The sequence below is a fragment of the Rhipicephalus microplus genome, chromosome 9, assembly GCF_043290135.1.
Source record: "Rhipicephalus microplus isolate Deutch F79 chromosome 9, USDA_Rmic, whole genome shotgun sequence".
NCBI lineage: Eukaryota > Metazoa > Arthropoda > Arachnida > Ixodida > Ixodidae > Rhipicephalus > Rhipicephalus microplus.
In genome coordinates, this window is record NC_134708.1 from 62,969,170 (window position 1) to 63,091,220 (window position 122,051).

Here is a 122,051-nt window from a genome sequence, read left to right on the forward strand (position 1 = left end):
AACATGGCATTTCTGTTCATGCAAACGTCCACTGCGGCACACACTATATACAAGTTTCTTACTACAACATTTTATCGAGCTTGGACTGTTGCCTTTTTTTGGATCTACACAATAAAGCACTACGCACCATTGAAGGGTTCTACTTAGCCGTTAAGTAGAATTTAGAGAGTGCGCATGATCTCGAAAGAGAACACCGGTATTATGGTGAACTTTCCCTCAACTAAAAAACAACAACAACAAAGAAGTGGCGCCAGTCAGGGAACAGTTCAACGTCGAGGGATAGAACTGTGTCGGCAAGTCATCGAATATAAAGGCAATACAATATTTGCTCATTGTCCCCATAAATAATTTGTTGTGCCGTGGGAGCCATTCCAAGATGACTGGGCAGAAAAATTGCGATATCAAAGAAATATAAACAAATTATTATTTTACGTGCCACAGTGGCAAAGGTCGGCTAAATAAATGATACGAAAGACCAACGATGATTACGGCAGTGGTATGTATAAGGCAGCAGCCCTAGCTGCAACTCCTAGTTGGCATGTTTTGTGCCTCCCGTATCTTGGAAGCGTTTGGTATTACACTGACATAAAATGGCATCTGAATTTGGTGGTCTCCTTGAGCATCCCCACAAAATGCCTAAACAGACCATGTGCTAAAAAGGCCCCCTAAAAGGGAAGAAGGTTTCTATAAATAGGTAAGCGAATATGTGCCAACGACTACGATAACTTATCAGTATGGATTTCAGAAAAAAAATCATGTGAGGACGCACTTCTTCATGAAAAACACGAAATACTACAAAATATTGAAAACCGTTTATACACGGTTGGTTTATTCCTGGACTTGAGCAAAGCATTTGACAGTGTGAATCACGGAATACTGTTTATCAAATGTTCACGCCTAAATGGGATACGTGGTACAACAATAGAACTCATGCGAAGCTATTTAACGGATCGTTTTCAGTATGTTTCTCTCAATCAAGGGACTTCTACATAAAATACAAACAAGTGTACCGCAGGGATCTAAACTTGGCCAGCTATTATTTAATATATAGTTTAATGTCCTCCAAAACATTTCACCTACACAAAAACTAGTCATGTAGGCGGTTGGCACTAATCATTTCCTTTCAAGCACATCCCTAAAACGAATTGCAAAAGAAATGAACCATTATTTAAATCTATTGTCTGACTGGCCGAACTTAAAGAAACTTCAAATAAATGTTACGAAAACTAAATATACAGTGTTTAAGCCTATAAACAAACAAATGCCTCTTAATATTACGGTTTTCTTCAAGGGAAATCAGATAGAATAAGTAGCAACGCAAAAAAAAATTTGGTGTATGGTTTAAACAAAACCTCTCTTCGGACAATCATGCAAATAAGCAGAACAGTGCCCTTAGCAAAGTAGACGGCTGAACGTATATATATATATATATATATACATTCAGCCGTCTACATTTTCACTCAGAACTTAGTTATAATGCATATGCAATATTCTGGGGTACAGCAACTGCAAAAAAATTATGACAAATTAATAAAGCTGCAAAAAAGTAATAATAAGTTTCGAAAACTATTATGGTAGGCCGCGAAACTTACCCACATACAATATTTTTGATAAACGTTCATTGATGAAAGCAAATCAAATTTACTATTTTTCATTAAAAAAAGCAGAGAATCCATATAAGTAGTATACCAAATTCATCTCCATGGTATCAGTTACGCCACCAAACAACAGTGCCACCGCTCACGCGAACAAACTACGGACGCCAGGACCTACAATGTCAAATACCCCGGCTATTAAACATTTTGAGGAATGACATAGACTTTTACGCACCCCGTTTCAAACAATATGTAAAAAGCTTTCTTTTACATTCTATGGTAACTTATCAATAACATTTCAAACACCGTTTATATAGATGTCTTTTTTTACGTTTAATACTACAGTTTCAATTTTCATTATTTAATGCACTAAGGTACATAACTTTAAACTGTTTGAATGATGTGCTTTTTTTTTCATGAAGTGTTTTGTATGATATGCTTGTTTTCATGAAGTGTTTTCATAATATTTTTATTTTACATAAAGTGTTTTCTTGTGTTGTTTTATGTAGTGTCTGTAAACGTTTTTGTTGTCTGGAGGTATTTGTATGATGTGACACTGTATTTGCTCTGTTTGCATTTACATGGTGTACATGCTGATGTTTTATTGTTTTACATGCATCAAAACCATTTCTATGCATGCCGAATGCCCCAAAAACTAAGAGCCTGTTTCAGGCCACATGATTTTTAGCGGTTGCTCCTCTTTCTGTAAAACGAAAGAAATGATAAACAAAAGAAAGAAAGTTACGCAGGCCCCACATATTAACCTCCAGTCCTGGATATTTCATTTCATTTTACTTCATTTGTTTCAGACAGACAAATAATGTGTCCATTTGTCCTGTCTAGGAGGTGTGGCAAAAAGGCACGAGTGCCTGACTGAGTGTCACATCCCTTCCTAGAGACACATAACTCAAACATCAGTGACTGTTAGATAATCAAAAACACATACAAAAGATTATATATACTATACATCGTTAGGCAAAACATATACAGGACTCTATACATATATACATTGTTCCATATACTCATAAAACGGATAAATTTTCTAAGTGTATGTACAGTATAGACTGCAGCAAGGTAAAAAACCAGAATTATTCTTGTATTGAAATGAGGTATGAAGTTAACTTTTTTTTGAAGCATTTCATGTGCATTGTTTCCTGTACCAAGTTTATGACGGCAGGAAGATGATTTAAGAAATCTGCAATAGCGTAAGATTGTTTTTGCATGCCATAGTTTGCTCGTATGAAACTTTTATCATATATAGTTTTTCTAGTTTCGTAAGTATGTCCCTTTCCCAGGAATCGTCGATAAAAGCTGTCCTGACATTACCTTATTTTCTGAAATATTGCAATGCCTAGCTTCTTTTCCAGTATGTGTTCCATTGTTAATATGGTATATTTGCTTTAAAAAGTGGAGCGGAGTGAGTTATATATGGCACATTTTCAATAACTCGCAAAATACGTTTTTGTAGAATATGCAGCTTCCTAAGATTACTTTTTGTTGTTGTTCCCCGCACAAGAAGGCAGTATTGTAAATGAGAATCGATTAGTGCGTAATATAGCTGAATTTTTAACTACCGGGGCAAAAGTTGCTCTGCTCTACTTATAATACCTATTGAACGTGAGATGCGTCTTGTGAGGTTATCGACATGAGGAGACCAGCTGAGGTTTTCTTCGAAAAGAACACTGAGAAATTTATGTATTCTTACACGCTCAATGTTCTTGCCACGGAATTTCAAGTGTATGTCATTCCCGATAGTCTTATTTCTGGAGCGAGAAATTATATATTTAGTTTTTTTGGTATTTAGTTCAAGTTTATTTACATTTAGCCACTCAGCCAAATTGTTGAGCCATTTACTAGCCTGCAATTGAAGCATATGGAGATGCTCTCCTGAAAAAAATACATTTATGTCGTCGGCGTAAAGAATGTTATCTGGCGTCAACGCAATATTCACTATATAATTTATATATAATAAGAAAATGAGTGGTCCAAGGATGGAACCCTGAGGAACAACATATTTAATTTCGCCCAGAACTGATTTAGAAAGATTGGTGTCTGTGTATTGGTAGCGGTTTGACAAATAATTACGTATAAGGTCGAGAGCCAGTCCCCTAACGCCATATTCGCTTAGCTCTTTTAATAAGATATCATGCCTAATAGAGTCAAATACCTTTTTACAATCAAGAAATATTCCTAGAGTATACTTTTTGTCCTCCAAATTTCGAAGTATTTTTTCTTTGATACTTAAAAATACATTTCACTTGACTTCTTTTTCTGAAAGCCGTATTGATTGCCTGTAAGTGCATCATTTTTAGTGCAGAAATTTATAATTCTTATATTAATCATTTGTTCAAAAACTTTTGAAAATAGTGGTAATATCAAGATTGGCCTATAGTTGTTCATGTCATTTCTGTCGCCTCCCTTATAGATAACTGTAACTCTAGCGATTTTTGCTTTATGAGGGAACACGCCTGTAGCCAAAATCAGGTTGCATATATGTGATAGAGGATTGCTGATACTGTCGACAGCTGCTTTTATCGGCTCGGCTTTTATCTCTTCTTCGCCACATGCAGATGCATTCTTTAACTTTAATATTTTGGATTTAATTTCATATTCTGTGGTAGGCTCCATAAAAAGAGACCTAAAGAGTTATGCGCAATGTATGACCTGTAGTTACGCCGGTCATAATTATCACATATCGATGCTCCACATTTTAGAAAGTGTTCATTTAACCTATTAGCCAAAGATATACCGGTATAACTTGTATCGCTGTCTACAATTTCGGAGACGCTGATTTGTTCTTTTTGCGGCAGTAGGCTTTTTAATGTTTTCCACACACGTTTGGGATCATTGAGAGTGTTTTTGAACTTTCTTTTGTAATAACAGTTTCTCGCTTCTTTGATCTCACGGCCTAGTTTGTTTCTAATTTTTTATAATCAGTTAGGAGATGAGGTTGTCTAGCTTTAACGAATTGACTAAAAACGTTGTCCCGTTCCTTCATTTTCTTTTAGAAGCGACGTAGTAATCCAAGGTTTTCTGCATTTCTTGTTTTGCTTCAAGGTTGTTACAGGAAATGCTTCATCATATAGTTTCTTAACGTGATTGATAAAATATTGTAAGCAATGACAGGATTCGTTAATTGATACAGATGGGACCATGAGGTTCCACTAACATACGTTTGAAAAGCACCAATATTGCTTTTGTTGATCTTTCTAAGTTTAAAATCTTTATTGGCATGTATTCTATGTGTTTTTGAATGAGGGTTGAAAAAGACAAAAATTGGCATGTGATCGCTTACATCAGATAGCAAAACACCAGCTTCTATGACCTTCGTTCGTGGGATAAAGCATAAGGCAATGAGAGTTTCGAAGAAGCTTGCCTTACCTACAATGCGCGTCGTTGCTGAAGTAGTGTGTTGAAAGATAGATAGATAGATAGATAGATAGATAGATAGATAGATAGATAGATAGATAGATAGATAGATAGATAGATAGATAGATAGATAGATAGATAGATAGATAGATAGATAGATAGATAGATAGATAGATAGATAGATAGATAGATAGATAGATAGATAGATAGATAGATAGATGGATAGATGGATAGATGGATAGATGATGGATAGATGATGGATAGATGATGGATAGATGATGGATAGATGATGGATAGATGATGGATAGATGATGGATAGATGATGGATAGATGATGGATAGATGATGGATAGATAGATGGATAGATGATAGATAGATGATGGATAGATGATGGATAGATAGATGATGGATAGATAGATGATGGATAGATAGATGATGGATAGATAGATGATAGATAGATAGATGATAGATAGATGATAGATAGATATCCTCACAAAGTTTCTGCTATTCGATTCAATTTGCTTTATTTACTAAAATAGAATACCAAACACGGTTGCAAGTTGCCTCTGGGCTAAAGCAGCTCAATGCCATCTAGAAGACCTTTTACATGTCAAAATTTAACACGCAAAGGTTAACAACAGAGCCGTACGAATTATTTGTACATAATCATCCAGTTAAGGTGCAAACCTGGAAAGAAATCTGGGTCCCAGACGGACGGATAGATGGATGGATTGATGAATTCTTGTGCCACACTGTAAAGGTTATGCGACTTTTTATGAATTAATGTACGCAATTACGATGGTATCATGAGGGCACTCTTCTTCATTGTGATTTTTTTTCCGAAACTTTCACAATGAAGTAATTAAAGTAGCAACATTACAAAAGCGATCTAGAAGCAAAACCTCGTTTTGGTATCCGTGTGCAATCGCGTTTGACAACCCGTGAACAATATTTTGTGAAGCGACGTTTTATCCATTTTTCGCTCGTGATCGCGCACGCTCTTACTAGTATGCACATCATCTACGCTCGATGATGACTCGCCCGATTGTATCTGTGTACTTTGCCCAAGTTATCTTCATTACAAGTCTTCACCGCGGCAGTCACCGAGATCACCGTTTTGCGTTTGTAACTGAACTGGCTTCCTTTATCACGGCGCGTACCCTGCTGCCCCCTTAGTTGTTTTGTCCGGTTGAAACGCTCGGTTGCCATCGAGTTGCTCGTGCGCATGCCCCAAAACAATAATGATTCGAACGTATGTATATGCAGGAGGCGCATCATCAGTGCTCGACAGGCGACGCAACACGATGGCACCTGCAAGCCTGCATCAGTCCGGTTTACCAAGGCTTCTTGAACGAAGCGTGGCACTTTCCAAAGCTTCACAGCGACTGGAATCCTAGAAGGCAGCGAGTCTGGAACACGAGGTGAGTGTCGCCGTTAGCATTCATTTCGAAAGGAATTTGGGTGATTTGGAGTAGCGTGTAACAGGTGGAAAAATGCAGATGTGTGCGCCGAAGTCGAGAAAAAGATGCTTGAACTTGATGAGCGCATAGCAGAATAGGAAGAAACGGTCGAGCTGGCAACACGAGAGGACAGAGCGCTCTGTTTGGCCGGCGGGGCCGTTGTTTCATTTCCCGTGATGCATTATATTCTGTTCCAGTATGAAAAACATGAGACGCCAGCAAGAGAACTTTTTCCTATTATAAGTTCTGCTGCTGTAGGTAGTTTCCGATGCATCCTATAGGCAAACTTGTTGAACGGATAGACGGGTTGACGTTTGTAGGCATCGACATTTGGTACTGTCATCACGTGCCGTCTTGACGGACCGCTGCGCAACAACTGACCAAAAAGGACGAACGGTGCATTGTTCGTCTTTGCCTCACTAGTTGCATTACGGTTCGTCATGCGTCACCAACTCGGCCAAATATTTTCACGTAAGGTTTACTTATATCTTGAAAGTTACGTCATGTACTAATAGCATGGTGGCTTGTGTGACGTCGAGGTAGTATACTCACTCGGCCATTAACCAGCTCAGGGCGGGCTGGAGCGTTAGCAGGCCTCTGTGCTTGAATAACAAAGGAACGAGAATGCAATAATGCTGTAGGCATTGTCCCAGGGGCCAAACGCGAAAGAGAGCCACCTCTGAACCATAATCGACGCCAGTAGGAAACGGGAGCCGTCGCATCACGTGCCACCACCAAGCGCCATCTTTATTTTCTTCCCTTTGTGGTCACTTGCTCTTCGTTTTGCGCGCCATCCGATCGAGGGCGCTGTGACACTAACGTTACATCATAAATTTCCCGTAACACACTGCGTTAGTGCTGCAACGTGGCTGTTTCAGTGACGCCTGTACAAGTCATCTACAGACCTATGCCACGTGTGTAAACACTGGTAGGCACCGTCGAAATACGGAGGCGCTTGTATCGACGTCGTGGCGATCACGCTCCGGTGGCGCCGCCCAGCTGGATGAATAGATGGATGGATTGATGTGGCTGCACATACGCGCGTGATATGAAAGTTATCGTGCGAGCGTCTACATATTACTACAACAGCGCCACGTCCCAGAATGCTCTTTCGAAGAGAGGGTGGTGTCATGCAAGCTTCACTCACTCTCTTCGGTGTTCCTCTAGCTGCGATCACTCCCGCCTTAGGAAGCTGATTAAACGAAGCAGTGTCAAGCTCTAGCTTCAACTCATATTTCCAAGTAATCTTGCAATCACCTGTGGAAATAAGAGTGCACGAAAAATACACTTGATCGCAACAAATGGAAAGCTCAAAATAGTGAAAAACTGTGTATAGTTGAATAGGGGCGATAGTAGGAAACTAACGAGAGATAAGAGAATGCGCGATCTTGATTTCCATAGTTCTAGAACGTGTCGCTAGGCCTCTGGGACGTTAGGCAGGTCGACGCTCGTGCGATAACCTTTATATCACGCGCGACTGTACCCTTTAGATAAGGCGGCGGCTAACGACACCTAGCCGTAATACTTAGTGAACAAAAACTAAATTTATCTTTTTTTCTTTAAACGGTGAAGATAAGCACTGGCACTTTGCAGTGAAGTGTTTAATTTTCACTCGTGCTTTGATTGTGGCCACCAATCAGATAACCTCCTAGTTATTTCTACCCGCTTAAAGTCTATTTTCTCTTCCTGTCCCTAAACCCCAGTGCTGGGTGGTTGGATGCATTTATTCGGCTGTGCCCTTTAGATCGGGTGGTGGCTCACGCTACCTAGCCATAAAGTTAAGTACTATCACTGTGTGTTTAGTATCGAATTTCACTCGCGCCTCGATTGTAGCCACCAATCAGTGAGCCTCCTTCTGGTTATTTCTACCCGTTTAAAGTCTATTTTGCCTTCTACGGCTCTAAACCTCAATGATTTGAAAAATTCGGTGCCATCATCCTGAACTATAGGGAGAAGCCCTTTACAGAACATTATCAAGTGATTCGCAGTTTCCTCTTCCTCTCCACACGCACTACATACCGTGCCTGTGCCTTCGTATTTAGCTCGGTATACGTCTTGATCAGCGATACTCCCGTTCTAGCATCGAAGAGCAGAGAACTACTCCGAGAATTATCGTAGATCTTTTCCCTTGCAATTTCCTACTTAAAAATTCGGTAGGTCCTATGATTTCGTAAGCATTCCCATCTTCCGCATATCCCTCTCTGTTTCCTTCCCCTTGTTCTTAACCGATGTTTCCTTTTGGCTTGGCATTCGGCTGTTGTCTAAATACTTGCTTGACAATTTTCGAGTGCTCAAAGCTCGCCCCCGCGCCGCCTATAATCACGTGATTATTGAACTGTCACAGCAGCTGCAAAGCTGCCTCCGAGCCCAGCGCGTCGGGAAGCCTCCCGCGTGCTCACGCTGTGCTCGGAGCAGCTGAATCCTTACGTTACTCTACCTTCATTTTGGTCGTAAGAAGGGGAAGTGGGAGCAACGCAGCCACAGCCAGCAATCGACGGCGGAGGGAGTAGCACTTGTTCATGCCAACTAGAGGTGGCGCACGCATAGCTTCTTATATCGCTCTCGCCGGTCAGAAGCGTCAATAGCACGTGTATGGCACGCGTACTGTGTGCGCCTCCGTTGCTACGTTTGCGCTGTCGTTGGTGAAATTTCAAAGCATTGTCATGGCGTGAATAACGATGAGCAAGCCTACAAAGCCTGCGACGAGCAAGACTCGTTCACACAGTGCTTCAACTTCAACAAACTGGGGGCAAATAGCGCAATGAACTTGATTTTAACGCCAGCAAAAATTGAACAGTCCTGTGTTCATTGCGAACCTTCCACAGTTTTAACTAACCGTTAGTTAAAACTGTTAGTTAAACCTGATCAAGTTTTATGTATTGACAAGGCTGCATAATATAGTAAAGGCGGTAAACGTGGTACAAGAAAGCAAGCGATGTCAGTGAATGCGCTATTGGAAGGTTCGTCGCGTTGCTTGGGTTTCATTACGTGATTCGACTTTTCATTACCATTGCTTGTTTTGGAACTGCCTCTTACACGATAGTTGTGATGTACAAGAATAAACGCGTATAGTGTTCAAGCCTTTGCAGACCGCGTATAGTGTTCAAGCCTTTGCAGTGTAACTTTACTGCACCTATACATAAAGCTTTTGTCTGACACACAAAAAGTAAACAACCGCGAAATTAGTAAAATGACGTACCGTCCTTAAAAACTGCATAGTATTAAACGGTTCACGTAGATCATGTCATTTTGTAATTAAGGGTCTTTACTGACTGCTGCGCCAATGTTTGAAGCGGCACATGTAAACAAACACACAGTGTAATCGCTAAGTATGCTGCCTCATACGTTTGCGTGGCAGTAGAAATAGCTCATTGTTTCGGCCTCGCTGAATTCTGTGCAATGTTTATCATACCTAGTAAAATGCGCAGCTGTATTCCGCATTAAAAAAATTGGGAATCGTTAAACTTCGCCTTTAAGAGTTGAACGCGATAGCGATATCCTGTCCCTATTCTGTACTTCAACCACTTAGTGAATATTGTGAGCGCAGCCACCGACTCTTCTTTATCAATTGGACATGTCATTATGATCTGTATAATTTCCTCATCTGTAGATACCATCGTCAGTGTGTGCCAGCTCGACCTGGCACACATTGATCGTCTCTGGTAGGTCTTCTTGACTTGGAAGGGCAACAATTGCAACGAGATGCGGATCTGTACAGTCACCTGCGATATTGACCTGCATCCCGTTGCAATTGTTGCCCTTCCAAGTCAAGAAGACCTACCAGAGCCAAGCTCGCCGCCACTCAACTCTCCCCCTCCTCTATCGGTGACGATAAGCCACCTGGTCTGACAGCAGCCCAGAGTCAAGAATTGCTGAATTTATTGAACAGACATCTATTTGTTCGACGCTCATTATACATGTATACTGTCCTTGGTATGACAACTTCCGCGACTCACCGTATTCAGACTGAAGGCTTCCAAATTATTATTCACCGGCGCCCATACCGTGTGTCTCTTGCAGAAAGGAAGATAATCGAGAAAAACGTCTCGGACATGCTTCAACGTCTTCGCCAGTTGTTTTGGTGCAAAAGAAAAACGGAACAGTACGTTTTTGCGTTGATTACCGGCCACTGAACAAATTAACGCGCAAAGATGTTTACTCACTCCCAAGAATCGACGACGCACTAGATTCGTTGCATGGCGCAGAGTATTCTTCCAGCCTTGACCTGCGATCGGGCTTCTGGCAAATACCAGTGTCCGAATCTGACAAAGAGAAGACGGCTTTTACCACCCCAGATAGGCTATATGAATTTAACGTAATGCCTTTCAGACTTTGTAACGCGCCCACTACCTTCGAATGTATGATCGATAGCGTATTGCGTGGCCTGAAGTGGAATACCTGCTTTTCTACCTTGATGACATCATAGTATTTTCGTCTACATTTCCGCAACATCTGCAATGTCTCGAAGAAGTCCTAGGTTGCTTTGCAAAAGCTGGTTTACAGCTCAATACGATAAAATGCACCTTCGCAAGCAGGATGGTCAAGGTTCTAGGGCACTTAGTCAGCAAAAACAGTATTCGATCGGATCCTGAAAAGCTTGTCGCCGTCCTCGAGTTTTCCCGTTCGTTGCGTCAAAAAGACCTGCGCAGTTTTCTCGGCTGGGCATCCTACTTTCGGCGCTTCATACGCGATTTCACAACGCTTGCATCTCCACTCCATCAACTGCTCCTTCTGGCTTTCTCCAACCTCTTCCTTGTCCCGAAGTTGCCATTCGAAGTCGTCGGGGTAGACTTGTACGGCCCCCTTCCCGTGACATCCAATGGAAATCGTTGGATTGTGACGGCTGTTGACCACCTCACTCGTTGCGCGGAAACAGCCTCGCTGCACGCTGGTAAAGCCACTGAAGTAGCCGATTTTTTTCTGCGTAACATATTTTTATGCTATGGAGCTCCACGTGTTCTGCTCAGCGACCGCGGCAAGGTCTTTCTTTCCTCTATTGTTGCTGAGGTTCTATGCGCTGCCAAGACCACCCACAAGACAACTTCTACTTATCATCCACAAACAAATGGCTTGACGGAACGCTTTCATCGTATCCTCTCGGACATGATTGTTATGTACGTAAACCCTGACCGCATGAATCGGGACGCCATTTTGTCATTCGTAACGTTCGCCCACAATACGGCTGCTCTACGCACCACCGCCTTTTCTCCCTATTTTCTGGTCCATGGTCGCTCTCCTAATGTAACTCTGGACGTCTCCTTCCTTTTGGCTCCTGCTACCTCAGCAGGCCCTTTATCCACACAATTTTTGTCTCGCCTCGAGCACTGCCGTCATCTGGTCCGAATCAACAGCGGCATCTCTCAGGAAGCTCGCAAGTCTCGCTACGACTCAACTCACCGTGCTGTCACCTTTCCTCCAGGAGACAAGTTCTTCTCTGGACTTCCGCTCGTGTGCCCGGCTTATGTGAAACATTCCTCAGTCGTTTTATAGGACCTTATACGGTCATTGAACAAACGCCCTTCGTTAATTACCGCATCTCACCAACTTAACGCTCCCTCCAACCATTGTTGTCGCGAGACAGAAATTGTGCACGTAAAGCTGTATTATCCGACGCAATTCCTAATATTGTCTCTCGCGCGGCCAGTAGGCCGCTTCCAGCGTGACGGGGAATCAGTGTGAGCGCAGTCACTGACTCTTCTTTATTAATTGGACGTGTCACCATCATCTGTATAATTTCTTCATTTGTAGACACCATCATCAGCGTGTGCCAGCTCTAGCTCGTCTTCGATAAAGCTCTTCCTCATAATGTTTTTATTTTATGACCTTATGCGAGAAGTTCAAATTGTAGATTACTAAAGTGTAATTGATAAAGTTCAAAGTGATTTGTGTCACTGAAGCGTTCGCACATGGCTGCATTCTGTGTATTTGGTAGCACGTTTTGGAAAACGAGAAGTTATTCGCATGAAATCCGGAACTTGCTATGCCCCAACTACGTGCACTAAAGGAAGTACGCACAGTAACGAATCTGCCTCTTGTCATGGGTGGCCGGCCGGCTTCAAGTCCTTATGATAATCATACGTTCTGACGCCCGATCGCAATGCACGCTTGTACCACGCAATACTGCTGTGGTATCACATGTTGCATTGTGAAGCCTGTCATGTGCAGGATGAGTGTGTTTGTAAAGCGTGAACGCTATCCTCACTGTATTCCCAAGCAGACGCATGGCTGTGTAGTATAACCGCTATACGCCACGCAAACGACCCAAGTTCAACTCTCACAAGGACCCAGAAATTATTGATTTTCTTTACATCTTTCTTGATTTTTTTGGTCACGCACAAGATTACTTTTCGCTCACAACTGCCGACGGTGACTCCAACGCTTACACCGACGTCTGAATTTCTGCGAAATGAGCTATTCAATGCTATCACGTTAAAATTCCTTGTTTGAAAGCTCTCGAGGTTTCTACCATCTCGATCGACGCGCGTCTGCAAGCTTGGCAGCAGGGCATCCACCGTGGCCGGCCGATCTAAACTGCGACGGTGGCGCCGCCGCAGATGACAGGATATGCTGGTGCACCCCGCGACCGGTGTTGCTTCACCTCCCTTTCTAGCCGCTATACCTTCATTAAAGCCTTACCTAAATCTTGATCTTCCTCGTCCTCTTGAACTCCCCCTTACTCTACAACCACATTATAGCCCTATCCTTGTCGAAAATTACCATAAGTTGAAAATCAGCCCATGCAACACTGAAAAGTAGGAAGCGATAAATAAGAACACCATAAGTTGCTTAAATATTCGCCTTTGCTGCTTTACTAATAGCCCTTTCCTGTGTACTGCAGTGAACACATCTCTATCATGCACTAAAAACAGTGAGTACCTGGTGCTTTTGATTTGATTGATTGATATGTGGGGTTTAACGTCCCAAAACCACCATATGATTATGAGAGACGCCGTAGTGGAAGGCTCCAGAAATTTCGACCACCTGGGGTTCTTTAACGCGCACCCAAATCTGAGCACACGGGCCTACAACATTTCCACCTCCATCGGAAATGCAGCCGCCGCTGCCGGGATTCGATCCCGCGACCTGCTGGTCAGCAGCCGAGTACCTTAGCCACTAGACCACCACGGCGGGGCAACCTGGTGCTTTTGTCTGACCCATTTCTGTATGGCCTGGCTTCCCACGAGTTGCTTTCAATTGTCCGTTTCACATTATGATGATAAAGAAAAGATTCCTGTCTTCTGTACAGCTACACTCTACAGTTAAAAAAAAAGATTTATTGAGCAACACGCAATGTGTAGCTTCAGTTGATTTTCTTTTCAGGTACAACTGCTGCTTTATACGTTCACACAAAAATCGGAGCATGTCATGTGCGTGTAGTGGGCTCACATTCCATTCTGCGCAATTTCAGAAATAGGTTACTTTAAGATTTTCATCAACTGCTCAGAGATGCCGCACATAATGTCCTGTTTACGTGTCTTTATTTTTCGCTATCTGTAAGTATAAATATATGGAACTTATACCAATACGTTTCCGCTTTCTTCTACCAGGCTTTTTTTTTTTTTGAGCATTGGAAACTGTGAATCTGCTACAAGGTTTCCATCGGTTGTTGACGGACACGTCGGTTTTTTTTATGTGTCTCACGATACCACAAAGTCGACATTCACGGGGAGTTGCACATCCACGACCTCGCGACATCACGGCACGGATATCCTAGGTTCGATAAAGTTCGCCTCACCTGCCGTCCCATTGATATCCTCACGGCACCATTCGCACTTCGGACGCATAACGAAACCAAAAAGAAAAACAAAACATCCTTCGTGAAGTGGACAGGGCTGAAGCATCAACCATGAATTTGGGCACCCAGGATGCTGAAGTTGAGTCGTTCTACCAGCTAGGCAAAGTACTTGAGCGACCCGAAGACGATCCAGAGGAGACGCAGGACGGTGCTGAACTCGTATACGACCAGCTTTCGGAAAAAAACGCCGCTCTGCTCCGGCGAATATTGAGCGCAGGACCACCCGTTCTGTCACTCCATCTGTGCCGAATCTCACTAAGGTCGTTCAAAGTCGCCTTCGATGGTTTGGAGGAATGTCCTTGGCTGGAAGAACTCGCCATCACCATAGACTGCAAAGGCAAGGACTTGGACACAAATCTGACCGGGTTGATTAGGGAGCTGCACTCATTAAAAATGCGCTGCGAGAATCCAGGCATTGGATACGCGAAGGATGTTGCCTGCTATATCCGACAGGGAAAGTACTTGACGGAACTAAGTCTCGGCAACTCCTGCGGATGCGACGAAGGCGTCGCAGTTCTCACGGAAGCTCTTGCTGAAAACGAGACCATCAAGACGTTCAGTCTAGACGACATGAACTTGTCTTCCGACACCATTATCGCCTTCGCCAATGTGCTGGCATCCAACTCGACGCTGGAAGTCGTAGACATCAGAGAAGTGTGTCCCGTAGAAAAGGATATAGTCTTGTCATTGCTGAAGCAGGAACGCTACGCTAATGTATTCAAAAGGCTTCAGATCGTGTGGCCCGAGGAACTTCTTCCAGAGCTCACCACGCTCGTCCGCAGACAAATGGGCTGTCCCAGGTTGTCGGTCACCGTGACCTCCTCGGTCGACGAGGCTGTTCTTGGGGAGTTTTTCGACGCCGTGGTTGCAGACAAGACACTTTGTGGCCTCACCCTCCTACCCCTTCGACGCACGTTCAACGCTCTCGCGAATGGCATCGCTTCCTTGGTGAGGCGTACAAAGACGCTCCGCGAAATCTGGGTCACCCACTATGTCGAACAAGGCGACGAGCGCCATGTTGTCTGCATTCTCGACGCTTTAAGAGAGAATCGTTCTGTTACACAGTTCACGATGTACGCGCAAACGCTGACGCCCGAATTGGCGACCTCTCTGTCCGAGTTGCTCGCCGCGAACGACACGCTGAACGTATTGCGTGTTTGCAACGAGTGGGTTATCTCTCCCAAAGAGCTGGAAACCATTGTCCAGGGCATGAGATTCAACTACACCGTGAACACTCTCAGGATTTCCCTCCGTCCCGGCGACTCCGTGAGAAGCTGCGAGAGGAAGCGATTCTAAACAGGAACACTTGTCTCTCGAAGAAGGCTGTGGAGTTTGTAGTTTCGGGTGCTGACGTCAGTGACGAGAAAGGCGTGGACGCTCTCAATAAGGTGCACTCAAGCACTGACCTTGTGGAGGAGGTGCAGAGGCTAACGGGCAAGACAGAAGAGGCGGCGCCAGAAGCAATCCAGTCAGCTTTATCTTGCATATCGGCTTGATTTCGGCGCTTGAGAAGCATACGATGTGATATACACTGATCATTTCGTCCTATCTGGGCCTATCTATGTTTTCTTCCCTTGCGTAATAGGAAAGTGTTGTGCAAACTTCACGTGGAGTAGTTTTTTTTCAGCAGTGTGTGAAACAGTATCAGTTGGGTCGCTGTGTATATATGTTGCCAAAAGAGTGCTGCACTGATACCGGATGTCAGACACGCGACTGCATGATCGAGTGTGCATTGTTTAAGTACTGCAAATGCTGGAATTTAGCTATTGTGACACTGTCGCATATATGTACACGTGTCCCCCCCCCCTTTCCAATTTGTACCAATTTCGAGAAACTTGCAGCAAATCGAAGTAAATATTGTCTTAACTATTCGTAGTTCAAGCTTTCAAATACTGGATTAAGAGCAAAAGTGTCATAAAAAATTGTATAGTCAATCTTCCACAGCACTCTGCTGAACGTTACTTAGCTCTATATCTGCTTTCTAAATATTTATTTTGATTCCTTCGAGACAGCCTGCGAACGAAGACTGGCAAGCTTTCGTACCTATATGGGACTTGCGTTAATTGAGTCGTGAATGTTGTTGTGTATTTTGTGCTTAGTTGCTTTGACAATTACAGTTGTGACAACTCGTATATGGAATGTAAACCCTCTACCAAACCTACATAATTCTGTTGCCTTTTAATAAAAAGTTCGTGTCTGTACTCAATCGTTAGCTTTTGCAGTGTCCCAAGCACTTGCAGATTAACGGGCGCAGTACACACCTGTGCAAACAGTTGTGTTGCACCTTTTGCGCAGTCACTCGCATATCAGAAGTTCAGGAGACGAATGTAGTGTGCCGCTGGACGAAATTGTCGGTTCCGCGGATCCGACACAGCTACGAGCATGCGTATCTAAAGCCTCTTCAAAAACAAAACTTGCACCTGCGTGACCCTCCGGTGGGGTCTCGCGATCAAAGTTACATGCGATGGTGTGAGTATGTGTGTGAGAATATATACGAGGCGTGTCTCAAGATCACCTGGGCGTTTTAGGAAATTATTATGGATATGTGCGCATTCACCGAAGCACGTACGGCGCTTTATAGCATAGTTACAGTCGTCAGCAAGCTTAACACAAACGCTCGGATAAGTGACAAGGACTACATTGACTGATATGCTAGCCGCGAAGCGCTGGGCGCTGTTGCCGAGATACTATTTCGATTGATTTGATATGTGGAGTTAAACGTCCCAAAATCACCATATGATTATGAGAGACGCCGTAGTGGAGGGCTCCGGAAATTTCGACCACCTGGGGTTCGTTAACATGCACCCAAATCTGAGCACATGGGCCTACAGCATTTTCGCCTCCCTCAAAGACGCAGCCGCCGCAACCGGGTTTCAATCCCGTGACCGGCAGGTCAGCAGCCGAGTACTTTAGCCACAACACCACGGTGGGGCAGAGAAATACTACCTCGGAAACGGTGGAAGAAATAAGTACTGCCTGCATCATGACTTAGGCACGCTTAGATGTCGGCATGCGGGAGTAACTTCTCAGCAACAGGCACCAAAAATACGCAACTGTAGCGCCAATCAAACTCGCTGGGGAGCGTTCGTGTTGAGCTAGCTAGTGGCTGAACCACCAAGCAATGTCAATAATATTGCACAAGCGTCGATTCCATTATACAATAGCTTCCATTACCGGCAATGACATAAGTGTCACACAGGCTTTCTGAAAGCCACATCGCACAACTAACGCTGATATTCTGTACGGGCCACTGAGAAAACAGTGACGCTGCTTGGGCATGAGTGCGCTGCCCACGTTTGTGCATCAAGTGGCATTGGATGTGATGGTTGCGTCGTGAGCGAAGACATGCCAAGCATGCACTGCTTTTATCATCATCAGTCTGACTATACGCCCACTGCATGACAAAGGCATCTTTCATGTTCCGTCAGTCAACGCTGTCCTGTGCTTGTTGCTGCCACTGTATACCCGCAACCTTCCTAATCTCATCTGCCCACCTGTATACCTTTCTGTCTGCCTCTCACCCAATTGCCTTCTTTGCGCTGGTCTATATGCAGTTTAATATTTCAGACAGTTCATAGATTCGAAACACTGTGAAAATAAAAATTGACCCCGTATCTCCGTGTATCGCTGCAAAAGATGTCGAAAGACGATAGCCTTCTGTCTGGAGGCGCTGCTTTAAGTATGGTACCATCTGGCAGCAATGTGAAAAAAAAAGTTCTTTAGAGCGCAGAGCCACTGATAGGTGGCAGCAATGGGTCGTTTTAGTCCACTGACTTCCCCCTGGTAGAGATCAGTGATTTAGTCAAAGGCCCTAATTTTTTTTTTTAGTGAAGCGTAGGAAACAACCACTTTTTCGTTCGTAGCGTCACATTATCAGCGCAGCGTAATGAGCACTTCGATCTTTGGAATTACGTATATATGCATTTTTAAACTGAAAAGGCGCACTGCCTAGCATCTACGTATTGATGTTGCGCCTCGAGTATGTGTCACATTTGCGTTTTTGATTGTCAGTGTTAACAAGTATGAATTCAGCCACCAGATGAAGATGTGGGGGCGTTGAGCAAGTCGTCTAACTTTCGACAGGTGAAGGAATTCTTCGACAGACACCAACAAACGGAGCAAAATGTTTGCGCTGAAGTACCCGAACAATGACGATCGTCTTTATTAACCATTGCAGGCTTGCGTCTTAAAACCAATATATAGTTGTGGGGGAACGGGAGGCTCCGAAAATTATTTTACCGCCGGGTATTCTTTTAGCGTGCGCCTAAATGTATTTGTTGTGTTCTGGGGTTTCGGTTTCGGATTGACATGTGAGAATGCCAGGGGGCGCCGCTCTGGCATCATTCCTAACTTGTTTCATCTAGGGACCTTAATCATTCCTAAGGTCCTTAGATGAAACTTGTTTCATCTAGGGACCTTAATCATTCCAAGGCGACTGTAAAATAAAGGCAGTGTGTGTTGGGTAACCGTGGAGTGCCTGTGTTGTACTTTTCCTTCGGCGTTTCGCGCCAACCCGCGTGTTCGGGCTGGTTGGCGTCCCCGCCGGCCGTACGTCTCCGTCGGCCGTCTTCTTCTTCTGCTTCGTCGGGACCAGCCAGCCCGCAACACAGCAATGGCGACGAGGACCTGTAAGAACCCATTTCGTTTTCCGTGATCGTCTGTTTCGTGCTTCTAACGGACCTACTCTGATAACCCTAGACGCTCTTTGTTCCCAGCAAGGTGGCTCCTGCGTGCCGCGTCGCTTCATTCCTTCTTCATTCAGCTACGCCGCCTCTGTCGTCTTCTTCAAACAGTGAACTGGCGTCATTTTCTTCTCGACTGCACCTCTCCATTCTTCTTACTTGAAATGGCGTCTCCTATTCCACCTCCCCTATTTCTTCATTTGCCCGGAGACCCGCCACTTCCGTGGGCGGACTGGAAATTGGTGTTTCAGGCCTACGCAGACGCGGTCGGGGAGGACGCCAGCAATCCCGAGCGTCGCAAGGCCCTGCTGCTCAACGTGTTGGGCCCTGCCGGGTTAAAGCTCTTTTATACTTTGGAAGCCACCAACGCGTCGCCGACGCCAGCGTCGGGCGATGCCTTCAAGAATGCTGTTGCTCTTTTCGATGAGCATTTTAAAGATGTTTCGTGCGATTATCTCGCACGCATGAAATTCCAAGAAAGGCGACAATTGCCTGGTGAGCCAGTCGCCGAGTTTATTACTTCTCTTCGAACGCTCGCCGCGTCGTGCGGTTTCGGCGCGCTCGAGGACGATATGATCCGCCATCAGCTTTTCACCAGGGTAGCCTCGCAAAACGTCCGCTGCCGCATGCTTCAAAAGGGCTCCTCGATTTCATTATCCGAAGCCCTCTCGATTGCGCGAGAGGACGTGCTTATTCGCTCCCAGTTGGAGCAATTCGCTCCGCATTCAGTGCAGCAACTTTCTGCTGCGGGGGGCCAAGGCGGCGGCTCTTCGTTTCACGGGACGCGTCAACATGGCGGCCCTTCATCTTCGTCTCGGCGCGGCGGCCAACATGGCGGCCCCTCTGCGTCACGGGGGCGAGGAAGCCGACAATATGGCGACCCCATTCCGCCAAACTCTGGTTTTCAGGAACAGCACCGAGCTCCTAATTCGCGTTCGCAATTTTCTTCTCCAAGCGCAACCGCGCATTGCTTTCGTTGTGGGTCGGCTCGGCATTTAGCCAATTTCGCGCAGTGTCCCGCGAGAAACCGCACTTGTCTTGCGTGCGGAAAAATCGGACATTTTCAGTCCGTATGCAATTCCCGTCCAGCGAATCTTCCGGAACCAGTTTCTTCGTCCGCTCCATCGAGCACTGCACAAACCAATACGGTCACTGTTTTAAATGTGGATGGCCTCCACACTACGTCCGAGCCCAGCATCGTAGTTTCAGTGGGCCATGTGCCCTTGTCAATTCTCGTGGACACTGGTGCCTCAGTCTCTTTGATCAGTGCCGCTGACTTTCACAGTCACTTTTCCAACATTCGGCTTTTGCCTTCACACGTCGTTCTACAAACATATTCCAAGGAAACGATTGATAATTTCGGTCAATTTACAGCTCAGGTCTCCTATTGCAGTCGCACTGCTTCCATTACTTTTAGATGCGGAGCATCTAATACTCGAGGCTTGTAGTGCGGCGCCGTCCGCAAGCTTCCTCCTCCTTCTTCCACCATCTGTGCATCCCTTCCTCCTCTACACACCGCGCGCGCTTCACTCTTCCACCATCTGTGCACCCTTCCTCCTCTACACACCACGTGCGCTTCTCCTCTTCACGAACATTCGCTAGCTCTATAATGTAGCGCGCATGCGCCGTCACGCTTCGAGAACATCGGCAGCTGACGCGCGCGCATGCGCCGTCGCGCTTCGAGAACATCGGCAGCTGACGCGCGCGCATGCGCCGTTGCGCTTCTCCCCCTTCTCGAACATTCGACAGCTGACAGTGCATGCGCCGTCGCGCTGTATATATACTCAAGGTCGGCGCTCGCTCGCTCAGTTGCCGCTCGTCGGTTGGTTTGTACGGCGCGTCGACGTCCAAAGTCGCGGTGAAATGAATTCCAACGAATCCACAAACACAATGATCGACGTCCCTTCGACCAGCGCCGCCCATTTGCATACGTGTGTACGTGTTCACTCATTTAACACCCCCTCCTACAACCACGTTAACCAATTTAGCCATCGACCCAAGTAAGTCGCAATTTAACACCCCATTTCACAACCACGTTAACCAATTTAGCCATCAACCCAAGTAAGTCGCACTTTAACACCCCGTTAACCAATTATATGCTCCGCATCCTCCTCAGTGTTCCCCCGAGGGAAGCTGCGGGCAATTTTTTTATGTAACAGCCAATGGCAGCTCACTTTTGGGACGTGATGCCATCAGGGCTTTGTCCATCAACATCGTCGGTGCGTCTATGACGTGTGCTCAAGTCGACGTCCAAGATGATCTTCCGGCCAACGCGCCTTCTGAATTCCACCACCTGTTCACCCGTGAACTGGGTTGTGTGCGTGGTTTTGTGCATAAAGTGATGCGTCGACCAGGTGTGTGCCCTGTGCGTGCCAAGCTGCGCCGCATTCCTCTTCTTCTCCGTGAGCAAGTCTCTGCGGAACTGTCTCGCCTTCAAGCCAGCGGAATCATCGAGCCTGTCTCTGCTTCCGACTGGGTTTCTCCACTGGTCGTCATCAAGAAAAAAGATGGGTCCCTTCGACTATGCGTCGACTTACAAGAACCGAACAAGGCGATCGTCGTAGACGGGTTTCCACTTCCTCACATTGAAGAACTGCTTCATCAGCTCTCCGGAGCGGTATGTTTCTCCAAGCTGGACCTCGCGTCCGCTTATCACCAAGTTGAACTTTCTGAGTGCAGTAGAGACTTGACCACATTTGTATCGCACGAAGGCTTGTTTCGGTTTCGCCGCGTGTGTTTCGGGCTTGCATCTGCCCCTGCAGTGTTTCAGAAAATGATGTCAATTATTCTTAAGGGTTGTAATGGCGCCCTTTGTTACTTGGATGATATTTTGGTGTGGGGACGTACTCGCGAAGAGCACGATGCTAACTTGCATACTGTTCTCAACCGCATCAGTGAATATGGTATGAAACTTAATAACAAGTGCATTTTTTCTGTGAATGAGTTACAATTTCTAGGACATAATGTCAGTTCCCGCGGCTCGACACCTGTTGAATCTAAAGTTCAGGCCATTGTCAATGCCCCACGGCCTACTGACGCCAAAACCTTGCAATCTTTTTCTAGGTCTTGTTGGTTATTATGCCAAGTTTGTTCCTCACTATGCTGATGTTGTTGAACCACTGCGTACTCTACTTCGTCAAGCACAGCCTTTTAAATGGTCAGCTGAAGCTGAGCAGAGCTTCATTCGAGTTAAGTCAATACTGGCCTCAAAGCCAGCTGTTAGTATTTTCAATGAGAAGCTTCCCATCGTCATCACGACAGATGCGTTCGATGTTGGACTGGGAGCAGTGTTTCAACAACTCAGATGATCAGCTGATCACTATTGCTTTTGCATCTCGTACATTGACCCCTGCTGAACGCAGATATTCAGTAGGAGAGCGTGAAGCTCTCGCTTGTCTTTTTGCCTGTGAGAAATGGTATGTTTACTTATGGGGCCGGCACTTCACATTACGTACAGATCACCAAGCACTAGTTGCTCTTCTTTCTGCAGGATCCGAAGGCCGCCGCCCCATTCGCATTTCCCGTTGGTGTGCCAAACTCATGCATTATAATTTCAGTGTTCAATATTGTAAGGGTTCTAATAACGTGGTTGCTGATGCACTGTCGCGCCTTCCTCTTCAGATACCGGTTACTGAAGAGCGGGATGAGGAAGTTGTTTCATTAGTTACTTCCTGCATTACTAAAGCTGAGCTTCAGGCAGCTACAGCTGCAGATTCCACTTTGTCTCAAGTTCTCAAATATTTACGTGAAGAATGGCCTTCCAAAGGTGCTCTTGCTTCTGAATTCTTGCCTTACTTCGCAGTCCGACAGGAACTGTCTTGTGTCGAGGACTTGCTTTTCCGCGATGAACGCGTGATTCCCCCTGCTTCTTTCCGTAACAAGCTAATACAGCTTGCCCATGAGACCCATCCAGGCATTGTCCGCACCAAACAGAATCTCCGAGACAGGTACTGGTGGCCAGCCTTAGACAAGCAGGTCGAGCATGCAGTTTACAACTGCCATATATGTCAGGCAGCTGACAAGTCTGCCAAACCTGCATTTTCTCCGTTGCACCCAGTCCAGTGGCCTGATCGGCCTTGGCAGAAACTCGACATGGACATCATCGGTCCTTTGCATAATGTTCCGCAAAATGCCCGGTTCATTGTTTCTCGCATCGACTACCATTCCAAATGGCCAGAAATTTGTTTCACACATACGGTTACTTCTGAGGTCATCATTGAATTTCTGTCTTCAATCTTCAGCCGGAAAGGGTTTCCTGATGCCATAGTTACGGACAATGGTCCACAGTTTCAGTCCCAACATTTCGAGGCTTTTCTTTCACAACGAAGAATTCAGCACTTGAGGTCATCAGTTTTCTATCCCCAATCAAATGGGCAAATCGAGCGCTTTAATCGCGTTCTGAAGGAACATATCCAGATCGCCCAATTAGAGCACCGTCCCCTCAAGCAAGTCTTAACTGAATGTTTAGCTTCGTACAGGTTCACACCACAAGGCACCACTGGAGTGTCTCCTGCTCAACTTCTCCACGGTAGGCAACCGCGAGTTGCTCTCGACATAGTCTCTTTGCCTCGTAACATAGCAGTGTCTTCTCCTGATCAAATTCGTACCAGGGTTTTTCTCGTCAACAAGCAATGAAAAAGTATGTCGACACCCGTCGAGGTGCAAAGCAGTCCAAAGTTCGCACTGGCGATCTAGTTAAGGTTCGTGTGCCAGGCAAGCGCCCCAAGTATCGGGGTCCTTACAAAGTCTTGGGCCAGATTAGCCCCACTTCTTTTCGCTTAAGTGATGGTAACATCTGGAATGCTTCGCGCCTTACCCGCCTTACAAAGTCTTGGGCCAGGTTAGCCCCACTTCTTTTCGCTTAAGTGATGGTAACATCTGGAATACTTCGCGCCTTGTTATTTTTCATACGGATTCGCCTTCAACACCTAAAAGTCTTCCCCATCACGTTCTGTCCGCGCCTTTCAACTATCCATCAGATTATTACATGTGGCCTCCATGTACAGGCATTTCTTCAAGGGGGGAGGAGTTACCAGTCGGTGTCGCTGGTTCAAGTACACCAAGTCATACGGTTCACTTCGAACCTTCAAATTCGGCCAAGACCGTTGAACCGGACTCCGGTCCGCAAAATTCTTCCGAAGCTCCTGCTGCGAGCTCTGATGAGACCGCAAATTTTAGCGCTCGTTTAGAGCCTTCACAATCTTCCACTGCTCTTGATGTGTCACATCAGAGCACAAGTGACCAAGGTGCAGACACACCTGGTTCTACACCCAAAAGGGCCCGCCCTAAGCGGAAGCGGCAGAAGCCGCGTCTCTTCGAAGACTAAGTGATGTAGGAATCTTGTTCCGAACAGTTGTGTACGTTTTTCTTGTTTGTCAGTGCATTTTCAGGACTTGTAGTGTGTGTGAGTTCGGTGTGCCGTGCGCTGAATTTTCTTGTGTTCTAATATACATACCTCGTAAAATATGTTGGTATCGAGCATGTATAAATATAAACAGTGTATAGGTGTGCTTTTTTCGAGAAGGGGATGGTTGTTGTGTTCTGGGGTTTCGGTTTCGGATTGACATGTGAGGATGCCAGGGAGCGCCGCTCTGGCATCATTCCAAGGCGACTGTAAAATAAAGACAGTGTGTTGGGTAACCGTGGAGTGCCTGTGTTGTACTTTTCCTTCGGCGTTTCGCGCCAACCCGCGTGTTCGGGCTGGTTGGCGTCCCCGCCGGCCGCGTACGTCTCCGTCGGCCGTCTTCTGCTTCGTCGGGACCAGCCAGCCCGCAACACAGCAGTATTGGTACAGGGGCGCCTAGCATTTCACCTCAATCGACATACGAGCTTGGTGGATTACGTATGGTTATGGCGGCTGGGACTCGATAGGATTCCGTGATCTTTGGGTTAGCGGTCGAGTGCCACAACCACCAGAACAGCGTTGCGGCTAACACTGGAAATGAAGAATTCCCAATCAGTCTCACTCCCATCGGCTGTTACGCGTGCTTCAACAGTGACCTCCCCGACAATATTACTACCTTTTCTATTAAGGCGAAAACATATAATGGCTGATACTTCCGAAGTCCCACTACCCGTCTGTGCTCCCAGTGGTTATGAATAAACAGTCGATCGTTTACTTCAAACCACGTTTTGTCAACCTTTGTACAAAAAAATGGACATTTTGTAAACTCTTAAATTAAAGTGCATTAGCCGAAAGCATGTGCCATTTCACTGGGAGGGTCATGCAAACATACGCACACGCACGCACACACGCACTCACACACACACGGCATAGTCAGTCGAAGGGCCACAAGCCTTCGCCGGGCACACTTTAAAATGTTCTAGAAGTGGACGAATATTCAAAATTTCCAATATTTTGCCAATAATGTTTGCTATTCGATTCGATTACCATTTCATTTTTTCTACTATTCAAACTATACGAAATTTCCAAGGATAAGTGCACTCAATCTCCGATTGAAAGTAAGCCCTTCAAATTAAAGCCCCTACTTCAAACCTGTGGTATGCTTCACATCATTACATTCTTGTTTGACAGCAAGCCTGCCTTTCAAGCTCCGCTACGGTCGAAGAAATTTTCAGACAAAACACAACGTCCCATTAAAAATGACCCCTTCAAATTTTAGTGTGTTTTGCTACATCACAGTAATGTATAAAGGCAAAGCTACCTTTCAAGCTCATTTATGGTATCAAGTTTGTTGACTCAAGAAAACGCTGGTTCCAACGTGGAAATCATAATTATGGTCGAGGTGGGAACTCAACGCTGTTTTGCAGCTAAAATTTGGGCAGGTAGTCCGAAATCCCGCGATTTCCCTTTGAACTATCGAAAATAATTCTAGAATTATTCAAAATGTACTCGATTCACACTCGCACTAGTTTTCGAATTCACTTCACACCCCAAATTGCCCTACCTGCCCAGCTGTAGAATTTGTGAATAAAAACTTAGTGTCCCTCAAATTTTTTTATGGGTGAGGGGAAGGGGGGGTTCGTATGTTGCGATAATTTCTACACTTGTCTGGTTCTCACCTTCGAGAACGCAAAAAAACAAAACAAACATCAGCGTCGGTGATTACGGTAGCCTCTGCCAAGCTATCTCCAGCTAGTGTGAACTTCGGCCCTAAACTCACACAGGAGCCGTGCTTTCTCATTTCACTGTGGGGCTACTGCTGCGTTTGGCGGGCCACGGAAGAAAGGCAGCTGCCTCATTTTGTGGAGATAAGGGGCAGCGCCAAGACACCCAGCTGTTTCTATTTGCTGGGCGCTGCGTGGCTGAAATTACTCTACAGAGCACCGCTGCCCATCGGGTCCGCGCAGAGATGCGACACGTGGCGTCTTCGTGCCCCGGTAGAAGCCACAATGCCGAGCTTCCGCCGATTACGGACGTCCGTCCATCACGCTGTGCGTCTCTGATTGATGAGCCGCCGACGCTCAAATCAGCACCAGATGTCCAGGCATGGCCCCCCCGGAGGCGCCTAGACCGCGACCGCCGTTCGACAAAGCATGGGTGGTCGGACCGAGCGGTGAGATGACAGACTCGTTTCAGCCCGCTCAAGCAAGATTCGCCGAAGGAGGCAGCATCGCCGGGACCATACAAGTGTTTGGTTTGTGTATGTGTGTTTGTTGGGAGCGGTGCTGGCATAATGACACTCGTGTGTGCGGCGGGACATGTTATTGGACAGTGCCGTAATGACCTGTTCCCCGTCCTAGGGATTTGGGGAGATGAGACTGTATGTAATCAGCCCTCGCGAGCTGCTTAGTGTGGTTCACGCAGCTTGTTCAATAGACAGCCTTTTTCAATGTAAAGCTTTCAACATAAAGCTTCGGGCCAGAGAGCCCGTGCCATGTAAATAATGTACATAAACATCTCTACGAAGTTGAACCTCCTCCTGCCTTGACATCTTGATCCCGAATCTCTAGTGCCACAAACCGCGGTCGCAACACTACCGCTTTGTCCGTTGCCTACAGTTACTGTATATGTTCCCTACAGGAGCATAGTTGCGCATAGGTCAGCCATCTTGCCCACCAAGGCATCTACGTTAAGCAGAAAAGCCACCCTTTTGGAATGTAGAAGCCGACATGATTTAACGGCTCCGTGGGCTTTCTCGCTCGTGCATAACGCGTCTTTGGCGCCATAACTTTCGATTCGAGGAAGAAAAAAGAGAAACGAACAAACAAATAATTTAGATAAAGCTGGCTGTTTAACTTTTTTGATAGCGGTCACTATCTCAGGTAATATTTTCGTTTCCAGTAGTAAATAGGAAAAATCGGACAGAAACGATTCGGCACAAATTAAGTTCAGCTAATAGCACGCTTTGGGTTTTTTTTTACTCAGTACTTTAATTAACCAACTCTAGGTTCCTCGAGAAAACAAGTGCTGAAATTATCGCTGTGTTTTTCGGATAACGCAAGCTGACGAGAATTTCGTGCATATCTAGGTAGATGATATATAAAATAAACGCTAGTTTGCGCTCCGAATTGTTATGCCACACAGTGAATTAGCTGCTTCTTAAATGCATTTAAGGAGGCTGGGAACACTAATACACTCGCGTGCACATTTTCATCGTTCTGTTTTCTCTATTTGTTTGTTTGTTGAATATTGTGTTGAATATCTCTTTATTGCTTACCAGAAATTAAAAAGTCTGCACTCTTGTTGTTCTTTTGTCTTCTTATTCTTTTTTGCGCAGTTTAAGAACGTCTACTGCAATTAACCAACTAGCCCACCAAAACGTCTTACTGCAGCCCCTCTTGACTCTTTCTCTGCTTCACTGCACAAATCTTTTGCACTTCTTCGAGAGATGATCGTCAAGTTTTTGTTGCAGTTTGGTACAGCATGATTTTATTCCGTGCCCGCGTACCTGAAAAGCAAACATAACTAGTAACAGGTTGAATGTCCTTGCAGACAGTAGAGCGTTTCTACAAGCTGCTCAGATTGAGTTGACATGGCATGACGATAGTTTTAGCGCGAGAACAAAACGACTACACAGAGACAAGGACACAAAGGACACGAGTGCTATAACTATCGTCATGCCATACCAACTAGCCCAAATTGCCACACTTCTAAATTGACATGGCACTTTTGTTTGACCGTCCTTATTTTACCAGGTAAAAAGAATAAGCACCCGTTTCGGCAGCATGTTGCGTTAATTTGCGACCCTTCTCAGTTCACTTACTGCAAGGAGTCTCCCATCAGTTTCACTGGTCTACAAGGGGTTTCTCAAGCATCCATGGCTGAGAACCACTGCCCAACAAACTTACATCAAACACTGACGTCATCGAAAGTTTGGTGAACGGAGCAGCGGGAACTGAATACGAACGCGAAACGCTAGGCGCCCGTGCTACGCACTTCCGAAGTTTGATTGTAGCGGAGCTGCATTTAGCGCTGGATCTTGAACTACAACAGTAGCTATGAAAGAATGCACGAATTTCTCGTCCTGTCGTCTGCTTCCGCAATCGCATTTTTTCTTCATTTCTTGCGTTATAGTCTCGCGTAAGCATTCCTGAACGATACTATGTAGTTAAGATTAACAGAGAGCTCGGTAAGGTGTTATGTATTCGTGCTCAGGATACGGTGAGTGCAAGCACGGATGCCAGAGAAAACAAGGTGTGTAATCGAGCTAGTTGGCACTCCACGATAACCTATACTTCTTGCGCAAAGTTTTTTAGACAACAGACGAAGCATGGACGGACGAAGTCCACACGCTACAAACGCCGGTGTCTTGCCGTCTTGACCTCAATTGTCCAAGGTCGGCAAACTCTCTCATGTCTCGATTTACCAGGCTCACTTAGACTCATTCCAAGCGCTGAGTCTGAGTGAGTTCGAGTGAGTAACCTATTGCTGAATTGGAGTCCGAGCTAGTCCGGCTGAGAAGAATTCTAGTGAGTTTGGTTCAGAGTGAGTTCGGTTGAGGGTAACTTTGATGAGTCTCTGTCTTAGTAAGTACCTAGGACAATGCACATGACGATAGTTATAGCGCGAGAAGAAAACGACGACGCAGAGACAAGAAGGACACGAAAGACACTCTGTGTCGTCGTTTTGTTCTCGCGCTATAACTATCGTCATGCCATACCAACTAGCCCAAGCTGCCGCACTTCTAAGTTCTAAATGCACATGAGTCGATGTGAGTGAGCTCAAAGTTTTTTTTTCCCCGAACTATGCAGGTTGTGTTCGTGTTTACGCGCACGGTCACTTTAACACAGATATGCTATAGTTCATAAATTAGGAAAAAAATAAATAGAAGCTCCACCAACAGAGCTCGTGAAAGACGGTCGTGTTACTTGGTTACCGTAGTGTCGCGAGTCATCACATCTTCGGCGTGCTTACAGCATGCCATCTCTGATGCTGCACAGAAACAGCGGATGCCGTTGAAGATGCCCTATGTGGCTGCCACGCACCGGATGGTACGGGAAGAGAGCATCCGCCGGCGCGCTCACGTATCAGGTGGCCCGGTATTCAGGTGTCCAAGAGGCACGAACGACAGTAACGGCGGATGACGTGGAAGATGCCGCATATGCGGTTGCAACGCGCCCGATCTGTACGGGTAGGGAGCGACGGTCACAAGCTCGCGTCTCGGGTGGCCTGGTCTGCAGGTATACCCAACAGGCACGGAATCCACCACGGCCATTCGACGTGCGAATCTCATCGCGGCAGGACACGTTCGGCGTCGCCCAGTCACTCGGTGTCGGAGCTTTCGATTAACCAGTTCTACAATTCAACTCGGCAGCGAATCATCGCAGAACAGTTCCTTCTCGAGCTGTGAGTATATGCTTTTTTACGACTATTAGTGTTAGTAATACAACGCATATTAAGAGTTCAAGGGACACTATTAATTGAAATGACGAGTTGACTTGAATTGATCAATGGTACTGTCAGAACCACAATGGCATTACTTTCATCATCACACGTTTAGTGGGAAAAAAAATCAAGGTAAATATTTCGTTTTAAAATTTCAGCCGGAATCTCCAAGCGTGACGTGACGGATTTCAAACAGTATTTCTTTGTCGGATTTTGACAACGTTGGCCCTATGAAATGTTCTTCCTTTTCAGATTCAATACCGTCGTCATTAAAGGAGTAGGTCAGTGTCCTCTCACGCATGTTGACCGCCTTATATGTATGTCATCAGTTTTTCTTACCGCCTCCAAGACGAGTGTCGGTTCCCTAATGGAAGAAATCTTGGCAGTACCAGGTGACTCTCGGCCTCGTCGGTTTCGAAGCCCCGCTGTGGTAATGTCGGCCCTCGCACATTCCGGTTGGTGCCCTCCACCTGTGAGTTCACACACACACACACACACACACACACACACACACACACACACACACACACACACACACACACACACACACACACACGCACACACACACACGCACACACGCACACACATACACGCGCACACGCGCACACGCACACGCGCACACACGCGCACGCACACACGCGCACGCACACACGCGCACGCACACACGCGCACGCACGCACACGCACACACGCGCACGCACACACGCACACACACACGCACGCACACGCACGCACGCGCACGCACGCACGCGCACGCACGCACGCGCACGCACGCATGCACACACACGCACGCACACACACACGCGCACACACACACGCACACACGCGCACGCACACACGCGCACGCACGCACGCACGCACACGCACACACACACGCGCACGCACGCACGCACGCACGCACGCGCACGCACGCACGCGCACGCATGCACACACACGCACGCACACACACACGCGCACACACACACGCACACACACACACGCACACACACGCGCGCACACGCGCGCACACACACGCGCGCACACACGCGCGCACACTTGCGCACACACTTGCGCACACACACGCGCACACTTGCACACACACTTGCACACACACACGCACACACACACGCACACACACACGCACACACACACTTGCACACACACACATAGCGACGACGAAGAAAGAGAAGAGGCTTGACGCACACAGGCTCCACTCTTTTGCTGCAAAAGGTCAGCTATTCTGTCTTCTGGCTCTCTGAATTTATTCAGGGGTTGCTTTCGAACACCTTGGGATTCCGTTCGACACGGACTCGAGGCTCTCTCAGTGGCCATTCGGCCGCAATTAGCAGTCGTACTATAGGCCGCCGGCTGCCGGTTCCAACATGGCTGGCTCATACCCGCTCGGGTATGTCTGAGCCAGAGGCCGTTTCTGTACAGCCTCCAATGGCAGGCAGTCACCCTGGTCCGGGGGATTCGCCTCGATCGAATGGTTCGACATTGTCGCCGGACGGGGACAGGGCGCTGCTCGATGTAGATTTGCAGAATGCGCCAGTTACTTCCGTTCCCGCAATCCCCGACGTTCCCAACATCCAGTTGCCTGATGCAGCGGGTGAGGCGCAAAATGCAAGGCTGCCTGCCGAAAGTGGTCAAATGACGCAAGCTTCTTTTCATCGCGTGATCGCACATCAGAAACAGATCCACGATATTTTATTCGATGCCTCATGTAAGGTACCTAATACCCATAGGTCCCAGATCATTGGTTTGCTCCGACAAATTGTACAGGAGTGTGCTGATATCCGAGCAATCGCAGAAAACCAGGGTGGGCGAATGGACGAACTTCGTCACCAGTTGGCCCTGTCGAGACATTCGGCTTCTCTCGATGCGGCACTCTCGGCTCCTCGGCCTGTCCGAACGGCCGTGACTTATGCGGCGGCAGCCGCGCGGAGCACGGCGCGTCCTACCGCGGTCCCGCCCGTTTGGCCTGAGACTTGTTCTCACCCTGTACTGCCATCGCACTGGTCTGAAATCGCTGACCAACAGACAACGCACACCACCAGGCGAGAGCATGAACATATTATGTTTCTAACCCCACTCATTCCGTCTACCAATCCTGCCAATGAGCTCACGAAGATTATTAAGTCAAACATTGACCCTATTAGGGAAAACATTGGCGAACTGACTATCAGAAAGACACGTCATGGATTAACAATATTAACAAACGACCATAACGCTATTACTAGGTTAAAAAATGCACTTGAAAAGAACGCAATCACAAGCATGTCATTGTCAGTCCGATTGCCCCAAAAGCGAAAACCTCGCGTCAAACTCACTGGTGTAGACTCCGATATTCCAGCCGCCAACATCATCTCACAGCTAAACATGCGCAATCCGAACCTACATTTAGACCCGACCACATGCCGAGTGGCAGTATCGTACAAGGAGCGATCGGGCAACTTCACACATGTGCTCGAAGTGGATCCTTCCACCTGTCGCTCACTGCTTGCTCAGGAACGAGTTCTTCTCGGTTGGACAGCATGTAGCGTGAGTGAGGACTTTCATGTGCCATTGTGCACATATTGTGCAACGTACGGCCATACAAGAAAGTCCTGTCCTGTCGCCAACGAACCTGACAAAGTGGTGTGTACGAAGTGCACGGGTACACATCTTGGCGAAGCATGCACTCTTAGAATGAACGATCCAGGAATTGTTTGCAACGAATGCCAAAAGGTCGCAAGACCTAGTTCTCATCCAACTGGACACGAAATGTGTCCTATATTACGAGAACGTGTCGCCCGCATGAGGGCCAGAACAGACTATGGATAATTTAGGAGGCGTGTACATCAAAGAAGGACGCAGCGGCCTCTATAACGTGCAGTGTTATTTACGGTTTCCTGCATTAGTGCCCGCATCCTTTTCGACTCATTTATATGGACCACATGGAGGTCGCTGCTTTTGCCGCTATTCTTCTAATTACGGCATATTCATACACGAAATTACACCATATGACACACACTTACAAGTAACTACACATCCCACAAAATTACACGATATTTCTTTCCTCAAGGCATTTGCTGGTTGCGCGGGTCACACTGCAATACATGAAAAAAGGCTCCTTACAGCTTTTCGCATTTTTGTTTTAGGAAAGGCGTTGCGCTTGTTATTTAAAATTGATCAGAACTATCATGACTCACAGCAATAACTTAAAATTTTTACAGGCTAATCTAGACCATACACGTGATGCCACAAAATTATTGATAGAACACATGACGCAACAACACTTCAATTTCGCCTTCGTGTGTGACCCGCACATCCGCGCAGGCACTGTTCAAGGCATACCACACACCATAACAAAGTTCCACGCACCAAACAATCCTCGCGTCATGCTTCTAGTGCACAACACTAATTTTGACTTCTTCCCTTTACACGTAACAGATTTGGTTGTTGCAGTAAAGTGTGAAAGCCTTGACCAAACATTAATACTGATTGCTGTGTATGCACCACCGCAAAGACCTATTGACCCAGTTCTGGATGAGTTGCAATGTGTAGTTTCATTGATTACAGATTGTACTGTCATCATAGCCGGAGATTTCAATTCTAAGCATAGAATGTGGGGGCCAGCTATAGGGGATGTTCGAGGCTCTCACGTAGTCCAATTCGTGACGGCGAATGACTTAGTCATATTGAACAACCCCAACTCCCCTCCAACTTTCACAACTCCGTATGCAGATTCATGGATTGATTTAACCATGGTTTCGCATGACCTCACTCGCGATGCTTACCATTGGAAGGTTCTCCAAATTCCTACCCTCTCGGACCACAACTACATTGAATTCTCGTTCTCGCAAGCACATACCAGCAGTGCTAAACGATTAACTAATCTAGGAAGAGCGAAAATTCTTAACAAATTAAAGGACGATACTTGGTTCACAAAGATATTCGGCTGCAACATTGGGTCACCTGAAGCCCTAAACATGGTTATAGACAAGTTTTATGCGATATACTCCGCTTTAAGCCAACGTTACTCAAGACGCATAACATCGCGTTGTAATTTAGGTAATGGTTGGTGGACACCAGAATTGACTATTGAACGTAAGCGTGTTCGGGCTATGCGACGACGATACCAGCGAACAGCTGACCCCGTTCTTCGAGACATGTATCGCAAATTGTACGTTGATGCATTCTCCACCTACAAGGACAAAATCAGGAAAGCAAAATCATCGTTTGATAAAGACATTTGTGACTTTCTCACTAAGAAATGTTTATATGGTGATGTTTTCAAAACCGCATTTCAAAAACACCACCAAGTAACTTTTCTTCCTCCCTCTAGATTTACCTAACGGCACTCGCACAGCTTCTGTAATTGAGTCCGCCCGGCTACTACTCGATACATTGGTAGTAGTGGACAGCTGTTCTGAAGACAACATGCACCACACTATCATGCGTAACATTGAGGCTAGTCCTTACCCGTGGCATGCTTTTGACCCTCCTTTTACAATATCTGAGATAGAGTGCGCGATGAAACAGGGTAACTCACACTCTGCCCCTGGACACGACGGATTAACCTACCCGTTCATTAAAGGATTATTTGAATACCATCCTCAATTTTTCTATTTTATCTTCAATACCGCCTTAAGAATCGGACACTTCCCACAGGCTTGGAAAAGAGGGAAAGTAATATTCATACCAAAGCCAGGACGTCCGCTCAATTCGCCTAATGCATATAGACCAATAGTTATGAACTCTGTATTCAGTAAAGTATTAGAAAGACTCTTAAATGCTCGTCTGTATTATTTCCTGCACAATAATAATCTTCTTCACAATAATCAATACGGTTTTACGCACAATAAAAGTGCTACTTTAGCACTATACACACTGCGAGGCAAATTGGCTGCATACAAGGCAGCCAAACTTCCTACCATACTCATATCTCTTGATTTTGTAGGAGCATTCGATAGTGTTTGGCATCCTGCAGTCTTGAACTTTTTACGCAAGCACAGGTGTCCACAAAATTTGTACTTTCTACTTAAATCCTTTTTATCGAACCGCACTGTAACATTTTCAACCAACGTTGCAGAAGAGACAGTTCGTACAACAATTGGCAGCCCGCAAGGATCCCCTATCAGTCCGCTACTGTGGAACATAGTAATATACAGCTTACTCAATCTTCCCGTGCCACCCGACGTACACATACAGGCGTACGCGGACGATACCATCATTGTTATCACAGATAAGTCAAGACTCCGATTACAAGCAAAGGCTGAGCATGTCCTGGCTTTGGTATCTGGTTGGGCACGAGAACAAAAAGTTACCGTAAGCGCCGAAAAGTCGTTCTTCGTGTTCTTTAATAACGGACACATGGGTACATCAAAACGCTGCCCATCTATCCGCATGGATGGCATTTTTCTCAAACACAAGAAAGAAATTAAGATTGTAGGCGTATTATTTGACCCCTCTTTAAATTTTCATGCCCACATTGACTATATTAAAGGAAAGGCTGAAGTGTCCACGTCCCGGCTCCTCGCATTTGTTAAATCGCACCGTTCATTAAAAAGTACACTCATTAGACGACTCTACCGTCAAGTGATATTGCCCTCTCTCACGTATGCATCTCCGGTATGGTGGCCTATGTTCCCATCAAAATTCATTAGGGCGCGAGTTTTATCAGTTCAGCGAACCGTCTTAATTTCCTTAACAGGTGCATTTTACACCACACGTACGTCATCCCTACAGATTCTCGCTAACGCGCCTCCGTTACAACTAGAGTTGGACAGACAATCTGCAGAATTTTCCTTATTCATACTCCGGAACGTAACTTATTATGGTGTAAAAACATTCAAACCGGCTGACATACTATATCCATGCAGTCCGTGGGCTCATCACCCCAGTAAAAAATATAAATTTACTTTCACTAAACTCTCACCATCACAAGAAGCGGTTATTTCAAAACAAAAGCCATTCACGTATACACTGACGGCTCATACACGTCCTACGCGGCGGGTGCGGCATATATTGCTTTGACAAAGGATGGGAAAATCATAACTGTTAGAAAATTTCAGATCCGCAACGCTTCAAGCGCATACGACACGGAATTAATAGCATTCCAAGAAGCCCTTCATTTCGTTTTTACAAACAACTTTAACACGCCAGCCCACATTTACACAGACTGTCTATCGCTTCTAATGAAGCTTTCAAGTCTCACTGATAACGATGAAAGAATTCGGAACATTAAGCTGCTTCTTAACCATATAATCTCGTCAGGCAAAATTATAAAATTGTTTCATGTACCTGGCCATATGGGAATTTTGGGAAATGAGCTAGCTGACGCTGCAGCTGCATTAGGAGGGAAATCAGGCTTCGTGCGTTACGCCAAAATATCTATTCGGTCAGTACGAACTCAGTTTCATAAAATCTTGAATTCATATTGGCACACCCATTGGCAGACTGAGGGACCTGAGACAACGCTATTTCATTGGATCACAAGTCCGTACAAAATTCCTCAATGGTTCCCGCCTCCTAAAAACCTAACACACTTATTATCTGGTCACGGACACTTTCAGTATTATCTTCATCGATTCCATATAACTGCATCGGACAGGTGTATGTGTGGTGCACCTTGCTTGAGCGAACAACACTACTTTAATGAATGCCCAAACACGCAACACATTGTGACCCATTTACGTGTGCCCAAAAGTGATACAACACTACCTGCGCATTATTATGGGCTATTGACCAATAGAAAATCTCGCGCGTATCTACTTCAGTTAGTGACTGTCATGCGCAACTCTGTTTCTATGACATCCACATGACACGTATTAGCTACCAACACTTTATCAGGACGTCGCTTCATATTCCGAATCACCTCCCTATCACAACTTTTGCGTGAATGCTCTCGATTACAGTCGCAGTTATGCCAACAAAGGTGGGGGAAAACCTCGGCGACTGATAACGATAGCATCACTGCTCCATTTTCCCTAAGTACTCGAACCATAGCATTCGCAACGCTTGCGCAAGTACCTAAACCTGCCCCCCCCCCCCTTTTTTTTTTTAAAGCTTGTTACTATTGCGAATGGCGCCTTGTCTAAGTTCGCAGCGGCAAACAGGCTGCCCAAGGTTCCCTGCTGCATCGCTGGTTGGAACGACAGCCCGACGTGCCTGGCTACATGACTCCTGGTGAATAAATGGGCTTCGACATCACAGAGGCCACTGCTACCATCCTCGTCAACGTTTACCCATCCTCAAGACCACTGGCTCGCATCCCACTTCGTTGTTTGTTTTTGGACTTTCTGCATTTAACGACAATGCATTTAAAATAAACACACACACACACACACACACACACACACACACACACACACACACACACACACACACACACACACACACACACGAACTCCAAAAACACAAGTGGGGAAATACACTGCTGCTGCATATCGACCTGCTCATTCCTGAGTAGCTAACTAGTTTATTTATTACAGTTTCATGCTGCACTCACTAGGTTTTACACATGTTATTTTTTTAACTAATTGGCTTTTTCAAATAAAAATAAAAATTTGGGAAGTTTCCCCTCTTCATTTATGTTAGATTGGCTTGAGCCCGTTATACCTCCTGGTGGTACGGGCTACCCCCTTTTTCCTTTTAGTTATTTTTACATATAGGGGGCGGAAAAAGCACACACGCGCGCACACACACGCGCACACACACACGCACACACACACACGCGCACACACACACTTGCATACACACACTTGCATACTTACATATATATATATATATAGCTCTCACAGTGAACTCTCTGAAATAACGGCACTGAGCGGCAACGCTCACTGGTCTCGCTTAGAGTTACTGTATATGCTACTTTTAGATAGCAGAGTTGCGCATAGGTCCGCCGTCTTTCCCGCTGAGACGTCCAGTCATGCAGAAAAGCCACTCCTTCCGACTGTAGCAGCCGACGAAGTTCAGCGGCTCCGTGCGTTGACTTCACTTCGTTGACTACGCAATGACTTTCGCTTCGAAGAAAAAAAAGGAAAACTCGAATAAATATTGTATTTTGATATTACTGTTTCTGTAGCTTGTTCGATGACGGTCACCACATGATGTTTTTTTTTTGTTTTCAATAGCAAAAAAGAAAGCCTTCCTTAATTTGTCGAGAACCGCGCGTACACGATTTTCGACAACTTAAGTCACGCAAGTCGCTCGTAACACGTAGTTCTTCACCGCTTCAAACGATCAAACAGGTGGCTGGATAAAAAAACTTGCTTGAACTATCTTTCCGGGTTCGACAGGCAGCAAACGCAAGCAAACGAGAATTTTCGGCATATCTGTAAACACGTAGCTGGGGCATCCAGTCATCGTACCAACTATGGAGCACTGAGTCACGGCACTGCGCCGCACAGACACCACTAACACTCACGTTCACTCAAAGCGGACAACACAAAAAACAATCACACCAGCAATGAAGCAGCACTTCCGCACTCCGCATTATCGCCTCGCCGCACTGCTTGGACACCGGGGCTGGTGGCGCCAGTGGCGCGCCGGTCGCCAGCACCCGCGCGGCCCTGAAGTTGGCTTTCCCTGAAATGGGCGTTTCTTGCACACGCAAACGCACTTGGTGAATGGAGACGCCAGCGGCGAGTTGTATTAGTGGCGCAGTTCTGCTACCTAAAGGTAGCATATGATATAAATTAACTCTAGTACCTATCAATTATCACAGCTGACGATGTCTCCAACATTGCAAAAAGCCTTGCACAGCTGGCAAAACCAAATTTTACAAGAGCCCTTGTGACTCAAAAGTAAAAGCCATCTTCTTCTTTTTCATCCCAGTTGATGTATTTGCCCCCCCCCCTCTCCGATTCCCCCTTCGAAAGGTTCCTGCATCTAACATGCTTTGCACTGCCTACAGCTATAGCCTCCGAGATAGCGCGTGCACGGCCCGAAATCTCGGGGGCCATGCTCCAGCATTGCAGGCTTTGTACAGCCTCCGTGATTGGCCTACTTTTGACAAAGCATGACGTCATGCGATGACGGCATTATGTGAAGTCACGTCGCGTAGCATCATAGTCACGTCGCAAACTTTGGTGATTTATGGCGTTATACATGACATCATATGGTGATGTCGCCGTCAACACTCGAATAGACGCCGATGACGCCGACGGCCAATTTTCGCGTTTCATAAGGTATCTGAGCCTTTCGCTTTAAAGGTGGCTGATCTAGGCGTCTTGATTTTCGTTTTTCACACGCCGTGCAGCTTATTAAGTGTTCATCTTGACTTTTTGTTACGCTTACTATGCCAATGACTTCCAAGAATCGAACTATCAATGCCAATAATATTTCCACGCTTCTCTCCACTTTTAGGCGCTGTGGGAACATCACCGGGGGCCGCTGCATACAAGCTTTACGGCTGCCATTCGTCAGTCGCTTACGACTTGGAACACTGTGCTGAACATCGTTTGTAATTTCGGACACTGGAAGTATTTCGCTTCTCTTGAGACCTGAATTCTCCAGAACGCGACACCGTGCGAAAGTACGAAGAATTTCCAAAGCGGTGTTGTATGTGGAAAAATGGTTGACAGAGCAATGGCTCAATTCGACTGCCAGGATCCTGATACTGAGGAGTTTTTCCGTAAAGGTCTGCAAGCCATGTACAAAGGATGGGATGGAGCTCGACTGAAAAGTGCACTGATGCAGTATGGCAGCTATCTAACATATGAAGAGGAGCTGTCAGATATTGATGCTGCCATGCTTCGAAGATTTTTCAGCAAGGAGCCACCAGTGACGAATCTTTACGTAACAAAGATTTCACAAAGCGCGTTCAGGACTGCTTTCCACGGCCAGGGGGAGTACCCACCGCTGAAAGAAGTTTTCTTCCATCTCATTGACTGTGAAGGCCAGGATTTGGGCATCGATCGCTGCAAAGTATTTGGACACTTGCGCTCGTTGGACTTGGCTTGCATCAACGTGGGGAGCGGATTCGCAAAGGAGATTGCAAGCTACATTCGGGAGACCAAGTCCCTGGAGGAACTGTGGCTCCATCTTTCTTGTGGTGGTGATGAAGGCGTTGCAGCCATAATCGAAGCCCTAAAGGTTAACGACACCCTCAAGGAGGTCGCCCTGTTCAACATGGGATCACTGCCTCAATCCCTATTCGGAAATACCGCGCCGCCATTATCCCCGAACGCCTTAGCCGACTTCGCAGAGATGCTGGCGTCCAACTCGTCGCTGGAGCTGGTGGACGTCAGAGACGCCTTTCCCGTCAAAAAGGAGATAGTATGGTCATTGTTGGCGCAGGAACGTCATGCTGGCGTCTTCAAGAGGATTCTTATCGAGTGGCCCGAGCAGCTCCTCCCTCAACTGACCGAGCTTATCCGCAAGGAAGCATGCTGCCCCAAGTTGCACGTTAGTGTCAGCTTCTTCGTCGACAGAGGCATCCTTCAGGAGTTCCTGGACGCCCTAGCAGCCCACAAGTCGCTCCTTGAGCTCCACATTTATCCTCCTGACCAGACATTCCTACAGTTCGAGCACAAGCTCAACGCACTAGCTGAATGCATCGTTTCAATATTGAAGCACACGACAACGCTCCGCGAACTCTACAACTGCATGCCTGCGGATCACTGCCATCTTGTCAGCATTCTCGATGCCCTGAAAGGTAACCGTTCTGTTACTAGTGTCACGATGGACGCTGAAGTGCTTACGGGCGAAGTGGCGAAGTCGCTTGCCGAGTTGCTAGCTGTGAACAAAACGCTCATTTATGTGTGCATCCTGTATTCCACCGGTGGTTTGCCCGGCCAGGTAAAGGACGTCCTGCAGGCTTTGAGGACCAACTACACTTTGAACACTCTCGACTTTGGACTCCACGCCGACTGCTACCCGTTGATGGGCGAAGTGAAAGCACTTTTGGGGAGGAACGTTCGTCTCAAGAATAGGGCTGCGGAGTTTGTGGTTTCGGGCGCTGATGTCAGCGACGAGGAAGGCGTGGACGCCCTGACAAAAGTGCAGGCAAGCGCTGCCCTGGTGGAAAGGGTGGAGGAGCTTACCGGCAAGACAACAGAGGAGGTTTTGCAAAAAATACACTCAGCGTTAGCTCGCTTGCCCATGTGAATGCCGCCACAGCAAAGTGCGCCGGCATCTTCGATGTTCCTGCCACGTTAGGACTAACCGGCGTTTATGGAATTCAAGACTGTCATTTGGTACTACTGTTCTACCCCCTCTTCAAATGTAGTGATGAAAAATAACTCTTAATATATAATCTTTTTGCATGGGTCTGTTGAAGTTGCAATGTCAATTGTCGAGCTCGTCTGGCACAGTACTTCACTTTCACTTCTTGAAGGTTTCGCGAAGAGACCTTTACAAAGTGAACGGTCTGGTCAATTCAGGGTTAGTTCATGGTAATTCTTCGTATCGCCATGTGTGTTTCTTATATACAGTTTGATCTGAGCATCGAGTCGGTTCCCTTCGTCACGACCCTGTCAGAATACTCACGCACAGTCACTATTATGCTTACAGTTATGGAAAGTCCACATATCCAACAAATATAGTCTCGTCCGGAGCAGCAGAATCAACTCCCGAAACCATACCGTAAGACTGAAATATTTTCAAAGGTCGCAAATCCCACGCCTGTGGGAATCCCTTTGTGGTAGTTATTTTCTTGTGGAGAAGTCGGCGAGCAAATATCTATGTTGCACTTTTGCTTGACGTTATGCTCAAGATACCTAATAATAATATCAAAATATTAAACAATGCCGGTGTCTGGACTGGTCCTGGAGGAACTACTTTTTTTGTGTAATTTATAATTGTCCAATAATAGGCTACTTTGCAACACTGCAGTAAAGCTTTCTATTGCTTGAAAATTGCTTAAGCCGAATTCCATTCAGCTCTTCCATTCTAAAGTGACTCACGGGATGGTAGTCTATTCGCGGTGAGATCGGGCTATAGGTGGCAGCACCATCCCCGCGCAAGTGTGGATAGGTGGTTGGCGGCACGTATACAAATACATGCTGCGGCGCTTCGTTGCGTGCGGTCTGAGCCGATTGTCGGCGGATAAAATGCGTTGACTACACTTCACTGTTGACATCTACGCTCTTATCTACTGAATCGGTGCATGACGCCTGTGCAATGTTAACATCACCCGCGAGTAAAGCCCATTCCGCCTTTTATAGAGATGCACGCCCTGGGTGACTCTCTTCACGCTTTCGCACTAAATGGCGCCTTTTCTCTGTTGGTTGTACGTTGTTAACTTGTGTTCCGCCTGCTCCGCGCTGCTGTAGCGTGACTGAACTACTTGTTTACATCTTTGTCATCTGCATACTACAAAAAATAGAGAAAGAATGATCATGGAAAGCCCGCATATCTGTGCGATTATTTCATTACCACCGTTCGCACCTTATACGCTTCTTCATCTACTGTGCAGCACCGACCAGCCTAATCAAGCACTTTCATACGCTTGATTTTTTTCTTCTCTCATCCGACTCGCCATAAAATGTGGGACAGTCGATAGGTCTAGTCAGGAAAGTTTAGTGGCTGATGGCGCTTTGCTCTACACTGCGTTTACCACGTGTACGCACATATCCTTGCACCAGTAAAGATATAAAAATCTTGTATAAGAGCTCAACAGAAATCTTTAATCGATGGATTACGTGCCTGACAGTGCTGCAACAAAAGCCTGGGGACAAGCTTGTTTTTTTTTTTTTTTCAGACAAAAAATGACTACTGCCAGAGTCCTTCTCTGCTACTGCTTTCCGTCGGGTACTAACAGTGCCCCACAAATGCCGAAGACAATGTAAAGAAGGATAAAATTTTCAGTGAAATTATACGACATGTAATATATAAGGCATGCTGTCTGAATTAATTTTCGATGTGTGGGCTCTTCAAAGCGTTCTTCAATCTAAGCACACGGATGCGCACGGTAACTCTGCTGTAAGTACAGTTTATGGGATAGTAATATTTCTATGCAGTGGTACCACGGCCAGATAAACATAACTAAGGCTCCTCGCATAATCAATAAACTACGGTGCCATAGTTGTCCACCTCCCAACTGCGCCCAAGTGCATGGCCTAGAGCCTGTTTTTTTTTTTGTTTTTTTTTAGCCAAGTCACTATAAAACGCTGTATTCACACAGCATTTAGTAGCCTTCATGTTTGGGAGGATGCGAAGAGCATTTTGCGATGTGTTTAAAACAGAAAACGGCACCCACTCCGAAATCATTCTGGTTAATGGGGTGTACGACTACAATAAAGAGCACTCCGGAAAGTTGCACTCTTAGATCTTATTACAATGCATTATCATCCGAGCAAGACCAAGTGGTTTCGTACGCCGTTTCAAGCATACATAGAAGCAGTTACACTCGCGCTGACATGACCGGACAAACCACACTTTGAGAACGTGCATGACGTGCGCGCACATAGAAACACGACGTGGCTAGCAGACGACGCAAGGAGCATTATTATTATATATGGGGTTTAACGTCCCAAAACCACCAAATGATTATGAGAGACGCCGTAGTAGAGGGCTTCGGAAATTTAGACCACCGGGGGTTCTTTAACGTGCACCCAAATCTGAGCACAAGGGCCTACAACATTTCCGCCTCCATCGGAAATGCAGCCGCCACAGCCGACGACGCAAGGAGCAATCCACACTTCACCGTTTCAGCCAGGTGCGGCCAGACGGCGACTCTGCTCGATCTTATGGCATAACAACATTGCAAAGAAATTACCAAAAGCTAATGAACACAGAGGAAACGTACAACGCGAGAACTGCTTCATGGTTCATCAAACATTCCATGCTCGGGGTGGATCCATTATATTCCTTTAAATTGCTTCAGTTGATTCAGAAGGATAAGCTACGCGAGGAAAGTTGTACATGAAGATATTTTTTTTCAATAGCAAAAAAGAAAGCCTTGCTTAATTTGTCGAGAACCGCGCAGACACGATTTTCGACAACTTAAGTCCCGCAGATCGCTCGTATCACGTAGTTTTTCGTCGCTTTAAACAATTAAGCTGGTGGCTGGATAAAACACAAGCTATAACCATCTTTCCGTGTTTTACAGGCAAGCAAACGAGAATTTTCGGCATATCCGTAAACGCGTAGCTGGGGCATCCAGTCATCGTGCTAACTATGCAGCACTGAGTCACGGCACTGCGCCGCACAGACACCACTAGCACTGACGTTCACTAAAAACCGACAACACAAGACACAATCACATGAGCAATGACGTAGTACTTCTTAGCGGGATCACCTCGCTGACTGCTTGGGCAGCGGTGGTGGTGGCGCCAGTGGCGCGCCGGTCGCCAGCACCTGCATGGCCCTAAAGTTGGCTTTTCTGAAAATGGACATTTTAACGCGATAGCGTAAGAGAACTTGTGTAGCAGAAATCCCGCCGTCGGCGTCCGCCTCGTTGGTTCTGAGCGAAAAATCATCCGTGAGCGAAAAAGCAAGTTATAGAGATCGCCGCGGCAAGCCGCTACTTGTGCTACTTGTCCACGCGTGCGCGATCGATCACTCAAAAAGCCGCGCATTCGAAGAAAAAAAAAAGTGCTCAAAGTAATGAGGCGCGGATGACGTAGTTTCTTTGCGTCTACCACTCCTCCCTGCTTAGCTTCCAGCGCTTTCGTCGGGACGAGAGAATAGATGCGACAAACCTTTGTAACTCCACTCGAACTGGACGGATTCTTAAAATTCTTGCGGCGTTGAATTCGGGAGGCAATAAGCTCTTCTAGTGAATTCATTCTACGGTTACTTGAAAGAGTGTTTCAGGACCCCTTTAACGCATTTTTTTCGACAGGAGTCACGACGAAAACAAGCCCATTCGGCGATTTGTAGGCGCATTTGCGATGCCTCAAACTACGTCGAAAAAGGCCGGGATAGTATAGCCATCGCCGCTAAAAACACACAGGAACTTTCAAACAGCTCTAAATATGGACAAATATATGTCCATCTAGCGGAAAACATATCATTCCTTTCCAGATGCGTTGATCAAGCGAACAGCAAACGCTAGATAATGTTATGCTGTATGCGAGGCATTGCGAGACCCTTTATGGCCTCCGAGATGGCGAGTGCGCAGTGTGCGTCTTGGGGGCCTTTACATCAAAAACCTGTACCATTCGCGCGCGCGCTGGTACAATATACTGTGTGCGTGCGTGTGTGTGTATGTAACAAAACATATTAATAAGTGTGCGCTTAGCGGTTGAAGGGCACACTAGGGGCTGGATTTCGCTATCGCGTTCAACTCTTAAAGGCGAAACTTAAGAGTCCCCCCCCCCCCCCCTTTTTTTTTTTTTGCGCACGTGAACGCACTTGGCGAATGGGGACGCTAGCGGCGAGTTCTATCAGTGGGGCAGCTCTGCTACCTAAAGGTAGCATATAAAGTAACTCTAGTATCGGTGATCACAGCTGAGGCTGTCCCCAACACTGCAAAAAGTTTTACGCAGCTGGCAAAACCTAACTTGCAGGAGCCCTTGTGACTCGAAGGTAAAATCCATCTTCCTCTTCTTTTCAATCTCAGTTTATGTATTTACGCCCCCCCCCCCCCCCCCTGATTCCCCCTCCGAAAGATTCCTGCAAGTTAGGTTATGCCAGCTGTGTAAAGCTTTTCGCAGGCTTTGTACAGCGTCCATGATCGGCATACTTTTGACAAAGCATGACGCCATGTGAAGTCGTGTTGCGTAGCGTCATGGTCACGTCGCAAATCTTGGCGACTTATGGCGTCATACATGATGACATCATATGGTGATGTCGCCACGTAATGATCATTTCGCATTTCTCGAACGGACGCCGATGGTCAATTTTCGCCTTTTATAAGATATATAAGCCTTTAGCCTTGAAGGTGGCTGGTCAAACGTTTTCATTTTGATGTTTCACACACAATGCAGCGTGTTAACCCTTTGCGACACGGCATCCTCGTTTGGTGACGCTTTCAAATCTGGCGCGCTCAAATGTAATTTCACGCTCAACAATACAGTGCTGCCATCTGGCGAAGGCGTTGCGATTTGTATTGGCCAAGCTAAGTTAAAAATGGATGTCACCTCCTTTTTCGGTGCGGCAAGTAAATGCTCTTTTTTTTTACCTTCCTTTTTGTTTAAAAAGCATTAACATGCGAAATACTTTCTGTCATTTGTTCTGTGAAAGCTAAAGAACAGACAGGCGCCAAATTAGTGTGCACGCAAGCATGTAAAGCTTCAGTCGAGACGTGTTTTAATCGCGTCCTCGTTTGTGGCCACCGTGCATGAAGTGCCCCACGAGACGATACTAGATTTGTTCTCTTCACAACTTTCCGTGGATGAATATGATTAATGAAGGAACAATTTTGCTTGTTCCATATATTGGATGCCATGGAAGAAATCGCGGTAAACTTCCGAATTTATTTGAGTGGTGACGTGTCAGACGGAGTTGTCCGACGACGAATTGAGAGAATGGGCTCACGTCGCATCCGCGAGTTGAAATTTGGGGTTGCTGTTACACTTTTGACTTTGGTTGGTTGGGTTGCTGTTAAATTTTTTTGCTTTTCAGGTTGCCAATGTGGAGGATGAGCTTACAGGTGATTTCAGTTCAGCGTGCTCTGATGAAGAGGCCAGTGGCAACGAGAATGAAAAGCCAGCACCGAAGAAAAAGAAAGAAGCCGTGACATGAAAACAGGACCTTTCACTCCGAAGGACACATATTGTTCCTACAAGCCACATGGTGGGTCGACGCCAGCGAAACCGCTGGAATATTTTCAGCAGTACTTTTCTGATGTTGTGTTCGACGAATTGGCAATTCAGGCGTCGAACTCGACTGTACAAAGAATGAAATTAAGTTTCTTTTTTTTTTTTTTGCATACTAATGTACATGGGTGTCCTAAAGTTCCCTAGAGGCCGTATGTACTGGCAAGCTGGTACAAAGATCCCCGCAATTGCAGACGCAATGGCTGTCAACAGATTTTTTAAGCTTCGCAGTGCACTTCACAAACTCTGATCAAAGTGCATTCCGACAGGAACCGCATGTCAATAAGTTTTGGAAAGTGAGGCCCCTGCTTGACGCTATTAGGGATCGATGCCTGGAACTCGAGGTACGCGAAAACACTAGTATTGACGATCAGATGGTGCCAATCAGCAGAAAGGTGCCTGCAAAACAGGTCATCAAGAGTAAGCCGAACCCTGTGGGGGTAAAAATATTTCTCCAGTGCAGCAGTGATAGTCTTGCACATGACTTCGAAGTCTACCAGGGAAAAGGTAAGGGAATTGACCATGAGTACTCCTTTTGAAATTTGGGCAAAAGCAAATAAATGGCCCGTTAGTCATCTCTCATCTGATATCATTTGTGCTAGCAAACTCGTGGCTGCAGTACCTACGGGATGCAAGTGCTGAAGGGCTTCAGTGCAAGGAAACCAAAGATAAGCTGCAATTTCAGACAGATGTTGCTCTCTCTGTAATTCATTCAAACCAGCCTGTTGAGAAGAAAAAAGGAAGACCCAAGCTTGGAATCTCTGCAGAAGGTACTCAAACATGTGCATAATGCGGCACCTCTTCCAACAATGTCTGTGCGCTTTGACGGGAAGGAACATGGGCCTCAGCATGTTGCATCCGCAAATTCCCAGTGGTGTCTCAAACAAGACTGCACATTCAGGACACGTGTGGGCTGCAGGAAGTGTGGAGTGTTTCTGTGCCTCTCTGCTACATATGACTGCTTCTTCAACTTTCACCAAAAGTAAATTACGCCTGTCATGTGCTTTTTACACACCTTGCTTTAATGCACCAATACGCCGCATAACACTGCACTAAAATGTGCAACCTTTCAAAGAAATAAAAAATGTTCACATTATGGCTTTGGGTTCAATAAGTCACAGCGTCGACAAATGAGGACATGACCTAAATTTTTCATTTTTGATATTACGGTAGGTTTTATTGACCCCAAAGCTACTTGCTTGTGATTTCGAGATTTTTCCGACAACTAAAACATAATGCGTCTGAACGGGTAAAGCGTTCATCGTGAGTTTTGTTACGTTTACTATGCACCACAATCACTTCCGAGTATTGAACTACCAATGCTGATAATATTTCCACGCTTTGTTCTCTCACTTCTAGGCGCTGTGGACACTTCAACGGGGGCCGTTGCCTGAGCACGTTCATACAAGCTTTACAGCTGCCATTCGTCAGTCGCTTCTTGCGGCAACTCGCAAAGCCCCGATGTATACACAATGTTAACCACTGCCACACTTGCGACTTAGAACACTGTGCTGTACATCGCTAGTAACTGCGGTCACTGGACGTATTTCGATTTTCTTGAGACCTGAATTCTGCAGAACGTGACACTGTGCAAAAGTACGAAGAATTTTCAAAGCCGTATTGTGTGTAGAAACATGGTTGACAAAGCAATGGCTCAATTTGACTGCCAGGATCCTGATACTGAGGACTTTTTACATAAAGGTCTGCAAGCCATGTACAAAGAATGGGATGCAGCTCGACTGAAAAGTGCATTGATGAAGTATGGCAGCTGTCTTACATATGAAGAGGAGCTGTCAGATAAGGATGCTGCCAGGCTTCGAAGATTTTTCAACAAGGATTCACCAGTGAGAAATCTTTATATAACAAAGATCTCGCACAGCGCTTTCAGAATTGCTTTCCACGGTCAGGCGGAGTATCCATCGCTGAGAGAAGTTTTCTTCCATCTCATTGATTGTGAAGGTCAGGACTTGGGCATCGATCACTGCAAAGTATTTGAACATGTGCGCTCGTTGGATTTGGCTTGCATCAACATGGGGAACGGATTCGCGAAGGAGATTGCGAGCTACATTCGGGAGACAAAGTCCCTGGAGAAACTGTGGCTCCATCTTTCTTGTGGTGGTGACGAAGGTGTTGCGGCTATCCTCGAAGCCCTGAAGGAAAGCGACACCCTCAAGGAGGTCGCCCTGTTCAACATGGGATCACTGACTGAATCCCTGTTCGGAAATCATGCGCCACCATTATCTCCAAACGCCTTAGCCGGTTTCGCAGAGATGCTGGCGTCCAACTCCTCGCTGGAGCTGGTGGACGTCAGAGACGCCTTTCCCGTCAAAAAGGAGATAGTGTGGTCATTGTTGGCGCAGGAACGTCATGCTGGCGTCTTCAAGAGGATTCTTATCGAGTGGCCCGAGCAGCTCCTCCCTCAACTGACCGAGCTTATCCGCAAGGAAGCATGTTGCCCCAAGTTGCACGTTAGTGTCAGCTTCTTCATCGACAGAGGCATCCTTCAGGAGTTCCTTGATGCCCTAGCAGCCCACAAGTTGCTCCTTGAGCTCCACATTTATCCTCCTGACGAGACTTTCCTACAGTTTGAGCACAAGCTCAACGCACTAGCTGAATGCATCGTTTCAATATTGAAACACACGACAACGCTCCGCGAGCTTTACAACTGCATGCCTGCGGATCACTGCCATCTTGTCAGCATTCTCGATGCCCTGAAAGGGAACCGTTCTGTTACGAGTGTCACAATGGACGCTGAAGTGCTTACGGGCGAAGTTGCGAAGTCGCTGGCCGAGTTGCTGGCTGTGAACAAAACGCTCATTTACGTGTGCATCCTGTATTCCACCGGTGGTTTGCCCGGCCAGGTAAGGGATGTCCTGCAGGCTTTGAGGACAAACTACACTTTGAACACTCTGGACTTTGGACTCCACGCCGACTGCTACCCCTTGATGGGCGAAGTGAAAGCACTTTTGGAGAGGAACGTACGTCTCAAGAATAGGGCTGCGGAGTTTGTGGTTTCAGGCGCTGATGTCAGCGACGAGGAAGGCGTGGACGCCCTGACGAAAGTGCAGGCAAGTGCTGCCCTGGTGGAAAGGGTGCAGGAGCTTACCGGCAAGACAACAGAGGAGGTTTTGCAAGAAATACACTCAGCCTTAGCTCGCTTTCCCGTGTGAATACCGCTACAGTAAAGTGCGTCGGCATATTCAATGTTCCTGCCGCGTTAGGGCTAACCTGCATTTATGGAATTCAAGACTGTTATTTGGTACTACAGCTGTGTTTCTTTTCTTCAAGTGTAGTGATGAAAAATAAGTGTTAGTATGTAATATTTTTTGCTTGTGTGTGTCTGTGGATGTTACAATGTCAATTGTCGAGCTCGTCTGGCACAGTACTTCACTTTCACGTCTGGAAGGTTTCGCTGCGAGAGCAAATAAATGGTTACATCCTTACGAAGTATACGGTCTAGTCGATTCATGGTTAGCTAATGGTAATTGTTTAGATTGCCATGTGTGTTTCTTATTTACAGTTTCTTCTAAGCATCGAGTCTGCTCCCTTCGTCCACGTTGCGACCCCGTGACAATACTCATGCACAGTCACTATCACGTTTACAGCTGCAGAAAGTCTACATATCCCACGAATATAGCCTCTTCCAGAGCAGCAGAATCAACTTCCGTAACCATACTTATTAGACTGAACTATTGTTAAAAGCCCACGCCTGTGGAAATCCCCTTATGGTAGTTATTTTCTTGTGAAGTCGGCGAGCAAATATCTGTTGCATTTTTTTCTTGATGTTATAGTCAACATACCTAGTAATAATATCAAAATATTTAACAATACCGGTTACAGGACTGGCCCTTGAGGAGCTCCTTTTTTGTCTGTTTTATAATTGCCCAATAATAGGCTAATCTCTAAGCAGTAAAGCTTACAGTATTGCTTGAAAATTGCCTAAGCCAAATTTCATTCAGGTCTTTCATTCTAAAGTGACTTATAAGATGCTAGTCTTTAGAGAATGCTATGGCAAATAAATTACCAAGGGAAGGGGGAAGTGATTTTTCAATGAGAGAAAAGAAGATAAAAGTGAGCCCTGTAACTGTCTGCATCTAAGTGCGACACCTCAACAGTGCCTCACGAAGGAAGAGGATAAGGAGAGATTAAAAGTGATAGAGTGAGAAGTAAAAATAGAAAAAGATGGGGACACAGATGAAGCAGTCCGAGGACGGGGAACCACTTGGCGAGAGCTTCACGGCATTAGGAGATGGTGGAGGGCGAGCCGGTCGGCCAGAGCTGCGCTGTCGTTGGAGATCGCGGGGGCACAACCGTTCGAGGAATGCAGCGAGCGAGTCCCAGAGAAATTAGCAAAAGCTAGTGAATACAGAGGAAACGTACAAGACTTGAGAACTGCTTCGTTGTTCATCAAACATTCCATACTCAGGGTGGATCCATGATGTTACTTTAAATTGCTTCAGTTATTCAGAAGGATAAGCTACACGAGAAAGGTTCTACCCAAAGATCGCACTACCATTTACGAGAACAAAAGAAGCGAGCACCCGGAACACGAACCAATTATGGAAAAAGAAGTATTGCATACCAGATACCTCATTCGATGAATGCCCTCGCAGATCACTTGAACTTAAGGCTAGCAGAGGGGTATTTAAAAGCAAAGAACTTGTTACTAACCACTGGTACATATTATTGAAAACTAATTGGCAGAGTTTCATGCCTCGAGCAATTCTTAAATCATCACTCATCAATTTGTGGTTCAACTGTAATAATCTACAGTTTAATCTTGATGCATCTGTGTGCATTTTGTTGTCTTCTGTTTTAATTTTTTTTGTCAATTTCACTTGGTTGTGTATCTCTGCAATAGCGGTGCCTGATTTTGCAAATGTGTTATGTAATACATTTTGTTTGTGTGTGAATTTTTGTTTGTTTGTGTGTGAACAAAGGTATAGTTAATCCACGTTGGTAATTATATTGAAAAGTTGAGTTCTCTCAGCCGTCCAAATGGTACTCCGTGTTCAACACAATCGTATGCTTTTGTTATGTCTGGTTTAACCAGAACTGCATGTGCTTGGCACGGTGTCCGTTGTATCGACACTCTGGGTAATACCGCCTGTTCGTATTGATTACACGTCTGTCTGAAGCCAATTCGATGTGGGCTAAGCATCATGTCTCATCTACAAACTTCATTATACGAACATGTAACGATTTTTCTGTCAACTTTACAATGCAGTTGCCCTAATATCATCTAGGCGTGTTCACCGAAAACAGTACAACTTGCTCTCGGTGATATTGCGGAATTTATTTGCCTATAGAAGAATCGTGCAAGCTTTCAGTGAAAGCAATTGTATTGCGTTGCAGTTGGATCATTCAACAAAGTTGTTACTTCCCGGTTCCTAGGCTGAATAGGTTTCCATTTATGACCAGCGTTATTTGCGGTTTTCATTGCCCCTAAAATCACGTCGTCGGCAACCAGAAACAGCTACAGCTAAAACTCCGACTTGGCACACAGCCCCAATTACGCCACAGTCCCTCACAACTATTCCTTCCTCCATGCCCACAACAATGTTTCACGTGATGTCTGTACAAAAATCTTGTCATTTATTGCACAACGCATGCAATCAACAAGTTAGTCTGAAATTTTATTAATGGTGTCGATGTAAGTAGTTAAAGTTGCCAGAAAGACGCGGCATGACGGTTACTTATTCAGTAACCTGGAATGAGGGGAAATTTTTCTTCGCACAGCAATGAACACTTCAACCGTGCGAGTTGAGCGACTCCCAAAAACTGTACGCGGAGGCGCTGAAAAATCGAATTTTGCGAATGGGTGGCGCTGCCTATCATTGGATGAACAAACTAACAAGTGCTACTTTACGATGCAGAAAACCGCAATCTTGAAGCTAGCGGTGTGTTTGAGCTTGCAGCAAACTTCTTGCAAGCGTTACTCTGGCCATAGATCTGCAATTATTTCTTCACTGCGATCTTTTCTTTTTTATTATTTGTGTTATTTTCTGCAGCGTATCATGGCGCACCACGCCAGAGTTCAGAAGGCGTTTTCACAATAAGATGCAACAATGTTTTTGACCGGGCCACGTAGTTGAAGATCCATAATAGGTTACAACTCACTGCGAGGTATTGACAAAGACGGGAAACACGAAGGCAAGCGCTTGTCTTCATGTGTCCGGTCTTCGCCAATGTCTCAGAGTGCGCAGTAAGCTGTAATGGTTCACAATGAGCACTGGTTCTTGGCACCTGTTCTTGTCCAGCTACCTCGTCTTTGTGTGTCCGTCATTCTTTTTTCTAATTTGACATTCAAATAGTACGACACAAACCATCCCAACAGTCTGTCCTACTTATCTGCTTGTAAGTTGTCAGAAATTTGTGAACCGGGAACCAACATTGGAGGAGCCAACATTTTGGCTGGAATGTCATGTCTTCGTCAAGGACTTGAGGAGTGCAGGCTTAAACGATCTGTTTCCAGCCCTGAGTAAAGTAGGCAAGGTGTGCGCTTTGTGTCGTGTCGGAAGCCGGGGATAGACAAGTATTTAGTCATGTGCACAAATATGCACATAGTTCTATCGACCTGGCAAACGCCACTTCACTCTTTTGTGGCAGTCAATGCATAGGCCAAACGGTGCGTTGCCTAAATGTACACCAAAAGCATGAGTTGTCTCTTGGGGTGCTGCAGTCGCGTATCATTTGACAGCCCAATACAGACCATGTGACTGTCCCCTATACCATAAGAAAACAATAAGATACGCATGAAATAGCCGGAGCCTTATTTATAAGGATCAGTAAAACTTGTGTATCATCCACAAATCATTGTTCTAGATGAAGAACGCAATTATTTATCAGGCAAGACATGATTCATGTTGTTTTCCAGCACATATGCATAGTTTTAGTGATATGTTATCTTTATGCGTTCTCTTATTTTTGAAGATAAATCTGTGAGTTTAGCGTTGTCCTTTCTCTTCTTTCTGTAGTTCCTCTTATTTTGCACCTCTCCATCATCGGCCAACTTTTGAAAAGCGACGATGTCGTTTTATGACATCATCATGTGTGATGTCACAAATGACGTTGCTATTTATATTATTTGAAACGTCACGATGATATCATCACGGGATGATTTTTTCCTGCATCACTCGTGTTCAAGCCACTTACACCATCGATGGTCATATTTCACGTTCGATGAGCCATCTAAGGCTTTTAATCACGTTTAGTTGATTTCATGTCCTAGGATGCATGGCAGGTAAAACCTACATGGAGGAAGAAAACAACAGCAGTGCAAGTCAATTTTAAAGCTTTTTTTTATTTGTTCACTGCTTACAAATGGCCGAGTAAAAGTACACATGCTTAAAAACGCGTAATCAATTAGGAAGAAAACTAAATTCTGTCGAATTCACCGGTTCATCTAAGCATTTTCTTCACTTTCCAACGCGTGGAAAGAACACTTTGCGTTGCCTGGACTAGAGAAACATTGCTGAATGTAACACGTTTCTCCGCTGATAGCGAGTATAACAGTCAAAATACTCTCGTAATATGCCTCTCTTCACTGTACTGAAACGGTGGTATAAACTGGGGGATCGTTGGTACCTGCGTGGTCTCTTTAAAGTTCACTGTACACGTCTTCTGCAGTGATCTGTACTGCAGTGATGCTGGCCATCATCTTGCAAAGGTTGCACATGTTAACAGTACCAGAATTGCTCTGTCGATATCAACACTATAATGCTACACGACATTCGAGCCACTCGTAGCGACAGAGGAATGCGGTTTGACTTACTTGATTGTGCTCATTAAGGACATAATAGTTTGCTGGTCGTATTCATGTTCCTATATAAACACAATGACAGTCAAACAACGATAGTAAAGCTTTAAAATAACGTATTCTGAGCTATGACCCCAACTGCCTCTTCTTCAGCGCGTTCCTGGTCTCCTTGTAGACCCTTGGCAGGGTATGTAGCTCAAAGCATGGATCCACTATTGCTTCTCGAACAAGACTTGCCACGAGCAGTGAAACATAGAGAGGCGTTTTCGTCTTTACCCGCACCTTCTATACTTTTGCATCGACTTCACGATCACCTGCCAACAAATCTGGGCACGGTGACTTCCAGCACCACTGTTCCGGTAAACAAGAAATGCAAAAAGCTGACGGCCGCATTGCACTTGCAAGACATTGACTCGTTAAGGCGTATTACTTCACGTTGTGCGTAGAGAATAACTAACATTTACATCGATAGAAGTATCTGTGCAATCGGTTCATGAACAAAAATAAAAATAGAGGTGAACAGAGTTACTGCATGCCCAGGAAACGTCCCATTCAATAACAATACAGATGTACATCCCAAAAAATTACGGCATTGCTGCTTTATAGTACAGTCCTTCTTGCTATAAGCTTGGTATTCCAACATTCCGCGGAACACTATTAAAAAAAAGCTATCCTTGCATTTGAAGTGTGCAAATAATACTACGAAAAGACAGCACATATATTTTCGAGGATATGTTATCTTTTGCGCTTGAATGACATTGTCACAATGCAACATTTCTGCATTGCATGGAATGTCGTACGCTTTCCGGCCAAACAGTACATTAATATTCAAACCACTCAAAGTTTTAGCACAACAGCAAGGACGGAGAGTTACTCGATGTATTTTCGAGCATTCCACTTATATGAAATGTTTTCTTTCAAGAAGTAAATAGAATAAACAAAAGCTATCTGCTACTCGAGTCCATGTCTGACACATAAAATTATACACAAGCTTTCAATGCGAGAATCGCAAACCCAAAGCTACTATTTCAAGGCCAAAAGAAGGCACAATCCTACAAGTGTGCATGCAGCATCTCACCGTGATTGAGCAGGGTTGTTATATAAAAACCCCTCTGAACAAATCCGGTGCCTGGTGCATCAGTGAAACCTGCTGTCGCTCTTCCGTCAGCATGGTATGATGCCACATGCCCGAAGCGCTGACAATTGACAACCGAATGACGCACCAAATCTTCTCGGAAGTCTGAGCCTATTCTCATCTGCAGTCGGACGGTTTTCTAGCTAAAACTTGGGTAACGCTGATTACAAGCCGTGGCTTCGTGTCAGAGTAATGAGCAACTGCGTCGCAGCGATTTCCTGGATGGCCTGAGCCTCCGGTGAAGGCTGATGGTGTTGGCGTCCCTGTGTGCTTGCGATGGCTTCAGCAGGTGGCCATTGCGGAGATTGTTGGTCACCGGGTCTGTAAAATACAAAACAAAACATATCAGACAGGAGAAACTGAACAATTGAGTCCCTTTAGCATAGGTAAAGGCAGCACCGCAAAAGATGAGAACAAGAAAAAAAACTGGACTTTACAGACAAAACGCACCTAGCAACTGAATTTATTGAATTCAGTGAACACAATAAAGGCAGCAGGACTAAAGCGTATGCAACCACGCAATGTGAGCAGTCAGCGAGGATCTGCATACACAACACTGTCTGGCTTTGAAATAAATCAAGACATTCGCGTCATGGCATGTTGGTCACTATCACATGTTATTGTCATGCATGCATGAACAATCAATACATACTGCTGAAATGTAAATTCTCGTGTACACGATACATATGAGCTGTCATTTATGTTCACCATACACTCATATCATTATCATCATCATCATCAGCCTGACTACGTCCACTGCAGGACAAAGGCCTCTCCCATGTTCCGCCAGTTAACCCGGTCCTGTGCTTGCTGTTGCCAATTTATACCCTCATGTCATGGCACACCTATATTCATAGTGTAGGAGCAGACTACTTATAACGCAACCGCTTATAGTGCAGAACCGGTTACATTGCGGTCTTTTTCGACTCCCGTTTACCCGCTCATAGATTCTCGTGTACACGCACATCGCTTATTGTGCAGTCCCTCAAGATGAAAGACCGATTATAATGCAGCTGGCAAAAAATCTTTGTCGCAAACGCGGTAGCGAGGGCACGTCTGAAAGGAGTCGCGCTGGGTGTGCTACTGGGGAGCAAGCAACGAGGTCATTACGGAGTAGGAGGGGACGCGGAGTGAACAAATAAAGGGTAGAGAGAAGAAAAGGAAAAAGGAAAAGACCCCGGCACACTGCGCGGGCACACCGAGTGAAGGAGGAGGGTGGTTGCCCCGGGGATGGATAAGCCTGTGCACCAGCGACGGTGCTGCTACAATGTACGCGTTGCTGGCGTGACTCCTGCCGCGCACGGCTCAACAGGGTACGTGTAATCGTGTTCTTATCAACTGTGCTTTACAGTTAATTTCTTCTCGGGAAAAGCATCGTGGTTATCGAGCTTGCTACAGCCTACAGATACTGCGCTACTTTGTCCGTAAATTTAAAGCCTTGTACAGCTTTGTGGCGCAAGTTCTTGCCTTTTTGCCGCCAGTGCACGTTCTGACGTAAGCTTAGTGGGCTTTCGTTGTCCTTCATCTCTCAGCCTGCAAACTTCGTATTACGAAGGCTGCTTTTGATTCAGTGCTTGACGGCGATCTTTTGGACGCCGAATCTTCATGTCTCGGGCAAACTTCTCGAGACAACATATTGGACAAACGGCAGGCTAGGCCTGATTGGTGTTAGTTAAATTTCTTTAGTGGTCGCTTGCTGTTTATAGATTGTGGTTTGGTACAGAATCAACGAAGCTCTTTGCGGTGGCTGCACTCGAAGATAAGGGGCACATATACCTAATGAAAACGAGGGTGGCACGAGTAGCACTGAGTAGTGGTTCGTGATTCCTTAAAATCGGGTGTGCTCCCGTAAAATTAAACAAGCGGCATCTTTCAGTGCATCAAATTTCAGACTTTATTTGACATACTTTCTTACTTATGCGCATAATCGAGGTAGTCGAAGAAGTAGTCGGTGAATTTCCGCAATGATTTCATTTGTTTCTACCCCCTCATCTTTTCCCGTTCATTTTGCTGGCAAGGTGTGTTTTTGAAAGTTAATTTTTTTTAACAATTGAAAATTTATATCGTAGTAAGCACTATATATGCATCGCATGCTTCGTTTCTCGGACACATAAGTGTGCGTGCTCAACTAGTTTTGCGCAAGTGCGGTCTTTGAAAAAGGTTGTTTTCATTATAGTGCGGAGATTCGCGACTCCCGCGACTTACGTTATAAGCAGTCTATACTTGCAAAGTTGATGAAACGGCCGTGAGTGCATCAAAACTACCTTCTGTAAATTGTGACATACATGACATGTGAAGTTATTTTCATGTTACCAGCTAGCTGTAAATTATCTTTGTAATAAACATATGTCACACCATGCCAATATCATTACCTGTCCCGTAAACGAAACGGCCACGAGAGCACGAATTCGTATGCGGCAAGATGTATGAATTTGTCTAAAAGGGCTGAAGCTAGCTCATTAAGAAATGCTTCGCATTCAATTTAAGCAGAAGCAGACGGTTCTACTCTTCGTCGTGTTCACAGTATAGTTCGCGGTCGTGTGCTCCTTACCACACATGTGTGAATTCTGAGATACAATCGTGTTTGGATTTGCTGCTCAGCTTCAAGGCCCGAGTGACCTTTTGGCGTGAATTTGGCATCGGTTTTGTTGACTTGTCATAACAGCGGTTCTACTCCATGTACTACAAACCGTCTAGCAGTGAATCACCTAAGGGACAAATAGTGCTGTTCCCTCCCGCGTCAGGACATGCACCAACATAGAATGTCTACGTATTCTGCTCATGTGCGTGCGAACAAGAAGATAGAAGAAATAAGTAGAAGGGCAGGGTAATTAGCCAGGATGCTAACAAAATATCAAATGTTGCAAAGGGGCCAACTATAGAAGCGAATATAATAAAAAAACCCCAGCCAACCAAGAGCGAAGGAGCATAGTACTCAACATGAACAGATCTGTGCTGGCCGCCTCGCTATGAAACCGCATTCAATAAAATTCCCGGTTTTCAACTGCTTCAAATCAATCACCCTTCCCCATGCAGAGCATAACGATGCAGTAAAAGACCTTACGACCTTATACGCCATGTTAATCGCATCGTCAAAAACATCACGCCCGAAGCTAGATTTTGAAGATTTTCCGTTTGAAGGCATTTACACCGGATATATCATCGAAGGTGTGCCCGGATGACAAGTGTGACAATCTAGTCAATGTATTTGGAAAACGAGTACAGTCATCGGGTAGTTTTTTATGGGCTACTCGAGTACGAAACCACGTGACCATAAATTTGAGTGGGAGAACCGTACTTTTGCATATGTCTCCAGTTCTGTCGGACATGGTTGTATTTTGAATTATGCAATCGAACGGCGTCCTCTAGAAAAAAAATCATGGTCACAGTGTTGTACTCACGAAGCCCTTTGGAGTGGGGTCCACGGACGTAGTCATCTACGGGGTTGTTCATCTGATCCAAATACCGCTCGGCCAGGTACCGGAACACTGCAAAGAAAGAAAAAAAAATTCCGTGTTATACGCGCCCATCTGCCACATATCCTAACGGTCTGAATCGTACAAACACGAACAGCAGCTCATTCAACGCATTATGCTGAGCGGTGAACCATCACGTATACGAAGCCTGGCTTCATAAAAGCATAAACAGAGCATATCATGTGACCGGTTAATTGGAGGTGGACAGTTAGATGAGAAGATGAGATCAAAGAGTGATAAAAAGGCAGCAGAAAGAACACGGACGGGTTGACTAGTGGAACATGGAAGAGACCTTAGTCTTGCAGTGGGCGTTGTTAGGCTGATGAAGGTGATGTGACCGGTAAGTGTAAGAGCAGAGCTCTCGAACATTCGACCTGCGGGCTGCGGTATCACTCCACCAGCCCGGCCCACACTTGGCTATGTTCGTCCAACATATTTCTTTAAAACTTTATTGATCATGAAGTACACAGCCGTGACTGCTCACAAGTACTTTCTTTGTGAGACACCGCACGCAGTCACTATGCATTAAAACATAACCGTGGAATGGAAACTATATCAGTATCGGCATCAAGGTTTTCGTCATTCTGGGTCATTATTGATAAGTTTATCAGAACCTAACCTCAAATACCGCTCAGAAATCACCCATATATAATATGCAGGACAGGTCTCCTTTGAAATGGTAACGTTTCACTCTGACCGCTGAGCTCCAACCTACACTGCTGCATAAGGCGCGTTCACACTTGGTCTCGAAGGGAGCGAGGAGAGCGAAACTCGCCGGAAATTCACTCGCCACCTGAGCCACCAGAAAACCACGTCGCGAGGCCAACGCGGAAAAATTAGTCCGAGGCCCATTTTCCCACTACGCTATAGCAAATCGCCATTCCGAGTTTCCGCTTCACGGCTTCAGCTGCGATAGCTTAAACGTAAACAACCGGCCGCAAATTCAAAATGACGACAAAGGCGTCGGCGGTGGCTCGCGTCGACACAATTGTAAAGTACCCGCGCAGACCGACAAACCTCAGGGCCTCGACAAGGTCGCGTTCATCGAGAGCTTGGTTTGGATTACGGTCGCCGATAACACTGGAAGTAGCAGAAGCTGCCGCTGCAGCAAGTCGGTATGCCACAACACGTATCGCTTTTGCACTGCCGGTTGAATCCGTCGCTGCTGGTGTGTCCGCTCGTGTCGTTCCTGCTGGTCTGTCTCCTCAAACAACTTTTGAAAGGTGCAGTTTTATTTCTGGGTTTTGCATGCATAACTAGAATTCGGTACAAAAGTTAATGCTCTGGAAATAGGCACATTAGAATTAATTCTTAAAGTGGCAAGGACAGTGGCACAGAACATAACTGATTTGAATGTTTTAAACGCACGAAGACGTGGTTTTCCGGACACTCTGGCATCGCTTCGATCGTTTTCGCTTCGATCCTCAAGAGTGATTGCGCCAGTATACTGTGGCTGGAACATTAAACATATCTTGACTGTGGCTTGCCAGCTGTGTTGAGCTTAACGCCACTATGCGAGATAAAGACGGCAATGTGGGCGAGTGGTGAGAGTGTAAAATCGATTCTCACGTTTTACACTTGAACCTTCGAAAGACCGTAATACCCATGTTGCAAATAATGAGCAGTTCGTCTGCCATTTCCGAAACAAAGACTCTTTTGTTTTTGTGATGGCATGGCTTCATGTCAACTTTAAACTGACATCACAGTAGATCGATAACAGCAGATGTCAAAATTATTTCCCTTCATGGTCCATAATGAACCTGTGCAGCAATCGTCGCGATATCGATGCCACAACTCACGAAGCTCGCATCAGACCGTGAACGGCTCCCTTTTTTTCCTTGGAATGAAGACATTGCGCTCACGAAAACAAGCAAAAACCGCTCGGAACAAACGTTCATGGACTGTAACATAGATTTGACAGTGGCAGCACCAAGCATGGCTTGGATTCTGAAACTAAAGCTACAGACACTCTAGAAGAGCTTGCTTTTGGGCGAGTTGGTGCCTTAGTTTGCCGAGCATATCGTAACTGGCGCTATACGAGGAACACGAAAAGGGGAGGCGCCCGTCTGTCTCTTTCCTCCCCTCTTTTTCATGTTCCTAGTACAGCGCCAGTTACGAAATGTTCTGCAAACTACAGACACTGTTTACAGTGCAATATAGGCTATATAATATGCCACTTGCAGACGTACGATCAGTGCAAAATATGCTTGCTGTCTAATCATGGAACCTATATACTGGACCTGTTGTAATGTGAAGCGAAGGTGACAAGCCTTTTTTTTTGTGTTTTGTTTCCTCTCAATTCTTGCACTCCAAGGCTTTGCACATAGCGAAAAATCCCGAAATCGCCAGAGCAAACAACTCTTTCACAACAGAACCGCATGAGTATAGTTTCATAAGTGCAAAGAACAGTTTTAGCACTTGCCATTATCTTGTGGTAATCACATGTTACGGCGCGTCCTATAGAGACATAGCTGTAGGCTAGTTATCTCATTGCTTTTACAGCTGTTCAAAGCAACCAATGCTAGTACCACGCACACTTCCTTTTATGTTGTCATCTATAAAGCTGTATTCACACGATGCATGTGATCAGGAACGAATCAATCACGTCACTTGTGACTGGATTCGGATCTTACAGCAGCAAGCATTCACACGACAGGGGAGAATTCAAGCTGCAAGCGAGGATTTCGGCACTGCTTTACGAGGATCCCAACTGTGATTTTGGCCTCTGTCATTTCACGAATCGATCAGCGCAAACTAAAACAGAAATGCGGGAACAGCTGGCGTAGGGTTACGTAGTACAGAATCCGCGCGTTCGAATTGCGGTTTAGTTGATCGTGTAAAAACAGCTTAACTGACCCGTTACACCTATAGATACGGCCTTGCGTGTGCCACGCTGGAATATCGAACATTCCTAATTGTTTTACATTCTTCTGGCAACTTTGAGCATGCGAAGGGAACAGTACACTATGTTCTATAACTAATGCGACCACCCAAAATGATGCTGGAATTTTGGGTGCCACATGTACACAAATGTTGACGTGCCTTACCGCTGATAAGGTTGCCGATGGCCGAAGCTGTGATTGGTGCTGTTAGTGTATTACAGTGCGTGCGTGCATGTAGTTTGTACTGTGGCTTTCCGTTTCATGAGCACAAGTTCTCCCAAATAAAGTTTCGTCTTTGATAGGCCGAGTGCAGGGGTGTAGCCAGGGAGCGGCACACAAAGCCCGTGCCCGTGTCCCCCATCCGAAATTGTTTCCGCATGGCATAGCGAAAATGACCATTTCGAGATAGGTGGCCTTTCCGAAATCAAGAAGGTGCCCCCCCCTCCCCCTCAAAAAACATTTCTGGCTATGCGCCTGGCCGAGAGCCGTCTTCTTCACTGTTTTCTTCAAAGCATGGCGCTTTTAACGCCTGTGGCCACGTTGTGACTGCGTAAACAATGTGCTGCTAAACACAAATACTATCATTTGTCAACAAGGATTTTGCACACTCCAACTACCTGCGTCATGTGTAGATGCTTTGTTGCGTTCATGTCCTGTGTTGTGATTTGTAGAAGACCGCCATAGCTTACCTTCGTTTACGTTGAAGTCCTCCTTGACCGAGGTGCGGTACAACCGGAGCTGCATTCTCCTGGCAAGCTCCTCGGATTCCTCCCTGCATAGAAAAAATATATGTATATATGGTGTATTTTTCTTCAGAGCAGTTTGACAGACTGCTGGATACTTCCAATCGATACAAGATCGATACCAACTGGCACTCTTCTGTTTTCTTCTATTTATATGTCCGAAGGCACACGATTGCATACAAGATTCAGCTGTACATTTATAAATAAATTTTCACACAGGAACAGTCGATAAGGGTAAGACAGTCACGATAGTGAAGTTCATATACCGTTTATATCCTTACCGAACGCGACTATGCAATGTTAGACATCGCTAAGTTATTAAACACACAATGCGCAAGTTCCCAGACCCATTCACTAAAATAATTTCGTACCTAAGTCAGCACCTCCCCCTTCCAGTACATCACTGCAGAAATCATGATATCAGCAGGCTGGTCGTTACTGTGAGTCGCACGCATGTGAAACGCGTTACCAGTAAAAAAACCCTATTGTACCCGCGCTGTTTGGGTGCAAAATGAGTTTAACGAAACTTCGCAGGTCGAAATTATTTTTTTTTGCGGATGACGTAGCCCTTAATCCCTGTAAATCTCGTTAATACCTGTTAGAAGTCATGATGTCATGCCGATTTGGCACTCGATATGCTGACTTTGCCACGCATCTTTCATCCCTGCGTCTTTCACGCCTCCCTCCCACGTCTTCTTTTGCGGTAAAAGTTGTAATCTTATGTGCATATGTCCACGTAAAAATTTTCTTTGAAACATTTCTTTAAAAAGGAAAGAAGGAAGGAAAGAAAGAAAGAACTATACTTACTTGGATACTGTCGCCCTGTCCATGAGATCAATCTTGTTTTGCACCAGCACCATTGGTATAGAGCCGCACTCATGTTCCACCTGCGAGCGACATTTAAAAAAAACAACAAGAAATACGTTTTAGCCCATATTCATATAATTGCATATCTGAATGGCATTTTGGCATCCACGTGAGCCGAATTAATTGTGAAACACGCTTATTTAAATGTCATAAAAATGATAGCAGCGTACGCATGGCTTTAAACAAAACAATTACACGACTTCCCGACAAGCTCATGCGGGAGACACCAAACATTCGTCGCAAGTGATTCCCCGCTGTTATCCTAAGAACAACTAAATAAAGAGATGGCAACGTTTATGTAATCTACTGCTCCGCTATTGGAACGCGCATGTGCACATTTCGTGGCATGATTTCCAATCGCTCACCAAGTCTGGAACGTTAGCAACTCAATACCCCTGACAACTGAGTGTCGTGAAGTATTCAATACGAGTTTCGCGAATGGGTTCCAATCAAAGCAAGCATAATCTCGACAGCCATCGTTGGTAAATCGTTCGGGATGAAACATAGCTGTGGGTTAGCGATCGTGACAGAAAACTGACAGCTTTGCCGCAAAGGCGAATCAACGAACGCGATGGCAACAAATTGGAAGGTCACGCAAAGAATCGCAAGCATATCGAAACGTTCTCCGCGTTTCTCACGCACAAATGACGCACTAAACGTAATCACGTACAGGTAGAGATGAACGCCAATTACTTCTGACAAACGGTACGGAACCTGCAAAACGTGCGTAGCCACGGGATATCTAGCTGTGTCTCCAGAAGCTTTCTCGATGGCTATGTATACTCGTGCACATGTTGTCAAGTGCAGTTCGCGACTGGGGCAGGGATGATTGCACAAAATCAGTTTCACCGAAAAGGTGAAGCAATGAATGTGATAGCGACAAATTGCAATGGTATACGAAGTTAGGCTGGCAGTCAACTCATTCAGATCCAATCTCGCGTTACTCAACAAAACGCTGGTGCAGAAGAACACGGCCGCTCCACGTAAACTCTTGGCACCGTTTTTTTTTTTTTTGTGTTGACAGCAGAGCCCGTAGAAGCACCCGCCTGCTGTGGGGGCACAAGGCGTGCACTGATCGTTGCCGCCACGTCAGCGTGGCAACCATAAGCGCCCCCCCCCCCTCCCCTTTTCCTTGTTCGCTCCCGAGATAAGCGCGTACGCAGACGACCGTGGCCGCAAAGGCCATGTTCGCTTGAAAGAGGAGGCTAGCGCATCCTTCCCCGTGTATATATATATATATATATATATATATATATATATATATATATATATATATATATATATATATATATATATATATATATATATATATATATATATATATATATTGAAATCTAACAGACAATAATGCCAAAGAAAGGTTCCTGTCCACAACAAGTTATCTTTTCACCCACATTTCTTTCTTCATATCGGTCTGATGACAATTCGGTCTGATAACCTCCCCTACACTTTCTTCGGCATTATTGTTTGTTAGATTTCATTAATATTGTGTCAAAACGCGGAAACGCGGGCCATTAAGTATACTCTTATTTCCATTATTCATTAACGAGGGTCTCGTACTGGCAGACTTGGTGCCTTAGGTTGTATACGAGGGACCATTGGTCAGCTGCCAGCTCGTAATAAGTTCACGTTCTACGTGACGCCACACAGGCTCATAAGAGAGTGTGCCAACCTCGCCGCCATGGCTGCAGATGACACTGACTGACACTCTCAAGTTTAAATTCACGTATATACCGAATAAAGTGGCTGGGGGGATAGCCGCCTTCGTAGCTCAGTGGTAGAGCATCGAGCGCGTTATTTGAAGGTCGCAGGTTCGGTTCCTGCCCACGGCAAGTTATCTCGTCACCCACTTTTCTTTCTTCACATTTACCTTACAATTTGGTCTAATAACCTCCATATACTTTCTTTGACATTATTGTAAGTTAGATTTCATTAATATTGTGTTAAAACACGGAAACAGGGGCCTTTAAGTGCACACTTCTTTCCCGTATATATATATATATATATATATATATATATATATATATATATATATATATATATATATATATATATATATATATATATATATATATATATATATACGTGAATGACGGCGGCGACACGGCAAAAAAAAAAAACAGCGGCGGAGGACACTGGCCATATAACTGCTATCACAATAAAACATCCAATTCTGTTTGATTTTTGCTCACACAAGACAAATACAATCAGCCAATGCCCATTATTAGGTAATGGTGCAGCCAAAACCTCAAAAAAGAAGCTCTATTTGTTAGTATTTGCTAATTAGTTATTCTGCTCCCTCTCCGTGTACAACTCTTTTTTTTTGCTCCAATCATTTTTTTTAATCATGTACCCACTTGCAAACGCCTCAACTGTAACCCAAATATTGTTGCCATGCAAGGTATTGCTACGCTTTTCTCTACCCCGCCGCGGTTGTCTAGCGCATGGCTAAAGTACTCGGATGCTGACCCGCAGGTCGCAGAATCGAATCCCGGCTGCGGCGGCTGCATTTCCGATGGAGGCGAAAATGTTGTAGGCCCGTGTGCTCAGATTTGGGTGCACGTTAAAGAACCCCAGGTAGTCGAAATTTGCGGAGCCCTCCACTGCGGCATCTCTAATAATAATATGGTGGTTTTGGGACGTTAAACTCCACATGTCAATCAATCAATCACTACACGTTTCTATAGGTGTTATTATGGCATCAATTTACGTTCTTTCTTTTTCATATTACTCAGCCTAGCCAAACTCGCGGAATGTTGTTTGAATGTGACTTTTTTGCCCACGAGGTCCGAAAGCGCGCGACGTGGGTACCGCTGCAACGTTCTCGTGAAGAGTCTAACCTTAAAATCTATGCTCGAACACACATACATTCTAAGGAAGAAAAATAGCATTTCTGTTATTTTTGTGGAGAATCCCAACTTGCCATATATGTAACTTTTCTTTCTTTCTTTATATATATATATATATATATATATATATATATATATATATATATATATATATATGCCGATTTTATTTTGAAAAGTTCTGCCTCGTACTACTCTCCGAAGAAGGTACAATGATATTCAAAGGAGCCATAACATGCCTCTACAAAGTGAGTCATATCCGTATATATGTGGCAAATCGGCAGTCTGTTCGTTCGTCCATCCACTCTTGTCACACGAACGGACGGAGAGACGCTTCACCCCACTCACCATCATTCACTCCGTGGATAGGCTGCGAATTTCTCATGCGAAAACCACTACCGCCATCGAGTGATATTATTTTCAAGGACATATACACACACTGCCATTTAGAGAGCAATTCTTAAAACTAACTATAAGTGGCTACTACTACAACATACCACTATTACGAGGGACCCGACCAACGCCCTAAGGAGCTTCGCCCTTAAAAAGTAAAGGAGCTCTTTTTTTTTTTTTGTGGAGGTGGGGGAAAGGGTACATTGCTTCATAGCCTTGGAGAGGCAATGTAACCGTATGTCATATCTTCACAACTTTCACAACTGGACATTCAATGAGGTCATAGCGATGCAAATACAACGGGACGTGCGCTACTAACAAGTGGTCTTTATTTTGTAAGGGGGTAGTATTCGTAACCGAAACGAGGACCGCAAACTTTAAGCATGCCCGCCGGCATCAACCACGTTGGTGATTTCCTTTGCGCTCAGAGTAATCGATGGGGCATAGACACATGATGCTGGCTTGCATAGTTGATTTAATGATGGTGATGACCTCATATGAATCGCACTCACCCACAAAGGGGGATGGCCCAAGAACCGGGCGGCAGGATACTTAAAAGTAATGAAACTAAAACCGATCTGAAAAATTTGTTTAGAGATAAAACTGCGAATAAATAAATATGCTTACTGAGCAAGCAGACAGACCATGTCTGTTTCTTGATAGAAATAACTACGAATTATAAAATAAAAATTAAAAAGCAAGGATAGACTAACGCGGTAATCTTTTTGCTGCCTCAATCTAGTCGAACACAGTACAGCAAATATCCATGTGGCAGTAACCTAATGGAGTGCCGCCAAGTGATAAAAGCACGGTAACATGTACTACTATTCCTAACTTCAGCAATGGGGCGTCTAAAAACCTTTTTTTTTACAAGAATAACGAGAGAATAAAGAGAATTGTTCAATTGTTTCAATTTCGTTGCAAAAAATGCACAAGAGGGACGCTTTGAGTCCAGCTTTGTTTAAGTAATAATTTAGTTGTGGTACTGCACAGCGCAATTTGGTACAAGTAACTTATAACTGGCGAGATACACCCCACTGTTTATTCCAGCAATACCTTAAATGCTCTTAGTCTTTATATTTATCCAATGATAATTTACCCATTTCCCATTGCAAACAAGCATTTCTAAACCTTAACGCTGATTTTCGTGTGTGTGAGAGAAAGAGAGAGATAGAAAGAGAGAGAGAGCTATTCTAGTCTTTTTTGTAAGCACTGCACGTTTCTGAAATTACAAAAAAAAAACCTCTTAGTAGAGCATGTCCTGTCGTGTTCATTTGTCTCTGTTCATTTTTTTTTCGTCTGCGCCGCGATTGAATATAATGAACGAAAACTATCTCAAAGGTCTGCACTTTTGGCAGCTCTCAACGTTCCATTGCATTGCGAAGCGCGCGTACTCGTACCTTTTTCCTCCACGACTCGATTGCCCTGAAGGATTCCCTGTCCGTCGTGGAGAAGGCTAGTACGCATCCCTGTGCGCCCCTGTAGTAGGCCTTGGTGATGGCGTCGAACTCCTCCTGGCCCGCGGTGTCCCACAGCATGAGGCGCACGTCCTCGCCACGGATGCTCAGCTGGCGCTCCAGGAAGTCCACCCCGATGGTCTTCTTGTACTCGGCCGTGAAGACGCCCTTGCAGTAGCGCTGGATCATGCTTGACTTGCCGACGGCGCCGTTGCCCACCACGACCACCTTCAGGGCCACCTCGAAGTCGTCCTCCCGCATGGCTTTTCAAGTGGTAGTCCCGATCGACTGAATCGCTAAACACGGACGTCCTGTCTGACGATCGCGGTTCTGGCACCAGAACACACTTCTCGGGTACCTTCGCAGCAAGTGCGCACAGAAGCACCGTCTTCTGGTGAACTGTCTTTAGCGCAGTGAGGTCACGAACGGTATGATAACATAAACAACAGTGCTGCGATTCGGGCTGGTCCTAGTGAACGGTACTTCACACACTGTCCGAGGTCTTCTAGTTTGTCGAAAGAGGTGATGAATCCCACTGGCGCTGACACACCGCTGCTTCACCAGCCACTGAGCACGAATATCAAATACGAAGACACCACAATGCACGTATCACTGCGATGTGACACCCAATGTACGCTTGGTGTGGCAGCAGATCCAAGAGCACTGTGCGGCAGCTTTGAAACTGTTTCCCTGTCGCTGAAAGAAGTGATGATGAAATAGCAACACCGCACTATAGCACAGCGCTGAACTGCGTCGTTGTTCTCAGAGTAGGATATGCTGTAGTATGGTCATGGCGCGTAGTCCCCTGGCTGCTGCCAAGACTGCGCACGCCGGCCGCGCAGCATTCCGCTTTCAGGCAATCCTCCCTGCGGGTGAGAAGACAACTCATTGAACGTGGGAAAGAAAAAAAAAAGCAATTGTCACCATTCCATATTTACAAGAAGAAGAAGAGTACGCGATAGCGATAACCGGTGTCTCGCTGCCGCCCGGTAGGCGCAGTGGTACCGTTGAAAGTGTTTGCGACAAGACCCGGAAACATCCACAAACAATAGATATGTATGCACGGTCACGGATAGAGTTGAGCATGTCCGTCCGCAATGAACGTGCAAAACCATACGATAGAGTTGGCACAAAAGCGGGCCGGATACCAAACTTCCAATATAAAGAAGAGATCTATTTCTATTATGGCCACTTCCGCCTACTTCGTGCACGTGTTTTGCAGGAAAGCAGTAACCAACTCTTGACCTGGCCACCCATAAGGCGCGCTGCAGCGCTACTGCTGGGCCAGCCATTATCTTTTCCCAACGCGAAGACGCATATAACAATCCCGCTTACAGCCCGCAGCACACGTACGTCCCGAGTCACTGTATGGGAGCCCACCGATTGGCCGTTAATTCGGTACCAAATTCCTCAGCGTGTCTCTTCATTGTTTCCGTAAAGCAGGCCGACACACCACTGCTACAGCAGCACGTAAGACAACAAAAAGGCTGGCCCGCCCAGAAATGAGGGCACAATATATATATATATATATATATATATATATATATATATATATATATATATATATATATATATATATATATATATATATATATATATATATATATATATATATATATATATATATAACTAAAGAACTGACAACACCTACAAATATTTTTTTTACTGACGTACCGAGCACTACCGGGTCCCAGCACTTACGTACACATCCTCTCGCATCTAAGAAAAGCCCAATAAGGCTAATATTGTACGCGCCACGGGAGCAACAACCGGCCGCCGATCAAGCTCACACGGGGGTCTCCCTTTCGGAACTGGAACACGCGCTTTCACACCCTGCAGCACACAGCTCTTCGTGACGCCGACACGACGCGTCCACGACTTGCTCGACGCTGCACCCGCGTCGTGCATGCGTGGGCAGCGTAGGTTCGTCCTTGTCACGCTGACTTTTTCCCTCTCTCTCCCTCACTTCACGCGCGGCCAGTTAAACGAGGCGAGAGCGGGGACCGCCCGCGCGATCCATACTTGCGTCGCGCCCGTCCATGAAAATTCGTACGTACGAGCACGGCCGTCCCTGATGAATAATTAATCGGGCTACTGCCTCCCCCTCCCCCGCCCTTTAACCCTCTCCTCATCCTCACTCATCGCCGTCTGGACGCTGGATGGTGGGCGTGTGAACGAAGGCGAGACGTGCCTTAGACGAGCGCAGGATGGTGCCAACGAAGCTCGCCAACTGCTGTTCCGCTTCTCCTGTCGCCCAGTTCCCACCAAGACGTGCGCCAGAACGCGGAGAACGGTGCGTCGAAAAAGGAGAAAAAAAAAATGGCGCACCTCCCAAATTGCCGCGATTTCCTGCAGCGAGAAGATCGCATGCAGGCGCTCTCGCGGAAAAATGAAACAAAACAAGGACGTGCAGGAGATCTCGACTTTTCCTTTGTACTTGCCGATATGGAGTTTGCTACGCGATCGTGCACCGAGTAGTCTATAATATAACACACCGTAATACGGCGGCAACAAGGCGATGGCACAGCGTATTCTGCACGTCCATATCAGCCAGGCATCTCTTGGTACAGTAGCCCCATGGTGTCGGTCTGTCGTCGAAGTGCATCAAAGCAGGAAAAAGTTACTCGGTGAGTCGTCCGCAAGCCATGCGTACAATAGACCTTTGCGACTCACTTGCAAACGTAAGGAACAACCACTTATTAGCTCGCGCGGACGTATTATTTGTAGAAGCACGTGTTCGTGTATCCGCTAATGCAAATTCACTTCCTCTCCGACATCACCCACAAGCAGTGCCACGTTCCAGTTTCTTCCTAAGGCATTCCAGTCCAGGTCATATCGCACGCGTGCGCTAGTCCCTTCTGGTTAAACGTTGAATTCGCACGGCTAGAACACTTTCGGTCTATATTTTCGTGAATGCAAAGTGCGCCTGCGCAATGTCCCACGATCAAGAGCTCTTGTGGAAGTAACTTGGTGCCGGACGTTCTCACTGCAGTGACTCACACGTGAGGGGGAGGGGATGAGTTATTCGTTAATTGGAGCGATTAGTCTACCGCATGACTCCACTTTTTCGGAACTCTTCCGTCATTGTCCGCCATGGCGGATTATTGATTAAGGTGCTCGGCTGCAGACCCGAAGGTCGCGGGTTCGATTCCGGTTGAGGGTCGTACTTTGCAACGTCAGAGCACGTTGTAAATATTACCAGATGGCCGAAATTTCTGGAGTAATCCACTACAGCGTCTTATCCTGGTTTGGGGGAACGTTAAACTCCAGGTACTATTTAACTGTCCATCACTGTTTGCTGGGACAAAATCATTGCAACGCCGGTTTTTTTACTCGCGGCAGAGGACACCTGACGTTGCATTCTAGGAACTATTTACTTCCACCACTTGCCACCGGATAGCCTATACCAAAGTATGCCGTCGTAAGTCACATGCCACCGTTTTATTATCGTTTCCATAACTGAACTATGAAGCTTGCTCTCATTCGGAAAGGGTTGGGGCAACAGTAATATAATTGCCCCCCCCCCCCCACCCAATACGATAAGCAACTCTGTTCACGCCTACGTACACAACGGAAATTACTCGAAATCGATGTGTGGTGGCCGTCTGCTGGAGGCAGTACATTCGGCACAATAATCGAATTTCACGTAATAAAAATTAAGCAATGTTGTATATCTCCGCGAACTTGTGCAAACATTAAGCATCATCTCCCAAATGAGAACCATGTTGGGATGCGAAGCAGCAGCGGTGTGCGCATTGTTGACCCGGCTGAAACGGGCGTCGACGCGGGCGCTGGAAGAACGGTTTGAGTCAATGCTCGGTGTAGCCTTTACTCTAGTCCAGCGGGCTCTGGTGGCGGCCTCGACTAATGACGTCCCGTACTAGGGATGTCAACCTGCCCGGTGGGGATAAGGGCTATCTGGCACAGCCAGCATCAATAAAGGTTTTTTCCTCCTCCTCTTACTCGAGTAAACATTTCTCTGAAACGCAAACACCAGGGAGGAGGGTTGTTTCGTGTAAGCTTCATAGCAGATAGATGAGCCGAGTTTCCACTCGTCGTGTGGTCGAGTGTTGCAGGCGGTTGAGAGGGTGAAGCGAGAGAGAAGTGTGTTGCTAGCGGGTGGAGGAGCAACACAACCTAGTTGTGTTGGGAGGAGCCGGCAGCTGCTGCGGGTGAGGAAGAGAGTGACGCCAACGCTCAGCTGTGACTTGACCTATATACTTGGCATCGTTCCAACAACTGCGGCGGGGCGAACGCCCTTGGCACGGAGACACGGACTGACATCGTTACACAGGCTACTCAAAGAGCTGCTTCACATATAAAAAAAAAAACCCTGACCGTACAAGTGAGAAAGAAGCGTTTTTACGTTTCGAAACCTGTTCAGGATCATTTTTCACAATGCAACGGACGGGAGCGCCTTTGTCCAGTTTTGAATACATTATAGGACGTAATGAACGGCCTTAAAAGCACCACATGTCTCCGCTGCTCTGCATGTCCTGTTAACTGTATTTGGTGTCGTCTCTATTCTTTACTTGATCAGCGACCGTAATATTCGCAAGTGCCACACGCTACCCGACCAGATGAGCTGGACTAACTCTCCCCGTGTTTATATATACCTGGACTACTTTCGGGAGATGACATCTATACTCACTCACTTTTATCACTAATATTAGCCAGCGAACTCTAGTGGCTAAGGTACTCGGCTGCAGACCCGCAGGGTGCGGGTTCGAATCCCGGCTGCGGCGGCTGCATTTCCGATGGAGGCGGAAATGTTGTAGGCCCGTGTGCTCAGATTTGGGTGCACGTTAAAGAACCCCAGGTGGTCTAAATTTCCGGAGCCCTCCACTACGGCGTCTCTCATAATCATATAGTGGTTTTGGGACGTTAAACCCCACATATCAATCAATATATATATACTCTTGTTCTTTTTAATGGGTCACATTGGCGTCACTAATTCGACGATCGCAAATCTTCAACGCCGTCGCTTTACCTGTCCGATTCGTCATCAACGTGGGCGCATCCGTAAACGCCTTCCAGAAGATTAGCGTCGCAAGTTCGCGTTTCTCCGACACTCGCCGCACCCGCCAAACTAATCGCAAATCGTGGGCCTCTCTTGCTCTGCGCCGCGCGAGCGCGTGGCCAGCCCATCTGTCACGGTAACTTAGTCTATAGCGTGAGCAAAATCAAGACAGCAGAGGCAGCCGTGGCGGTAATGGTGGCCTCACGTGTATCCGCTCCTCGAATACCCAAGGCTGCGGGTTCCATTCCTGGCCACTGCGGGAACATCATACGAAATGCTTGCACACACGGACACAGAGAAGCAATGCATACGCTAGAAGGGTCAGAATAGTAAAGGCGGGTGCAATTGTGGTTCGTTTTACCATCGGATAGAGGAAGTACATTCTTGCTGCTCAGCAGGAGTGCACCTAACTCTGCTGATTGGTGCATTGCGAACTAGATTACGCTGGCTATTTCAATGAGCTAATTAAGATAATGAGGCGTGAAGGTCTCCTCATGTGGGGTAAGGAAATGGATTGGAAGTACTACGGGCCCAAGACAGGAACAAACAGGGCTATATAGACACCAGGACTGCTCTAAGAATTAAAAAGTGTGGCGCCGCTGTCTCAGCAGTGTTTTGTTTGAGTGTTTCGCGCTTATTTGCAACAGCCAAAGCGTGCAACACGGCAGCTTCCAGGAAGCGTTTGCGTAATAAATTCTCGCAAAGAGAAGGGGGTAAAGGGCAATAAAATGGTAAAAAAATCGACCAATTTGGCGGATGTTTTCAGATCTACCTTTGAGTTGAAGTCTAAATTCGAATCCATGATCAATACAATAGACTGCTGAGATGGATGAAAAACGTTTATTGGGGTCCTGAAGGATTCCACCCTCGTTTTATAGGGGTAGGATCGCGGGCCGCTCCCACGTTGGGACGGGGAGGCCCAGCCTCGCCGCCGCATCGTGGGCCTTCTGGACAGCCTTGAGTTGTTGTATGAGAACCGGACTCGTGAGCATTAAATGAAAGTTCTCAGAAAAGAAGACAAGAATAACAAGGAAAAGATGGCTTTCGGCTTCGATTCATCGTATAGCTGTAAAAAAATCAGTTGACGTTTTGTACAGGGGTATGTATGCAGCTTTGGCTACGGTAAATGTAATCGATAATGTTCGTGCTCCCTTATTGATTCTAAAAATAACTTCCTCCCTTTCTCTACCGCAGAGGCCCACTCTGCTAAATGAAACACATATAAAAATCAACAGCGCATAAAGAGCGTTTCTCCCTTAATGTTCAGACTGTGCAAGTACGCATGCATGCACATATACTGACACACTCACAATCCAAGCATATAGTAAGAAAGGAGAGAAATCCTCAGCCAACAATGTCCAAACGCACCCACGCACGCGCACACGCAAAAACTTGGAGAGTCACAGAGTGTTAATATCCCTTCTCACTCGTACAACGCCGGCCCGCTCAATTACATTATGATATTTTCGCTTTATTTGGCTCACACTCCGGGCGCTCTTAGAGCCGACGAAAACATTGTGTACAAGCCCCAAAGCAAGTGCTGCTTGAGCCTCAAGCCTCCGTTTCACGTCACCCGCCAGCGAAACGCCTAATTGCCGCCACTTCACACACTCGCGATTATCGCTGGACGGTTTTTCCCGACAACGAAGGTGTACGCTCCCGCCAAATGAGATACCGTAAAACGTCGCACATAACAGGTGACATGACGACCGCGAGTTTCTCGATCGCTTTCGGGAATTTCGTTGCCCTGAAGCAAGGCCTTTGGCGATAGCTCTTGTTACCCCGAGAGAGTCTATAGCATCGCTATACTTGAGATGCGGACAACATGCTTCGAAAACAATCTGTGTGCTATACTAAGGCTTACCTCCGTCATGCGTTAAAAGCAATGCTGGTGATAACGCGTTACTTGTTTCAGTAACTTATATAGTAACGTATACTCGTTACAATTTTAAATCTGTAACGGGTAACCTATTTACGTAACAATTTTTTCGGTAACGTGCGGTGTCATGTTACTCAGTACCTAATCATCTTGTAGGTGCCATTTTCCTAGAGCTCACTCAACCCAATGAATTCTTTTGTCGCACCGTCGAACAGCTGTCCGCCTGCAGGTTTTGGCAAAGAAAGCGAGGGTGTAATGGCGTTTTCTTTTTTTTTCTCTTTTTAGAAATTGCGATTGACGGCTGCACAATGAAGTCGATCACTGCTGAGAAATTCAATCGCGATCGGGTTTCATAGCCGTCTAGGCAGCGGAACCGACCTCTGGGCCAGTCCCCTCTTTTGGGAGAAATAAAGTTTTGATCATCATCATCATCAGTGGTGCAGCGTGTGACGTCGGTGTAAGAGGAGCAAGGGTGTACATCTTTGATGGTTTGTCAAATAAATAGCTTTAGTTATCTCATATTGGAAAACTAGCATAGCTTGCACACAAGGCGCCCCGCAAAAGGGGCAGCAGAGCTCACGGCTACATAGGCAGCCCTGCCTATTGGACTATTGCGAATTTTCCCTCTCTCTCTCTCTCTCTCTCTCTCTCTCTCTCTCTCTCTCTCTCTCTTTCGCGCTATTCTCTCCTTTTCTTGCCAGATGTATTTTGCTGTGTGTGTTCCTTTCTTTTTTTTCCCTCTCTTTCCCCGTCTACTTCTTTCTCTTTTACCTCTTTTAAATATTTTTCTTTCTGCCCTTTTGTTCTCTCTGTGTACATTTTCTACATCTGGTTTCTTTCCGAGTCTTTTTCATACTGTTTTCCCACCAGTACTTTTATTGTAACTTTCCTTATTTCTCTTTCTACCTTTAATTCTCTCTGTAGGCTCTTGTTTCTATACAATGCATTACTATCTCCCTTTCTTTCTCTTCCTCCTCACCTACACATTCCTTTACGATCCCTTTCCTAGTATACTATAGAAGACCTTGCTTTTCTATAGCGTGCCTGGAAAGCCGAGTAGTTAAAACACTCACCCTCGGATTGCGGACACACGAACTCGAATGTCGCCTCGCGAAGAAATTTTATTTCATTTTTTTTTTTTGCGAGTGGGCCTAATCAAGTGACGTCGAGTCAACTCGCGTCTATGGTGGACCTAATAAAGTTGTTTCACTACCTCATTTCCGTACAAGTACTATCTTTCTCTATCTTCTCTCTCTGTACTTGTCGCGCCCATCAATATTACTGCATCCCGCATCAAAGAAATTGGCGCACGTGTTCAGGGAGCGAAAAAGATCAAGAAGAGGACGAAAAGGGCGCGCGCCGGTTCATGACGATCATCCTGGTCCCTCTCCTTTCTTCAGATGATGATAACACCAATACATATTGTTCTCTCCTCGTAACGAAATGTAGCACAACGCTGTTTTTTGTGGCCTCCGTGACCAGCTAAGGCAATGCGCCGTAGCCAATCACGGAGGCCACACTATTTAAGTAATTTTATTTTTTTTAATCAGAAATGAAATATTTTCCGTGAAATTTCAGGCAAGATTCGTGAGATCGTAAGCGCAGTCAAAATTCGTACACTTTACGGGAAAATCAGAACAGTTGGCAGGTATGATTTTCTCATCTCCTTACCCATATCTGTTCGCAGTTCACGCTGCCTTAAACAACTCCACGGATAAAAATGAGTTATTTAAAATTGTTTACAACATGTAAGAATTTTGCAGGAGTTTCCACCAAGTAAAAAATATGTCATCGGAAAAAGCAGCGTAGATTATAAATACATAATCGACAAACGACACAAGGCTCACATGTGTCTTCCTTCTCACGACTCTTCTCCCACGCCTATACACACCGTATGGTAACGACGTTACGCTACTACGTACGGCAGGTGCTGCAGCAAATTCCTTTGAAGAGGACGCACCGCACCGTATAAGCGAGATATTGTGGTACCTCACGGCCTCGTAGACACCCGCATCAGCTCTAAACGCATGGAAGGTCTCATCCTTTCTCTCTACGGCCTAGAACTTCGCACGAACTTCATACTTTTCTTTCCTGGAAGTTCACAGCACCTGAAGGCGCTTGCATGTCTTGACGGAATACGATGGATGAGCCGCAGCTTTAGCTGACCCTGCTCGATTGCTGCGAAAAAAGTAAAGGGCTAAAGGCAATAGCTGAATGGCTTGGCATGAGATAGGAAGATGAAAAAGTGGGTAAGGGATCATTATCCACACTATATGAAAGAAAACCCACATGGGCACGACGATAGTTATAGCGCGAGAACAAAACGACGACACAGAGACAAGAAGGACACGAAAGACACGAAAGACGTGTCCTTCTTGTCTCTGTGTCGTCGTTTTGTTCCTTCTTGCCTCTGTGTCGTCGTTTTGTTCTCGCGCTATAACTATCATCATGCCATACCAACTAGCCCAAGCAGCCACATGAACACGTTACGCAGTGAGTAAAATGAACAATGGATGTTTAGTTAGTGCGACGGAATGTACATAAGTGAGAAACTTGGCCAGGTACGGTATCAGGTTGGGTGGGTGGTGAAATGGAATTCAGAGTTCGCAGGCGTAAAATGTAATGAGCTCACAAAGAGCAGCGTAAGCTATAGCCATGCTGTCTTTGCTTTCCCTTCTCTTGGGCTCACGACTTAGGATAGTTCGTAAGAGTTCATCGTAGAATAACTATAACATCGCTTTTTCCGAAGCAAATCTTATGTGAATTCAGTGACATATCAATTTATTTTTCTACGGTCCGCATTTTAACTTTTTGCGCTGTTATAATTACTCCACGATGAAGTAGACATGTCTGCGTGTGTATTTTATCCTGCAGTGCATAATGATCTTAATGTAACAAACTATGACAAACAGTAGAGATGGCAAGTGAGCACCACGACCCAAATAAATAATTGATGAGGTCTAACGTCCCAAAACCACAACGTGATTTGATAAACGCCGTGGTAGAGGGCTCGGGAAATTTCAACCTAATTGAGTTTTTTACGGGCGGTAACAGCGCACAAACTCGCGGAACAAAGAGAAGGGACACAAACAAGCGCTGACGCAAGTGGCTATTCTTGCCGCCAAAAGGCTGGGTCTTAAATTAAGTTTGTACGAGGAAAAGAAGCCCTTGTAAAGAAATAAACTGAAGCAGGACTGTGTCACCAACTCGGCCAACTATCAGTCCTGGATTCTTTGACGTTCTCCTAAATTGGAGTCGCGAGCGTTTTCGCCTCTTTCGAAAACGCGAAAACTGCATCCGGGATTCGATCCCGCGACCTGCGGGTCAACAGTAGGTTACCATGGCCGATAAACGCCACGACTTGGCGAACGTAGATTGAGTTTTTTTTTTTTGTTAAAGAAGACAAAGCGTGCAAACACGGACACAAGAGACACCACAGACAGCGTTTGTGGTGTCTTGGCTTGTTTCTCTATTTTCTCGGCTGCTGACCCGCAGGTCGCGGGATCGAATCCCGGTTGCGGCGGCCGCATTTCCGATGGAGGCGGAAATGTTGTAGGCCCGTGTGCTCACATTTGGGTGCACGTTAAAAAACCCAGGTGGTCGAAATTTCCGGAGCCTTCCACTACGACCTCTCTCATAATCATATGGTGGTTTTGGGACGTTAAACCTCACATACCAATCAATCAATCACTCAATCAATCAATCAATGTTTCTCTCTTTTATGAGTAACCTTCCTTCTTTTTCGTTCCCAGAATTTTATATTTAGACATCATCTTCTTGCTCTATTTTTTTACTTCTCTTTACCTTACCATCCCTTCCCTCCTCCTCAACCATCTCTCCCATCCTTCGCTATGCTACACTGTGCATTTCTATGCTATGGTTTACCCTCTCACATCTCATGACCACATCCCCCCAAGTCCCGGCTCTCCAGTTCGCCCTGTCGCGTCTCTCATAATCGTATGGTGGTTTTGGGACGTTAAACCTTACACATCAATCATCAATGAAACCAGTGACAGGGCTACGACTATTGACCTCCCGGTCACGACATGGAATCAGCCGGGCAAATGGCAACACCCCGTATACATGACCTGAACGAAGTATTTTTTTAGGCATCCATCCACTGAATGGCACACAGTGTCGCTACCATTGCATGCAGGACAGTTGCCTAGATGTCATCATAAGCCGTGTGTCCTAGTTCCTCGGTGTCGAGAACCAACCTCGACAAACTGATGCGATAACGGCCCGATATTGTTACCGAGATATAACCTACAAGCGTATACAGCCAATCCCCTCAAAGCCGCTCACATCTCCAGAAAGGGCCAATCCGTTGTTCACGCAACCAGACGCAGTACGGTGCCGCCATATTTAGGTCAGGCAGCCGCCATGTCAGGCGATGACGTGATTTCGCTTGCATCCGTGCAACGAAAATCTCCGGAAGACCTCGGCGAAAACCACTGCCTCAAAGGAAAATTATATATAAACGGCAGGGTATTTCGAAGAGCAAACGGCGCCAAGGGTGCCGATGCACTTAACCTTACGACGTCGTGACGTCAGCCCCAGGGGCCAGTCACGTCTGTGAATGTCGCCAGACGTTTTGCAGAAAGTTCGCGGTATGGCATCATGGAAGAATAGCGTGTGATTCGAAAGAATGCGGAGGCTTGGATAAAATAACGAAATAAATCAGCGAATTCTGAGCATCTGCTCAGTATATCGCTATAGCGTACGTCCCAAAATAATGTGGGTATACAATATACAATATAACAGAAACTTTGGAGCACCTATAGGGTCAAATAATGATCGGCGGGCCGGAAACAAGCTGTAGATATATATACAAACTTCTGATTTACCAAGCGTATACTTGTATCGAAAAAAAAAATATTCTGCTAAGGTACTTCATGTGGCCAAGCGCCAGCTGAATATATATATATATATATATATATATATATATATATATATATATATATATATATATATATATATGTGTGTGTGTGTGTGTGTGTGTGTGTGTGTGTGTGTGTGTGTGTGTGTGTGTGTGTGTGTGTGTGTGTGTGTGTGTGTGTGTGTGTGTGTGTGTGTGTGTGTGAACAAAACTGAGCAGTGTTATACTATATCCTAACGAAAAAAAGAAAGAAAAGCTTTGCGGATTGGGCACCGAGGTTGGCATTTACCCAAAATTCTATTGTACATTGTTTGTTGTAAGTGTAAACGTCGACCAATCTTCACACAGGTAGCAGGACATACAGATATCGATGACGACCTGCCAATGGCGAGTAGTACTTGTGAACGAAAAGCTATAGCTCCGTAAATTTGACCTCGGGGTCCGTTTTCATAGACCATGCTTGCGCTATAGTAGAGTGTTCATTACATAACTAAGAGTGTGCAAAAGCGACAGCAGAAGTATTATTATAAGTAATAAAACTGCGCTTAGGGCGGGACGAGATGAAGACACGGACACGGCGCCGTGTACGTCTTCCATCTCATCCCGCTCTAAGCCCCGTGTTTTTCTCCATCCACAAAGCACTAACCAACTCTATCAAGCACACTGCTCAGGTTATTCGCAAAGGCCGTCGATCAGTCAGCAAAACTTCGTCCGAGCAAATACGATTGTGAACTCGGCCGCCGACGTCTTCGTACATGGCAAAGTAGGGACAAATGGCCAGCACAAAGCTACGGACACTGTCGCAGAGCGGCGATCAGCGTAGATAAAACAAAAAGGGGAGCTCAGGACGAAGGCCGGAGGCGGTAATCCCTTGCGTGAGCGACATAATTGGCCGGCCATTATTACGGGCCCGCCAAGCACCGTATACCTCGAGTCACGACTATGACGGATGAACGGAACGAGAACGGAGGAATGGCCGTCTGGCCGTGTCCGCTGAGTGTCCCTCCAGGACAGAGTGGCCACGCACTCGCGTGTCGAAGGAGGTCGCGAGAAGGGACTCTCGAGCAAACGTGTCCGAGGACGTTCTCCACCCGGTGAGCAAACAAACGGAGGCAAAAGGACGACGCAAATCGAAGCGAAACTGGACTGGAAAGGCGTGCTGCATGCCGGATGCCCCGTTAGTTCAAACTACTCCTACGCCAAACGCTATACGATTATCCATATTGCGAACGTATACAGAGTAATCCTTCAGTAGCACAGGCATCGTTTCGCGCTCGTGAGCACCGCCCTTATATAAACGAAGTTTCTTGGGTTGCTCGCGTTCCGGAATAAACTTGGATGACATGTGAAAGTCGTCGGATGACGTAGTGATAATTTCAAAACAGTCATGCTGGCTTCTCGTACTATACTTTTACGTAGCCGTAGCGTAAGCTGGCTGTGTTGCGTTTCTTGATATCCCTAGCACAAATACGACTTCCGTTCAAGCATTAATAACAACTAACCGACAATGATGCCAAGGAAAGTATAGGGGTTGTTATCAGGAGTGATTGTTATACAATTACTTCCAACGTTAATGATGAATTATGTAAATGTGAAGAAAGAAAAGCGGACAAAAAGAAAACTTGCCGCCGGCAGGGAGCGAACATGTGACCTTCGAACAACGCGCCAGTTGCTCATCAAGTGAGCTACATTGATGGTCGTCCCTCAGTCCACATTTATAGGGGTATATACTAAAACTTCTAACATTTTGTCAACGAAAAAACGAGTCCTCACGTACCCACTTCTTTCCTGCCTTCAAACACGTGCATTGTGCTCGCACAACATCGGGACAGCCTCAAGAAAGAAGTAGCTATTTACAGTAATCCGAGAAAGTTATGCTCAGACGAATGAAACTCCGGTCACCAGCTTTACGGAAAGGCTGGCGAGTACTTCACGACAGGCTGTCCAGTTGAGCTTGGTCAAACCACCCGCGAACGGTACGGGTCAATTCGTCCCAGTCGGCAGGATGCATATGTCATCGCGGCTATATATAGTTTCTGTGCAAGTCAGGTCAATGAGTGAGTCCACCCGCAGAACCACAGCCATGCACAGTGGGTGTTTCATTTTCATACGGGTTTTTCGAAACATTTAAAGGTGTCATGTGGATTATATACACACTCTCTTGCAGTATAAGGACATAAATATCACAATCCGTCGGCAATATGTCTATACACACTTTGAGTGAAAAAGTAAGTATTCACGCCAAGGTGTTGTACGAAACCTAGAAGCTTCGGGCACTGAAAGCAGGTGAAGCTCCCTATTGGGAAAAAAGTTGGCGCTGACGCTTTCCTGGAGCACTCCTCGCTCCATAAACCATCGCTGCTCTTCCAGTTGTCTGGTCGCTATCGTATAGTCTGTACTGTCATTTTAAATGTAGTAGAATACGTGCGGATGTACTCTGTGAACGTGCCCTTCTAAAGGTCTTTACAGCGTAAAGACTCGCCTTTACAGCGTACCTGATAGCTCTATTGGGAGAACCACATGCCCGTGAACGCGGAGCTAGGTACTGGGTTTGATCCTTGTAGAAGCAAAATATTTGAAACTAGGCTTTTTTTTACTGTACCCGTACGGATATCTGGATTGGAGAGTCAATTTCTATTTCATTATACTCTTTCATAGCGTCAATTTCTGATTCAACTGTCAGCGAAATAACAGTAGTAATAAGCAGTTAGTAATGTTAGTAATGTACTAAAAGTTAGTCTTGTAGTAATAAGCAGGTAATCATTGAAAAACGAAAGGCATACTGGTTATGGCAGCACTGTAACTAGGTTCGGCAACGAGATGTGGTATAGATAAGGAAAGTGCTTGATCGCAAATAAAACATGGGACACAGGCGCCGTTATCTAGCTGTTCGCTACACAGTACACCTATTTTTGTTGTTCACTATCTCAGAAAGTTGCACGCGCTTTTTCACTAGCCATCATCTATCTCTTCTCGAACTATTTGGTCGAGTTTCGCAAAAATTAACAGATTTCAGTACTGCGGTGCTACGGTGTCTTGTCTTAGCGTCCAGTTTTGCCAGACTGCTCAGCAAACCACACGCCCTACCCCTTAATCAAGTCGTTGTTTCTTATGTCTCACCTGATGTTCTTCGCATACTATTTAATCATTGCGATAAGCTTATGCAAAGTGAACAAGAGTGAAACAGAAATTATTCGACTGACACTGCCTCCACAGTCCGTATACTCCCCGCATGTGTATCGCCCACATCACCTAGTAAGAGACCTGCATTTTCTTTGTTTCTTTTTTTTATTTTATTATTTAAACTTTCTTTCAGCACACGCTCGCCTTGTTTCCCCCCCCCTTTTTTTTTAAATTTCATATCGAGCGGAACATCATGCAATACGCTGGCTAATCATTCCGTTTTTCAATGAAGATCTTTCTCCATCTTTATCTGCATCCCTTTGCGTTGTTCCCGCCTTTTCGGCGCTATAGTAACCATACAGAACTACACATAGGTTTTGCTACATGACTTCCATAAAACAAAAAAATTATCGCACAGTACGGCTTACCGCACACAAAACTTTTGTTCGGTACCCCATGTGAATGAAGCTATGGCTTGTCCAGACCGACCACCTAGCTATAATCTCGTTTAACTCGATTCTTACCAAACACAACCATCTTGTCCAGCATGCTCAAACTAGGCCGAGGAGGGGGGGGGGGAGCGCTTTATTCACTCGGATCTATCCTCCATTTGCCCGGCCGTCCACTTTTCTTCGACGCTCACCGCCTGTCCCGGAAGTGGAAGACAAATAACTGCACACACGTCGACAGCGTTCCACGCTAACCCACTGCTAGCACTACACGAGACAGCAATCTCACCACGGGCCACGGACCTTCCGTCGTTGGTCCCCCGTAATCATCGTGCCGGCATGCGCAATACGGCACTCACGGCCAACGCGTGTTTGTCTTGCTGTCGGACCACGGGCATTCGGAATGTATGTCTGCGTCGACCCGGCCCCGTTAACCTCGCCGCACGAATGAAAGCCCAGCTCGTTAACACGCGTTTTCCGCGAGCCGCTCTGCCGTAAACAGTGAGATCCGCAAGAAGCGGCGAAAACAACTTTCGTCGCTTCCTGCGGAACTCGCCATTCGGCCGGCTGTAGCCGGCCTTTCTAGGATCGTCACGACAGACACGGCATAAAGGCTGGTTTATAGGCGGCAAAACGAACGGGTCGCGTGCAAACTCTCACTCGGCTCTCTTCACACTCAGCGCACGCGCACCATCGTTTTAGGACGTGACCCCCCTCCTCCTCCACGCAGACAGACGCCATCGTTAGAGAAGGGATCGACCCCAATTACGCCTCCTCGTGCGACACCGTGTGCAACGTAAAAAAAAAACAACACAGAAATGTGCAGACAGTCTTATTCGGCCCCCCGTTATTATCCAAAAGGGAAGTCCGGTGAAGGGTCAGCACGGTCGTAACACTTTTTCCACCCAGCGATGAAAGAGATAGATGTGCCCCGACCGCGCGGAACGGCTCGTGCGTCGTCCAGCTGCGAGACGAACTCCTGCCTGGACAATGAGCTGGCTTTGGCGAGACGGGTTCGCCATTACGTCGGTCCTTGATGAGCGCAACCTCGACGAGCGGCGTCCCCCTGATGCCGCGAGAGGCCGAGTCGCACATTCGAAAAGATTTCTCCACTCGGCGACACTTAGGCTGCGCGGAAATCGGAGAGGGCTACTATGCGTATAGTAGCCTTTACAATCATTACTCAGAAGCTTCTGGGCTTAGTTTGATTTTCGAGGGAGCAAGACAAAAAAAAAAGGCTGTGATTTTCACGAATTCTATTACCTGTGAAAAAGAGCATCCGTTGCTATATGGAAGCGCTAACGATCTCCTAAACAAAATATAGTTTTAACAAAAGACAGAAGTTCGGATGAAGATGGAAGCTTGATGATAGTGCCTGCAACTCCGAAAGAGTTACAGGTTTTTGAAAGCAAGTAGACAAAACATCAATCAATTAATTCATTTTAGCGGTTACTATCAATTCGCTCTACGGTTAATTCGAACTATTTTCTCAGTCCCTTGTCAAATTTAACGGTCAGCAGTATGTGACACTGTGCAAGATTTCACTATACACCCAGCTGCAGCCTTTATCCTACAACCTCTATTTCAACAAAGAAAATTTGCAGCCGCTTTATCTAAATTACGTCGACGCTCTCAGTCGACTACATCACTATGAAAAAAAGACCTAGTGTATGATTTATATATTATATCGCTCTCTTGGAGCACTTTCCATGTTAGAAGTTCGTTTCCGCGCGTGCGCGTGACAACTGACATCATATCGTCACTTCATCACGCGATGACGACTTTTTGCATCACTCATGCTGACGCCGGTCAGCTTCCACGTTTTTCGACACATCTGAGGACTTCGACTTAATATAAACTTAGCAAAGCCGGCTTGCAGTTCTCACACGCAGGATGAATAACAGAACCACAGTCTCAATGACACTTCTAATGTCAATCACGTTACTTCAGAACAATTGGAACCAAGGCATGAAACATAGCTTATCACGATGATAGCCCCTTTGTATGGCTCACAATCACTGTGGGGGTTGGCCAAGCTCGAGTAAAATCTTCTTGTCCTTCTACTCTTCTTCTTCATCTTTTTCATCATCGTCTTCTTCTAAACTTTATTATTTATCCTGTACATGACGCGAACGTACCGACCTGGCTACGACCACGACGGAAGGGAGGTCGGGCCTTCTGGCCATATTGTGTGTCTACTGGACAACCAGGACTTGACTGTTGTACGTTGGTAATTTGGTGAGCTTGACATCGGTCCCCAGTGAACCACAGTCCCAGAGAATAGGTTGTAATGTGCGCATATTTTCTTTGGAAATTTTGCACTTTTGCAAATTTCGTTTCTAGTTGTCTCGCTGTTATGGCTTGTGCTCTGTTTAGGTTTGCAAGGGGGTGCGGGTAAACTGTTCAGCCTAAATAGAAGTGTTTGAAAATTTCATAGTACTCACGTATTGAAGGTGGACATCTTCGACCGGTATCTGTCTGGCTGAGTGAACTTTCGTACTAACAACATAAACTCTCCAGCCAAGTTATTGGCCAAAAATAAAACTTATACTGTGAACTGGACATACCTAGGTATTCCAAACATGTGTCTCTCCCCCCCCCCCCCCCTATTCTCGATCTCTTTTTCAGACATGGCGAGTCCTCGAGCTTGTGTAATCGGCTGTGCAAAATCAAGACAACCGTCGAACAATAGCGCGGGTGCCGGGCGGATTACCGCGAGTGATTTGGGGAGAGCCCGTTTTTTGGAGGTCGATCGCGGTCACTCAAGGCCGCCGCCCGGTTGTTTCCGGCCGCTGGCCGATAGCGGTCAGTTTCCGAAACGGGTCACGCGCGTGGACCTGCCGAGAAGAAAGAGCTCGCGCGCCACGGCTTCTCCGAACGAGTGCATCGAGGCATGCATGCACGCTGCGTACAAAGGAAAACCGGCGGCAGACCCCGTAGTCGAGGCGCGCGACACATGTACAAAAGAGACAAAAACACGAGACGGTCCTAAGGAGAGGAAAACGGGGCAGGCGATTCTAGCCAATTCAGCGCCGTGAAAACCATCGAGCGGCGAAGCTATCACCTCTTTCGTCAGACGTTTACATCTTGCTCCTCGTTTTCGGTAACCTTTTCAGTGGGGCTTTCTCTGTCGCTTATTTGTTTTTCAGGTATTTCCGATGGAGGCGGAATCGTTGTAGGCCCGTGTGCTCAGATTTGGGTGCACGTTAAAAAACCCCAGGTGGTCGAAATTTCCGGAGCTCTCCACTACGGCGTCTTTCATAATCATATGGCGGTTTTGGGGCGTTAAACCTCACGTATCAATCGATCAAAACAATCAATCATTATTTGTTCTTCAGGTCTGTCAATTTGAATTTCTCGCGACGTACGTTCATTCACGCATGGAACCCTATGTATACGGTAGCGTCCATGAGTTGCCGTGCCCACTCCGTAGCCGTGGCCCATACTACTCTCCGGAAACGCATATTGCGACCACTGTAGCACAGGAACGCAAGCATCATCATCATCACTTAACATCACCATCATTATTATTATTCTCATCATTACTGTGATTACTTCGAACATAATAATATTCATCATAATTTGATTGTTATTCACTGCCCCTCCTTGGTTACTACTACTACTACTACTACTACTACTACTACTACTACTACTACTACTACTACACGACGCGAGGTCACAGGGTAATCAGCTTCGCTTTAAAATTACAGTTCAAACACTCTGCACGCAATGTTAACCAACGAAGCTTAATCGCGTGAACCCGGTATTCATTGAAGAAGAATGGCGATTTGGGCTAGTTGGTTTGAATTCATGATAGTAAGGGTTGCAGCGCGAGCGCGAATGTGCTAGAAGAAACAGACGAAAGCCGAGGTACGGAAGGCAAAGAGGACAACACGAGCGCTGTGTTGTCCTCTTTGCCTTCCGTACCTCGACTTTCGCCTGTTTCTTCTAGCACATTCATGCTCGCGCTGCAACCCTTACTATCCGGTATTCATCCCGAAATGGAATCTATCCAAATGTGTTTTGTCATAGGTTTATTTTTTTTTATTCTTGCGACCACATTTAAGAGATGAGTGCTTCAAGCTTTGTCTTTGCACACAATAGCTTAAATCATATTGAAAACACCGAAAGTACTTTTCTGGCAGCGATTCATGGTGCGAAAGGTAGGATCCTCTATATGTAAAACAGGAAGAGAAGCGAGTGCGAGCGTGGGGACCCTTCAATGCAGCGAAGGCTAGCATTGCTCATTCATTATTGGAGCTCTCTGCACACTCACGGACCGCCAAACTTTTGCACCTCCCAACCAAGCACACCTTTGCTGAAAACGCGTATCCCCAAATGAGCAAAAAAAAAAAAAATTCAACCGCATACGTGGGAATGGGAGTCGCATCTAAACTTATATCACAAGTTTCCAGAAAAGAAAAAATAAAGGAAGCGAAGAATGCGGTAGACTGCACAGCCTTCCTCAGTCACGACACAACGTGCTGCAGCGCCATCAGGGTGCCACCCGAAATTACTATGATAAAAAATGGCTGGCTGGCGGATTGCGTGTGCCGTTCACACGTGTACACCGCCGCGGGGAAATCCGACGTGGTCCTTTGTAGGATGCACGCGCCACTGTGAGGCGGCGGCCGATAGAGGCACTGATGTCGGTAGCCACTCATTTGTAATAGGCCAGGCTTCTCGTACGAAGCGACGTGGCTAGGGTGGCTAGAATACCCTAACGTGGCTGCCGACGTGTCGGCCGAATCTTCTCGGTGCTCGAAGCAGACTACGAACCTTGTGAACAGCGGTAGTAAATAGCTGGACCGCTATAATGGCGGAAGCCACCCGAGAAAAAATAATGCGTTCTGGTCGCTGAAAAGCGGCGGCTAAGGGAATCGGGTAAACACAGGTCTTTGGCCAGCCGCGGCGGGCAATTTGATGCGGCCGTTTTTTTTCTTTGGGCGGTGATCTTGAATGCATTCCTGCCGGCCATGGTTTTTATTCTTTTATTTGTTTTTTTTTTTCGCGCATTGCGAGACGCTCTTCTTCCCAGACGTGGAATCGCGGCCGGCGCTGTTTACCGAGGGAGAATGCAGCGACTGTTGAGGTGGAAGGCAATGCGTGCATGCCGCCACCTGGCGGACTAGTTTCGGGCTTCTTCTCGAGAAACATTGAGCAGCATGCGTGCGACGACTGCTGCCTTATCTGTGGGGATTCTATTGTTCCGAGTAGAAAAGAGCGCGTCTGGCGCTGTCGCCGAAACGGGAGCGCCTACCCAAATAACGCTGAAGTTGTGCACGGAACTTAATTTGGGACTCATTAATGCTATGCGTGTGCAATGTAGTGCCCTTCCCGCATGTTGTCTGCCTAGATTTCTACTAGTTCTTGGGCTGCGTTGTCCACGTAGCAGCCAGCACGGGCAACACAAAAGAAAGAAAAAAAAACGCCAACTGGAACTGGAGCAAACTTGTGAAACAGTCCACTGGACACGAAGAAAACGACGTCTGTGCCCGAAAAGAGAGAAAAAAAAAAAGAAATCCCGTTCAGGTATAGTGTTGCGTCGCGAATTGGCGACGTATTTAGTGCCACGGAAAACTGGAGCCCGTGCGTAGAAACGGGGGTACCAGCTCATCCAAGCTTGCTCATTTGTCGCATCACTGAAGCTAGCAAGCCTGTGGCATTGTGGGACACCACAAATTACTGACTGGTGGTATAGACCGAGGTACTGCGTTTCAATCTGTGCTTTCTGTGCAGGCATGCTTCGATGGCCCGCCGAGGTGGTGTAGTGGTTATGGTGTTGAACTGCTGACCCGGAGGTTGCCGAGTCGAATACCAACCGTGGCGGCCACTGCACTTCGATGGAGGCAAAATGGAAAAGTCAAGTGTGCTTACAAAAAAAAAATGACAGGTGCATATCAAAGAGTTATAGGTGTTCAGAGCTTCCGGCGTCCCGATCTTCGGCGTCCCTCATAAGTATACATCCGGTTTTGCGACGTAAAATCCCAAGAATTATTATACTGCCATGCGTCCTATAACACGCCAAAAGATCGCACCAACGCGACGCCATACATAATGGCCCCCTAAGAACGTTTGTTCACAGCAATGGTCGACAACAATTACAAAAGCGCGAACGATAGAACAATGTCGTACGCATCTTCTTCTAAAAGGGATCAGGCATATTACATTAGAATGGTCGTGCGTCAACTGCAGGCCAACACATTCCCGCACTTCCGTTTCCTCCACATTTTCCATCCCACTAAATTCCTACCCTGACAAATTCCCTGGCTGCCCAGCGGTCCCGACGTTATTTCACGTAACGCTGTAATTTCAGCGTCCGCCTGCATGCCAGGCGCTCTGCCGACTCCTCTTGTATTCCAACCTTGCAAGGCTGGGAGGCAATGCTGCGTGACCAAAGCCCGAGTGGCCAGTGGGCGCTGGTTGATCGGGCAAGGTCTCTCTCTCTCCTTTTTTTCCGGTTTTCAAGACTTCACTGTTCACGCCAACAAGCCACATAACTCCATATTTTAGTACACTATAACATAAGGTCCGTTCGATTCGCCTGCACCACGTGAACCAGTTCACGAGGTGCTGCACCTTGCCATTCGTTTCAGCGGTGCAGCATTGACGACCGCTGAACCCTGCCATTCGTTTCGAAAGGTGCAGAAGAGGTGCAGCACCGGTTCACGATTTTCCTGCACCTCCTTCGCTGACGGTGCCGGCTTGGTGCAGGCGCACGTGCAGCTGAGCAGACGACGCAGCACTTAGACGTAGGTGGCTTAGGCGCCGTACCCGCCTCTACAAATGCGGTGTGTTTTGCCAAGATGTTCGCGCCTCATAAACTGTCCGCATGTGCGTTCCGCCATAGGTCAGTGTTTGCTGAACGGCGTAAATTAACCGAAAAGAAATAAGGCCAACACCTGGTCGGCACATCGTCATTCGTTTCGGGTGTCGTGCTGTGCCTACACCGCTGAACTCACGCTGCACAATTTCTGAGCTTCGCGTGCACAGCCGTGAACCGGTTCCGACCGGTGCAGGTGAATCGAACGGACCTATAACTTCATCTCCGGCGCCATCTCGATTCCCCAATATATGTTCACTGACACTTCGGCGTCCACTCTCTCTGTCCCTCTCTTTTAATTACGGTGACACCACCGAAAATATTCTAATGAGAACACTTTGATTGATTGATATGTGGGGTTTAACGTCCCAAAACCATAATGAGAACACTTGTATGTATAGATATTTAAATGTAGAGGCAATGGTGGGTATCAGTCTGGAGCGTGTCTATTTACGACGTCGCAGTTGTCAACATTTGGCTTCCTCATCAAAAAACGTCCTCTTGTACATTACACCCAGCGACGTAAAGGCGCCGACCCGGTCCATCTCACGGAATTGCGAAAGCGGACGGCACATATTGATCGTGACGTCATAAAAGTATAGCTTCTGATCGCACTGCCACTCCACGGTGGTGGCTTTGATGACAAACGAGTTGCGGTTAACCTGCTTCATTGCAATAACAATGTGGCGAAAACATCCGTGTGCGTGAAATACGAAAGAACCTGCATGTGATGCTTTTGTAAAGCATATAAATGTCGCGTTCCTCCATATTCGTACTCCAACAGGGCGGTTTCATTGACGTCCATGCGGGCCATCGGTTGTTTCAGTCTCACGACGTGCACGATACTCAATGGCAAGACAGAGGCCCTTTCTGTGAGGGAGGCAACGGTCGACAACGATGAAATCATCAATGGATGCTAACCACCCCGAGTGGTTATTCGCCACAGTCTCGAGGATACAAACACAGACAGTTTGTCCACCAACAATTAAGTGAAAATGCCGTAAGTTTGTCAGGTCGACCTTGATGACTTAATTTCTTCATCTGCCTTGTCAGATATTCAAGAATTTCTTTTTCTTTCTTTTTTTAAAATACTCAAAGAACTTTCGTTTAAAGATATTGGGTTGTCTCGGACCGAAATGTTCAAATGCATAGGATGAAGAGGGAAAAAAAGCTAGACAAGAAAGATACCATAACGCTGTGGTCGGGGCCGAAACATTATAGGACATAAGGAAGCTTGTGAGCCGGGCCGGAGAGTCTGACAGTGCTGAAATCTAGCGGTTGTCCTGTGTTTGCGCGTGTTCACTAGTGTCATTTATTTATTCATTTATTTAATTTATTTATACGGTCAGCTAAAAGGCCGATACAAGTTGGAGTACTAAAATAGACTTCACACATCATTCAAAGACAGGACCACTATACAGTGAAATAGGGACACATGATGCATCAACAGATAATGGGGCCATTCAAGCCAGAGGCCGCGGAAATCGCCAACGGATGCCTGGATTGAGGCAGCCACCGGCCATGGTTGAAGACGACCCACTGTCTTTCACAACGATGAATGTTAATTTCTTCCTCTCTCTCCAAGAAACACAACCCCTTCTCGCTAACTCGAAAACACTGCCTGCTATATTTGTATGGTGCTGAATGAGGACGTGTTTTTTTCTTACCTCACAATAAGAATATAACTTGAAAACAATAGACGTTCGTTCTCATTCTTTGCCAAGATCTTTGGCGGACACCGCAAATAAGAACACCGGTGGCCTACCTCCACATCTGCCGTTTCCGTCCTCGACCTGCCTATAGCGTTCGCTAGAGCGTGCGAAATCCCGGCGCGCGGAATCTTTGTCATTCCTGATGCCAGACAAAAGCGCGCACCACTTATCGCATTCCCGCATGGTCACACACAAAAAAAAAATGCGGTCGGCCCCACGGTCCTGGAAGTCCGGACCGACCGGCACGGCCTCCAGCACTTCCCCTCACAACAGCTTTATATACCTGCCAAGCCTATCGCCAAGGAAGTCAACAATCAAAGCTACTTTTTTTTTTCTTCTGCTAAATTTTCTTTCCCTCTTCGCAGGACCCGGTCAAATTCTCGACCTATAACAACGCGTGACCGCAGAAAACAAAGGGACGTGTTTCCTGTACACTCCGGGAGAGACAGCAAAACAAGAAAACTTCGAAGAAAGTTTTCCCCGAACTTCAACGCTCTTTGGTGCCACGAGCGCATGCGCGGAGGCGAGGCAGTATACGGAGCCTTTAATCGTCCATTCTTCTTAGAGGTCGATAAGCGTTGTGCCACAACGGCGGCTGCAGGCGCTTCGCTATATACCGAGCTTCCAATTACCCTTCACCTCTTTCGTTGTACGCGGGGGTTTGCCTCTGGAGGCCCACTCGCACGATGATCGGCACTCGTGCGCGCTCCCAATCGCTAATCTGGGAGCCTAGAGGAAGCAGTCTTACGAAGATGGGCCAAACCCGATTGAGGGACACAGCCCACGCTGCGATATCCACGAGGGTGCGCTTGTAACGGGTCACTCAGGGCCGCTCCGTGCGTAGCGCCACCCACACCCAACTAACGCATCAATATCCTCGTACGACCTTCTATGCATGTAGGAAGGTTCATCCAGGATATTGGAGCGTTACTGTGGGCGGCGTGTAAGGAAGATGGCGTCGATGACACCGCACGCTCAGCCTATATGCGTGCGTATATTCTACCTACCTACCTACCTACCTACCTGCCTACGTGCCTGCCTGCCTGCCTGCCTGCCTGCCTGCCTGCCTGCCTACCTACCTACCTACCTACCTACCTACCTACCTACCTACCTACCTACCTACCTACCTACCTACCTACCTACCTACCTACCTACCTACCTTATGGGGTTGCACCCGGCTAACCTTAAAGGTCTCATATTTCTTTCCTCAGTGAAGGGTAGCATACCGGTTGTTCTGAACAGGCTATCCTACCTGGCTCTCTCTCTCTCTCCGACTCCATTTTTCTTCCATTTCTTTCTTAATCTTGTCCACGTATGCACCACCCAGTCACCAAAGTACACTGCCATCTACATTTATTTAATGCCAACAGACAATAGAGAAGAGCAAAGAGGCTGCAAACTGTGTCGACAAGTTTCCACGGCCAGCGGGACTACGTCTACAGCGTTAAAGCCACACGTTGGCGCTAACAGGAAAGTGCCGTCAACTTAGACGATAGCGATAAAGGGGGTAAAGCAAGAAATCAAAAACCGAGTGACACGCCGTGCAACAGGGCGTGGGTGAACCGAGGCTCGTATTTGGCACAAGAAAAAGAGGGGGGAAAATGAAGACAAAAATTAATAAGTACTGGGGACACAGCGTATCGCACACCAGCCCCTTAATTGGTTCGGAGCGAGCGCATGCGACCTGCGCATCAATTTATGCGATAAGAAAAAAAAAGAGAAGAAGAGGAAGAAAACCCTATAGCGATTGTCCAGCGCGTATGTGGGTCGCATAGATGCGATTATACACACAAGCGAGGAAGATGGACCTCGTATACCTACTCCCTCTCCCAGCGCCTTCTACTCCCTCCCGCCAACATACTTCGACGCACCTGCTTCATCCTTCAAACTGCGCGGAGAGAACCTTGATAGATCTAAGAGTCAGTGGATGGTCGCCGAAGAAGCACCGCTAACGACTCTGCCGCATTTCACGCGGGGCTCGTCTTCTTCTTTTTTCAGTCCGAAGTAGGCTTCGTGAAGTGAAATAACAAAACAAGTCGACGGCGAACGGTGAAGAGGGTGGGAGCTGGGAGTGCATTTTCTTCAGCCTTGCCTCAGGGTACTCTATATATACAAGGACTTCTGCGATGAACACGAGTTGCATGGGTGCGCGTCGGGCGATGTTTTATAAAGTTCGGCATTCCGAACGAGCCTCATCATCGGCGTCCCATCGATTAGGCGAAGGAGAGTCGGCCGGGCAACGACGGCCGGGCTCTTTGGGCGCGCGCCCGCTCCGTGATCGCGGAAATGCAGCCCCGCGAGCACCGTATACGTCGTTAGCGGCACCACTGCGCGGGCCCACCAGATACGTGGCCCCTGTATATAAACATTGCTGAGATTGAGCGTGGATGTTAAAGGAGATCGTAAGATGTTTCGTGACACGCGAATGTGCACCGCTTAGCGGCGAGAGCAGATCATCGTCTTTTTTTTTTCCTTTTCTTTTTTCATCGTTACCAAAAAATGTCTTCGAATCGTGCGCCCTCGTATACGCCAAATCGTATTTCTTTTTATATTTTCTTCCCTGAGCATCCCATGCGATGCGGTTCATGGCGCCGCGTACATGTGTGTTGCGTTCACGTATCAATTTCATCTTGTAGCGATCAAAGCATGCCGTATTCACTAATGTCCACCACTTTGTATGAGGAAGGAGCGCGGCTGTTCAATATCTCTCATTCTCTTAATCCATTTCTCTATCTGTCTTTCTTTCTTTCTCGCTTGTTGAAGTTTATACTCCATCCAACACATACGCAAGAGTATAGAGTTTCAGCCGACTGATGTGTTATCACTGTTCACGGTACATGCTTCGATTAAATATACCTTGAATGTTCTATACCTACGCACGCGCGTACTTAGATAAAACAACGAAAGTCAAAGAAACGCTCACCCGATCGCCTGCCTGAGCACGCACGTAATGCACGCAATGACAATGAGGGTTTCTTCGCGCAGCGTGTCAGCAGGGTGTGGTTGCCTTGCGCGGTTCGAAAATACAGTCGTATTGCGTAAACACAACGACGATCATACCCTGTTGATAATTAAAGCAGAGAAAATGGCGCGGGAACCTGTCAATTGTCTGAGCAAGCGATCGATTGCACTCATATAGATAAAGAGCTTCAGTATCTTGCGAATGGCGCGCCTGGCTAATAAATCTGCTCTTCCACCTCGTGCCTCGGGTATACAGATTTTGTTGTTTGTGCTCTCTCTCTCTCTCTCTCTCTCTCTCTATATATATATATATATATATATATATATATATATATATATATATATATATATATATATATATATATATATATATATATATATATATATATATATATATATATATATAATGAGATCTAACAGACAGTAATGCCAAGGAATGTACAGGGGAAGTTATTAGAACCAATTGAATGTAAATAAGAAGAAAGAAAAGTGGATGAAAAAATAACCAGCCGTGCTCACGGCTGGTTATTTTTGGTGCTGGATACCCGCATTTATTGGTGCAGGATACCCGCATCCCTTCGCCCTTGCTTTGGATGCACCTCCCTACGAAAATGTCTACGGATGTACTTGTATGTGTATCTCGCAATCTACAATGTGTGTCTAACCCAAACCTACACGATGTGAAGAATTGCAGCTAAGATGAACTTTCCGTTTACTGTTTCCTTAAAGAGCGAAATGCCTTTTATACAACAGCATCGACAATTGTAGTCACCGTGGTTGAATGTTCATAACGTGAATTCCATTAAATAAGAAGTCCCCGCCACTTTAAATGTGTGTCGGCATAATTACTGAGAGCAATAAAAGAATCACCTAGACTGACTAGCCCCTTTTGTGGCTTCGCCACCTGATGGCGCTCATCGACACACAAAAGCTTCGATAAACTTGCTCCCCTTCAGGGCGATCGCTTCGCGTTCCTTCTCGTCGTGTGTCCATTCGGCGAAGCGCGAGCACGCGGACCATAATGGCGGCAATTACCATCTCGTTCATTCGCGCCGCGGGTCACGCATTGAGGACGACCGCTTCCATCGCCCACTTCGCGCGTGCGCACCGACACTGGCGCCACCTTCACCTCACAACAACGTGACGTCACGATTTGTTGCTAAACAGCATCTAAGCGCGTGTACAGCATGCGCTAAAGAAAAAACGTGCGTACAGAGTGGATAAACCAATGGGATACGCTGAACTTGAGTAGATGCAGCTTATTTGCACGAAGCTATCGCTCCGTGCTAAGGAAAGTTGTTTGCGGATATCGGATCCTCAGGCAGCGAAGCCTGCATGGACACGCGTGGTGTAATGGCCCCTACACCGTAAATTACAGGTGCTTGGGTATCGACAGAAGGTATTGATTGATACGTGGGGTACGTCCCAAAACGACCATGATTATGAGAGACGCCGTAGTGGAGGGCTCCAGAAATTTTGACCACCTGGGGTTGTTTAACGTGCACCCAAATCTGAGCACACGGGCCTACAACATTTCCGCCTCCATCGGAAATGCAGCCGCCGCAGCCGGGATTCGATCCCGCGACCTGCGGGTCAGCAGCCGAGTACCTTAGCCACTAGACCACCGCGGCGGGGCCCGACAGAAGGTAACCGTGGGCCTGGAAGTGTCCGGCTTTAGTGAAAACGTCAAACACTGTAGACGCCCAGGGCCAGGTCTTCAGAGCTTTCAGTTCGTAGTTCGTGGGACTAACGTTTAGCTAGCACAAACTAAAAGGACTGCCACGCTTCCACGGAACATGGCCAACTTCGCTCTAAGGTGAAAGTCCTATAGATACCTCAACAAATGCGAAAATTCATCGTCGGCACCGACAGCGTAAACTTACTGTGACGACTCCGTGTGATGTCATATAACTTCACTGATCGAAATTTGTGACGTCATCTTGGTATGACGATAGTTATAACGCGAACAAAACGACGACACAGGGACAAGAAGGACACGAAAGACACGAGCGCTAAAGTTAGCGCTCGTGTCTTTCGTGTCCTTCTTGTCTCTGTGTCGTCGTTTTGTTCGCGCTATAACTATCGTCATGCCATACCAACTAGCCCAAGCTGCCACACTTCTAAGTCGTCTTGGTGTCACATAACGTGTTGTCATCACATGATGTCATCACATGACATCACATGACATCTTCGTTGGGTCCAAAGTGGGTCGATCACGGAGGCCAGGCATTAACTTGGTTATGTGTAGAAAGCTTTCAGTGCCTTCAATACTGGAGGCAATGCATAAACACGTTAAGCGATGAACGCTTTCGCGGAGAAGCGATGAGTGTCAATGCATCGACTGAAAAGAAAAAGACTGGCTCTCGCCTAGGCGTCGCGTTAGTCGGATACCTATGGAACCACGTGAGCATTTCTTAAAACTACTCGGACGGGAGCTATGACTACGTCTGTAAAGCTACAACCTTCGAGTGACGAAAAATCATGCAGAGTTCTGAAATTGACTGCGTCAGAAGTGCAATATGACAACGCTGTCAAAATGTTTGCCTTGCACAGTTCTCGCCTCAACTGTTGCTAGAAGGCCTTATTTAGCATGCACCTATTATTTCTACCGCTAGAGGCAAATCCTCCCGAATGAATTCTCTCGCCTGTGTATTTGTCTTTCGTTGTCGGGTTGTTTAGCGCACTTTTTAGAATGGTCATCCGGAATGTCCACCAGCAAGCTCTATCGTAAAAACTTGCTCATCTTCTAATATGTGTCCTATTATAAATCTAGGGAAGCCTGTTATAATTTGTATGGGTCTTGATCGTTTTATTTTTCACAAAGAACTTATTCGGGCGACACGTTTAGAAGTTTAGCTACGGAAAAACTCAATGGACGCACGTTGGGCGATACGGGCCACCACCGATTACGTATCCCTCGCAACGCCTTTCACCGCACGAATGACAAAAAGGCGCAGTGTTATACACCTGCGACGTCTTCCCGTATCCGTTTCGCCCATCCATCCTTTCTGTACGAGACGTGGACAGCCGTCCTACGTAGTCGCTCGGGTATAATGCATTTCTCAAGCGATGCCCTCTCTAGCACCTCGAAACCCCATTAGCCAAACTGCCAGTCGGCAAACAAAGAAGCAGCAACAAAACTAACTCCAAAAACAACTCCGCTATACTGCGAAGAAAAGCAAGAATGTCCGCCATCATGAGCGGCGGCACGGCGTTGCGAAAAGCGTATACGGGACTCTCAGCAAGGCTCTCAGCACCCGCCCTCGCTTCAAATGAGGTCCGGCACCTCTTCTTCTTCTTCTTCCAACAAAGGTGCGTGGCCCCCGCTCGAAAACCCAAGCGCAACAAAAGACAAAAAAAAAAAACATACGGGATAGAGAAAATAAGGAGCGTGCGCATGCGAGACGCCTCGCTGACCCACATACGAGACGGCGGCGAGATGAGGCTGGGATCGCTCCCCTCGAGCACGCGACGAGTCCGAGAGCCTCCGCGGACGCAGCGAAGACGACGCTCCCACGACCTTCGCATCTGCCAAGCGAAAGCCCGCCGATGACCTTTTCTTCCTTCTCTTATGTCTTGTTCGCTTCGTGGGCATAAACCCGCGCTCGATCTTTCCCAAGCTTTCACCATCGGAAACCAAAAGCCCCTCATCTCCGGGCGTGTCGCGGAGGGAGGAAAAACAGAAAACTAACTAAAATCCAAGCGGCTACGGCGGATGGAACATATGCTCGCTACACGCGAAAAAAGAGGCAGCCGGGCTGGACTACGAACACGCAACGAGGGAAAGGTGCCGCGGCGGACGATGCGCACGACGGCAGACGAGAGGAACTCCTCGGCGCGGTGGTAATCGTTCGCGCTTGGCTGAACACGCGTCTGAATCGGCGGCCACGTACGGCTGTGGTACGTCCTAGAAGGGCGGAAACGAGAATGGGCGATGTCCGAAGCACGGCAGATCACGACGTGCACTTGGCCTTCAAAACTGAATCCGGAATTTCGGCAATACACGGAAGCATATTGTCTTGCAGAGTCGCGGCTGGCACACAGGGATAATTGTGACGCTCAGTTCGAACCCAACCTGTGGGCCTTCCGGAGAATCTGTACCATTTGCACGTAAACAGCTCGGGGTCATGTGGGCCTATGCCGAAACGCCACGGGTACGACGTCATACCACAGCCGGACAATTTGAATGAAAGGGAATGGTTGTGCCACGTATTACGTAAGCATTGCCATTTTCTTAGTGCGAGTCGTTGGCCCGTGTCACTGAAAGGCCTGCAACTTACGCCCTGCCACCTCACGGTTCTCGCTATTTTGCTAGCAATTCTACTGTCATCGCCAGGGTTGACAGGCGACGTGCTGCTATACTGATCCCTGCCTTCGTGCCATACCTTAGTACTAACAAGCGAGAACACGAAAGTATTGACGCCATCATCCCCAAGGCTACGAAGAGAGTTCTGGATCTCCAGGTGGCTACCTCCAACGCAAAAGTCAGGGCGTTGGGTTTGCTCAACCCCTACCAGGAGTTGCGGGAGGTCCACATCATAAATCATCGTATACGGCTTATGCAGACAACCCCCGGGCGCCGCCTGCTCAGCTGCTTACACGTCCAGCACAGTTACACACCAGAGGCAGTGGCGCGTATTCCAGAACTTTGGCGCCAAATGATCTGGGTCTCTCTCCGCTCCCTAATAACATGGATACACACACGTATGAAAACTGGCAACAAGCGCCGACTAGGACGCTTGAAAGATAACGAGGCTTCCGACCTGGTGTATACTACGTAGACATTGCAGGACCGACGCCCATGGGATCTTGCACGGCCGCTGTAGTTCACCGGAGAATGCACGTGAACGGGCTCTCCTTTCGAGCACAAAATCCAGAGTGGGCTGAGGAAGTAGCGATAGCGCTTGCTGCCACGGATCCCAATTCCAAGATGATAATCACGGATTCCAAAACAAAGCGTGTGCTCATTACCCAGGAGAAAAGATATCCCCCTTATCTAGCCGTATTCTAAAATGGGCTGCCACTGATTCAACCCGATACATAATTTGGGCCTCTGGCCAACAGGGTTTACGAGGTAGTGAGGCCGCTGACGCGGCCGCCCGTACGATTACCCGCCGGACTACTCACCCTGGCTCCCATGACTCGGAATCTATTACACCGCCTTTTCCCGGCTCCTGCAAAGGGGCTGAGCAAAGAGGATTAGCGAACTTTAAGGCACCTGCAGACAGGTATACTCTACTATGTCCTGCAATTATCAAACACTTTGATCCAAACACTAATGGGCTGTGTCCACACTCTTAGGGATCTGTAAGGTCTTCCACATGGTGGCCCGGGGCATGTGCAAGGAAATCCCCAACTGCCCCCTTCATTAAGTCCCTCCCGCGCTGCATGTCCGACTGTCCTCCTCAACTGCACCTCGCTGGAGTCTCAACGAACTCTGGAGACGGGCGTGAGTCGGGGCCTCGTAATGTGTTGTGCCGGATTAGGGACGCCAACCATGTAGTGGGGTCATGAGTGGCTTCCAAACTCTCTTTTTATTTTTACAATATATGTTTACATCTTTCTTTCTCTTTCTCTGTATATGCTATACTGATGGCGTCATACGTAGTGGTTCTGCTACACACGCGACTCTGACCTCTTGACGTACAGATAGACTCCTAATACCAGGGGCCGAATTCAAATACACCTCATTGAATTTGGGATTCTACGTACCGAATTTGCAAAGCTCGCTTACGCTAGAATTACACGGAAGTGGAAGTTCCTGCCAACTATGACGCTAAACGCATCATTAGAGAGGTCGTTGACAAAGTCAATAATAAAAGTAAATGGAAAAGAGAATGCACGAAAGAAAAGCTTGGTAATTATGAACCAAGGTTCTTTCTATTCTCTCAAGCGCGTTCAGAGGCAGCATGCACATTCTTGAGCCCAGTTATTCCCTGTTGGCGCAGCCAGCACTGCAGGCTCTGTGAGTTACGACACATGTAGTTGCGTCCCCCCCCCCGGCTTCCGCAATTGAACAAAAAAGTGGCCTATATAGATACATGAGCCAGCAAATCACAATAAGAAAAAAATAAAAATGAAGGGTGTATAGTTTTGAATAAATAGAAAGTTCCCGTAAATGATCCCGTCATCTGCTCCTAAATGTCACCCCGCCGCGGTGGTGTATATAGTGGCTAAGGTACTCGGCTGCTGACCTGCAGGTCGCGGGATCGAATCCCGGCTGCGGCGGCTGCATTTTCAATGGAGTTCAGTGAAAATGTTGTGTGCTCATATTTGGGTCCACGTTAAAGAGTCCCACACGGTCTAAATTTCCGGAGCCCTCCACTATGGCGGCTCATGACCATACGGTGGTTTTGGGACGTCAAGCCCCACAAATTGACCAAATAATCAATGTATGCTCTTAAATGTGTCTATGCACTGCACTTCTCGCGGCCTGTTTATGCTTCAATCACCTCCAGCTTCAGGATTTGCGGCATGCGACGATAGGTACCAAAAGCGAACGAAAGATAAAAATGAGCCCTCAACAAAACTAGAGGGCCTAAGAACGATGCATATATGACCCTGGAGGAGTCTTGTACTTCGGGTATATTGGGATGGGTGAACATGAAGTTTTCCATTTCAAAGCGAATTGAGACCAAGAGTATCTTAGAATACAAATAGTGCAACTACTATTATTAATAATAATAATAATAATAATAATAATAATAATAATAATAATACTTTATTGTACACATCCATAAGAAATACAAAGAAACGGGCCTGTATAAGTCCCCAGGACTTGTGCGACTAGGACCGGCAGAGCCGGTTACAGCGATGTCGATACACGGTAACAAAACTATTGTTGTTTCCTTCTCAACGAATAGACAAACGATTAACACCATTACTTTTTTACAGGCAGAAAATAAAAAAGAGGAACAAAGGAGGGACACAGAGCATACGCGGCATACAAATAGACCATGTGATTTTACAGCTCAGCGAGTAATCTTTTTAATTGCCTTTTTGAACTCACTGAAAAAAATTCGTCAGGTAGTGAATTGGAAATTTTCGGAATATACACACTTCTACATGCTTCTCCTTATCTGGTAGAGAACCAGGGTACTATAAAACGCTTTTTTTTTTCTCTCTCAGGGGTCGACGCGTTACATAAGGCACTTTAAAGTCATCACACCAATTGTATCTTAAAACAACTGACTTAATAAACAAGTCCTGGAATACACAAAAGCCCAAATCCCGAAAAATAGTACTGGCATCTCTCTTACTACACTCTAAGCCAAAACGGAGCAACAGGGGTATAGGGGTTGCTCCTTTCAGGGAGCAATTGCATTGCCACTCCCATTACTCTCCTAAAAGGAGTAACTGCAGAGGGAGGAACCGTTGCTCTCCTTTCAGTTCCTCCTTCGGGGGATGAACAGTTACTCCCTCCAGTTCCTCCCTGCAGACCAACAGTTACTCCCACCAGTTGCTCCCTGCCGACCAACCATTACTCCCACCAGTTGCTCTTCTAAGAGCAACAGTTGCTCTTTACCGTTCCTCCCACGTGTTCGCAGTTACTCTTTGAAAACCACCTGCACATGCTTCCAGTTACTCCTTGGGGAAATGAGTATTTATCTCGAGTATGCTTGTCACACGCTTAACACATGGCGAGAGCTCCTTGGAAGAGCACTGCTCGGGTGCTTCTAACACAAAAAGTGGACAATCTTGAAAGGAAAATAAATGCTTTATTGTTCTTTTTATGAGGCGACGTGTGACCACACGTAAAAGTAGACTTCGCCACACCACAGCCAGCACTAAACAAACACCATAATACATCAAAGGTTTTCTGCGTCATCCGTGGAAAAACAATCTTGAATTTCTAGCATAGGACAGTCTGTGTCATCATTGGTGAGAGAAGGGCAACTTCTCCAATTCTGAAGAACTCAAGTTTCGCAGCTGGTGTTTCCATCAGGCTAGCGCAGCAGAACGTCACCGCAGGCATATGTGAAGCATCTCATTGCTGCAAGAAAAAAAATAGAAGTGTGAGGTTAAACATGCCAGAATCAATTCATAACAATGAGTCACACACACTGCAGCAGCGCTTACATTCTAGGATGTCTACTGCAAAACGAAATGTGAAAAAAAGGAAGGTTCGGCCAAACGTTACTTGGCAAGCCATATAAATGCTGATGTGGTAGACGCTCTTCACATGATGTCTCAGACAGCAATATTCTGGAAGAAAATGTGCAGCACCTCAACAAGGCATATTTGTAGCAGTTAAAGATACCCTTAGGTTCAGTTAACTTGTTTCCTATACACAGCTGAGTGACATTTCTATGAGCCCATTCACCAATGGGCATTCTAAATGAGGTCATGTGTGTGGCAAATAACACGTACTGTCCGCTCATGTTAAAATACTTATTTAGCTCGTGCACATAGTTGCTCTCGATTCTACTGTTCTATCATACGCTGCTGCGTCTTGAATGGTGCAATACCTGTAGGCACACGCCAAGCATGCAAAGCCTGCCTGAAAGCAACCATTTGCAAAGGCTACATGATAATCTTCAGTATATTTCTTTGTACCTGACGCAAATTGCTGGACAAAACTATAGACAAATAAATGTAGACCTTGCTACCTTCAAAAAATGCTTTAAATTTAGAAAGCTAGGGTGCATTTGTTCACTCGGTTGACGAGTCACAGTCACGAGATATGTAAACAAAGCAATATATCTTAAGGCATGCACAGATATTCTGATTCTTTGTTTGACAGTATCACAGATAGCTTGCCAATACATATATATTTGAGAGCAACAAGATGTGAAGCTTTTATTAGTTCAACGTCTTGTTGGTTCACAGCCAAACAGGTTACTGCTTGTTAGACAAATTGGAATAAGCACACCATGCTTTGCAAAAAAAAAAAACATTATTAGAAGTTAGCTCCCGGTGTGAAAGTCTGCCTATTTATTTTGTACTGCCTTCTACATGTGCCACAAAGACATTTGTTGAGGATGTGCTACCAGTCAAGCCAAGATCGCATACTTGGTCAATGTGATGGAAATACAAACGTTAGAAACACTGCCACCTCTAGTAAGAGCATAACACTTCAGTATCTTGGACTAGCAAAGAGGTGCACAAGAAAGTTAAGCCCACTCTTGCGGAACTTTGAACGGGAATATTTCAGAGTGGGGGAGGTCAACATGCTGTGGCACTTTTAAACCCACGAAACATCTGCAGAAAACAGGGTAAAGGCAAGTCAAGAAACGCTGTTACGAAGGCCTGCGCATGGACAGCTTTGTGAATCTAGGCCCAAGTGTTATGCTTTGTGCAAGCCAAAATCCATGTAAATAGGGAAAGCATACTTTTAGGAGTACCAGCGTAAACAAATCTTGGCAGTTGGCTTTTTAGTACAAACAGCAATACCTGCAATGAAAACATAAACATTTTATCTTAACGGTAACAGTGTGAGCACACTCACGGGCCAGCGGAGCCATGTCGAATTGTCAGTGCCAGTGTAACCATGTGGCATAATGAACTATTCTCTGGCCAACACATGCACAGTTTGCCCCTAAAAAGCGATGCTTTCATATACGTAGTACAAAAAGTCTGCACTTACCAAAATTCACTTGCTTTCTGTACTTTAGCATTGTTGGGAGCATCTTTATCTGCAGTATAACCAAATTTGTGTCATATCCCTGAAAAAAAAGTAAAAGACATGCATCAAATATTGTTTCATTTGGTAGCAGTGAAGTCAGGTTAAGAACAGCCAAGTGGGAATCAGCCTAATTATGTGCATGCGGCAAATCCCAAACGGCGTTATTGAGGTTGTCGAAATTTTCGTCGATTGGTATTAACGTCGATATGTGACTTCAACGGCATGCCAAGTTTTCACAGCGCATAAAGATTTCATGATGCAGAATAATGACAGCGCTAACGACAACATACAGCATTTATGATTGTCTTTTACTATATTCAGTTTTGCTAAGGTTTTGCATCACTAAAGAAATCTGAAAGATTTGGGTCATTCCTCCTCCAATTGTTCTGTCAATATGTAAACTGCTCGCTTGATGGTGCGCTTATAAAATAGTACGTTCAGCGCAGAGGTGAAGCAAGTGACGCAGTGATGTGGGCATATTTTTTTTTTTAGGCGTGCGGGGAGGGGGGGGGGGGGGGGGGGTCCGCTTATCTGAATAGGCCGGGCAAGCGAATATGGTCGTCAATTTGGGCTCCCTACGCCCGGCCTAAAAAAATTCTGTGCGCAACCGCCTGGCTATGCCAGTGAAGTGATGCGACAATGATTTGTTCACTTACTGATTTACATACACTTTACATCTCTAAAAAATGCGGCCCAAGGCCCCAACACTCAGCCGTTAACATTACATAAAGCCAATGGTAGAAAAGTGCCAGTATGAATGCAGCTACAACCCCGCCCCAATGTTTTTTCAAGCGAGGTAGTGTTGCGGAAATGAACTTTTAACTGCAAAAGTACACTGGCACTGCAGTGGTGACAGGGTAAGCAAGAGGGTATGCAGGCGGTAATAGAGGTCCGATACGGCTAGCAATGGATACGGTGAATAAGAGCAAATCATTTCTCTTTGAATAGCGCAACCACTCAACAATGTATTGTAAGAGCGTTAAATGTTGCTGAAAATGCCACTCACCTGCACGCTGATGCATGCACAGTCCTTTGTCCGACGAGCGAACAGGCTTGCAGATAGCTGAAGACGTGTTTACGATGTGTTTGTTCCACCCAGCAGCAAAATCCACAACTACTTCGCGCTCCATAAAGATAAATATACACTAACCTTCATCACGAATAAGTAGAAACGCAAATCTGCGACACACACACACGATCAAAACATAGCTCACAAGCTCGCACGTCCATGTGCTCGCCAACCACAGACCATATGACAATGAGTAAGTAGTGCGAACGCGAACCTAGTTGCGCGGAAAAAAAAAAAACGTCGAGCAGTGGCAGCACAAGCGTCAGCGCAATAATTTCAGTGTGTTCTCCTAATACAATTATAAAAAAAACTGAGGTACACTAAACCTCATAAATAAATATAAAAAGTTGAGTGTAACTTTTATTTAGTGCTAGTCAACATAAACACTGAATAAAAATTACTTTGTAACTTACATCGTTTGCTACACTAGCGCCACACTTGTCGTGCGGGCGCAGATGGCGCAGATTTGTCATTCTGCCTTCAAACTACACGGTGAAGCGTGCTACTAAGTGTATGGCTGATGAGAAGCGCGTCTGGGTCCGCCTTTTTTTTTTTTTCTTCTCCGATATATCTGGGCGGGGGGGGGGGGGGGGGGGGGCGTCCTTATGCACGTGTTTCGGTGCTTGATCGACTTTGACGCCCTTACTTCGTGGACGAACGGCGTGTCTAGGCTTTTTTTTATCGTTGTTTTGCACGTGTTTCGGCGTTCGGTCCGCTTTGACGTGCCAACTCTCCATTCTGCTGCTGCGTATGTTAGCTAGTACTGTATTCTCAGGCCTTCTGTGTTCAGCCAGCGCTGCTATCTTATTATCTACGGATGCTAAAATAAATCACTGTTTTGGTTTGGTGAAGTTTGGCACACAGAACAAACAAAAATCTGGCCCATGAATATCAATGTGGGCGGCATGCATATTTGTGTGCAGTGTCCTGCCGGGGAGTAACCGTTGCGTGACGAGAGCATTTACAGCGGTTCCTCCTTCCGTTGCTCCCTTATAAACTTAAGATGAATACAGTTGCTCCCCCATTCTCGAACAAGTCGGCCATCTTGTTCCGCTTGGTCTTTTCGGAGAGTAACAGTCGGCCTGAAGGAGTAAAAACAGCCGTTGCTCCCATTTTGGCCATTTTTGGCTTAGAGTGTACGGTAAGCTACACTTTTTAAAATATTTCGAAGTAAACTATCAATGCGTGTTTTCCAGCGTTCTGGGCAAAATGCAAAAACTGTTATCCCATATCTCACTGCACTATATGCTAACGAATGAACTATCATTTTTTTCACTGCTAGAGGCACCAAGCTTTTTATATTGAAAGGCAGATATGCCACACTTTTCAGTTTGGAACAAATAAATGCCATGTGATGTTGCCAAGACATACAACTATGAAAAATTACGCCTAAGTATCTGTATGTTTCGACATTTTTTACTGCAGAACATTTGCATGGATTGCAATGTTCGGTGTGAAGAAAAATTGGTATATTCATTTTTTGTGTTTTTTAGGGCTTCGAAATAAGATAAGTTTTGTTTTCTTTTCATTTACAATTACGGAGTTTTCTTCAAACCATATCATAGCATTATGAATTTCACTCTAAAGAGCATTAATCACCCCTTCATAACGTATGTGACGTGTTAATAGCACCATATCATCTGCATACTGGTACACATTGGCTTTACAAGTTCCCAATTGGAAGTCATTCATAAATAAATTAAACAGTAATGGTGACAACACCAATCCTTGTGGCACACCAGCAGTAATATATTTTCTATTGCTAATTACCTCCCTACATACCATAACGACCTGTGACCTGTCTTGTAAGTAATTATAGAGCACATCATAAAATGGCCCCCTAAAGCCCAAACGAAATAGCTTTTCTAACAAAATGGTATGGTTCACTGTTTCAAACGCTTTTGCCAAGTCTAAAAATAGAACACAACAGAACAGGTTCTTGTCTAAAGCCGCATATATTTCATCACTAAACTCTTCTAGTAATACCATAGTACTGCGATTAGCAATGAAACTAAATTGCCGGGGCGTTAGTAGCGAGAACTTCTGTAAGAAGGACGTCATACATTGACGCAAAAATTTTTCTAGTATCTGGGAGAGTATAGGCAAGATAAAAATTGGTCTGTAATTTTCTATATCATCTTTTTCCCTGCTTTAAACAATGGCTTAACTATTGCCGTTTTTATTTCTCGGGAATCGATGCACTGGTTAAAAATCCATTTAACATAATAATAATAATAATAATAATAATAATAATAATAATAATAATAATAATAATAATAATAATAATAATAATGATGATGATGATGATGATGTATTCTAATATGAACAAGTATGTTTGTAGGGCAGCAAATATATATAATTTACAGGAAATTGGCACAGCCCAATTGCTTTACATTATATAGACTAGTATACCAGGGAGATACCCGGAAGTGACGGGATCGCCGCGGCGTTGGGCGTCGGAGGTACCGTAGTACGCAGTTGTTCCACTGGGCTAGCATCGTGTTACACCTTTCAAGTGCATTTCATCCGGTGGATTCGTCCAAGAAGCTTTTCATCGTGTATAGCTGTGTATATTTTTCTTTTCAGGAAAGAAGTTTCGCACACTCGGCGTTTCTTCGAGATGGCTGATTGAAGTGAACAGGGAACGACTTTAAAATTTTGTTCCATCCTGCAGTAAAATTACAGCGCAATTATTGTAAAATTAAACACTCTTCAGAAAGAAGATGCGATGCGAAAAAAAAAAACGTAAGTATAGTGGATAAATTTTTCCTTTTAGAGAAAGGGCGAAGTGCAACACGGAAATGTCACTTCCTGAGAAACCTTGCTCTGGACGTCCGTCAACTTCGTGTAAGGAGGAAGATGCGAAAAAAAAAAAATGTATGGCTCTTGCGCTAGAAGACCGGTGGAGGGCCCCTCATGGGTTGGGTAAGTTATCTGCCATCGCTTCAAGCTCATTCAGCAAACTTAAAATATTTGGGGATGAAAATGGTCGTTCAGAAATTTCTGCCTCGAATTTCAGCCGACGTGCAAAACACTGCTCAAGCGAACAAAGGCCGTGCTTCGAAATAAAAGCACCGAACTTACCCAAGCTTTCGCTCCAAAGCTGTTACTCATAACTAGTCATAGTGCCGTTCTTACAAACACACACAAAAAAGAAGGAAACAGTCTTACGTCCACTCACAGTTCACTTAAGTCAGCAATTCATAAAAGACGTCGTGTGCACGAAACTGTTTTCACGGAAATGAAGTCACTGAAATGAAGTCACCGTACCCGAAAAAAGCTGCCTGGCCGAATCCGCCGGATGCAATGAACCCGATAGCTGTAAAGCCCGCTAAAGCCCCTATACTCAAATGGGTGTTGAGGATATTCTTCTAAGGTTCTAGGGAGGCTTGGCACGATGTTAGCCTAGCGGGAGAATCGCGAACTACGGTATATAGCTCCGTACAACGTACAGTGACAACGTATCGCCAGTACGTTTACACTTTTCGATACTCTCTCAAACGCAGTTAATCAATCTTGTCACAAATCATGCAGGTTGTTTCTCGATCTGTTCGCAAAGCAGCAGCCTCTGTGCGTGCCACGGACTGTCTTTGTCAGGTATGCATTATCTGAAGTAGTTTTGTTTTCTGAAAATCAGTATAAACGGTTCAATATTTCATTCACCTTGTAATCGCTTAAGAGATCACTGCAGCTGTTGCTCAAAAGTGAAAACAACGTGTTCTGCTGATACGACCCTCTTGAGGGTCATTCGCCGCCCCGCCGCGGTGGTCTAGTGGCTAAGGTACTCGGCTGCTGACCCGCAGGTCGCGGGATCAAATCCCGGCTGCGGCGGCTGCATTTCCGATGGAGGCGGAAATGTTGTAGGCCCGTGTACTCAGATTTGGGTGCACGTTAAAGAACCCCAGGTGGTCAAAATTTCCGTAGCCCTCCACTACGGCGTCTCTCATAATCAAATAGTGGTTTTGGGACGTTAAATTCCACAAGTCAATCAGTACGTGACGCGAAGTTACGAACAAGCCCAACGTGCAACTGCAGCGGACACGGCAACGCTGTAACGACAAAATGTCTGGCCGCAATGTGTTGTCCAAGCTACATCACGGGCAGTGACCACGGCTCAAGCGGGACCACGTTACGTCGTCGGAATTCCAAGAGAGCGTCTTTGCCTGGCAAAAGGCTCGAGCGAACGTCCGAGGACCTCACGCCTGAGATATATACGCATCCGCAGTTCGTCCATTGCGAGGCACGACTGCTGGCGTCAGCAGGACGAGACCCGTGACAACATCTGTTGTATGTGTAACGCATGCGCCTCGAGTTTCGGTGACCCCGCCGCATGTGTCCGATTTTCCGCTTTCCCTTCCTTCTCACATATATTTATTTTTTTTTTTCGCCCTGCAAGCGCAAGTTGAAATCGTCATGCGTGCAGAACGAAGAAGCCAGCACGCACCGGCCACGACACGCACGAACTTCTTGTTTTCGTGTTGCAAAAATGGCGCCAGGCCGTTTACATGTCTACGACCGCGGCACGACATTTTCCCTCGCCGCGTGAGAAGACGGCATCGAGAGAGACAAGAGACGGAAAGAACGCATTAAAAGTGAAAGTTCGTCAGACGCCAAAGCCAAAAGAGGTAGCGGGCATGGCGTTGTTCCGTTTTCCTCCGCGACCACGTTTTCTTGCCTCCTTTTTACGTTTTTTTCGTCTGCTTGGCGGTTAGTAGCAGACGACGGTATAGGCCTAGGAAAAAAAAAAAAGCAGAATTCGTGCGTAATTGACCGACGCAGGCATGTGTCCGCACGCAATGTCGTCTTCCTCGTCTAAAAAAAAAATCTGCAGCGGAATACGTAGTTTTTTTTTTTTTTTTCGGCAGGATCCTTCCGGAAAAGCGGCCATTCTTCCGGCCTGCTTCTTTCCATATACGCAAGTTTCTTCTTTATGGCGCCGCACTTTCCTTACCGCAACTGAAGCAACCCCGCTCGTTGTCAAAATGTGCTGTACACGGCGGAAGGAGAACTTCGGAAATGGCGTATACGGCTACAGCTAAGCACGATTGAAGTCCAAAGTAACAGTACAGTCTACACAGCAATAATGACCCGCCGTGGTGGTCTATAGTGGTACTGGTGCTCAACGACTGACCCACATGTTATGAGTAAGAATCCCGGATGCAGTCGCCACATTTTGATGGACGCGACATGTCCTAGGCCCGTGTGTTTATATTTAGGCGCATGTTTATGGAATCCCAGGTGGTCGAAGTTACCGGAGCCCTCGTTCCTCGTAATCACACCGTGGTTTTCGGACGCTAAACTCCGACACTTGGGAAATTATACAGTGCGCGCGAAATGAACATCACGCAGCAAAGACGAACACGGTGCAGAGATTCGCTGCGCATGATCGTGGGGTTGACATTGTGGGAGATATTACATCTTCGTGTATGTATTCATTTGTTCGTTTATTCATCTTCGTACTTCCGAAGCCCTCGCGTACATTGCGTAAAACGTTAATGAAATGGCGCAATTTCACTAATTGTACTGATCTACAATGACGAGTTTGAAAAATGGCAACGAAACAACGAACAAGTAAGCATATATAAATACAAGTACGAAAGTTTGAGTACGCTTGAGCTACGCCTTCTAGAGTGCAGTGCGAAGCGTATTCAAGCCCCATTCGCTTGCCACGCTTTGCTGCCCGGCAGACGCCTCAACCGTGACTCGAGAAAAAGAACAAAGCCGCATAACGGTGGCTCTCTTAAACTCTCTTGGAACTCAAGTATGCAGTTGCCGGGTGCCCACTATACGTCATAATTGGTCATTTTTCAGCAGTAGCGAAGTACCCGTTAAGTGTCCTACTAAACAATGCGCGCACATACGCATCTGCGCGCCTTGTTGATGCTGTGATTATAATGATCAGTCATGTCTGAGCGCATTGTAATCGGTGTGACGTCACCCTGATGAAATCCGTGGCCGCTCGTTCCTGAGACAATCACCGAGATTAGGGTTAAGCTTGTTTGCATCATCCAGTTCACACTGGTCATGTGACCATTCTGCCTGCACACATTTGACGACGAAACATTAATAAAACTGGTTTTCTCTTGGTGTAACGAGCGTTTTTCGATTACTCGGGCGAGCTTGACATCTATAAAACACCCATTCGATTCACAATTCACATGTAGTGACGCTTGGTGTGATTCTACGTTGCCACCACGCCATAATTCATGCGTTAACGCGACTCCTCACACTGAATCACGCCCGTGGTGGGCTTCATCTCCGAACCATTTTCATGCACTGGCCACATGGGCTCCATGGCCGAACTTCTATATAAGAACCTCGCAGAAAGGCTGCTTTTGATTTTGGCTTTAACCCCAAATTTTTTTCTTCGACCTCATCGCGATTTGCCGCTCACGGGTGCCAACGGCGCCGACATCTTACGCTGGTCTTGAAGATAACCGCATCTTGAGTGGCAGCACCTGTTTTGGGAAAGTGGTTACAGTCGGCGGAAATCACTATACACTTTTTGGAAGAGAGCAGCTGTTGTAGACGTAACCACGGTTGGACAAGATGCGCGAACAGTTAAGCCTTCGATGCACGGTGTACCTCAGAAGGTGAGGCGCCACGCCGCTAATCCCGTGGATGCGACTCCGTCCCACAACAGCCGCACTTCTATGAAGGCGAAATGAAAGAACAGCTGCGCGCACCTCAGATATTTACGTGCACGAAAGAACCACAAATGCAGTGACGGAAACCCTAAAAAATTACGAGGGCCCCACCTTGTCATCACGGTTATCTTGTTTTGATACCCACAGGTTTGTTCTTAACCACAAAAAAATTTACTGTAGTGTTTGGAATTAAAATAAGAGAAAGAGCAGGGTTTCACATCGACATAACGTCATTGAGTTGCGAGTCTTCTAGGAAACCGATTATCAATTGTGTTATAATTTTTTTTTCAAGTTGAACAACAAACTTCGTTCATTCAGATTCATTCGTTATCGTCAATAACTTTCGCCAAATTGTCCAAGATAATAAATAATGGTGGATATTCAAAGATTTTTTGCGTACGTACTTTGCATCTTGAACAACTGTACAGCATCCCAGAAAGCCCGTGCTCTGCAGTTCTATTTGACGAAATGTAGCTATCCCTGTTGTACTTTGTTTCTACTCTTTGGAAGGCCTTCAGATCTTAGAGTTGGCTTGAAGGCGAACTCCGGTGTATTTTCGACCATACTGAGATAACGCTTGAATGTAAACATTTGACAGAAACCTGTCTGGTTGGGTATGAAACTGGGAGATGATTTAGGACAGCCCATAACACCAACCACTCTCTCGGAACCCTTCCCCCAGTGTATACACATGGGCTGCGCTCCACGGCAAAACGAGAGAGAGGGGGGAGAGAGAAAGAAAGGGGGGGTCATTATTCACCCCGCAAGTGCTTTGAAGACGCCGCTGCTATAGCCTCCCCAGTCACCCCTGAGGAAGGAACCAAGTCGGTTTCGAAACGTCGGGTTTCTTCAAAACTTTTGGTTGGAGTCTAAATCATCTTCCTGGGATAACGCTGTTTTCAATGGGTATTGACAGCCCTGCAAAAGCTAGGCTGGTTCGTTTTGCCCAAGCACTCGTGAACAATTTTAATTAAGCAATAAACGACGAGTCAAAACAGAAACCGGAACAGGGAGCTGCTCCGTCATCTATGGTGGGTATCAGATGACGTCACGAGAGTCCGTCGCCCCCGCCCCGGCTGGCCAGGGTGTAAACATAACTCACGTGCCTCTTCTGCCGCGCGAAAAGCTAGTTGGCGATGTCAACCGACGCAGAATGATTGCAAATGAAGCCGTACCAGCTCGTTTGAACCATCTGAGCTTACCAGTGACAAGTTGAGCGATGATTGCAGCTACTATCTGAGCGCGGAAGCATCACTTTTCGATTTCGACCAGCCGGCGCGTGAAGCATCTGACAGCCCCGAATCGATTTCCTCGTTGCTCAATATTGTGAGGCCCGACGTCGACGACGACTAACACGCTCTATGCAGCTGGCAAAACTGAACTGTGCTCGCGTTGTCTTCGCCTCGTAGAAGAAAGCACGCGCAGCATCCGTCTGCTGGAAAAGGCGGGGTCTTTGAAAAAGAGTAGGCCCTTACGTCACATACACAGGGTGGCCCGCTTTTAAAAGAGTGATTCCAGAATCAACTATATACCAATTTTAAATTTTGTTTTCTTAAGAACTAAACGACTTACGATTGTATAATTTTGCACAGATTACTACGGTACCGACGAGAAGACACGTTCAAAGTTTTATTGAAATCGGTGAATATGGAGGGAAAAAAAAAAGAAAAATGTCGGAGTTCCCCTTTAACGCAGAGTACGCTACATTTAACTGACAAGCGATGCAAGTACGATGTTTGAAAGATAAAACGCAGTCGCAAGGGTGGCACACGTGCAAGGTGTGTCCGCATCAGCCTGAAGACAAGGAGGATCAGACCTTCCTGACCTCCCCCCGCCCCCTCCCTCCTTGCTGACGCTTTGGTCAAAAATCATTCCCACACTGCGGCGTGTCTCATATAGTCGTAACCTTTTGTTGCGCAAGAAGTTATTACTAAAATAGAGCTATATTGTGACTATATTGAAATACAACGGTTCAGCTGACGCTTTATTCAAGCAACAGCAAGATGGCGCCGATGATGAAGAGGAACGGGCCGAAGACTGATGGTGGTTATTGACAGACGAGGAAGATGACGTCCAATGAATTCTTACAATATACGTACCGCAAGCACGGGTGTGGAAACCACCGTGGCGTGGGCAGAAACTTTTCCTCGCGGGGGGCGGAGCGGAGGGGCAGGTGATGGTTTTACCTCCGATGTTCCTACGTGAGGTTGTATGTGCGTTCCTATGTATGAGCATGCAAAATGTGACGATTTCGGGGGCGTGCGAGAGAAAGCTGGTGAACGCCGACTAAATTTCAAGGCCGAAAGGCTGCCGCAGTGACGTCAGAGGGTGGGGGCCCAGTTACGCCGCGAACGCGGCGGAAAGCCTGTGTTTCGTTTACGTTTTAGGAGAACCAACGCTCCCGCTCTCGCAGCTGCTGCGGCTTGATTGGGCCGAATAAAAAAAGTCTTACTGAGCATGCTCAGTTGGGCAACTGGGCCCCCAACCTCTGACGTCACTGCGGCAGCCTTTCGGCCTTGAAATTTAGTCACTCCAAACCACCCCCAAAATATGCCACTAACCGAGTATGGGTGAAGAGAGGGTATCGTATTGTCAAAACCTATGCTCCTATCAATTCCCTCCTCCGTGGTGGTGAAGGCAACTGCGAAATCTTAGCTCTCGGCATTGAGCCGAATAATCGCGCGAACCTTCCATTGTTCAAACCTCGTCGAAACTTGGTGCATATAGTACCCGTCCCTGAAACAGCTTTAATGCATTCAACTAGTCGTCAAGGCCGCAGCATATACGGTGTTTCTTTCTCTCTCTCTTTTTTTCCTTTCACCCGCTGCAGACAATGAATCATATACATAACTGGCCGGTTGAGAACGGCGTGACCTACTAGAAAGGCGACGCCACGAAAGAGCGTTCCGTTGTTGCTGCTGTTTGTTGTGTTGTTGTTTTTTCTGAAACGCATATCATTACGCGATATGGCGCGCCACGCGTGGAGGAAGCACTGCAGGGTGAAATCCCGCTTTTCTTTTTTTCTTTCGCGGGTGCTGAAAAGATAACATGTATCAGTGTTTTCATGATTAATCCCGTTTTCTCTGTAAGAGCCTCATTTGCACACGGTAATTGGCGGCTAGTATACGCTGCCCAAACAGCGAACCTCGAGACAACGAAGTCAACGGGACAACGAAAAAAATTTCATTGACCACGCTTGACGCGCGTGAAAGAGGTGTTAACGTAAACATTATACTTGTGACATGATCGCGACGTAGCGAAATTGATTCTGCTATAGACCCTTGGCGCTCATCACTGACAAACCCGTGCCCCACCACGGTGGTCTAGTGGCTAAGGTACTCGGCTGCTGACCCGCATGTCGAGGGTTCGAATCCCGGCTGCGGTGACTGCATTTCCGATGGAGGCGGAAATGATGTAGGCCCGTGTGCTCAGACTTGGGTGCACGTTAAAGAACCCCAGGTGGTTGGAAGCCCTCCACTACGGCGTTTCTCATAATCATGCGGTGGTTTTGGGACGTTAAACCCCACATATCAATCAATCAATCTGACAAACCCGTGTGAAAAGGCATGCTAAAGAAAAACAAAAGTACAAACAAAAAACACCGTTCTCATGCCCGGCGCTGAAGAACACTCCCAAACTTCCGTGCACATAAATAACTGGACGACAGCCGCCGTAACTCACTTCTAATAAGAGGATGGGGCGGCGAAATACGAGCGTTGCAGGCTCTGCCCCTGCCGGATTCAAGTTGTCTTCTGACATTACTTCCTTCACTACCTATATCGTGCGTACCCCAATGCAGTTGAAGCAGTACAATGAGCGTCCCTTATGTCTTACGCGGCTCAATTATTTGTCGGCTTTCATGGCTGTTGTGTAAGTCGCAACGTTCGGACGGTTCCGCGCGCCCGGTCGAACCTGAATACGCTTTGGTGCCTTGCGTATGTACACAAGGGCATAAAAGCATCCTCGCATTAAATAAAATGAATTAAAGACCCGCATGTAACGCTTACTTCTCATTGCCTATATCTCTTCGAACCATTCGTCGCAAGACTACATTGAAATTTCGCTTCCAGAGCGATGAGGCAACACGAGTCGTCGAAATTGTGAACGTACCAAGTGGAGTTTACAAACTTGCTCGTAAGAAGTCTATTATTCTTTCATCAAAGGCAGCCACATTTATAACCAAAAACACAAGGGAGGAACATTTATATTTTGGGACAGACGTGGTCTCACTTCAGATGTACACAGTATATAGTTTGTTAACTTTTCTAGTGCGTTTTGCGTGAACGCACTCCGTGTCTGTCTGGCGCTGTGTGCCATTCCGCTTCACAGTTCATCGTGTTCACGCGGAACATTATTATTTATAACAATTGTTGGGGTTTAACGTCCCGAAAATCACGATATGATTATGAGAGACGCAGTGGTGGAGGGCTCCGGAAATTTCGACCACCTGGGGTTCTTGAACGGGCACCTAAATCCTAGCACACGAACATCGAGCATTTTCGCCCACATGAAAAATGCGGCAGCCGCGGCTGGGATTCGATCCCGGATTTCGCTCGGAGGATTTCAAGCTGGACGGTTGTGCCCTCGCGATCTCCGACTTCAGCGTAGCTCCCGCCGACTGGTTCGCCCTCCGCGGTCTCCTGATGCCGTGCAGCTCTCGCATTGTGGCACCCCGCCCTTGGACTGCTTCGACCGGATCCCCACTTTCCTATCTCCTTCTTTTTTCCTCTCGTTGGCTGGCGGCTTCTTCTCCGTCTATTTTCCTTCTATTCTTTTTATCCCTCCTTCCTTCTCCCTATATCTTTTATTCCCCATATCCCATTCCTCTGCTGACCTGTTGAGGTGTCCTCGTAAGGAGAGACAGTTACGGGTCGGCACCTTTCTTTTCTTTTCTTCTGATATAACCACTTATATATTCGATCCCGCGACCTGCGGATCAGCAGATGAGCACCATAATTGAATGAAGTGTATACTTAAGGGGCTCGTTTTTCCCTTAAGTATACAACTCCTTCCTTGATATATATATATATATATATATATATATATATATATATATATATATATATATATATATATATATATATATATCAATGGGCCAGTTAGTCATAACTCATACACTCATCCCCTGATGAAGGGAGGACCCCTCCCGAAACTGTTGGGAAATAAATATATTTATCCTTGTTGACAACGCTCCCGTTGTGCCATATCCCATACCTAATATATATATATATATATATATATATATATATATTGTGTAGGGAGATAATTTACATCTCTATTTTCCTGTTCTACCACGAAATGGTGGCTTTGCATCAGTTTAATTTTCGAAACTACGGTAACAAAAAAGCCAGTGCAACGAAGTCAAAAAGTACGCACTCGGACTTCCGAAAACACGATGGCCAACGAACTTTCACCCCCGTATTAGCAGCAACTCTATCTCCCCCACCGATCGGCGTCGTATAGAAAGCTGTACAGTCGTCTCTACGTGCGCGCATGCTTCGTACACACAAAGAACATCGTCTGCTTGATCACACGGCTCACGTAGTTGTGTACCTGCCTCGGGAGTTCAAAAAAGGCGCGAGAGAATTCTTCGCTCACTTTCGCAAACTCGCGTGCCTTCGCACCGCGGCCGCGCTCAATCGCGTCCGAAACCTGGCGGCGCGAATATACAGTAAACAAACACTGCCTGGACAGGAGGAACACGCAAGGAGAGAGAGAGATGGTGTTTGAGAGAGGAGGACTGTGGAAGAGGGATGGGGAGAGTCCACTGCTGGTCAGGACATTTCTCTTCACGGTTCTTTGATTCGGCTCGCCGGTCGGCTCTAGCGAGAAACAGGCGAGGTGTTCTTTACGTTAGGAAGAAACATACAAACAAAAAAGAGCAGAATACCGAGTTTAGAAAGAAGAGTAGAAGAAAAGGGTGAGGAGTTTCGGAGTTTGGGCGGTACTTCCAGCGCGTCCGACAGCATTTCGCAGCTCGCGACGGTCGCTGACTCCTCCAAATGCGACAAAAGCTCCGCCACACGACTCCGTCTGAAGCTTTGAGTTGTTGTTATTTGTCTACGCTCTGGCCATTCTGTCAGTCTATCTTTTTAGTTTACTTTTTTTCTTAGTGAACGCTTAGAGCACTTACATCCTCAAAAAAAAAAAAAAGAAGCGTAAAGGAATCAGCGTGCTTCGTGTACTCGGGAGCGTTTATTTATTTTTTTTTCACGAACATTTGAAAGTAAACTTTTCTTGTTTTAAACTATAGTCGCCTCACAAAACAATGTGACAGTGAGAAAATGTACACGTCATGAGAAAAAAAAAAAAACAGGCCAGCGCTATTCGACTAGTTATTGAGTTAACAATACTATTCCATGCACAAGTTTTCTATGCGTTTCCTAGTGTAATACCATAATTGGTCAAATAACGAAACGAAATACACGTCCTGTAGTTATTGCATTTAGCACCAGCGTCGAATTGAGAAGAGCTACGCGCGCACAAATTTATATAACGACTCTGGGTGCAATCTTCAACCCGAATAGCTATAATCATCACGAGGTTTCTTTCGCTTCGTTTAAGCTCCCCTAGAGGCGACAAGATTTCTCTCTCAGTGCATCGTAAATTGTCGCTAATAATACCAAGCCTCTCATTTTACAACGCGCAAGACACATTTCACAATAGCGTACTTAGCACACGCCGTCCTTGAAACTACACCACGGAGTGCTTTGCCTTTTTTTTTTTTTTCTTCGAGACGCGAAGCGCTGGCCAGCCGCTGCCGTGCGGCCGGTAGCAAGTTTTCGGGTGCGATTACACCGGATGCCTCTTGCTGGAAGTTCTTACCTGAGATGTGAGTCGCTCCTGCCAGAGATGTCGTCCCTCCTCAACGGTGTCGCTGTGTATTCCGATTGGCAACGATCGAGTGGTGAAGTCCGGCACTGCTGCCGGTTCGGGCCACTAAATTCCACTTGCGGATCACCTGGCACCTTCCGACAACCCACACACACACCGCACAAGCATGCACGGCGGCAAGCCGCCCGCTTATGGACAACGCGTTGCCGGCGCGCGCTTGTCAAACCACTCCGCGCGCTCGCCCACTCCTACGCGAGGAGTTGCGCGGCTAGTGCGAAGAGAAGACAACTGAGGGCGCTTTTGAACACCCCGACTTCAAGGTGAAAGAATGCGCCCTTGGAGGCCTTAATCTCGCGCATGATACGTTCCAGTAAAAGGTCCGCCCCATACATGGAGGAAGGAAGCTTTCCTTCCTCCATGGCCACATACATACATAATAGAGGGGGGGACACTGCAATGAATATTCGCCCCTCCCCTCCGTAGGAGAAGATGGGAAGTGAATGCGATTGCAAGATGTCATTGTCGTAAAAAAAAAAGCGTAGCTATAACCCTACGCGTTGAAAATGAACGTGAAAAGTCCTATTAAGTAAAATTGTGAAGCAGAATTCACGGCCACCTTTAGATGGTTAGTCCACCCTCTTGCCGTTGTGCGCACCTCATCTGTACTTCTAGTCCACCAGCTCTGCAGCGACCAAGCTTTGTGCGAGTTGCGCAATTTCTTTTCGCATTAGCACAATCATTGTGTAACAACGCTCGGGTACTAAAATAATATGTAATTATGGTGTTAAATATATAGAAAGTACTCACCGTTGGGTAGCGCACAAGTCTATAAAGTACAAAAGAAGAGAACAGGACAAGCGCTGCATGATCTAACAATTTATTTGAAATTTATTGAAATTGAATTTCAATGAGTACTTATTTGAAAGAATACGTATACATTCAGAAAACCCATGAGCCACCCAAGATCACACCCGATCAATGGAAGGAATTTCTTGTCCTGATAATGACGCTGCATAATGCATTTGCTTACACACTTCGACAAGCGGTATGCCTCAGCTATCTCACGTATACGTTGATTATGATGACGATCGACGATCGAGTCCCGTGCAAATAAACATGTGCAACCGCAATCGTGGCAATGGCTGGCGAGGTGAGGCGAAACCCAACCCTTCAAAGAAATGTCATGCTCTCGCAGCCTGATATAGACGTATTTACACATCTGGTAGTCTGTCCAATGAAGACACTATACACCGTCTCAGTGGAACATGCGGTGAGCTTCTTAACCCATTAATTCCCAGTATGAGAAACATTTTTCCAAACTTCAAAATATTTCTTGGCCATGTCCTTAGAGTCACTAGGAGTGCAAGTTTTCAATAAAAAACATGAAGATATAGTCTGCGAATTAGTAATGGGATGTTGCATATGTGCAACAATGGGCAGTAGTGTATAAAATGAAGGCCAATCCAAGTGAAAGAAACTTTTTATTGCTACCAATAATTTTGGCGAATTTTCAAATTGAAGAAAGCACAATACAAGCATAGCTGTTTGGCGCCTATTGGTGAAAACTAACAAAACGGTTACGGTCTTTGTTGAAACACATCACCTTACACTTGGCACACGAAACATAGGTGTACCCTCCTGGGCATGCCTTGCAGCGGTTCAGTTTTGCATTCCATGTGGGCCAGTGCTCGTTGCTGTCTCTTCTGACATCCCGGGGGACATTTAGGCACACTTTCTTGAATGGTGTGACATTCTGAATCGAAGGGCGCCCTGGTGGTCATTTGTTGAGCAAGATCAGACTCGTTGCGAGCTCAGAGAGGAATTCTCTCAAGGGTGTAGGCGGCAGTTTGTGCTGCTGGAGAATTCTCTTGTGCATGAACCATGCATTAACAGCTGCTATTTTGAGCGTGTGCCAAAACAAATACATATACCAGCATTTAGACCTGATAGAAAAGCGATAGGAGAAGCACATTTTGTCTAGAAGATTCACGCCGCCCATTGATCTGTTGTAGGAAGAAATGATCGCTGGACAATCGACAAAAATATGCTTTTTCTCCTTGCTGTCCCACCTTTTGACTGATGTAAGCGGGTCAGCACCAATGCAGTTCGAAAGAAGAGTAACAGTGCGGTTGTCATGCCACTTCACTGCCACCATTGTCTTTTGGTCACATGAAGTGACTGAAGTATCACAGGTGTCCCGACCTCGCTTTTTCGATTTCTCATCCATCAATTTGCTGCAGCTGAGTCTGTTTTCACGAACCGTACCAATATAGGAAATTCCCATTCTTGAAAGCTCCTCTACAAGCTGAGGGCCTGTGAAGAAGTTATCAGCGACAACTAGGTTGTCGTCTCGCTTCGGTAGGCTGGAACACAGCTGGAGCACGACACCAGCTCCCAACCCAAGCTGGTAGCCACCCTGGCTGCCATAAAAACCTTTGTTGGAGCGCTGGTAGACATCGAAATCATAACACAGACCTGATTCCCCAGAACGTGCCCAAAGTTTTAGACCCCATTTTCTCTTTGGTTTATTAGGCATGTACTGACGAATGTAACGCCGCCCACATAAAGGGATCAAGATTTCGTCCACTGCAGATTTTTTTTCTTGGGGCAAGACAACCATGTTGCTGCTCAAGGAACTGAGCCATGGGCGCACTTTCCAGCATTCGTCTTCTTTAACTTTGTCGTTGGCCGCTTCATTATCGAAAAAATGCAGGTGGCTTGTGATCTTTTCAAATCTGTTACGGGACATTACCTGGGCTACTAATTCATATGTACTTCCATTTTCCCAATAAGCACGAACCCTGTGCATGTTTACGAGTCCCATCCTGAAAAACATGCCCAGAACAGATGTAAGTTCTTTCACGGTGAGGTTTAGAGTGGCTCCATGTTTTTGAAAGTAGTACTTATTGCTTTCATCGACGACAGCCTTTAGCATGGATCTAGAAACAAACATGTCAAAGTATTCCACTGCACTCAGCGGCTCTGCAGGTGGCAGCGGAAAGTTGTTCTCGAAACTACCTGCCTCGATATCAAAATCCTTCTTCACCCATGTGTACCGCCTTTTCATGTTCTGCAGTATCCGATCTACCGGAGGCGCATCTGTCGAGGTAGCAA

At 46.1% G+C, this 122,051-nt stretch overlaps 3 protein-coding genes and 1 long non-coding RNA gene across 10 annotated transcripts; 2 read left to right on the plus strand and 2 right to left on the minus strand.

Moving 5' to 3' along the window:
• Positions 1–6,216: 6,216 nt before the first annotated feature.
• Positions 6,217–41,432, plus strand: LOC142771833 (uncharacterized). 2 transcript variants are annotated; one of them, XM_075873735.1, is made up of 2 exons: positions 6,217–6,384; positions 39,019–41,432. In XM_075873735.1, exon 2 carries the CDS (start codon positions 39,226–39,228, stop codon positions 40,759–40,761), a length of 1,536 nt encoding a protein of 511 aa, XP_075729850.1. In that variant the 5' UTR covers positions 6,217–6,384; positions 39,019–39,225; the 3' UTR covers positions 40,762–41,432. The 2 variants fall into 2 exon arrangements, with proteins under 2 accessions (XP_075729850.1, XP_075729849.1); XM_075873734.1 differs by lacking the exon at positions 6,217–6,384 and adding an exon at positions 29,354–29,650.
• Positions 41,433–45,655: 4,223 nt separating this feature from the next.
• Positions 45,656–49,801, plus strand: LOC142771835 (uncharacterized). Of its 5 annotated transcripts, none has more exons than XM_075873739.1 (3): positions 45,656–45,691; positions 46,165–46,335; positions 47,718–49,801. In XM_075873739.1, the coding sequence occupies exon 3, from the start codon at positions 47,993–47,995 to the stop codon at positions 49,526–49,528; it is 1,536 nt and encodes a 511-aa protein (XP_075729854.1). In that variant the 5' UTR covers positions 45,656–45,691; positions 46,165–46,335; positions 47,718–47,992; the 3' UTR covers positions 49,529–49,801. The 5 variants fall into 5 exon arrangements, with proteins under 5 accessions (XP_075729854.1, XP_075729851.1, XP_075729855.1 ...); XM_075873736.1 differs by having other exon boundaries at positions 45,658–45,700; XM_075873737.1 differs by lacking the exon at positions 45,656–45,691 and adding an exon at positions 45,716–46,103.
• Positions 49,802–53,641: 3,840 nt separating this feature from the next.
• Positions 53,642–119,150, minus strand: Rab23 (RAS oncogene family member Rab23). Of its 2 annotated transcripts, none has more exons than XM_075873741.1 (6): positions 118,929–119,150; positions 67,860–68,782; positions 63,161–63,240; positions 62,300–62,382; positions 58,654–58,740; positions 53,642–55,573 (listed from the first exon to the last, which is right to left on the minus strand). In XM_075873741.1, the coding sequence occupies exons 2-6, from the start codon at positions 68,175–68,177 to the stop codon at positions 55,437–55,439; spliced, it is 705 nt and encodes a 234-aa protein (XP_075729856.1). In that variant the 5' UTR covers positions 68,178–68,782; positions 118,929–119,150; the 3' UTR covers positions 53,642–55,436. The 2 variants fall into 2 exon arrangements, with proteins under 2 accessions (XP_075729856.1, XP_075729857.1); XM_075873742.1 differs by lacking the exon at positions 118,929–119,150 and adding an exon at positions 69,591–69,750.
• On the minus strand, positions 102,461–105,628 carry LOC142771834 (uncharacterized). The gene is made up of 2 exons (XR_012886173.1): positions 105,394–105,628; positions 102,461–104,427 (listed from the first exon to the last, which is right to left on the minus strand). It is a non-coding gene; the product is annotated as an uncharacterized LOC142771834 (long non-coding RNA).
• Positions 119,151–122,051: the final 2,901 nt, after the last annotated feature.

Excerpts from the sequence above, each read along its gene's own strand:
- LOC142771833 (XM_075873735.1), top strand. The coding sequence starts at position 39,226 with ATGGTTGACAGAGCAATGGCTCAATTCGACTGCCAGGATCCTGATACT.
- LOC142771835 (XM_075873739.1), top strand. The coding sequence starts at position 47,993 with ATGGTTGACAAAGCAATGGCTCAATTTGACTGCCAGGATCCTGATACT.
- Rab23 (XM_075873741.1), bottom strand. The coding sequence starts at position 68,177 with ATGCGGGAGGACGACTTCGAGGTGGCCCTGAAGGTGGTCGTGGTGGGC. Across the intron at positions 63,241-67,859 it reads TCGAGTCGTGGAGGAAAAAG|GTGGAACATGAGTGCGGCTC; the intron begins GTACGAGTACGC and ends TGTCGCTCGCAG. Across the intron at positions 55,574-58,653 it reads ACCCCACTCCAAAGGGCTTC|ACCCGGTGACCAACAATCTC; the intron begins GTGAGTACAACA and ends TGTATTTTACAG.